The 126,688-nt window shown below is 52.8% G+C and overlaps 2 protein-coding genes across 2 annotated transcripts; both read left to right on the top strand.

The window, feature by feature from the left end:
• Positions 1–17,849: 17,849 nt before the first annotated feature.
• On the top strand, positions 17,850–100,928 carry LOC309584240 (olfactory receptor 14J1-like; the record flags this gene model as incomplete). The annotated part of the gene is made up of 2 exons (XM_082300200.1): positions 17,850–18,046; positions 100,178–100,928. 2 exons carry the CDS (start codon positions 17,850–17,852, stop codon positions 100,926–100,928), a joined length of 948 nt encoding a protein of 315 aa, XP_082156326.1.
• Positions 18,142–19,436, top strand: LOC309584260 (olfactory receptor 14J1-like; the record flags this gene model as incomplete). The annotated part of the gene is made up of 2 exons (XM_082300214.1): positions 18,142–18,154; positions 18,649–19,436. The coding sequence occupies 2 exons, from the start codon at positions 18,142–18,144 to the stop codon at positions 19,434–19,436; spliced, it is 801 nt and encodes a 266-aa protein (XP_082156340.1).
• Positions 100,929–126,688: the final 25,760 nt, after the last annotated feature.

Here is a 126,688-nt window from a genome sequence, read left to right as displayed (position 1 = left end):
AACATGGGAGACAAGGCAGTCTGGGCTTGGGATGGGAGGTCCCCATGGCAGGATGCCTCCGATTAAAGGAGGAAAGCAGGAGGATCAGGATCGTTGCGGGGATGGGAGCGCAGAACTGGGGGTTGCACACCCTTCCCCTTGACTGCCACCCCTCCATGCCTGAGTAAACCCACACCTAGGCTCAGGCACCTCCCCTCAGGAGATGGCTGAGGACACTCACAGCAAGGGTGGGCACAGACTGACAGGTGTCACTCCTCTGCCAGCGGGGTCTGGTCCCGCTCCGGCACCCCATGGCCTGAGCATCACAATGTCCAAGACTGCAGCTCTGATGAGGTGGCACAAGGGAGTAGTCCTTAACTACAGACAGGTGAAAGACAGTTCAGTTCAGCACTGAAAGAAAAAACCTGGGAAATTTGAAAAGCTGAGCTTCCAGGTTTTTCTTCAACTTTTAAATCCATGTCAGAGTAGCATTTAGTTTTGTTTTCCTCTTTTAAAATTTTCAATCAATGTGTAAAAGGTAAGTGAGTAAAACTTTGTCTCTATTGGCCAATTTTCATGGTAGTTTCCAAAAAGCCAGTTTAATCTCAAGTGCTGGATGTAAACACTACATTGGAGTTTCTGTAATGCTATAGCTTTCTGCTGGCTACAACCTACAGTTGTAAAATACAGCCCTTTCTTGGACAAAAGCCAAGATCTTGGAAAGGATCAAAGAATAAAAAGCAGAAATTACTTTATCAGGAGATGGATTTTTTTATGCCTTACATATAAAATTGTCTCACACCTAAACCCCTTTTTGTGCCAATCCTTGCTGCAGCATCACAGTTTCCAAGAGAGTTGGGAGGCAGGGGATATCCCAGGGCTGCATCCACCAGAACCGGACCCCATTTCACCTCTGTCCGTTTTCCGCGCTTCACGTGTCGGAGGAAAATAACTTCAAGGGATGGGACTATGCAATTACACGAATTTATTGTTTAAAATAACAAACACATCAGTCGAGGCGTGAGATTTTACAACACCTCCGAGTAATGGCGACTAGTCACAAGATTTAGGGTTACATCGTAATTTATAACTTCCTAATGCAATAGATACTTAAAACGACACTTTGTTTTAGATTAATGACCTATCACCTGTGGCACTTCTCACTGCAATGCAGCTATGTCTTGACCAATAACTTCTCATGTCACGTACACACAGATGTCTCTCTTATACCATCTACATTCTTAATTATATAAAATCACACTATTATATTTTAAAACCCTTCACCAAAACACCCAGTGTACAATTTTACTTATAATGATAGGAACACAAGTTTGTAATCCTTTTGCTTAAAGTCCACAAATCTCTGTCAATTAAGCCAGACCTAGTCTCTTCCAGGGTTGTAAATCAAAGCCTCCTTTAATTGCAGGAGTTTCTACTCCTCTGTCTCCCACACACCTCCACACTTCTCTCCAGCCTGGAACTGAGGATACTGTGTCAGCACATCCGAAGTCCTGGTGGTACCTGCAGTGCCAGTCCCCTAACTGTGCTGCCCAGCCACCACACCTGCCCTGCCATGGGATGTCACTCAGGTTTGTCAGGAGCTGCTGGGGTCAGGCTGTGCACAAGCCACGCCCCTGCACTGACTCTGACAGCTCCCAGAACAACAGGCCAGGTTTTCTTTTTTTCTCCCTGTACTAGTGTGAAAACAAACCAGTGGGAGATCACAAGTTGGAATTATAATTTAATAGGAAAATTAAAATAATGCAATAGTACAAGAACACTGACAGAGTCAGGATACAACCTGACACCCTCTTAGTCAGGGTGGTGCTGGCAGTCCAGATGAAGTGGTCCTGTTGAAGCGCTGATCCTGTAGAAAGGTCTGGTCTTCACCTGAAGGTCCAGTGGTGTAGCTCTTGTCCTCTGGGAGTCCCATAGGTAAGGGCTGCTCGTGCTCTTCCAAACCCCAGATTATATCCAGGTGGGAATGCTTGGCTCCTCCCCCAGGGCAGAGCATCTCACAATGGGATGATGTAATTCTATGAGTCATGCGGTTGGTCCTTGGTTGCCCATTAAACAGAAATAGTCCTCTGAGGGAGTGATCAGGGATGAGTCATGGTAGGAGATAACAACCATTGCTTTAACAGCTTGTGAAGATGATAGTAGAATACATACTATTGGTTACACTTTCTATTGTAACCTAGGACAATGCTGCACCTCCATCTGCATGCCAAGATGATACAGCCCTGAGGGAAAACTTGCAGGATTTTTCATCTCCACAGTGTAAGACCAGAAGAAGTATATGCTACTCCTCCTCCCACCACCAAAGCAACTGGAAAAGAATTTAAAAGATTTTCTCCTGTGAGCCTGTTATTGCCAGGTGGAATGCCACCGACACAGTGTTTATGACATCCTTATGAACCATCAAAACCATTTTCTTGGACAGCAAATTGCACCTGAAAAAGATGTTTATGATAGCCCAAGGGGAATTGCATTCCCAGGACAGCAGACAGGACTCAGTAAATCGCAGAAGGTGGTGATGATGTGCCACTACCAGTCCTCCAAGACAATAAAGGCTTACAGGATATGACTGCTGGGATGAATAGGTTGTCTTTCTCCAGCACAGGAAGCACAAGGAGTAACATGTCCACATCTTCAACGACATCGAAAAACTTTCTGTTCTTATTCAGCATCAACTGCACAGGACAAAAGACTAATCCTTGGTCCAGACACTGCTACAGAGAGGCTTTATTGCCTTGAGCAGATGGTGGAGACAGCTGTCAATCACAGCCTTCATTACACCAGACTGGTGGTCCTGTGGATATATGGAGAAACACATCAATGAAATTCACGCTGCTGTAGATAAGGTAGAGCAGTCACTGTTGGATTACCTCCAGTTTGCCAAAGTATTGGCAGCCAGTGCTTTCTCTCTGAGTTCAGCCTCCTCAACAAAATGAGGAGGGAGATGCAAAAGCTCTTACCAGATCCTTACCCAAAGAAGTCATGACTTGTACTGCTACAGCTAGTCTTTGAATGTCCTGGCTGTTAACAGAGCGCAGAACAAGTGCGATTGTAGAGGAATTCCTTGTGGAACGGGGGCATATGATACCCCAGGAGAGCTTGGTTGTTGCAGAAGTACCCCTGACAGGGTCTCAGGCTGAAGATAGGCTTGCAAGGCACCTGCTAGCCAGCAGCCTTGAACAGCCTTGGGAAAAGGTATACACTGGTCAGCTCCCCCGCTGCTTAGAGGCTTTCTCATGGGAAAGGGGCGTGAACTTTGCAAAGTATAACTTGGTGTAAGTAAACAATAAAACGGGAGCACGATGCTCAAATCGTATCGGTGTTCATGTCGTGACTTTGGCTGGTTCTCCTGTGCCCGGGACCCCCCCCCCCCGCCCCATACCTGGCGCCCGAACGGCAGGGACCCGAGTGAGTTTTGCTACATGCAGATTTGTTAAATGCGGTAAGACTCCTATTCATCGTATCAGTGCTGGAGCCTGGGGAATCAGAGCGGGTGGCCTCAAAGCCGAGTAAAGCCAGGGTCCCAGTCTCAAAGCTGATTAAAAGGCTGGAGGATAACCCCCAAAGCCAAGTAAAGCTGGGGGCTAAGCCTCAAAGCTGAGTGGCCAGAGACCGTAGTTCATGCGGCCGAGCGAGCACCCGCAGGTGGGAAGCTATGGATTATGAGGCAGGGGCTTGACTCCTAGCTAGTATCCTCTCTAAGAGAGGTGAAATTGTGAAAGACCGAGATCTTAATGCCCTCATTATGTGGGCCCGGGAACATGGGTTATTGAGATACACTTCGCTTTTGTTTTCGACCGAAGCATGGTGGGAAGTAGGGAACGAATGGTGGCTGTCCACGATTGAGGGTGGAAAGGAAGCTAAAGAAGCTAAAGCTCTCAGCTTAACCTGGAGAGCAGTAACTAACACTCTTGCAGAGATGAAAGCAGAAAGGACAGTGGCCGTGGCGGCCATTGAAGCTTTAGGGCGTGGTGGCTCCGGGAAGGAAACGGACGGGGGTCTTAGAAAGCAGTGGCTGGGGACCAGGGTGGAGTCCAGGGTTGTGCGATTCTTCGGGCTGACCATGGGCAGACCGATTAAGGGCACAGCAGCACCCGTACATTCGTTGCGGGAGTTGCTGGACGCGGCGGGGAAGGAAGTTACCCCTCCGATGTCTGAGGGAGAAATGGCTGCAAAGGCGGAAGCAGAGCCGCCCGACTCGGTGGGGGTGCGCAGGCAGGCGAAGGAGAAACGAGCGGTCCTAGCGCTCGGCCAAAAGCGGCGGCGTGCCACACTCTCTGCTGGACAGTGGAGCAACGTCTGACGGCGAAGCAGCCTCTGTGGTTTCATCGCCTGCAGAGCCAGAGCCAGAGCCAGCCAGGGCTGCCAGGGGTCAGTCCCAAGAGGAGGAGAACTATCGAGAGATGATGCATGAAGTAATCAAAAAGCTTGCTGACTTATCTACACGGCAGGACGCGCTGGAGTCCAAAGCTTGTGATATTGCACCATCAGCACCCTGGCGTCCCCTGGCCCCACCGGTCAAGATAGCCACCAGAACTCCTACATTCCCATCGGGAGAATTGGGCACAGTGCCTACAGCCCCTCCCTTCCCGCAAAGGGAGGTGCAGCCGTCGTTTCCATCAGCCCTGACGGGGAGGACTGACCCATTGCGAAGGAGATGGAATGGAGTTATCCATGATGCAATCATTAAGGGTGATTGGCACGCAGTGAATGTCCTTGCCTGTCCTGTACAGATACAAGAGGACACTGCAAAGTGGGAACCCCATGACTGGAAGCTCTTGCAGCAAGCCAAGCAAACGGTCACCACGCATGGCTTGCGGTCTGAAGATGCACAAAGCATTCTGCAGTTTGTCTTTACAGCAGATGTCCTGTGTCCAAATGATTGCATCATCATCGCACAATTGTTGTTAACCCTTTCACAGTTCCTGCTCTGGGAGCGAACATGGAAGTGGCTAGCACAAGAAGAAGCTAGCAAACACCAAGGTGACACACCAGACCCACTGTATGCATTCTAAGCTGACATGCTAACTGGGAGCGGGGCTTATGGAGCGACAGTGGCACAGCTGACCATGCCCGTAGTCATTCATCAGTTGCCACAGACTCTTGCCTACAAAGCCTTGTTGTCAGTACCTGAAAAGAAGAAGTCTCCCCTGTATGCAGCAGTCCGACAGGGGCTGTCAGAACCATATGGTCAGTTCATCAACCGTTTGTCAGCAGCCTTGAAGGATGCAACTGAGCTCTCTGAAGAGCTCCAAGAGCAAATATTCTGGACCCTTGCCTTTGAAAATGCTAATAGGCAAACTAAGACAATTCTTGCCACGCTGCCCCAGGGAGCAGGAGTAGACGAGATGCTCGTGCGTGCTACCCGTGCAGAACAGTCATCTCAAACAGCTGCATTTACCGCAACGCTGCAGAATGTCCTGCAACAACAGGGACAAGTTATCGCTGCAGCACTGACCAGAGGGGTGCAAGGACAGAAGGGGACGAAGGCTGCTGGCACACCTCCTGGTCCCCAGACGGGCAGAGTAACCTGTTTCCAGTGTAGTGAAGAGGGGCACCTGAGGCGCACTTCTAGAAACCGGTGTGGTGCCACAACTGCAATTCCGGCAACCGTGCCACTATAGCATGCCGCTATGCGGGAAACGGCCAGAGCAGCGTGGTGAGGTCTCACGCCAGGACACAAGTGAGTGGCCCAAAGAGCCACAAGTCAAGTGCAACCCCGGTGGTTTCCTTCACCAGAACCAGCCAGCCACCCAAGGGAGCCTCAGAGTGGACATGGCAACCTCAATAGAAGTCACGCTGACGGACTGCCAGGTCACCCTGATCCCCAACCACAGCCAAGGGCCCCCTGTCATCAGACAGTCCTCGTTTGGGTGGCCTACTTGTGGGGTGGTCATCAACCAGCCGGCAGGCAGTAGTGGTGTTCCCTGGAGTCATCGATGCTGACTACCCCGGTGAAATTAAGATCATGGCTTACACGCTGCAACCACTCGTGACTATCCCACAGGGCAGTCACATTGCCCAAATTGTTCCCATTCCCCTAATGACCAACGGGGAAACCAGCAACAGCAGTGTCCGCGGAGACCACACCTTTGGGTCCTCTGGGTTCAACATGTTTTGGACATTGAACCTGGCCCAGAGACCTCAGCGGCAAGTGATCCTGTGAAGAGGGGCAGAAGCCATCAAAATACAGCTGCTTTTCGACACAGGTGCTGACGTTACCATAATCAACCAGGCGGTATGGCCATCTGGTTGGGGACTGGAAAAACCAGCGGCCACGCTGGTAGGGGTGGGAGGAACACAAATCCCCCAAGTAAGTGCAACCCCAATTACCCTAGAATTTGAGGACAATCAAATCATTGTGTGTTGCCCCTATGTTATGAAGCTGCCTCAGACCCTGCAAGGCCTGATCGAACGTGACATCCTTGCGCAGCTAGGCCTTGTGCTCACCACAGACCAGCATTTATGCTGATGGCCACTGCCAATCAGCCACCCATATGGGCTCTCACCTGGTTAACAGATGAGCCTGTCTGGGTCGAGCAGTGGCCAGTAACAGACAAAAGGCTGAAGATTGTAGAACAGCTTGTTGCAGAACATCAAGCCATCGGTCAGCCTATGAAACACCCCCATCTTTGTGATCCCAGAGAAGTCAGGAACATGGCGCCTCCTTCATGACATTTGACAAATAAATGCACACGTGCAAGCTATGGGGGCACTGCAACCTGGGCTACCGGCTCCTACAATGATCCCAGTGGGATGGCAAATCACTGTAATTGACTTAAAAGACTGCTTTTTCACAATCCCACTGCATCCAAAGGACACAGAACATTTTGCCTTTACAGTGCCCACAAAGAATCGCAGTGAGCCTACTAAGTGCTACAAGTGGTTGTCCTACCCCAGGGGATGAAAAGTTCCGCCACACTGTGTCAGCTATATGTTGACTGGGCGCTATGTCCGATTTGATGACGTTATGCTGAAGCACTCATCTACCATTACATGGATGACATCCTGATAGCTACTGCTAAAGAGTTCCCAGATAAAGAGATGCAATGGGTCAGAGAACATCTGCATGAGACTGGATTAGATATCACCCCCAAGAAGATCCAGCGGACTGCACCATGGAAGTACCTGGGCTGGCTCATATCAGACTCACAAATTAGGCCCCAAAAGATCAAGCTAAACACAGAAATCTCCACGCTCCATGATGCGCAATGGCTGCTAGGAGATCTACAATGGGTCCGTGGAGTTGCGGGAATCACGAACGCCGACCTCGCCCCCTTCCTGCCATGGCTGCACGGGACGAATGCTGCCAAACCTCAAGAATCCTCCCTAGACCAAGCAGCAGCTCTCACCAAGGTCGCAGATAAGCTGCAGCACGCATGGGTGTTGAGCAGAGGAGTCCCACTCGCCATCATCATCACCCTGATCGGGACAGCAGGTTCACATGCCATCATTCGCCAATGGCAAAAGAAAAATGGGGAGGACATCCGGATTCTCGAATGGATCTTCCCGCCGACTCAGCCACACTTCAGACTGCAGTCCAGGGTAGAGATGGTGGCGCTTTTAATCTGAAAGAGTCGCGACCGAGTGGTGGAGTTGGACGGCAGAGAGGCAGAGGACATCAGTATACCGGTCCAGACAGGGGACTTGGAGTGGATGCTACGCCATGGGGAGACACTGCAAGAAGCTCTGCTCTGATTCACTGGCGTGGTCCATAACAATCGCCCACAGGGAAGGCTGGCGCAGTTGCTGGGGCACTACGAGTGGCTGGACTGCCTGCTGAATGTAGAACGGCCAGTACTAGGGCGCACGGTGTTCACGGATGTGGGGAGGAAAACGAAGCAGGCCGCCTGTGTGTGGAAAGAGAACGACCACTGGAAGACTCATATAATAGCAGGAGAAACGGCCGACAGCTTGCAAACACTCAAACTGCACACAGTGATATGGGCCTTACAACAGTGGTCGAAGGAACTGGTGAATGTAGTCAACGATTCCCTATATGTCGTTGGAGTAGCCCAACGGATCCACGATGCAGAAATCCGGTGTACCAACAACGAACATCTGGACAGACTGCTCATTACATTACGGCACACCCTGCAACAACGGATACACCCCTACTGTATGCTGCACGTTCGGAGCCACCAGTGGAACATTGGGCTGGGAGAGGGCAATGCCCGTGCAGATGAGGCAGTGACCTGTGCCCCCATAGTGCATCTCCCACCTGTGAGCACTTTTGAGCAAGCCAGATGTAGCCATGATTTGTTCCATCAAAACGCAAAATCCCTGCAGAGACAGTTTAGGATCCCACTGATAGAAGCAAAAGGCATAGTGCAGGCTTGTCCCTGCTGTAGCCATCATGGCCCGGGGTTGGGTGTGGAAGTTAACCCCAAGGGTTTGATAGCCCTCAAGCTCTGGCAAATGGACGTCACTCATGTCCCTGAGTTCAGTTGACAGCACTATGTCCATGTAACAATTGGCACCTTTTCACACTTCCTGTGGGCTACCGCTCAGACAGGAGAGAAGGCATTGCATGTGGAGCGGCATCTGCTCTCTTGCTTCGCAGTAATGGGGGTACCCAAAAAGATCAAAATGGACAATGGGCCAGCATACACTAGTGGTCACCTAGCCACATTTATGCAGCAGTGGGGGGTAGAACATATCACGGGGATCCCACACTTGCCCACCAGTCAGGCAATGGTAGAGAGAGCCCATCGTACACTAAAAAAATATCTGGGCCGACAGAAAGGGGGAGAGATGGAACCAAGTAAGCGGTTAAGCAAGGTGCTGTTTACATGGAACTTCCTCTCTCTGGCCGGGGATAGGGAGGAGTCTCCAGTGGCAATCCATCATCAGACAGTTCATAGGGGAATCGAGTGGGCCCTTCCAGAAATAAGTGTGTTGTACCGTAACCTTCGAACGGGTTTGTGGGAGGGTCCCAGCCCAGTGCTATTTAACGGTCGAGGATATATGTGTGTTTCCTCCCCAGAGGGACTGCTGTGGGTGCCCAGCAAGTGGTGCCATGCTATGCATGCAGGACCCCGAAGCGAGAAGGCACAGTCAGCATCGGCTCCTGAGGAAAGTAACGCCACTACTTCAACAGCTGGAACTCTGGGACCCCCGTCCCGAGAAGCCTTGGGAGAGGCTGCAGACGTGGCTGAGTGAGGGGGCTGAGAACTTGCCAGGTCCACCACTCTCTGTAGTGGGGGAAATAGTGAGACCCTGTGGTGAATGTAACGGCTGCCCTGGCTGGTTGCTAGTGACTTGCGGTGGTTGTCGGTGGACCTTCTGGACACACAAGCTAATGTTAGAAAGCGGGCAGTATACGTGCCCGCCTTGTGCGGACCATGATTGAAGGCAGAACCAAGAATAAATTCTTGGGTATAGCACCAGACACAGAGATAGAGTGGGGAATTGTTTTGGCTGTCTTGAGACAAGGGCATTGGCAGACATCTTCGATTGTCTGTCTGCCTGTTTAGACCGAGCGAAGGCAGTACAGAGTGTGGCAGTGTTAGGGCAAGAGTGTAGCACACAGATTCGTGTCCCTCAGAAGCATGTGGTGGTCCCTGAGCGCTGGGAAGCAACAAAACAGCGCTGGGCCCACAAACATTCTGAGAGGTTTGCTTCTTGTAAGCATCCTAACTGGGTCCCACGCAATGTTGACAGCAATCCAAAGGAGACGAAACATGTGGGTCACCCTAGCTGAATTAACGGGGCAAGACTCTATGTGTCTGAGCCTGGCCATGCACCTGCTCAATTGGGGTCCCATATTTTAACCTGCAAGACTTCCGAGGGATGCTAGACAACAGCTCCCTGATAGGAAACGCCACAGGCAATGGCAATTGTTCAGGGCTGATCGGACTCAAGCCTGCGCAGCAGCGTGCCTGCTTGCAAGGTGCATTCTTGAAAAGCATCAATGTCACCATGGGAACACCAGAAGAGTTAGACCTACTGGGTTCCACAAACCAAACTGGGGATGGTTACATGGCATTCAAGCCGCCCACTACCAGTCAATTAAATGTTAATAGGTGCCTTTGGGCCACTGTTGACCCTCTTGCAGACTGGTTTCTGAGAAACCACGAGTCCGAAGCAATTTACTACCGAATCAATCTCACGGGTCAAGCCCCAAAATGCCTGCCCAGTGGTACGTTCTTAATATGCAGGGACTGCGTGTGGAATGGGGTTCCTGCCAACCCATATGGGGGACTGTGCTACTTAGGGAAACTCACCCTGTTTCATCCAAACCTGCATCAACTCTTAAATATCACCCACCGCACTAAAACCAGGGTGCGGCGTTCAATCCATGAGCTCAAATGTGAAAGGACTGAAAAGCCCGTCTTTTGGAGTCGTAGTACAATTTGGCTAGCATCTATGTTTTTATCTGGTGCTTCAGCAGCTAGAGCGCACACCACAATACACAAACTTGCTTGCTGGGCAAGGAATGAGCTAAACATAACTTTGCAGATCCTTGACTAGCTAAGTGCAGATGTTACTAGTGTTAGGCATGCAATATTACAAAATTGGGCAGCCACTGATTTTCTATTATTAGCCCACAGCCACAGCTGTGAAGATTTCCAAGGTATGTGCTGTATGAATCTTTCTGACCACTCTGTCTCAATTCACAAGCACCTCTCTGACCTCCAGAGGGGCCTGCACAACCTTCAGGAGACAGACAACCCTACTAGAGATTGGCTTAAGGGTCTGGGTATCAATGGATGGCTGCGTACCTTGGTAGTAGAAGGCTGCCAATTGCTATTTGTAGTAATATTAGGCTTAATAGTATTTGGGTGCATTCTTTCTGGCATTAAAGCGGGGCTGCAAAAGATCATCGACCAGGCCTGGGTTTCCCAAAAAGAAAACGGGGGATGTGTAGAGGGATTCCTTGTGGAACAGGGGCATATGATACCCCTGGGAAGATTGGGAAACCCAGGGTTGCTGAGGAAAAACCCCTGAACTGGCCCCTGGCTGCAGGCAAGCCTGGATAACACCTGGCTGCAGGCAGCTCTGAAAGTCCTTGGCGAAGTTATACACTGGTTGGCTCTCCCATGGATTAGAGGCCGTCTAGAGGGACTGGGCGTGAATCTTTGCAAAGTAGATATAAGCTTGTATAAGTAAACAATAAAGCAGAGAACGGTGCTCAAATCATATCGGTGTACGTGTCGTTTATCCGGACAGCTCTTCAGTACTCAAAGCCCCAAAATCTAGGTAAAGTTTTTCTAACATTAAGCAACATGCAAAAAGCCAACATCACAATACATTCATAACAGGGATTTTTGGAGCTTGGAGGACTCCAGCACCAAGCCCCAAATATCTTTATTGGTTCCTGAGGGAAGGGGGGTTTGGTGGGGTGGGGGATGAGGCAGATGTTTGGATCTTGCAGGGCTCCAAATGTGAGTTGCAAATGCCTCTTGGGGGATATTGGGGAGTCCCTGGCACGTGGGGTTTTGGGGGGTCCCAGTGGCGGCTGCCAGGAGAAATGGGATGGGGCCCAGGAAGGGTGGGATGTGGATTGGGGTGTGGGATGAAGTCTGGGGGAGGGGTGTGGGCGGGATGGGGCTTGGGATGAGGCAGCCGAAGGTTGGGGATGATGAGGCCAGGGCGACCCCACTCCTTAGGGGCTTGCGGGGTATCCGCCAGCTCTGAGGGAGTTTTGGGGCCCCCCTAATCTTGAGGGGGTGGTGCTGGCAGCGGGGGACACGTGGCTCCGGCAGCTCTGGCCCCACCTGAGCCCCCCCGCCCCCAGCACCCCCCGGAGCGGAATTTGGGGAGGGGGAGGTGGGGGCGGCCAGGCCGGGCCCCCCCGCGCTGTCCCGGCGGGGGCCGAGTGCGGGCGGGAGCCCCGCGGGGCCCGGCCCTGCCCGGGCACGGCTGATGCCGCCCGCCCGCGCTCCGCACTGGTCCGGACTGGTGCTCCCAGTGCCGTGCGGGGCGGGGCCGCTCTGGGGACCCCCCAGGGCACAGCGCGGCTGCTTTGGGGCTGTGGGCACCGCCCGGCGCTGGGCATGGGGCGTGTGGGGGCAGCTGGGGCCGCACTGGTGGCACTGGTGGTGCTGGGAGCCCCCCCGGCTGTGGGCTGAGTGGTGAGAAGGGGGGTGGGGTCTGGAACCCCAAATTGAGCAAAATGGGGAATGGAACCCCCAAAATGAGCAGGAAGGGCCTGGAGCCCCCTAAACCAAGGCCAGAGGAGGGGAGGTGGGGATTGGGGAAGGCACAGAAGGGGGGGGGGGGGGAAGAGGGGGCTGGGACTCCCAAACAAAACAGGAGGGGGATGGGACACCCAAATTGAGCTGGAATGGGGCTGTGGATTGGGGGAACGCTGAGAAAGGGGAGGAGGGGGGAGGGAAAGGTGGGGTTGGGCCAGAAGAAGAGCGGTTCCATGGGGGTCCAACCCTGTCCCCCAGCACCTGAGCCCTGGAACAATTCCCTGGGGCTCTGGGGAAGGGAGGGATCCGCACTGGGGGGGTCCCCAACCCCCCAGTCCATCCCTGGGGCTGATCAGGGGCTCCCCCCACACAGCAGCCGGTGCTGCGGCAGCCGTGGGGCAGAGGGGGTGGGAAAGGGGGGCAGGGTGGGAGTGGAGGAGGAGCGGGAGGAAGAGGAGGGAGAGAGGAGGAGCTGGAGAACCACAAGGTTCCACCGCCCGCCCACTGTGTCCGCAGCTCCCCCAGCCCCGGTAGCATCTTCCTCCCCATCCTGCCGGTGAGTGGGGAGGGGGAGCTCACCCCAAATCGATCGGGGGGTCACCAGGAAGGTTTTTTTGGAGGGGTGTTTGGAGCTTGCAGATTCTGGAATCAAGCCCCAGATGCCCTTGCATGTCCCTGGGAGGGATTTTTTTGGGCCAGAGGTGATATGTGGATCTTGCAGGACTCCAAAGCTGAGCCATAATTGCCCCTTGGGGGTCTTGGGGGGGTCCATGTGAGGATTGCCCGGTCCTGGCGGGGTTGGACATTGGCTTTCGGGATCCCCAGGAGAGCTGGGGGCTGGAACACGGGACCCCTGGAGTGGGGAGAGCAGAGAGGGACGATACCAGAGCTGGGGGACCCCCAAGAGCCTGGAAGGGTGGGGGGGACCTGGAGATGAGGCAGGGCTGGGACCCCTCAGCCCTGAAAGGGGCGGTGAGGAGAGGGGGGAGCCCTGAGTGCCTGGAGTGGAGGGAGGCTGAAGAAGGGGACCCTGGGACCTCTGGGAGCCGAAGCAGAATCAGGAAAAGGTGACCTGTGGGACCCCCAAAACCCCCCAGCATCCCTAAGCAGGACCCCAGAGAGGGGGGATCCCCAGGACCCACAGGACCCCCAGAAGCCCTGAAAAGGGGGACCCTCAAAACCCCAAAGTGAGGGGACTGGAAAGGGGGAACTCCTGAAGGCTTTTTTTGGACTCACTGTCAATTTTTTGTTGGTTTTTATGGACACCGGTGACTTCTAGAGATGGACTTGGGCAGGAGGGACCTCCAACCCAACACACTCATCCCTTGTTTCTCCCCAAACCAGGATTTCCCATTCCCAGCCCTTGGCCAGATGGAGGAGGAGGCTGTGAGGAAGAGGAAGATGCCCCAGGACACCCAGGCAGGTGAGGAGGAAGTCAGTGCCCCTTTCCCCCTCTCTCCTGCTCCATCTCCCAGCCCAGCATCGCCCCCGGCTGCAGGACAACCCCGCTGCCGATGCCGTCCTGCCGGGGACGGACTGGGGGGATCTCCTTGCCCTTCCCTGTGGCATGGAGGCAAATCCCATCCTCTCCTTGTCCTTCCTCCCCCAGACAACGAGCTGAGGATGGAGCCCAGGGAGGACAAATGCCCACGGCAGAACCTGGTGGAAGAGGCCGTTTTGAGCGGCTCCACGGCGCAGGAATCCAACAGGGAGGAAAAGCCCCAGAGATCCCGCAGGAGGAGGGGCTGCAAACACAGCCCAGAGTGCTCTGAGGAGGGAAGACCCACCCTGTTCCAGGAAGGCAGCTGGAGATCCAGCCAGAGCTCAGACCTGGTGGTTCATGAGCAGCTTCACACTGGGGAACGGCCCTACAAGCGCTTGGAATGTGGGAAGAGCTTCAGCCACTGCTCTGACCTGATCTGCCACCAGAGGATCCACACTGGGGAGAGTCCATATGAGTGTTCTGAGTGTGGGAAGAGGTTTCACACCAGCTCCAGTCTCCTCCTGCACCAGTGGATTCACACAGAGGAGAGGCCCTTCCGCTGCTCTGAGTGCCAGAGGGGCTTCGGGTACAACTCCAACCTTGTCACCCACTGGCGCATCCACACCGGCCCTACAAGTGTCCCCAGTGTGGGAAGAGCTTCTCCAGGAGCTCTCACTTGACCCAACACCAACAGAGGCACCGCTGAGGGAAGCCCTGCGAGTGCCCTGACTGTGGCAAGAGCTTTGTCCTCTACTCCAGCTTCATCCCCCATCAGAGGACCCACGTTTGGCAGAGCCCTGGTGACCCACATTCCCTGTGATCCAGGTTGGGAAGACCCTTGGTTGGTGCTCTCCATGTTCTCCTGGATCCCTGTAGGCACCTGGGTGAATGCAGGGGCAGGAACATCCATTGGGACTCAGATCAACATTGGAAATTCATTGGGAAGAGCTGATTTTTTTAACTTTACACCCTAAAAAGTTTCATCTATTCTGTCACATTGTTTCTTCTGGTGGCTGTGGAGAGAAACAATGGACTCTACACGATTCAGTGTGAATCAGGCAGAAGCCATGTTATTGATGAACTACTGTCCCTAATATACAGTTCTTGCTTTCCCTACACACGATCGTGCATAATTATTATTGGTTAAGGCCTATTTTCACATGCTGCTTTATGCTTTGTGATTGGCTCTTGTCTGTGTGTCACATTGTCTGTCGTGTATGTCACAACTGTCCTTCAGTTTGCATTTTCTTATCCTTTTCTTCCTTTGCATGTTCCTTGTTAACATCCTCCCCAATGATGCTTGTTCCTTTCTCACAACCTCCCCATGGACTCTTCCCCTGTGTACGTGCTCAAGTCCTTCTCTCTTACATGCTCTGGTTCTTCTATTTTATGGCTGGTTCACGTTATGTCCATTTTCTACTAAAAACATGGTTTCCACAATCTCAAGGCATCAATGGGTCCCACTGAAGTCCATCCCAGACCCAAGCTCCTCATGGACTCCTTGGAGGAGAGAATTGGAGGCCAGGATTGCACAAAAACCTCTCAGAGACTCAGTGTGGAAAGGAAAATCCAAAGTACCTTAAAAACCTTGAGTATCTCAGAGCATTAATGAGCCCCACTGATTGTCAATGCAAAGCTCTCAAGGGACCAATTAAAGGAGATAATTGGAGGCCGTGATTGCACAAACCTCTGACAGAGTCAGTATCAAAAGAGAAGCACCAAGTACTTTAAAAAACCTGAAGTACCCTGAAGCATTAATGAGCCCCACTGAGTGTTGTTACTGACAAAGAATCTCCAGGGACTCATTAGAGCAGATAATTGGGGGCCAGGATTGCACAAAGCTCTCAGAGACTCCCAGGCAAAAGCCAAAGCCAAAGTCCTTTGAAAAACCTGCAGTCCCTGGGAGCATTGAGGAGCCCCCAGGGCCATTCCTGACCAAGGCTCCCCAGGGACTCCTTCCAGCAGATCCCGGAGGCCACTGGGATGTGGGGGGGATGCTGAGGGCAGGACAAGGGGCTGACAGTGCCCAGCCTTGCTGGGGCTGTGCCAGGAGGCCCCAGGGCCTCAGGACAAGGTGTCTCCTCCCAGCCCTTGGTGGCACAGACGCTGCTGTGCCCCAGGGCACCAAGACTTGGCTTCTCTTTGTTCCCCCCTGTCATCCCTGCCTCCAGTTCTCTGCTCTGACTGCAGCCTGGGGACACTTTCTCAGTCGTGTCCCTCACTGGGACCCATGAAAATTTCCAGAAACTTTGAAGTTCAATTCTGACTGGAATTCTTGAGAGGTTTGTGCCAGTCCCTGTCAGGGACTGATGTTCAGGGCCTCAGCACCAAGGCCCGAGAGGGTCATTCCAGTCCTTGTGCTGTGTCTGTGCTGCTGAGCTGGGCCGGGCTCCTGGCACAGAGGCAGCTCCTGGCAAGTGGCAGCGCTGCAGAGAGACAGCTCTGGCCAGGAGCAGCTCCTGGGCACAGCCCAGCAGGGCTGGGGCACTGCCTGCAGCCAGCCCGGGCACAGCACAGAGGCACACAGGGCTTAAACTCAGCCGCGGCTGGGAAGGGGCTGGGAAGTGACTGCGGGAGAATCACTCCCAGCCCCTGGCACAGGAAGCCTCTGGCTGCAGGACACGGCAGCTGCAGCTCCTGGAGGGATCTCCTAAAGCTGCTGCATCCCAGTGCCTACGGATTCTGTGAGTACAACTCAGAGCATCTCGAGTGCAGGGGAGGTGAAATGCTTATGAGGCTCTGATGTGCTGAGAGTTTCTGATCAGTTCCAGAATATTTCCAATACAAGGATTTTTATAGAAATGAGGAAATTTCCTAAGACTTTGTTTTCAGTTTCCTACCACTAGAGAATGATGGGGAGGAAGGAAAAATATTAAAGATATTATGGACTTTTTCAGGTCCCTGGGACATCTGAACTGTTCCTTTTAGTGATCAGCAGGTGCACAGGGGATCCCTCCTGTGCTTTCAGCCACTCCTGTGCCCATGGACAGCACCAGCATCACCTTGGCTGGACCCATCAGGCTCAGTCTGATCTGTCCTTTCTCCGAGCTGCAAAAAGAACCTGCCCCAGCCAGTGCCCTCCACACAGGCAGGTTTCTGTAGGGCCAAGGAGAGTGCACAGAGATTTGGGGTCTGTGAGTGCTGGCAGGGACAGATCAGGCACAGGGAAGTAGCTCCAGGAGGAAAATCCCCAGGAAGCAGAGAGGAGATCAGGGAAGGAGAGAAAACAAAGCCAACAATGTGTCACGGAGAGTTTAGAGATCCCCACAGGATCCCCTCCAGTGCAGCCCCTCCCTCTGAACAAGCCCCCTCCCTCCTGTGCTCCCCAGCCAAGCCTCTGCCCTCAGGGCCGGGGGTCCAAGGCGTGAAGCCCCTCCTGGGCAGGCAGAGCTGCAGCAGAGCCGTGGGGCAGCTCTGCAGCCCTGGGCCCAGTTCCCTCTGCAGAGCACAGGGCTGGGAGCAGCTGCCTGGCCCTGGGGGCTCTGGGAGGGGGCACAGCTGGCTCAGGGTGACGCTGGCCCCAGTGCCCGGCTGTGGGCAGGGCTGTCAGTGCAGCCAGGGCAGCAGCTCAATCTCCCTTCGTCCAGTGCCCGCTCTGGGACTCTTGGCTCTCTCCCCGAGGTTTCCTTCCAAGCTGGGAGTTTCCTCCAGGATGCAAACGTGTCCTGGAGCATCTTTGTGTTATCTGAAAGGCCCAGATAGAGGAGAAAAGCAGAGATGCTACAAGTGTGCAAATGCTGTTGGATTGGTGAAATGAACCAGGTGTGTCCTCGGCTACGAATGTGGTGCTGAAACCTTGTGAGAGGGATGGACATTTGGGGGTCTGTGGTGGATCCATCTGCTCCCAGCAGCACCTGGTGATCTTTAAGAGAAACATGGGAGGGTGAACATTCTGCATTTGAGAAAAGTGAAAGCCCAGAGAAACTCTGAACAAGTCAGAATGACAGAGCACCTCCCCTGAGTCTCCACTCATCATCTTGCCTTGCAAAAGTTGCTCTGTTCTCCCTGAGGGCAGCAGAAATCCTGAGGATTTCTGATATCCAAGAATTCCAGGAGAGATATGGGGGGAGCTTAAAATACAAAAACCCCAGATCTCCTAAACATAAAAGGGTGCCTGTTTGTTCCAGGGGATGGTGTATGGGAAATGCCTTTGATTGTGGTTACAGATCTCCTCTAACTCTTCATTGTTTCCTTCCTCATGAACAGGTCCCCATGTGCAGACCCAGCAAATGTGCAACAGCAGCTCCATCAGCCCCTTCCTCCTGCTGCCATTGGCAGACACGCGGCAGCTGCAGCTCCTGCACTTCTGCCTCTTCCTGGGCATCTCCCTGGCTGCCCTCCTGGGCAACGGCCTCATCATCAGCGCCGGAGCCTGCGGCCAGCACCTGCACAGCCCCATGTTCTTCTTCCTGCTTGACACTTTACCGTGCCATAAATCGAGTCTCTCCTGATGGGAGAGAATTTGCTGAAAGTCCTTGCAAGGAGTTTAAAGGATAAAGCGAGACGTCTTCTGTAGTTTCAATGTTTCCAGATAGTTGCTTATTAAGTCTTATCAGAGGAACTGAGCCACTAGCGTGACCCAGGTACAGCATGGAAGGAGGAAAAGTAGGAGTGAGGGCAATTATCAAGATTTACACAGCCTTTTAAAGGTATTTTAACCAATAGTTACTAAAAACGTACATTATTTTCACTTTCCTGCCAATTATTCAGTAACACGACTAGGAACTGTGGCATTTTCTATCCAATCATTCCAAACTACTTTTACTGCAGAATATGGAGTAGTAGAAGAAGGAGAAAAGGTTTCGAGAACAACAACAGTCCTCCATTTTGGTATTTTTTACTCTTATCTATTTACTACAAAGAAGCCTAAAACCTCTAAATTTTTCACCCTGTGACAATCTTACATCGTAGTCTATCACCTAATTCACACCACTGTATTTTCTAGTTGTTGTCTGACTGTTGGTAATTTTTTCCAAGGTTTGAAGCTAAAACAGTGTTGTTCAGGGGGGTAAGAACCCTTAAAAACAGGCAGAGAAATATTCTCGACACTCTGGGTTCCTACACTGCTCAACCTGGCCCTCACCAACCTGGGCTCCATCTGCACCACTGTCCCCAAAGCCATGCACAATTCCCTCTGGGGCACCAGGCACATCTCCTACACAGGATGTGCTGCTCAGCTCTTTCTTTTGTTTTTCCTCATCTCAGCAGAGTATTTCCTCCTCACCATCATGTGCTACGACCGCTACGTGTCCATCTGCAAAGCCCTGCACTACGGGACCCTCCTGGGCAGCAGAGCTTGTGCCCACATGGCAGCAGCTGCCTGGGCCAGTGCCTTTCTCACTGCTCTGCTGCACACGGCCAATGCATTTTCCCTGCCCCTGTGCCAGGGCAATGCCCTGGGCCAGTTCCTCTGTGAAATCCCACACATCCTCAAGCTCTCCTGCTCCAAATCTCACCTCAGGGAACTTGGGCTCATCGCTGCCAGTGCCTGTTTGCTCTTTGGCTGTTTTGTGTTCATTGTTTTCTCCTATGTGCAGCTCTTCAGGGCCATGCTGAGGATCCCCTCTGAGCAGGGATGGCAGAAAGCCTTTTGCACGTGCCTCCCTCACCTGGCCGTGCTCTCCCTGTTCCTCAGCACTGGCTTTGTTGCCTACCTGAAGCCCCCCTCCATCTCCTCACCATCCCTGGATGTGGCAGTGTCAGTTCTGTACTCGGTGGTGCCTCCAGCCCTGAACCCCCTCATCTACAGCCTGAGGAACCAGGAGATCAGTGATACCCTGAGGAAAATGATGACTGATGCCTTTCAGCAGCAATAAAGCGCCGGTTTTGTTCTCCACAGCTGCAGTGTAACTCAGCGCAGGCCCAGCCTGTCTGCACAAGTTTTTCAGAGTGGTTTGTGTGTGCAGGGTTTCCTTTTTCATTTTGTCATAATGTTGTGCACAATGAAACTTTATTTTTCCCATCATCATCCCATTACTAGGATCATTCATCCTATTTCTAATTCACTGGTTACACCTCAAATTTTACCCAGAGACAATGGAAATGAGGGATTGCCTCCTCTGTGCACTCTAGCAAAATAAAGGATCCTGCAGCAACTTGTTGGTCAAAAATCCTCCATTTGAAACCTCATCTGAATCTGGCAGGGCAGTGCCTGTGTGCAGAGGGGGAGAGAAGCTGAGTCCCAGCACAGCAGCAGGGCCAGGGAGCAGCAGCACTCGGTGCTCTCAGAGCTGCTCTGTTTATCCTTCCACGCTGTCCTTCTGTCCTTGTGGGAGTCCTCAGCTCTGGCTGCTGCGCTGCTGTCCTGCTCTGTGGTGCTCCTGTGAGCACAGGAGGGGTTGACAGTTTTGTGTTATTTTAAAGTACACAATAGTGGCTGGAATTGCTGGGCTGATCAGTGAAGTTTTTCAGAATTTTATGGCCCTGGCATGTGAGTCACAGGTGGATCCCAGCGAGTCCTGGAGCTGACAATCTGAACATGAATAATAGAATGGACAAAGCTGCAGCTTAAATGTGACTTAAAAATAAAACCCCAGAGTGGCCAGCCCAGAGATCGTGGTCTGTGAACTGGAACAACCACATTACAACAGGGACTGCAGACCCACCAAAACCCCACCCAAACCCAGCTCAGAGGGGCCATGGTGGCCCCGTGGCAAACACTGGGTACCAAAGCAGTGAAGCCGTGGAGAGCGAGAGGCTCAGTGGCTGACATTTCTGTGGGACGGGGCTGTCGTGTGAGGGGTGGGGGCTTTAGATCCCAGGGGAATCATTGCCCAGGGAGTTTTTGTTCAGGTCTGTAGTGCATTGATGCTGCCTGGACTCCAGGCACCCACCAAAGCTGCTCTCTCACTCCTGTCCACAGCTGGACAGGAGAGAGAAAATATAACAAAGGGTTCATGGGTTGAGATAAGGACCAGGAGAGATCCCTCATCCAACACCGTCCCGGGTAAAACAGGCTCAACTTACAGATATAAAGTGAATTTATTAAAAACAAAATCAGAGCAGGATAATGAGAAGTGAAATAAGAGCTTTCAAAACACCTTCCCCCACCTCTCCATCCTTCCCACCGATGGTGCAAGAGACAGGGTGTTGGGGAGGATGAAAGTTTGGTAAGAAAGTTTCACAGGTATGTAGACTTGGCAAAAAGATTTCTGAATGTAGAAACTGGGGATGAGGTAGAAATGAAAGCAAGTTTTGATATAGAATAAAAGATGTTTTGCTGAAACAGTGATTGCTGAGTAACTGAGAAGGCAAGGGTTGGAGATGAGTTGGAAATAGATTTTTATGAATAGGACAAAGGTATGTGACTACAAAGACATGTTTTTCACCAAGTAAATAAGTCTCAAGAAGAGCATACGTCAATAGAAAACATGTCTTTACCAAAAAGAGAGATATGGCAGGCAAACAAGAAATGTCGATGTAGGAAGAAGAAGAAAGGTCTGAGAATTTTCCACTGTACGCTTAAATTATAACTTACTTACTCTTGTGATTGGATAATAATGACTATAATATGGTGATGGTAGTAGTTATGATAGGCTATAGGCAAATGTAAAGGTACTGTGTATGGTGCTTATTGGTTGTTATGTGTTAAGATACTCTGCAAAGAAAAGCATATAATGCTTTGTAACTTGAACAGAAAGCGGCTTCAGGTATGCCTACAGCTGGAGCTGGCAGCTGTAGGGCTGGCTCTGGATACTCACTCCCTGAAATGCTGTAACTTCGCCTATGCAATAAACAGCTTTCAAGAGAGACGCCTGAAGTCCAGACATCCTTCATGAAACTTTCTCCTGTAACAGGGAATGGGGATTGTGGTCAGTTCATCTCCTGTGGCTCCTCCCGCTGCTCAGGGAGAGGAGTTGTTCCCCTGTGAGACCGTGGGGTCCCTTCCCACGGGAGACAGTTCTCTGTGAATGTCTCTGATGTGGGTCCAATCTGACGAGCAGCAGTCCTCCCAAAACTGCAGTGGCATGGGTCACTCTTCCATGGGATCAGTTCTACAAGGCCAGGCTGCTCCAGCCTGGGAGCAGGGTTAGGGTTAGGGTTAGGGTTAGGGTTAGGGTTAGGGTCTCCCACTGGATCACAGCCTCCTCCGGGCATCCACCTGCTCCGGCATGGGTACCTCCCCCAGGGGCTGCAGGTGGATCTCTGCATCCCCCGTGAATCCCCAGGGGCTGTGGGTGGGTCTCTGCATCCCCCGTGGATCCCCAGGGGCTGCAGGGGCACAGCTGCTCCCCCATGGTCTCACCACGGCCTGCAGAGGAATCTCGGCTCTGGCTCCTGGAGCAGCTCCTCCCCCTCCTTCTCCACTGCCCTTGGTGTCTCCCTGTTGTTTCCCTCACGTGTTCTCCCCTCCTCCTCTTCTCTGACTAGAAAAACACTGTGTCCCACTTTGTTTTTATTTTCTTCTTAAATCTGTTATCACAGAGGCGTTACCAGCCTCTCTCAGTGGCCCAGCCTTGGCCAGTGCCATGTCCATCTTCAGACCCATCGGGGATCAGCTCTGCCAGACATAGTGGTAGCTTCCAGAAGCTTCTCACAGAAGCCACCTCTGTGGCAGCCCCCGCTACCAAAACCCAGGCTGTGCCAAACCAACACACACAGGAAGGAAAGCACAGAACCCCAGTGCTCCAGGGCAGGTGAGAAGCAGCTCTGGCCATGCCAAGGTCAGCTGGAGCTGCCAGGAGCCCAAGGCAGCAAGAGTTGTTCCATGTTCCCTTGGTTCCGTGGGCCCTGCAGGGTCACAAAGGCCCTTCGGTTCCACGGGGCCAGCAGTGCCACAGTGGCCCCTTGGTTCCATGGAACGCCACAGGGTCACAATGGTCCCCTTGGTGCCACCAGCCCTGCAGGGTCACAACGGCCCCTGGGTTCCACAAGGCCACGCAGGGTCACAGTGGTCTCCAGAGGAAGGGCAGCACCAAGCCCCAGGGTTTCAGAGGCAGATGAGACACAGCCACCAGAGGCCAAGGCCAGCCACATCTGTCTGTCCTGGCAGGTTTGTCTGGGAGCAACCCTTGGATATTGGGAATTTGGGAGGTGGAATACCAATTTTGGCCATTTGTGCCTGGACAAGCAGGACAAGTCTTTTCCATAGGAAGGAAAGCACAGAGCCCCAGTGTTTGGAAGGTAGGTAAGATCTGGCCCTCAGGAGGCCAAGCCAGCCAGACTTGATGGTAATGGCAGCTTTTGTCTGGGAGCAGCCCTTGGATATATGAAATTTGGGAGGTGGAATCCCAATTTTGGCCATGGGCACCTTGTTGAGAAGGATGGGGTTTTTTCCACATGAAAGAAAAGCACAAAGTCCAGGTGTTTTGGAAGAAGATAAGAGGTGGCCACCATGGGCGAGGGCAGCCAGACCTGTCTCTCATGGCAGCTTTTGTCTGGGAGCAATCCTTGGATGGACAGAATTTAGGAGGTAGAATCTCAGTTTTGGCCATGGGTGCCTGGAGGAGAAGGACGGTTCTTTTCCTTAGGAAGGAAAGCACAGAGCCCCAGGAGCCCCAGGGCTCCTGAGCCAGCCCCTGCTGCCCCCGGAAGGGAATTTGGGGAGGGGGCAGAGGGGGTGTGCAGCCCCCGCCGGGGGATGACCCTGGCCCAGCGCCCTTCGCTCAGCACCGAGCTGGGCCTGGGGCCGCAGGAGGAAGAGGCCGATGGGAAGCAGATCCTGCAGGGGGGACAGGGCTTGGGCTCAGGGCAAGGTCCTGCCCTGCACACCTGGCTCAGGTGTGAGCCTGCCCCGGGAAGGGAGCGGGACATTCCCATCCCCACGGATCAGGGCTGGGAGCAGCGCTGGGAGCACGGACATGGAAATCCTGGGAGCCACTGGGACCACACTGGGGACTACTGGGAGCAATTGGGAATGATGGGTGTGTGCTGGAGGCAACTGGGATATACTGGGAATGAATGAGATCATGCTGGGGGCAACTGGAACCATGCTGGGGCAACTGGGGTGACTGGGAATGAGCATGCTGGGGGAAACTGGGAGCAACTGGGAGTGACTGTGTCTGTACTGGGGGCCACTGAGGTTATACTTGCAGTGACTGGGACTGTACTAGAGGCAACTGGGAGCAACTGGAACTATGCTGGAGGTAACTAGGATCGCATTGAGGGTGACTGAGATCATACTGGGAGTGACAAGGAGCATGCTGGGGGCAATTTGAACCATGTTGGGGGCAACTGGGATATGCCGAGAGCAACTGGGACATCACTGAGGGTGACTGGGAGTGGCTGTGGGCAACTGGAATCATGCTGGAAGCAACTGGGAGGAAGTAGGAGTGACTGGGAGCATGCTGGAGTCACTGGGATCATGCTGGGAGTGACTGGAAGCGTGGCAATGGCCTGGGCTGGCTGATGTGGGGCCTCAGGGTGCGCAGGGAGCACTGTGACACTGCGGGGCCCCTGGAACTGTTCTAAATGACCCAGATCCGATATGGAAATGAGTTATTAAAATTTATTGAGAACTCAATACAAATGGCAAAGCAAAAGGGGACAGCGCTGGGAGCATGACTGGGTGCCAGAGGCTTGCCCACAAAATGGCCATCCTGCCTTTTCTACCCCTGTGATTGCATCAGCCTGAGGCATATTTATTTACTGTTTTGCATAGTCCCACCCCCTTGTCAATCTTTTGGGAGCCCGCGCTGTTCTGGAGCTGTGGCCCTCAGGGTCCTCACTGGTTGGAGTCCCATTCCTTTTGTGGTGCTGCCTTCCAAGTCTGGCTGGCAACAGCCCGGCCCTTTGCAAACCCCACAGAACTGTTACAGCACACAGATCATACAGCCCCTGTAAAAACCAACCCACAACCAGAGCACCCCAGCAACCATTAAACAGCTCTTACCATGCAATATTAGAACTCATGACATAATTCATAGCCCATACAACATACAGCGAAAGCCAACTCTCAATAATTCATCTAGAACATTTTGTTAATTTTTTTTCTCTCCTCTGCCCAGCTGTGGCAGGGGAGGGTGAGTGAGCAACTCTCGTGGGTGCCTGGCATTGGGCCAGTGTCAAACCAGGACAGCTGCCCAGATTCCAGGCAGACTGGTGCTGCCATTGCCGCTCTGGGGACCCCCCAGGGCACAGCGCGGCTGCTTTGGGGCTGTCGGCACCGCCCGGTGCTGGGCATGGGGCGTGTGGGGGCAGCTGGGGCCGCACTGGTGGCACTGGTGGTGCTGGGAGCCCCCCGGCTGTGGGCGAGGAGCTCTGGGGTGAGTGGGGGCTGTGGGGGGTGGGGCTGGTAGATGGGAAAGGGGAGAAGGGGGGGGTAAAAGATGGGGCGAGACCCCCAAACCGAGTGGGAGGGGAGTGGAACCCTGCAAAAATCAAAGTGTAGCAAATATATTAAAAAGCCACTAAGAATCAGAGAGATGGCAGGATTACCTTTTGTAATGAGGAAAATGAAGGAAAAAACCCACTGGGGAATTGAGGCCATGATATCTAATCTCTGAAATTCTGTGCTTGGTGTGGGAATGACTGAAACTGCAAAACTGATATCAGTGAAATGTTCAATTTGTTTATAAAACAACCCCCAAACCAGGAAAAGGCCACCTTCTGGAATAGTTAAACAGTGCAATTCTCCTGGAGGTCATTGGCAAATCGATTTCTCTGCATTACCCAGACGAAACAGGGATCGGTAGCTTTTGCTATTGGCAGATCCATTTTCCGGATGGTCAGAGGCCTTTCCCTGCCGCACCAATAAATCCAGGGAAGTGGTACAAATTATGCTTAAAGAAATCACACTGAGATTTGGGGGCCACTTGGGCTGTCTTCAGAGAGAGGCCCCCATTTTATAGCAGATGTGGTGCCACAGCGGAACACAACCCCGGGTATAAAACGGGACCGACACAGCCCTTGGTGACCAGGTGAGTGGGAAAGTGGAAAGGATGAATCAGACTTTGAAGCCACAAATGAGTAAAATGTGCCAAGAAACCTCTTTAAAAAGGGCACAGACCCTTCCTCTGGCTCTTTTGTGAGTCAGAATTCAGCCAATCACAAACCAAAGTAAGTCCCCATGAATTGCTGTAGGAACGGTCATACCAAACACCATCAGTTCCAGGAGAAACCCATTCAAAGGGAGAAACAGATTTAAATCTAGACTCAGTTGCTTCAGCAGAAACTCTTGCTGGACTCTGTCTGTTTATAACCCTATCGGGACCAGTTGCTTTGGGTGCCCTGTTGTCCTGGGTTGCAGTGTATTCTATTACCATCCTCATGAGCTGTTGGAACCAGGTGGGGCAGTGTTTCCTTGCCTCCTCCCTCCGGACTATCTTCTGTTAATGTCCCATCAATGCCTGGCTGCATGACTCATCATCCCATTGTGAGATGCTTCACCCAGAAGGAGGAACCAAGCATTCCATCCTGGATATAATCTGAGATTCCGAACACCACATACACCCTTTCCATTGGATTCCCAGAGGACAGGAGCTACATAGCCACCACTGGACCTTTTGAGGAAGAGCAGCCCCTTCTACAGGATCACCACTTCAACAGAACCACATCCACCACTTCGGGAGGACTGCAGCCACCATCTTATTGGACTGCTACCGCCACCCTGACTAACAGGGTGTCAGGTTGTATCCTGACTCTGTCACTTTGAACCAGTGTTTTCTGCCTTTTTTCCAATTTCCCTTTTAAATTGTTATTCTGACTTGGTGCCTCCCGCTGGTTTCTTTTCAAACTAGTACATATTTTGGTGCCCAAGGGGCTTGCTCTGAGAGAAAGTCAGAATTACAATTTTGTATTAACAGAAACCTATTCACCATGTGCTCAGCTTGTCTATATGGGTACTGTATCTTGCTTTCTGTATTTTTCCTCACATGGGGAACTACCTGCCTGTAGTATTACTCCTGTTAAAACCAGGGAATGGTATGAGAATTGCTTTATTGGTTTATTATGCTTATAGCATAATAATCTGCGAGGCGATGAACACCATTCGGAATATATACTCAATTTTGTTTGGCTGTCCTAGTCTGGGCTGCTGTGTCGGGGATCTCCTCAACAATTGCACCCAGAACCTGGTGGGAAGAGTAGAGAGTGGTTTCTTCCAGCCTTTCAGGCCTGGCACAGCAGTTTTTGAAAATATCGAGTTCCCTCTGGATGTTAAGGATGGTATAATCTTCTTGTCAGTTCTATTCTCTTTTTTCTCTATGGCCTGCATTGTGTACACCATGCTTAGAAACAAAACACTACTTAGTGTGGTGCAACGTCTGCTTGAGGAGGAGGGAAAAAGGAGCAAAGCAACAAACACCATGTCTACACAGACTGTCACACAGAAAGGAACCAAAAGCAAAGCAACCGCATCCATTTCTACGCAGACCATCACAGAGGAGAAAGGAACCAAGAGCAAAGCAACTGCATCCATTTCTACACAGACTGTCACAGAGGAGGAAGGAAGCAAATGCAAAGCAACAGCATCCATGTCTACACAGACTGACACAGGGGAGAAAGAAACCAAAAGCAAGACAACAGCGTCCATGTCTACAAGACTGACACAGAGGAGAAAGGAACCAAAAGCACCGTCAGCGTCTCCACACAAACCGTCACTGAACCAGAATAGCCTAAACTGGCAGCAGTTGCCCCCGTTCAGAAGAAGAAATCAAAAAGCAAATCAGTCCGCATAGTGACTGACGAGGATGCAGCAGGACCTTCACACCCAGCAGAAGAGGCAGAGCCAGAGATCATCACTCGGTCGCTATCCCTGGGTGAGCTGCGTGACCTGCGGAGGGAATTCACCCGCCAGACGAACGAGTCTATCCTGACCTGGCTGCTCCGCATCTGGGACACTGCAGCCAATGACACCATTCTGGACGGAAGTGAGGCCAGGCAGCTGGGATCTCTGTCCCGGGATGTGGTCATTGACCAGGGGATCAGGAGAACCCAAGAAACCCTCAGCCTCTGGCGGCGACTGCTTACAAGTGTAAGGGACAGGTACCTTTGTGAAGAAGACCTCCAGGTGCACCAAGGAAAATGGAGCACAATGGAACAAGGTATCCGGTGCCTGAGGGAATTGGCTGTGCTGGAGATCATTTTCTCAGAAGACGAGAGATTTCCTAAGAGCCCAGATGGTGTCCAGTGCACATCACAGATGTGGTTGAGGTTCGCACGCCTCGGACCAGAGATGTACTCCCGTTACCTGGCAACGCTGCAATGGAGGGAAGGCGAGGACAGGGTGGGCGTCTTGGTGAACAAACTGAGGATTTACGAGGACACCGTCACAGCCCCGTTTCGCACCCATGTCTCATCCGTGGAAACAAGGCTGGCTGAGCAAGTCCGGAGCTTGATCGAAGAAGGCCATCAGAAACTGAAAAAGGAACTTAAGGAAGAAATTGACCACATCTCACCAGAACCAAGTAGAGTCTCTGCCATTAGGAGCATGTTACAGTGGGAATACTGCAACACATGTATCAGACAATGAGGCCCCTGGAAAGAATATATATGGACCGATTCCTGGTAGATATTTTCAGAGATGTTTATTTTCCCAGCTGCATGGCTTAGGATCTGCCAAGGAACTGCGGCAATCACAGGACCCAAGGGTCCTTCCACCGGGCAGGGGAACACAAAATAACCAATGGGGAATGAGGTTGACCAGGGAGTAGGGAAACCCCATGCCTCCCCCCCAGGGCCCCTCTCCCAGGACCACATGGCAGGGGGGAGGAACCCCAACACTTCACCCATTTATTTTTAACAAAAGAGATTTAAAACTTTACATTGAAAACAACTGAAAGAATATGAGATAACAAGGACAGTTTCAAAACAAAACAAGCCACCCTCCTGAGTCTTTAAATGTCCAAACGGATTTTTTCTCTGGAACATCTTAAGGCTGATAGAAGGGAGACAGGACTCTCTGAGCATGCTTTGTGGGGAAACTGAGGCAGGAGAGGGTTTCTTCCATTTGTACCTGTTGGAACTCTAAACAACAAGTTCATTTCTTCCCTCCCCCTCTCCATCCCCCACTCGGCATTGGAAAGGGATTTTTGGGGAAACGATTGGCAAAGGTATGGTTTTGTGAGGGAAACCATGGTTGAAAAAATGGATTAGGAATACACTGGGGGTAATAGGACATAGGGTAAAAGGGAAAGGTGGGATTGGAAAGGGAGACTGTAGGGAGGGCTTATGTTGGGGAAGATGAAACAGGAAAGCCTTATAAATATGATTGCCTGACAAAAGATTTTGGGAATATGAAAACTATAAGCGACATCGAAATGAAAGCCACCTTTGAGATACCAAGTCTTAGTTACTGAACAACTGGAAAACAATGGTATGGCCGACTGAAGGTAATCCCCTCTTGATTGAACAATACCCTCTGCTTGCAGGCAGGTCCAAGGGTCAGAGCAGACCCTACTAGCTCAGCAGAAGGGGTCCAAAGAGTAGTTTTTAGGAGTTAAGATGTAACACTCTATGGTAATATAAGAACTCTTATAGGCTGTATGTAAATGCTATAGGATTTGTATCTTGTATTAGATTGGTTAGTGACAATTAGAATATTCAGTACAGAAGATGATTTATTGTATTGTAACCAGGACTTCACACACTCGTACTACGCTCTTACTCTTACTATAGACTCTTACTATACACACTCTTAATACACACTCTTACTATTCTCTCTTTGCTTACCCGCTTACTCTCTTGCTCTCTTGGGCCTGCTCAGAGCTGCCAGCTGCAGCTCTAAGCAGTGCCCCTGTACCCACGCCCTTTGCAATAAACCGCATGTTCCAAGATCTGACTACAGAGATCTCTCGTCTCCATCCATCACCGTCCCGACCGTCCGAACCCGCACCGAGCACCCCCCTGTTCCTACAGTCTGGCGCCCAACGTGATTGCCGAACCCCCCAAGAACCTTCAGTCTGGCGCACAACGTGATTGAAGGCTTGGTTCAGCTTTTTCCATCTGTGGGAGACTTCTCCGTGGACGGTAACTAAAAGACCAGTTATAGCCACCTAGAACGTGTCGTGAGCACGGCATACCGTTGCTGCGCATCGTAAAAGCCGGAGCTCTATAATTCTGCCGAGGCAGCCCTCGAGCACGGGGATTACCTGGAGCTCTTGGAGGGAATTGCCTGGCAGTCCTCGAGCACAGGCGGCCACTGCTGCGCAGCCGCTACCTGGAGCTCTTTGAGGAAGTTTGCCGTGGCACCCCTCGAGCACGGACACGCTGCTAAGCAGTGCCGACCGGAGCTCTAAGGAGGGACCCTGCCGCGCGTCCCGAGCACAGGCGAGTAGTGCTCAGCACCGCCCGCACTGGAGCTCTTAGTGTGACCCACCCGTGAGGTCCTGAGCACGGAAAGCCGTTGCCACGCGACGTTGCCTAAAACCGGAGCTCTGAGAAAGGACCCAAAAGCAGCGTCCTGAGCGCCGAGTGGAGTGCCTGGCCAGCCCCCCACGACGGACCTCTGAGCAAGGACACTGCTCCTGCGACGTCATCTAAGTGAGTATCATACTGGTCTGATAATGGGACAAATGCACTCTGCCCATGACAGAGATCTCTATAAGCAACTTAAGCATTTACTAAGCTCTAGTTCAAGACAATTACCTAAACAGGAGCTAAAAAACCTCTTAGAATGGACTCTGATTAATTTCCCAAATGCTGACCGTTCAGCCGTCTTTACAAGAGACTTCTGGGACACAGTTGGGGTTAAGCTCTTTAATAATGTCTCCTACCGGGATATGGCTGCCGCGCAGCTGCTCCCAGCTTGCAGAGCGCTGGTGGAGCTGTTTGCTGCGAAGGCGCCGCCCGCAGCAGTCACCCCGCCGAGCCCGGCTCCTGCTGCGAGCCCGGCTCCTGCTGCGAGCCCGCCCCTTGCCGCCGCGAGCCCGCAACAGGGCGCGGCCCCCGCCTCTCCGCCGGACCTCGCGGCTCCAGTACCCGCGGTCCGGCTGACTCGCGCCGCCCCGCCCCCCGCGCTCGCGGTCCCGGCACCCGTTGCCCCGGCCCCAGCCACCCCACCGGACCCTACGGCCCCTCCCACCATCCCCGCCCCCGCCATCCCGCTCGTCCCCGCTGTCCCGGCTCCCGCCCTCGGTTCCAGCGTCTTCGCGGCCCCGCCCCTCGCTTCTATCACCCCGTCCGTCAGCGTCCCCGCGACCCCGCCCCTTGCCCCTGCCCCCACGTGCCCCCCCGCTGCTGCCGTCATTGTTACCCCACCCCCCACTGCTGGCATATTCGTAGCCCCGCCCCCCGGCGATACCCCGGCGGGGGCGGCGGCCACCCCCCTGCTAGCTACGGGTGCTACCGCTCCCCCAGCCGCGCCGGTTATGGCCGTGGCTGCCATTATAGCCGGCCCCCCGCAAAGCCAAGCGGCGACCCTTCTTCCAGCCCCCCAGGTCCCCCTTGCCGCCACCGACACGGCGCCGGTGGTAGCTAATAGCCCATCCGCGTCCGTCGCTGCTGCGTCTTCACAGTCTCCTGCCGCTCCCGAACCACCAGTACCGACAGCGCCTGTCACGACCGCGCTGGGGCCCCCGGTGCCCCCTGTGCACGTTGCCGCGGGAACCCTGCCCCCTCACCCTACCGTTCAAGCGCACACAGCACGCCCCGAGCTGTCCCCCGGCCCCGCGGCAGCACAGACGCCTATGTCTACTCCCGTCCCTGCCGGCGTCCCTGCGCAATCCCCCGATCCCGGCACACCATCGCTCGCGCTGGAACGCGGAGCGCCCCAGCCCCGCGAGCCACTTGGTGCCGGTGCCGCAGCGTCTGCACGGATGACTGGAGCCCCCTCCGTGCCTGCCGCTGCCCCAGCCCCGTCTCCCGGCACCGCCGCTCCGGCAGCGTCGTTCCTGCCCGCCGCACCACCACCCACCCCAGCCCAGCCTACAAGCTCCCAGCGGCAGCACGCCGTGATCCAGCCGCCGGCCCTCCTGCCTCCCGCCGCCCCGAGATCATCTCCTGCCGACAGAGCAGCTCTGCCGCCGCCGCCCGCCTCCGTGGCCCCAGACCGCACCCTGCTGTATCCACCGCAGCCTCCCGCTTCTCAGCTGCCAAATAGTGCAGTCCCACCGCCACCGGCATCCATGATCGTCCCATCGCCCCCTCCCTCGACCGCGGCCGCAGCCCCAGCCCCTGGTTCTGCAGTCCTGCCATCTCCCGCTCTGCCCGAACCGCCCGCCACACGGACTGCCGCCATCACAGCCGGCCACGTTGCCCTGATGACGCAACCCACGCATGCGCAATCGCTGCAACTCCCGGACCAGCGATATCACTCCGCTCACACTCCTCCAGTCGCAGCACCGCTCCCGGGACCAGCCGCACATCTTCCCGCGGCTCCGCCGCCTGCCCCCCTGCCTCCGCCGCCGCATCCCGGAGCCAACCCAAGCAGCACCGAATCACGCCCGCACTCCCTCGAACACCCAGCCGCGCTATCGCCCTCCGCGCTCCTGGCACCGAATAGGACTACTTTGTATCACCGATCGATCGCACTGCCACAGCCAGGCACACAAGCCGTGCAACGAGGAGGGGGAGGGTGGAATATGACACCTGCTTTTATAAATACAGGACAGACTGAGAACTATTTTGCCCCTGCAAATGCCAACACCTTAATCCCAATACAAAACAATTCCGAAAAAGAATTAAGTCTGTTCCCAAACAGGTTCACTGTCCCCCCAGTGTTTGGGACAGACTCCTCAACCCAAAAAGAGACACTAAACCCTGAAAATTCGCCTGCGTTAATCCCAAAAGTAGAAAACTCCCAAAAATGTTTTAATACTTTTCAATTAACAGACTGGCATGAAGTCAGACGCCAAATTTGCAAAGAGGAAAATCTAAATCCTTTAGCTATACCTGTACTATTCAGCCAGCAAGCTGGTGGTCCTAGAACATGGCAAGCTATCCCACACCATGAGATTAAAGAGTTGCGGAAAGCAATAAAGGACAGTGGTATCTGCTCTCCATACTTCAAGCAACTGCTGAAAAGTACCCTGGAAGGACATACACTCATACCAAATGACTGTAAAAATCTTGCTAGTATAATTCTCACAGACTCACAATATATGCTATGGGAACTCAAATGGAAGAGACTGCTTGCAGGGGTACTAGCCACTTATAAACAAAGTACTGACGCAGACCTTCGTACCCTTGTCATATCTAAGCTGACTGGTGACCATCCTGATGATCAAAATGACAATCAAATAAATTTACCCAAAACAGCATTAGATGACATCAAAAAGATGGCTCGCAAAGCCTTCTTGCAAATTCAGCCTGCAGGAAGTTTTGAGAAAGCCTATAATCTCATTAGCCAAGAGTTGTCTGAACCATTCACCACATTTGTGGACCGGGTCATCCAAGCAGCAGAACGGCAATGCAGCGACGACATAGCTCGCCCAATAATGATACGGGACATTATTGAAAATAATGCCAATGCAGAATGTAAAAAAGTTATCAAAACTCTGGGAAAAGAAAGACCCACAGTGCCTGAGATGATTGATGTCTGTAACAAAATAGGAGGTCCACAGCAGGTGGCAACTATCCAAGCAAATGAACTTGGAAAAGCTCTAGGAGAAAAAAATTGAAAGGGCTCTGACAGCTCAAACAGTACAAACAGCTGCACAGGCAGCACAAGCAGAAGCACGAGACCAAAAACTTACTGAAATCCTGGCTGCCTTGCATCTAAACTTCCAGCAACAAGGCAACACCATAGCTGTTATGCAAGCTGCTGTAACTTCAGGACCTTGCTATTCCTGTAAAAAACCCGGCCATATCATGAAGAACTGCCCAGAACTCAAAAAGGGTGCACAAGCACCGGATCGCTGCCCTATCTGCAAGAAGGGAAAGCATTTTGCCTGGCAGTGTCGATCCAGACAAGATACAAGTGGAAAACACAGTCCAAAAAACTCCAATACGAGCGCGCAATGCCATCGCGTGACGAAACAAGTAGTGGCACCCCAAACACCCAAGATAAAATTTATGAATACCCCGACTCAAAACCACTTCGCTTCACCATCAGCGCAATCCCAAGTAATGACCCAGGCCTGCTACCCCCAGGGTCCCAGTGTACTTTGGCAACCTCCAAGCCAACAACCTTTTTAAAGGATAATGGCTATGACTATATTTCAACAAGAATTATAGGGACTTCACAAACTAGACAAGACTTTTTGGTTGTTGGTAAAGAGAGGAATGGCATCCTGGGACTGCTAGTTTTGCCTTGTGTCATATCTGCTAGCTGCAATGAAGAACTGCTACTGCTAGCAAATGCCTGCCATCCCCCATTGTATATCCCACCTAGAACCCCTATAGCTATTGCCATAGCACTGCCCATGGGAACTGCGGAACAAGTACCACCGTGCCGTCTCTCAGTTGCTCCTGAAAGTCCTGAGGTTCTATGGGTTCAACACATAAGTCAGCAACGACCAATGCTAACTTGTGAATTGTCAAATGGTGGGATTCAAGTTAACATCAAGGGGATGATTGATACGGGGGCAGATGTTTCTGTTATCTCTTATTATCATTGGCCAACAGATTGGAAATTAATAACCCCCCCAGGCGCTCTCACAGGCATTGGAGGTGTCACTCCATGCCTGCGGAGCGAATCTGTAATCAGTATTACAGGACCACAAGGGAAAAAGGCATTGATCCGTCCCTATGTAGTGCAAAAACCCATCACAGTGTGGGGAAGAGATTTGCTCTCTGAATGGGGAGCCAAAATTGAACTGGATTTTTCATAGGGACCACTAAAGCACTCAGTACTTTAAAACTGACCTGGAAAACTGACACCCCTGTCTGGGTCGACCAGTGGTCCCTGCCAGATCATAAGCTGAGTGCCCTCAAAAAACTAGTGATTGAACAACTGCAAAAAGGACACATTAAACCTACTAACAGTCCCTGGAACTCGCCTGTGTTTGTAATCCATAAGAAAACTTCTGACACGTGGCGATTGTTACATGATCTCAGAAAAATCAATGCAGTAATTGAAGACATGGGCCCTCTCCAACCTGGCCTGCCCAACCTTTCCATGATCCCAAGAAATTGGCCGCTTGTAATTATCGATCTAAAAGACTGTTTCTTCAACATCCCACTGCATCCAGACGATGCTCCTCGTTTTGCCTTTTCCGTTCCAAGTACAAACCTGCAAGAACCGCTTCAAAGGTATCATTGGCTAGTTTTGCCTCAAGGCATGAAGAACTCACCGACTATTTGCCAACATTTTGTAGCCCGTACTTTGTCCCCAGTCCGTGAGCAATTCCCGCAATCAATTATTCTCCACTACATGGATGATTTGCTCATCGCAGCGTCAACACAAAAACAAATGGAAGAAACTCGTAACAGTGTTGTTGCTGAAATCAAAAAGGCTGGACTGGTGATCTCTGAATCAAAAATACAAGAGACTGCTCCCTGGAAATATCTAGGATGGAAACTAACAGAACAGTCTATTACACCTCAAAAAATACAAATTCGACCTGATGTTTGTACCTTGCAGGACTTGCATCGGCTCTTAGGGGAAATCAATTGGGTCAGGCCTGTGCTAGGAATCACTAATGATGAACTTGCTCCACTCTTTGATTTGTTGAGAGGAGACAGTGACATTAAATCCCCTAAATCTCTCACTCCTGAAGCTTGCAAGGCCCTGGAAAAAATTACTGATGCTCTGCAGAACAGGCAGGCACATCGCTGTATTCCTAACAAACCCTTTTTCCTTGCAGTTTTAGGAGAAAAGTTGAGACTGTACGGCCTCATTTTTCAATGGGATTCCTCTCAAATAGAACCGCTGTTAATAATTGAATGGGTTTTTCTTCCTTACAGGTCGCCAAAGACAATCCTCACACCTTTAGAAATGATGTCTCAAATCATCATCAAAGGCAGAGCAAGGCTTCTTTCGATAGCAGGTTGTGAATTTGCAATTATCTATTTGCCCATGATTAAATCCTATTTTGATTGGGCAATGCAAAAATCAGAGGACTTGATGTATGCCTTGCTCGATTTTCCAGGTGTTTGCTCTATTCATTACCCAGCACACGGAATAATCAAAGCTAAATTGTGCTACAAAGAAAAACCCCTAATCAGTGAAGAGCCTTTAGATGCGGTCACTATCTTCACTGATGGGTCAGGGCGAACACACAATTCTGTGGTCACATGGCAAAATAAAGATACTAAAGTCTGGAAACAAGATGTTCAAAAAGTTGAAGGTTCTCCTCAAATTGTTGAATTGGCAGCTGTTGTAAGAGCTTTTCAGCTCTTTCCAGAACCTTTCAACCTAATCACTGATTCAGCATATGTTGCTGGTATTATTAAAAGGATTGAAGGATCTGTTTTAAAGGATGTGAACAACGACAAATTGTGTCTTTGGCTCACCTGTCTCTACCAAATTTTATCACACAGAACTAATCCTTATTTCGTTTGCCACATTAGAGCTCATTCTGGTCTTCCAGGATTTATGGCAGAAGGAAACGCACGAGCTGATGCATTGGCATCAGCAGCATCTAATGGAGAAGTTGCAGCAGGCATTGAAAATCCTACCTCGGTGTTTGCTGCAACTACCTTGCCTAACACTATTGAACAAGCCAAATTAAGTCATGCGTTCTTTCACCAAAATGCACAGGCAATCAAACGAGATTTTCACATTACTTTAGAACAAGCTCAAAATATTGTACGAGCTTGCCCAAACTGTCAGCTTGTTCAACCTGTCCCCTCCTCAGGAGCCACCAACCCACGAGGGTTGGAGAGCTTACAGAAATGGCAAACAGATGTTACTAAGTACCCCTCTTTTGGAAAACTTAGAAATATTCATGTCTCTGTCGATACATTCTCAAATGCAGTCTTCGCTTCTGTGCATACAGGAGAAACAGCTAAGCATGTTTGCCATCATTTTTCACAAGCTTTTTCCTATTTAGGTATCCCGCAAGAAATTAAAACTGATAACGGTCCTTCTTATGTTTCACAAGAATTAGCTGCATTCTTAAATGACTGGGGTGTCCGCCATACATTTGGTATTCCCTACTCCCCCACGAGTCAAGGAATAATAGAAAGAACACATCAAACTCTAAAACGCATTTTAGATCAACAGAAAGGGGGAGAAGCTCAGGATACACCTCAAAGGAGGTTGAACAAGGCTTTGTATGTTTACAATTTTTTGAATAGCTCTGCAGAAGAGCCTGACCCCCCCATTTACAGACATTTCTTAAACAACAAAAAAGCAAAGCTGAAAGAACACCCCCCAGTTTTAATTAAGAATCTAGAATCAGGAAAAATAGAAGGACCATACAATCTTATAACATGGGGGAAGGGGTTTGCGTGTGTTTCCACAGGTGGAGAGCTCAAGTGGGTTCCAGCAAAAAACGTGAAGCCATACCACGCACCAAAGCCTGCCGACGCCTCCACACCAGCCAGTGACCCTGCACGTGGAAGCCAGGAAGCAAGCACCCAGACCTGAAGTGCGCAGAATCACCAAAGTGAAAGCGATCTGCCAAAAACAGCTCAAGAAAATAATGGAGTTTTCTCATTTGCGCGCGTGCATGTTGCTTTTTTTCTTATGTTTTTGTTTTTGCAGTGAAGCTTTACCTGTAAATCAACCAAAGACAAATGTCTGGGTTGCCTTAGCCAAATCTGCAGGCTCCGATACCATCTGTCTATCTGACACAAGCCCTGACAAACCTTTTTCAACCTGTTTAGTTGGAATACCTTTTCCAGAAGGTTTTGATAATGTTACTCTAGATAAGTACTGGCCATACGACGATCATCAAGTATCTCCAACTACCAGCCATAAACACCAAACTTATATTGATAATTCTGAAATTGATAAATCTGACCTTCAAGAGCTAGAAATCCTAGGCTCGTTAACTATGGATACCTGCTATTTCTTTCACTTTCTAGGAGAAAATGGTCCTCATTTAAACGTTACCCCATATCACCCAGCTTATAGCAATGTAACTTCTTGGTGCAATCAAGCAAAGCTTCTTATATATGACGAACCTTATGCAGATTGTTTTAACAAACTTCCTATTCGATTCCCTAGAGGAATTTGGCTCATCTGTGGAGACAGAGCCTGGCAAGGTATACCTTCAAAAATAGATGGTGGCCCTTGTGCTCTGGGACAACTTACAATTATTGCTCCCAGTGTCAAAGAAGTAACCAAAAAGAAAAGCAGAAAGATTAGATCCTCCTGGGGACATCAGTATGAGAGCGACTGTGATAGTAACTTTCACCCTTGGAACTCTGAAAAATCAATTGTTGCGAGCATCTTTCTACCTCAGTTAAGTTCCTCAATTGCGTTAAAACAGTTAAACAAGTTGGGATGTTGGCTCAGCAAGGAGGTAAATGCCACCTCTACTATGATCAGTGACTTATTAACCGATGAGGAAGCAGTCAGACATGCCACTTTACAAAATAGAGCTGCAATTGATTATCTTTTATTAGCACATGGGCATGGCTGTGAAGATTTTGAAGGACTATGCTGTATGAACTTATCCGATCATTCTGTTTCCATTCACAAACAGTTACAAAACCTAAGGGACCTAGCTAACCAAATTACAACAGATAACCCGTCTTGGCTAGACAGTTTGTTTGATGGTTGGAGCTTTGCACCTTGGCTAAGGGAACTCTGTAAAATAGGCTTGATTATTCTAGTAGTAATAATTATAGTTTTAGTAGCAGTACCTTGTATACTTCAGTGTGTGCAAAAAATGACGAGTAGGACTGTGTCTAATATCTTAGTTGTTCATCGGAACGGGGGAGATGTTGGGGAAGATGAAACAGGAAAACCTTATAAATATGATTGCCTGACAAAAGATTTTGGGAATATGAAAACTATAAGCGACATCGAAATGAAAGCCACCTTTGAGATACCAAGTCTTAGTTACTGAACAACTGGAAAACAATGGTATGGCCGACTGAAGGTAATCCCCTCTTGATTGAACAATACCCTCTGCTTGCAGGCAGGTCCAAGGGTCAGAGCAGACCCTACTAGCTCAGCAGAAGGGGTCCAAAGAGTAGTTTTTAGGAGTTAAGATGTAACACTCTATGGTAATATAAGAACTCTTATAGGCTGTATGTAAATGCTATAGGATTTGTATCTTGTATTAGATTGGTTAGTGACAATTAGAATATTCAGTACAGAAGATGATTTATTGTATTGTAACCAGGACTTCACACACTCGTACTACGCTCTTACTCTTACTATAGACTCTTACTATACACACTCTTAATACACACTCTTACTATTCTCTCTTTGCTTACCCGCTTACTCTCTTGCTCTCTTGGGCCTGCTCAGAGCTGCCAGCTGCAGCTCTAAGCAGTGCCCCTGTACCCACGCCCTTTGCAATAAACCGCATGTTCCAAGATCTGACTACAGAGATCTCTCGTCTCCATCCGTCACCGTCCCGACCGTCCGAACCCGCACCGAGCACCCCCCAGACAGAGTTCCTACAGGCTTACAATGGAGATATTGTCTAACATGATACGATTTTTAGCATATATACTGCCTTTCACAGAAACACCATCAGGCCCAGTGACATTTGCTGCTTGCAGGCCTTTCCTTCCTTGAATAATCCTGAACTCTACCACTTCTCCATCTCCTGATCTTGGGAGGTGTTTTTCAGGGTTATTCTTTTTAATAGCAGTTCTATGAACAAATATGTCTTCCTGGTTGTCACATCTTGTTATAAAACCATAATTTTGTTTAACATTATGCCGTTTTACTATTCCTAAAACCTTAGTTACAATGATTTTTTCCTTTTTCCAAGTGGCTGCTGTTTTCTGTCTCGCTGTGTTTTTGCTTTCTCTTTCGCTTTCGCTCATTCCCGTGTTGGAACTGCCAGGGCTGCCGGGGCCATCGGGGCTGCTTGTGCCTGTGCTCTCTTCCCAGGGTTGCATTCGGGGCCGTGCAGGCCAGGCCGTGCTGCACCGCTCAGCTCCCTGCGCGCCACCTCCTCTGGTCGCAGCTGCACTGCCGCTGCCTGGCACTGCGCCCACGTCTCGGCTGGGCCTCCAAGTGACGGCCCCCCCACGCCCTGCTCTGGTGCACATTTCAGCTAGGTGCGGCTCTGCTCCACCACCAGCCATTGCCCGCGCACCACTCCTCTCACAGGGCTCGCTCCACCACGCACTGCGCGGGGCCAGGCGGGCACCGCCGGGTTGCGCCACTCCTGCCGTGCCCCGCTCCGCTGTCGACACTGCAGCTTGTGTCGCTCTGCCTGCATGCAGGAATTGCCTCACTGCTGCTTGCAGAGTGCTCAGCGCACGTGGCCGCGGTCACACGGTCCCTGAGCCAGGCTTCCCTTCGCAAGGACACAGCTGACATTGTTCAACAGCCTTGGTAATTAAATAAAATTCATGAAAATATTCTTCCATCAGCATATATTTTGACTCAGAAATTACCTGTGTCCAAACAGTCTTCCAAAAGTCTTTGGTAAGAATCAAGTCCCAAGAAACATAGAAAAATCTTAAACAACCATGAAAGGAAATGTTTCAGTTCCTTTTGAGCTTGAATTAAGCTAAAATTTACAAATCGTTGTTCAAGAATCTTTTCAAGTTTAAGATAAATGTCCATATGCGGCTCTGAGAGCCAAGAGTCTTTCCACGGTTCCTCCATAGTTTAGAGATGGAACAGCAAAACGAAAACAAGAAGAGAAATCCAGAGTTTACTCACAAACCAGTTGCTGTCCTTAGGGATCGGGGATCGTTCTGCTCACATTATCCACCATTTGTTACAGGGGGGATACTGCAACATGTGTATCAGACAACGAGGCCCCTGGAAAGAATATATATGGACCGATTCTTGATAGATATTTTCAGAGATGTTTATTTTCCCAGCTGCATGGCTGAGGATGCCGAAGAAACTGTGTCAATCACAGGACCCGAGGGTCCTTCCCCCGGGCAGGGGAACACAAAACAACCAATGGGGAACAAGGTTGACCAGGGAGTAGGGAAACCCCATGCCTCCCCCCCAGGGCCCCTCTCCCAGGACCACATGGCAGGGGGGAGGAACCCCAACAGAGCAGGTGTCCCCCAACCAGGGAGAGAGGATACACTCCACGAGGTAATCTCTGGTTTTTTTCTTCAGGAACATAGAGAAGACATGAGGAAGTGGGACGGAAAACCCACCTCCTCCTTAGCAGCTCAGGTACGTGAACTAAAAAGAGGGACAACTACCACAAGAAGCGCATCTAGAGTCAACACTGCTCTGGTCTCTCGTGCACAGAACACCAGAGAGTGTAGGAATGATAATATGACTGATTCTCTTGAAGGGACCTCAGGAGCATATTCACCGGAGAGGAGCAATGTGTACCATGACCAGGAATAGAGGGGCCCTGCCTCTAGCCAGGTAGAGGAAAGGGATAATCGGGTGTTTTGGACTGTGTGGGTCCGATGGCCTGGCACATCTGACCCACAAAAATACACGGCTTTGGTTGACACCGGCGCTCAATGTGCTCTGATGCCATCAAGGTATGTGGGAGCAGAACCCATTTCTATTTCTGGGGTGACAGGAGGATACCAGCAGCTGACTGTACTGGAAGCCAAAGTGAGTTTAACTGGGAACGAGTGGCAGAAACACCCCATCGTGACTGGCCATCGTGACTGGCCCAGAGGCCCTGTGCATCCGTGGCATAGACTATCTCAGAAATGGATATTTCAAAGACCCAAAAGGACATCATTGGGCTTTTGGGATAGCTGCTCTAGAGACCGAAGACATCAGACAACTAAATACCCTGCCTGGTCTCTCAGATGACCCCTCTGCTGTGGGACTGCTGAGAGTTGAAGAACAACAGGTGCCAATCGCCACAGCAACAGTGCACCGCCGGCAATACCGCACCGACAGAGACTCTGTGGTTCCCATCCATGAGATGATTCGCAAACTGGAGAGCCAAGGGGTGGTCAGCAAGGCCCATTCACCTTTCAACAGCCCTATATGGCCAGTGCGTAAGTCCAGTGGAGAATGGAGACTGATGGTGGATTACTGTGGCCTCCATGAGGTCACACCACCATTGAGTGCTGCTGTGCCAGGCACGCTGGAGCTTCAGTACAAGCTGAAGTCCAAGGCACCAAAGTGGTACCCCACCATAAATATTGCCAATGGCTTCTTCTCCATTCCTCTAGCAGCAGAGTGCAGGCCTCAGTTTGCCTTCACCTGGAGGGGCGTGCAGTACATCTGGAACTGACTGCCCCAGGGGTGGAAGCACAGTCCTATCATCTACCATGGACTGATCCAGACTGCATTGGAGAAGGGTGAGCTCCAGAACATCTGCAGTACATTGACTACACCATCGTGTGGAGGAACGCGGCAACAGAAGTATTTGAGAAAGGAGAGAAAATCATCCAGATTCTCCTGGAAGTTGGCTTTGCCGTCAAAAGGAGCAAAGTCAAGGGACCTGCTTGAGAGATCCAGTTCCTGGGAGTAATGTGGCAAGATGGATGGCATCACATTCCCACTGAGGTCATCAATAAGATCACAACAATGCCCCCCAAGACCCCCTGACTAACAGGGTGTCAGGTTGTATCCTGACTCTGTCACTTTGAACCAGCGTTTTCTGCCCTTTTCTACATTTCCCCATTAAATTGTTATTCTGACTTGGTGCCTCCCGCTGGTTTGTTTTCAAACTAGTACACTTTACTTGCTGCTTGCTTGCTTTTTCTTTCTTTTGTTCTTTCACTATTTCTTTTTATCTTTCTTTTGCTCTTTAATTTTTAAATCTTTTTGCTTTCTTTCTTTTTTGTTTTCTTTTTATGTTTCTTGTGCTTTCTTTCTTTTCTCAATTCTACTTTTCTGCTTCAAATCTTTGTTTTTTTCATTTTTTGTTGTTTTCTGTCTTCTTTCTTCTTTCTCTCCTCCTTTATTTCCTTCTTCTTTATTCTCTATTTTCTCATTGGTTACACATTATTTAGGACTCCTTCCTTCCTTCCTGGAATCCTTCCTGGAATTCTTCCTGGAATCCTTCTTTCCTACTTGGAAATCTTCCTGGAATCCTTCCTTCCTAAAATCCTTCCTGAAATCCTTCCTGAAATTCTTCCTTCCTTCCTGGAACCCTTCCTTCCTTCCTGGAATTCTTCCTGGAATCCTTCATTCCATACTGGAATTATTCCTGGAATCCTTCCCAGAATCCTTCCTTCCTTTCTGGAATCCTTACTGGAATCCTTCCTGGAATCTTTCCTGGCCTCCTTCCTTCCTTCCTGGAACCCTTCCAGGAATCCTTCCTTCCTGGAATTATTCCCGGAATCCTTCCTTTCTTCCTGGAATATTTCCTTCCTGGAATATTTCCTTCCTGGAATCCTGACTGGAATCCTTCCTTTATTCCTGGAATCCCTCCTTCCTTGAATCCTTCCCGGAATACTTCTTGGAATCCTTCTGTCCTTCCTGGAATTCTTCCTGGAATCCTCCCTTCCCAGAATCAATCCTGGAATCCTTCTGGGAATCCTTTCTTTCCTTCCTGCCTGGAATCCTTCCTTCCTTCCTGGAATCCTTCCTTGAATCCTTCCTTCCTGAAATCCTTCCTTCCTGAAATCCTTCCTGGAATTCTTTCTGGAATCCTTCATTCCTTACTGGAATTATTCCTGGAATCCTTCCCAGAATCCTTCCTGAAATGCTTCTGGGAATCCTTCCTTCCTTCCTGGAATCTTTCCTTCCTGTAATCCTTCCTTTCTTCCTGGAATCTTTCCTTCCTGGAATCCCACCCGAAATCCTTCTTTGAATCCTACCTTCCATCCTGGAATGTATCCAGGAATCCTTCCTGGAATGTATCAAGGAATCCTTCCTGGAATCCTTCCTTCCCTGAATCCTTCCTGGAATGTTCCCTGGAATCCTTCCTTCCTGAATTCCTTCATTCCTGGAATCCTTCATTGAATCCTTCCTGGAATCCTTCCTTCTTGGAATTCTTCCTGGAGTCCTTCAGTCCTTACTGAAATAATTCCTGGAATCCTTCCCAGAATCCTTCCTTCCTGGAATGTTTCCTGGAATCCTTCCTTAGTTCATGCCTGGAATCCTTCCTGGAATCCTACCTTCCTTCCTGGAATTGCTCCTTGAATCCTTCCGGGAATCCTTCCTTCCTTCCTTCCTGCCTGGAATCTTTCCTGGAATCCTTCCTGGAATCCTTCCTTGAATCTTTCCTTCCTTCCTTCCTTCCTTCCCAGAACCCCTCCTTCCCAGAACCCTTCCTGGAATTCTTCCTTGAATCCTTCATTCCTTACTGGAATTATTCCTGGAATCCTTCCCAGAATCCTTCCTTCCTGCATTTTTTCCTGGACCCTTCCCAAAATTTTACTGGAATCCCTCCTTAGTTCCTGCCTGGAATCCTTCCTGGCATTCTTCCTGGAATTATCTTGGAATCCTGCCAGAATCCCTCCTTCCTGGAACCCTTCCAGGAATCCTTCCTTCCTGGAATTATTCCCGGAATCCTTCCTGGAATGTATCCCGGAATCTTTCCTGGAATCCTTCCTTAGTTCATGCCTGGAATCCTTCCTGGTATCCTTCCTTCCTGGAATGTATCCCATAATACTTCTGGGAATCCTTCCTGGAATCATTCTGGGAATCCTCCCTTCCTTCCTGGAATTCTTCCTGGAATCCTTCACCCTTTACTGGAATTATTCCTGAAATCCTTCCTTCCTTCCCGAAATCCTGCCTGGCATCCTTCCTGGAATCCTTCGTTCAATCCTATCTTCCATCCTGGAATGTATCCCATAATACTTCTGGGAATCCTCCCTTCCTCCCTTCCTCCCTTCCTCCCTCCCTCCTTCCCTCCCTTTCTCCCTCCCTCCCTCCCTTCCTCCCTTCCTTCCTTCCTTCCTTCCTTCCTTCCTTCCTTCCTTCCTTCCTTCCTTCCTTCCTTCCTTCCTTCCTTCCTTCCTTCCTTCCTTCCTTCCTTCCTTCCTTCCTTCCTTCCTTCCTTCCTTCCTTCCTTCCTTCCTTCCTTCCGAATTCCTTCCTTCCTTCCGAATTCCTTCCTTCCTTCCGAATTCCTTCCTTCCTTCCTTCCTTCCTTCCTTCCTTCCTTCCTTCCTTCCTTCCTTCCTTCCTTCCTTCCTTCCTTCCTTCCTTCCTTCCTTCCTTCCTTCCTTCCTTCCTTCCTTCCTTCCTTCCGAATTCCTTCCGAATTCCTTCCTTCCTTCCTTCCTTCCTTCCTTCCTTCCTTCCTTCCTTCCTTCCTTCCTTCCTTCCTTCCTTCCTTCCTTCCTTCCTTCCTTCCTTCCTTCCTTCCTTCCTTCCTTCCTTCTGAATTCCGAATTCCTTCCTTCCGAATTCCTTCCTTCCGAATTCCGAATTCCTTCCTTCCGAATTCCTTCCTTCCTTCCGAATTCCTTCCTTCCTTCCGAATTCCTTCCTTCCTCCCCTCCCCTCCCCTCCCCTCCCCTCCCCTCCCCTCCCCTCCCCTCCCCTCCCCTCCCCTCCCCTCCCCTCCCCTCCCCTCCCCTCCCCTCCCCTCCCCTTCCATTCCCTCCCCTCCCCTTCCATTCCCTCACAAGCCACTTCTCACCCCATTGAAGGGCTGCAAAGCAGTGGGATCCCCTGTCAATTGGGGTCCCTTCACCCTCCCAAAATGTGGGGACTTCATCTCAGCCGCCCAAATTGCAGGGGGTTTACGGCACCTTCCGTAAATTCAGTGCAACCTCCCAGAAGCCACTTAGAGGCCCCAAAATTGCCAAAAAGCAGCAGCAGCAACCCCAAAAGTGGCTCCTGGTTTTCCTCCCTGGAGGGCCCCACTCCAAGTGGCCAAACCACCCCATCCCTCCCAAACTTCATCCCACCCCCACGATGCCACTCCCATCCCATCCCATCCCATCCCATCCCATCCCATCCCATCCCATCCCCATCCCACCCTTCCTGGACACCAATTCCCCTTCTGTGGTTCCTGACTCCCCATAACCAGAGTTGGGGCTCATGGATCGAGCCATTTGGGGCTGCCATCCAGACATTGGGGCTGGGATTGAGTCTATTGGAGGCACCCGCTCAATCCCTCCATCCCAAATGGGAGCTTGGAACCTCTCCTCAGGCCTTGCTGTGCCCATGGGCTCACCCCAAGTCCCAAAATGAGAGCCAGGGCCCCACAGGCCATTCAGAATCTCTAAACACTGGCAGAAACAGCAGCATCCTTCCCAAAATGGGCTCCCCCGCTCCCTGCCAATAGGTCCCCCTTCCAAGTACCAGAGCCCCCCTCTCACAACCCCTCCCTAAGCATTAAGGGGGACCTCAAAACTGCCTCAGGAACGGGACATACCCTGAAATCCCTTCAGGAATGTGGGATACCCCAGAACCCACTGAGGAACGGGGTCCCCCCGGCCTCATCATGCGCAGCCTTCAGCTGGCTCAGGCAGAGCCCATCCCGCCCTCAGCAGCCCCAGCCCAGCCCAGCCCAGCCCTCCTGGGCAGGAAGCCCCAATGGCCGAGCCGGCCTGGGACACTTGCAGGGATTCGGGGGCAGCCGCAGCTTCTGGGGCCAGCCTGGGCCAGGCCCTGAGCGCCCTGCCAGGGAACCATTGCTGCCCCACATCCCATCTCAGCCTGCCCTCGGGCAGCGGGAAGCCGTTCCCTGGGGCCCGGCCCCGCAGGCCCTTGGCAAGAGTCTCTCTCAGCCAGCAATTGCTGCTCCTCCCTGCTGCGGGGCCCAAGCTGCAAGTTGATTTTCTGCCGCTGGCCCCGGCCCAGCCCCGAGCCAGGGCCAGGACCTTGCCCTGGAGCTCTGCGGGCGCTGCCTTTGTGCGGCCGCAGCGCAGCGGCCGCAGCTCGGAGCTGCCCTTTGTGTCCCCGCCGGCAGCTGCCAGAGCCGGCGGGGCCGGGCCAGGGCCGGGCCAGCCCCGGCCTTCCCGGCTCTGGGACACAGCGGCGGCAGCCCCAGCCTTCCAGCCCTGCACACGCTCCCACACAAGCCTCCAGAGCCGCATCCAGGCAACGCAACTGACCGGCCGCTGACCCCCCAGCCTGGCCTGATGGCCATTCCTCTGCCCACACCTCGGCCAAGCTCCCCTTGGCCACCTCCTGAGCCACAATGCCACAGACAAGTGGCACATACAGCTACAGAGCTCTGCCCAGAGCTGACAGGGAACGTTCATTCAACAGAAAAACCACCAAGAAAAAGAGAACTGCCCCCAGCAGAGCTGTTCCCTCCTGCAGTAGTTACACCTGCACACCCACAGCGCCTGAGACTGCAAGCAATGAGCATTCCCTGGGCACATGTGCAGCCCAAGCAGCTCGAGGACAGCCTTGCAGCAGGACTGCTCTCAGCTGAGCCAAAAAGGCCCCTCTGGCAGCTGCAGGGCCATTGCAAAGGGCAAGGGCCAGAGCCTGGGCCCACGGGGGAGGGAAGGGCTCTGAATTCCCCTGCCCTGGCACTTAAACCCTGTTCCCAGGCTGCTTCCCACACAGGATTCCTCTGCAGGACTGTGGAAAGCTGAGAGGCAGCTCTGGCTTCTCCACTTTTCATGTGCTAAAGCTGCCTGGCAGAAGAAATGGAGGGACAGCTCTGGTGCCACAATCCCTCCCGGCCCAGGGCACAGCGCTGGGAAGGTCTTTCCGTGCCGAGGCTTTGCTGTGGCCAAGGAAAGCTCCTGGCTCAGGGTCACCTTTCCTGCTGGGCCAGACCCCCCGAGTGGCCCAGCAACAGCAGAGAATTCCAGCACAGCCCCGGCACGGGCAGGGCGGCCCTGGGCGGGCTGCGGGAGCCGGCAGCGCCTGAGCTCAGAGCAGCTGAGCCCGGGGGCTCTTGGCCAAGGCCGAGGCCCAGCGAGCATTTCTCAGCTCACAGGGCGGCCTGGAAAGGTGCTGGGGGGGATCATTCACCCCCCAGGGCGGTCCCAGTGGCTCCCAGGATTTCCATGTCCGTGCTCCCAGCGCTGCTCCCAGCCCTGATCCGTGGGGATGGGAATGTCCCGCTCCCTTCCCGGGGCAGGCTCACACCTGAGCCAGGTGTGCAGGGCAGGACCTTGCCCTGGGCCCAAGCTCTGTCCCCCCTGCAGGATCTGCTTCCCATCGGCCTCTTCCTCCTGCGGCCCCAAGCCCAGCTCGGTGCTGAACGAAGGGCGCTGGGCCGGGGTCATCCCCCGGCGGGGGCTGCGCACCCCCTCTGCCCCCTCCCCAAATTCCCTTCCGGGGGCTGCAGGGGATGGCTCAGGAGCCCTGTGGACAGGGAAAAGGGGGTGACACCGGGATGGGAGGGTCACACACGCTCTGGAATCCTTCCTGGAATCTGGGGGGATACACATGGCCCCTGGGGACCCCCCCCCCCTCACCTTCTCCTGCAGCGCCAGGAGGATGAACCCCAACATGGAGCCCCTGACCCCCGGTAGCATCTTGGGGGGTGGCGTCTGGTGGCAGCTTTGGGGTCTGGGGAAGAGGTCACAACTTCCCTAAAACCCCCTCCCAGCCCCACAGCCACTCCCAGACCCCTCAAACTACCCCACAGCTCCTGGCCAAGAACCCCCCCCAGCCATGCCCTGCATCGTAAGTGACCCCAAGAAACACCAAAATTCTCTCCAAGACACACGGCCATGCCAAGATCCCCAAAACTCTCTCAGAGACCACCCCAAAAGGCCCCTCCAAGCACCACAAATGCCTTCAAGAGACACAAAAGACCCTCCCAGTCCCCCAAGGAGCCCCCAGACCCCCTCCCACCCCCCATGGCACTGACCAGGACAGGCTGGGGGACAGGAGCATCCCCAGCCGGGAGCAGCTCGGGCACTTCAGCAGCGATTTGGGTACTTTGAGGGGCACACCCCAAACGGGGAGACCTAGGGCAGGGACTGGGACAGACAACCGGAATTCCTGGAGAACAGATGGGCTCAGGTGGACACGTTCTGCCAGCACAACTACGAGATCATGGCCCCATCTGCTCAACCCATGGCCTCACAACACCCAAATCCTCCCAAATATTCCCCTGAACCAGCCCCAAATTCACCCCCAAATCCCCATAAAATGGTGCAGCTTTAGATACCTTTAATTTCTTTATTTCTACCCCAATTTTGGTTGTTTTGACAGGATGAAGGAGGAAACTATTTAGGTTGAAAAAGACCTCCAAGATCATCCAGGATTGCTTGATGGCACCAAAAGAAACAATTGGACAGAGCAGGTGAGATTTTTTGGGCTGTGAAGTCAATAAATCAGCTCTTCCCAATGAATTTCCGATTTCGATCAGAGTCCCGACAGATGTTCCTGCCCCTGCATTCACCCAAGGTGCCTACAGGGATCCAGGAGAACATGGAGAGCACCAACCAGGGGTCTTCCCAACCTGGATCACAGGGAATGTGGGTCACCAGGGCTCTGCCAAACGTGGGTCCTCTGATGGGGGATGAAGCTGGAGTAGAGGACAAAGCTCTTGCCACAGTCAGGGCACTCGCAGGGCTTCCCTTAGCGGTGCCTCCGTTGGTGTTGGGTCAAGTGAGAGCTCCTGGAGAAGCTCTTCCCACACTGGGGACACTCGTAGGGCCTCTCCCCGGTGTGGATGCGCCGGTGGGTGACGAGGTTGGAGTTGTACCTGAAGCCCCTCCGGCACTCAGAGCAGCGGAAGGGCCTCTCATCTGTGTGACTCCGCTGGTGCAGGAGGAGACTGGAGCTGGTGTGAAACCTCTTCCCACACTCGGAACACTTGTAGGGCCTCTGTCCTGTGTGGATGCGCTGGTGGACGATCAGGTTGGAGCTGTCTGTGAAGCTCTTCCCACATTCCCCACACTCATAGGGCCGTTCCCCAGTGTGGATAATCTGGTGGCGGATCAGGCTGGAGCTCCGGCTGAAGTTCTTCCCACATTCCCCACACTCGTAGGGCCTCTCCCCGGTGTGGATCCTCTGGTGGTCGATCAGGTGGGAACTCCGGTTGAAGCTCTTCCCACATTCCCCACACTCGTAGGGCTTCTTCCCATCATGAAGCTGCTCATGGACCCCCAGCTCCGAGCTCTGGCTGGATCTCCAGCTGCCTTCCTGGAACAGGGTGGGTCTTCCCTCCTCAGAGCACTCTGAGCTGTGTTTGCAGCCCCTCCTCCTCTGGGATCTCCCGGGCTTTTCCTCCCCGTTGGATTCCTGCGCCGTGGAGCCGCTCAAAACGGCCTCTTCCACCAGGTTCTGCCGCGGGGATTTGTCCTCCCTGGGCTCCGTGCTCAGCTCCTTGTCTGGGGGAGGAAGGACAAGGAGAGGATGGGATTTGCCTCCGTGCCACAGGGAAGGGGAAGGAGATCCCCCCAGTCCGTCCCTGGCAGGACGGCATCGGCAGCGGGGTTGTCCTGCAGCCGGGGGCGATGCTGGGCTGGGAGATGGAGCAGAAGAGAGGGGAAAGGGGCACTGACTTCCTCCTCACCTGCCTGGGTGTCCTGGGGCATCTTCCTCTTCCTCACAGCCTCCTCCTCCATCCGGCCAAGGGCTGGGAATGGGAAATCCTGGTTTGGAGGGAAAACAAGGTGTGAGCACGTTGGCTTTGAAATTCCCTCTGCCCACGTCCATGTCTAGAAGTCCCTGGGCATCTGGGGTCCATAAAAACCTCCCAAACACCAAGATTCAGCCCTGAAAAAGCCTCCAGGAGTTCCCTGTCTCTGGTCTCTCCCCTTTGTTGTTCGGGGGTTCCCCCCTGTCCCGGGTGCTGGGGGTCACGCTTGTATTGGGGGTCGCCTGTCTACTTGGTTCCCGCCGTCCCCAGGCTGCTGGGAGTCCCAGGAATCCAAAAGCTCCCCCCTTTGGTCTCCCCACTTAGGGATGCTGGGGGTTATGGGGTCCCCAGGTCCCTTTTCCCCTTATTCTCTGCTTCGGGGTGCAGGGGGTCCAAGGAGTCCCCCCTGCCCCTCTCCAGGCTGTTGAGGGTCCCGTGAATGGTGGCGCTCCCCCCTCTCTGGGCTCCCCACTTTGGGGTCCTGGGGGTCACAGGGGTCTCCTCCTCCAGACTGCCGGGGCTCCCCTGCTCCCGGTACTGCCCCTCTCTGCTCGTCCCACTCTGGGGGTCCCGAGGTTCCCCCTCCGGCTCTCCCAAGGGGTCCCGCAGCCCCCTGGCTCCGGGCTGGAGGTGGCCGTGCCTGACCCGGGCAGACCCAACCCCCACCACGGGGCGTACCCCACATCCCCCTGCCCGCTGCCAGGGCTCTGCTGGCACTGCCACCGGGACTCCCAGAGCCACCTCCTGGGGACCCCCAATGTCCTCACAAGGGGCATTTTCTGCTCAGCTTTGGAGTTCTTCATTCTCCAAACATCCTCCCCCAAAAACCCAACCCAGGGAACCCCCCCGGGATATCTGGGCCGAGCTCCCCCTACCCGGGCACCTGCGGGATGGGGGGCGATGATCCCACGGGTGGGGGGCTGTGAATTCAGGGAGCTCTCAACCTCATGTGGGGAGTGACTGGGTCTGAACTGGGGGCAACTGGGTTCAACTGGAACCACACTGGAAGATAATGGGAGCAGCTGTGCCCATGCTGGGGTCATACTGGGATCCTACTGGAACTGACTGGGATCATACTGGGAGTGACTGGAATTGTACTGGGGGTATCTGAAAATGACTGCAATCATACCGGAGTCAGACTGGGAGGGACTGGAAAGGTGCTGGCTGGGACTGGAACCATACTGGAGGTGACTGGGAGCAACAGAGACCATGCTGGGAGCAAATGGGATCATATCTGGAGTGACTGGGAGTGACTGGATTCATACTGGGAGTGACTGGGCCCACTGGGCCCATACTGAAAGTGACTGGAACCATACTGGCAGTGAGTATGGGTGCTACTGGGATCATCCTGGGAGCCACTGGGATTATAGTGGGTGCAAATGGAACCTGACTGGGGGTTACTGGGAGCTGCTAGGCCCATGTTGGCAGGAAAATATGGACACACTGGGAGCAGCTGGGATCAACTGGAAGGTACTGGAACCCTGCTGAGGGGACTGAGAGCACAACTGGGGCAACTGGGATCATACTGGGAGCAACTGGGACCACACTTTGGGCAACTGCCATAAACTGGGATCATGCTGGAGGCAACTGGGAGTAACTGGGAAAGACTGGGATCATTCTGAGGTAACTGGAACCTTACTGGGGCAACTGGGAGTGCCTGGGAATGACTACAAGCATGCTGAGGGCAACTGGGACATACTGGGAGTGTCTGTAACCATACTGGGATTGACTGGAACCACACTGGGAACAGCTGGGATCACACTGGGGGGAAATGGGACCATACTCGGGGCACCTGGGAGCAACTGGATCTATGCTGGGGGCAACTGGGCGCGACTGGGACTATTGTAGGGGCAACTGGGATCATACTGGGAGGAACCGGGAACAACTGGAACTATGCTGGGGGCAACTGGGATCATACCGGAATCACAGTGGGAGCAGCTGGGTCCATGCTGGGTGAGACTGGAATCATACTGGGATTGACTGGAGTGACTGTGAGCAACTGGAATTGTGCTGAAAGCAACTGGGAAGAAGTGGGAGTGACTGGGAGTATGCTGGGGGTGACTGGGATATACTGGAGGCTACTGGGCTCATGCTGGCATTGACAGGGAGCAACGGGGAACACCCTGGGGGCCACTGGCATCATACTGGAAGTGACTGGGACCATACTGGGATTATAGTGGGTGTCAATGGACCCTGACTGAGGGTTACTGGGAGCTACCAGGCCCATGCTGAGAGCCTACTGGGGATACACTGGGATCAGACTGGGAGCAACTGGGAATGATAGGATGCATGCTGGTGACAACTGGGACGTTCTGGCAGCGACTGGGATAAATCTGGGGGCAACTGAACCATGCTGAGGTAACTGGGAGTGCCTGGGAATGACCACGAGAATGTTCAGGGCAACTGGGATATACTGGGAGTGTCTGAGACCATGCAGGTGGTGACCAGGACCAGACTGGGAGTGACTGGGAATGTGCTGGAGGGAACTGAGACCATGCTGGGGGCAACTGGGGGCAAGTGTGAGTGACTGGGGCCCTGCTGGGAGAGGCTGGCATCATACTGGGAGTGACTGGGGCAACTGGGAGAACTGGGAACACACTGGACAAAAGTGGGAGCAACTGGGAGCAACTGGGACCGTGCTGGGAGCAAATTGCATCATAATGGAGAATGACTGGGAGTAACTGGGTTCATACTGGAGCAACAGGGATTCTGCAGGGAGTGAAGGGAAGTGACCAGGATCATACTGGGACTGACTGGGCACATACTGGGAGTGATGAGGAAACTAGCACCACGAGGGAGGGGGGAGGGAGGGCAAACTGGGAGCAGCCATTTCTGGCCCCGGGACCCCCGAGCCCCTTTCCCGGCCGTGCCGCCCCTGCAGCCCCCAGACTCCCCCGCCGGGGTCCCGCCAATCCCAGGGGTCCCCCCTCTCGGGCTCCCCGCTTTGGGCTCCTGGGGCTCTCCTCTCTCCGGGGTCCCGCTTAGGGAAGCCGCGGCTCTCCCGGGGCTCCCCAAAACCGGTGTCCCCCCGCCCCCGCCGGCCCCGCGCCGTCCCCACGTGGCCCCGGCAGAGCTCGGAGGGCCCGGCCCGGGAAGCCCAACCCCCACCGCGGGGGGACCCGCATCCCCCCGCCCCCGCCGGGGCTCTGCCGCCACCGCCACCCCCAAAAACACCTCCCGGGACCCCCCGATATCCGCCCGAGGGGCATCTGCGGCTCGCCTTTGGAGTCCCGCAAGCTCCAAACATCGCGCCGCCCGCCCCGACAGACAGCATGAAACAGCGAGCCCCAAATCGATTCCCTGCGAGCTCCAAATATCCCTCCCCCCTCCAAAAACACCGCCCGGCATGTTTGGGCCGAGCTCCCCCTCCCCGGGCACCTGCGGGATGCGGGGCGGGCGATGCTCCCGGCCCGAGCGGCTGCGGATCCAGAGAGCGGTGCCTGCACGTGGAGCCTCCTCCGCCTGCTCCGGCTCCTCCTTCTTCCCCCCGTGCCTCCTCTTCCTCCTCCTCTGTCCCGCCTCCTCCTCCTCCTCCTGCCCTTCCTCCGGGAGCTCTCGGGGCAGCGGGGCCGGGCCGGGCCACGATGGGAAAGGGCTGGGTCACCCCAGAGCGAGCTGGGGCAGCGGAGCTTTGGGGCAACAGCGGGAAAGGGGTGCGAGAGGGAGGATCCGGGGAGGGGGGACAGCGGCAAAGGGGTTCCACTGGGGTCCCCCAGTTAACCCCAGCACCCCCAAACCCCGTCCCAGCCCTCCCCACCCCCGGCTGAGTGGGGGGCTCAGCGCAGGACCCGTCGCCGTTCGGGGCTCCCCCGAGTGCAGCAAACGGGAGAGTGCCCCCCGGGTGAATTTTTGGGGTTCGCTCTACCATCGCCGCTTTAAGAGCCCCCGGTAAAGTCGGTGCCCACTGTAACTCCCGTTAAAAGGGCAACACCGCTCCCGTTGATTCCGGCAGCGGAGCCCCGGAGGGGGGGGTCGGGGGTCCCGGCAGGGTTTGGAGGCCCCGGCAGGGTTTGGGGGTACCTGGGTGGTGCCGATGATGGCGATGGGGACCCCGTGCTGGGTATGAACATTTGCGAGAGACTCCTGGGGGGGTTTTGTGGGTCCCGGGGGTTTTTGGGGTCACGGTGTTTTTTGGGGATTCCCGAGGGGGGTTTTCAGGGGTCCCAAAGCGGGAGTTTGGGCGATCCCGGGGGGCATATTTGGGGGTCCCAAGGCTGTTTTGAGGTACCTGCCGGTGATGGAGATGGGGACCCCATGCCAGGTATAAACCTTCTCAAGGGGGTCCGGGGGGGGGGGGTGTTGGGAGGTCCCGTGGGAATTTTGGTGTCCTGAGAGGCTTTTGGGGGGTCTGTGTGGGGCTTTGCGGTCCTGGGGAGTTTTTGGAGGGTCCCGGGGATATTTTCGGGGTCCCAGGACAGGTTGGGGTTCCCCGGGGGGGTGTTGGGGATTCCCGGGAGGTTTTGGGGTACCTGGGCGATGCCGGTGACAGAGCTGGGGACCCCGTGCCGGGTATGAACCTTCTCGCTGCGCACGGGCAGCGTCAGCGTGTTCAGGGAGATCCTGGGGGCCCGGGGGGTTCACCCCAAATCCCGGGGGACCCCAAATGCTGAGGGACCCCCCGAACTTCCCTCACCGCTGGATCTGCTGCAGGCAGGGGAACACCAGCACTCGGCCCCCAACCCCCACTCTCACGGGGGGGCTGTAGAAGAAATCTGGGGGGCAGAGACGGGTGGATGGGAACACCTGGGACCATGGTGGGATCATAGTGGGATCATACTGGGAGTGACTGAGATCCTACTGGGATCATACTGAGTGTAACTGAAAGTGACTGGGATCATACTGGGGGTGACTGGGAGCCCCAGGGCCCATGCTGGGAGTGACCTGGGCCCCCCCGGGTGGAACTGGGGGAACTGGCCCAGCTGGGGCTCAGGGTTGTTCTCTCCCAGGGCTGCCCCGGCTCCTGCTGCCATCCCTGGCCCCAAAGAGCCGAGGGACACGGGATGGACAAGGGACACGGGGCAGCCGAGGGACAGGGGACAGCCAGGGAACACGGCCTGGCGCAGGGACACTGTGCTCCAGCACTCTGGGCTGTTGTGCCCGGGGCCTTGCCCTTGGGCTCCCAGGACAGGCAGAGGGGGCAGAATCCCCTCCAGGAGCTGTTGTTGGCTCGAAGCTTTGGTGTTGGACATTCCCGCGGAGCCACCTGCAGTGGCCGGAGCCCGGGCGGTGCCCGGTGCCGCCAAAGCCGCTCCGTCAGTGCCCTCCTGCCCCGGGCAGGGCAGAGAACACCGAAGGAAAGGCCCGAGCTCGGCTCGGGGCAGGGAGAGGGCACTCCCCTGGCGCTGCCACGGGCACCACAGACCCGGCCTGGGGAAAGGATTGGGATTTATGTCCCAGCGAGTCGCAGCAGGGATTGCTTCTCATTTCACCGCTGTCATTTGATTGGCCATAAATTCCAATCATTTCCCCATGGAATTCCCATGGCAATGGGCTGGGGGGGAGATCCATCCACGGAATTCTCACCTGACTGGGATGAGAGTGAGATCCGCCCATGGAAATTCCATGGGAATTCCTGCATTCCCAAGTCTCCAAGGAGTGAGGAAGAGGCGGAGCGGCAGCGGGAAGCTGGAAGAGGGGCGGGGAGGCGGAACTGCGTGGCTCCAGGGCTCCCCGAACTCGCAGCCCCCTGGGACCATCGCCCCCCGTCCCGCAGGTGCCCGGGGAGGGGGAGCTCGCCCCAAATGTCCCGGGGGTTCCCTGGGTTAGGGTTTTTTTGGGTGGGATGTTTGGAGCTTGCGGGACTCCAAAGGCGAGCCGCAGATGCCCCTCGGGCGGATATCGGGGGGTCCCGGGAGGTGTTTTTGGGGGTGGCGGTGGCGGCAGAGCCCCGGCGGGGGCGGGGGGATGCGGGTCCCCCCGCGGTGGGGGTTGGGCTTCCCGGGCCGGACCCTCCGAGCTCTGCCGGGGCCCCGTGGGGACGGCGCGGGGCCGGCGGGGCCGGGGGGACACCGGTTTTGGGGAGCCCCGGGAGAGCCGCGGCGGATCACACCTTGGGCTACTGGGAGCAACTGAGAGAAACTGGAATGATGCTGCAAGCAACTGGGAGTAACTGGGAATGACTGGATGCATGCTGGAGGCAACTGGGATGTTCTGGGCATGTCTGGGATCGTACTGGGAAAACTAACACCTCACTGGGGCTGCCGGGAGTGTCTGGGAATGACTACAGACATGCTGAGGGTAACTGGGATATACTGGGAGTGTCTGTAACTATACTGGGGGTGACTGGAACCACACTGGGACAACCAGGACCATGCTGGGTGAGACTGGGATCACACTGAGGGTGACTGGAATCATACTGGGATTGACTGTGAGCAACTGGAATCGTGCTGAAAGCAACTGGGACGAGGTGGGAGTGACTGGGAACATGCTGGGGGTGACGGGGCGCATGCTGACAGGAACTGGGATGGACTGGGAGTGTCTGTGACCATACTGGGGGTGACTGGGAACACACGGAGAGCAACTGGGACTAACTTGAATCAGGGGGATGGGGAAGCAGAGATTAAATGATTTACTAAGAATTGGTTTGTTAGAAGCAATGCATACAGCTTGCCCAACACTTACTGTGCCTACCAAAGCAGGATGAAAAGATACGAGACTATTGATTAAGGGGAAGGAATCTTGACCGAAGATCCTGTTTTTAACCTAAAACTAACTCAAACCAGTCTTGAAGTTTGGACTTCGCCCAGGGGCATAAAGAGCATGCGGAGGGAGGAAAGGTGAAAAGTTCAGGATGAGGAAGACCCTTTACTTCATCTGAGGAAGACTCTTCTTTCATCTTGGAGACCCCTGCCCACGGCCACCAGACAACACTGCGCAAGCGACACTGCGCAAGCGCAAGCGGATGTAAATGACTTTTGGGCTCATTGTAATACGAAGCGAGGCTAGGCAGGGCTGGGCGATGAATATGTATAGGTGTATTGGGAAACTTAATGAATATGGAGCTTGTAACCCGATAAATACCAAGCTGAATGCAGCTGTCGGCACGCATGGCTTTGGAGGAATTATCCCCCATGCGTCCCAGCGCTGTAACAAACATACCTACTTTACTGCTTATTCCAGTAGTGGAGTCTTTCCCGCTCGTCAAACTGGGATTTACAGAGCCTTTCCTGGGGACAGCTGGAAGTGATCCCCCCGTTCCCCCGCCCTCCCTCGGGCACTGCCGCATCTCCCAGCCTGCGCCGCCGGGATCTGCCCGGAGCAGCGCGATGGCTCCAGCGCTGGGGCTGGGGGCTCCTGGGGCGGCGAGGGGGGAGTGGGACCCCAGCACCCCCGGGACCCCCCTGAACCCCTCATCCTGCACAGGGACCCCCCTGAATCCCCTACTGCCGGACATCAGGACCCCCCTGCTCCCCTTTTCCCGGCCATCCCACGTCTCCCACCCTCCAGACTTCCCGCGTGCTTTACCCTGGGACGCCCTGGAACGCCTCGGACCCCCATTCCTGCCTTTCCCAGCCCCCAGCCCCACCTTTCTGCAAAACCAGAGACCCCCTGAACTCCCCCTTCCCGGGTGCCCCCACCCTGTTACCCCCTTCCCTGGGCACAGGGAGCCCCTGGAACTCCCTTCTGCCTCTACAAGTCCCTGCCCCCCATTTCCTCGGCCCTGATACCCCCCTGGACCCCCATTCCCGAGAACCAAGACGCCTTTGCCCAGTACTGAGACCCCCCTGCACCCCCTTATCTGGCACAAACACAACCTTTTCCTGGCCACCCCCCCTCCCAGTCCCCAGACCCACCCTTTTCCTTGACCCGGGACATTGGGATGGCCAGACCCGGGTTATTGGGATGCCCAGACCCAGGACATTGGGATGGCCAGACCCAGCTCAAGGAGAGGAACCAGCACATGGCCAACAGTGACCTGGAGACGGGGCCGGTACAACCAGAGCAGGGGGAGTGGGGGGAGCCGGGGGCTGGGCTGGGATCTGTGGGAATGGGATCGGTGGGAGTGGGATGGGATCTGTGTGCCTGGCATAGGAATGCAGGGAGCTGCAAGGGGCTCTGTGGGGCTGGGACAGGACTCCATGGGTCCGTTCTCTCCTCGTTCCCAGGTCTCCCCACGGTGCAGGTGGTTTCCAGCTGCGACCTCCTGTCCAATGGAGCGTCCATGGATCCCACCGGCACGGCTACGACGGGTGGGATTTCATCTCCTTCCAGCTGGCATCCGGGAGCTTTGCGGTGTCCGACGGTGCCACCCGGATCCCCCAGAGGTGCTGGGAATCCAAAGGGATCCTGGCAGAGCAGATGAAGCATTATCTGGGACACGCCTGTGTGGAAGAGCTCCCAAAATACATCGGATGTGGTCGGGAGGCTCTGGAGCACAAAGTGGGTGTGGGAGGGGGAGGGGAATCCCTATGGGAATGTGGGATTCAGGAATGGAAGACTTGGGAATGCAGGAATTCCCATGGAATTTCCATGGGCGGATCTCACTCTCATCCTAGTCAGGTGAGAATTCCGTGGATGGATCTCCCCCCCAGCCCATTGCCATGGGAATTCCATGGGGAAATGATTGGAATTTATGGCCAATCAAATGACAGCGGTGAAATGAGAAGCAATCCCTGCTGCGACTCGCTGGGACATAAATCCCAATCCTTTCCCCAGGCCGGGTCTGTGGTGCCCGTGGCAGCGCCAGGGGAGTGCCCTCTCCCTGCCCCGAGCCGAGCTCGGGCCTTTCCTTCGGTGTTCTCTGCCCTGCCCGGGGCAGGAGGGCACTGACGGAGCGGCTTTGGCGGCACCGGGCACCGCCCGGGCTCCGGCCACTGCAGGTGGCTCCGCGGGAATGTCCAACACCAAAGCCTCGAGCCAACAACAGCTCCTGGAGGGGATTCTGCCCCCTCTGCCTGTCCTGGGAGCCCAAGGGCAAGGCCCCGGGCACAACAGCCCAGAGTGCTGGAGCACAGTGTCCCTGCGCCAGGCCGTGTTCCCTGGCTGTCCCCTGTCCCTCGGCTGCCCCGTGTCCCTCAGCTGCCCCGTGTCCCTCGGCTCTTTGGGGCCAGGGATGGCAGCAGGAGCCGGGGCAGCCCTGGGAGAGAACAACCCTGAGCCCCAGCTGGGCCAGTTCCCCCAGTTCCACCCGGGGGGGCCCAGGTCACTCCCAGCATGGGCCCTGGGGCTCCCAGTCACCCCCAGTATGATCCCAGTCACTTTCAGTTACACTCAGTATGATCCCAGTAGGATCTCAGTCACTCCCAGTATGATCCCACTATGATCCCACCATGGTCCCAGGTGTTCCCATCCACCCGTCTCTGCCCCCCAGATTTCTTCTACAGCCCCCCCGTGAGAGTGGGGGTTGGGGGCCGAGTGCTGGTGTTCCCCTGCCTGCAGCAGATCCAGCGGTGAGGGAAGTTCGGGGGGTCCCTCAGCATTTGGGGTCCCCCGGGATTTGGGGTGAACCCCCCGGGCCCCCAGGATCTCCCTGAACACGCTGACGCTGCCCGTGCGCAGCGAGAAGGTTCATACCCGGCACGGGGTCCCCAGCTCTGTCACCGGCATCGCCCAGGTACCCCAAAACCTCCCGGGAATCCCCAACACCCCCCCGGGGAACCCCAACCTGTCCTGGGACCCCGAAAATATCCCCGGGACCCTCCAAAAACTCCCCAGGACCGCAAAGCCCCACACAGACCCCCCAAAAGCCTCTCAGGACACCAAAATTCCCACGGGACCTCCCAACACCCCCCCCCCCCGGACCCCCTTGAGAAGGTTTATACCTGGCATGGGGTCCCCATCTCCATCACCGGCAGGTACCTCAAAACAGCCTTGGGACCCCCAAATATGCCCCCCGGGATCGCCCAAACTCCCGCTTTGGGACCCCTGAAAACCCCCCTCGGGAATCCCCAAAAAACACCGTGACCCCAAAAACCCCCGGGACCCACAAAACCCCCCCAGGAGTCTCTCGCAAATGTTCATACCCAGCACGGGGTCCCCATCGCCATCATCGGCACCACCCAGGTACCCCCAAACCCTGCCGGGGCCTCCAAACCCTGCCGGGACCCCCGACCCCCCCCTCCGGGGCTCCGCTGCCGGAATCAACGGGAGCGGTGTTGCCCTTTTAACGGGAGTTACAGTGGGCACCGACTTTACCGGGGGCTCTTAAAGCGGCGATGGTAGAGCGAACCCCAAAAATTCACCCGGGGGGCACTCTCCCGTTTGCTGCACTCGGGGGAGCCCCGAACGGCGACGGGTCCTGCGCTGAGCCCCCCACTCAGCCGGGGGTGGGGAGGGCTGGGACGGGGTTTGGGGGTGCTGGGGTTAACTGGGGGACCCCAGTGGAACCCCTTTGCCGCTGTCCCCCCTCCCCGGATCCTCCCTCTCGCACCCCTTTCCCGCTGTTGCCCCAAAGCTCCGCTGCCCCAGCTCGCTCTGGGGTGACCCAGCCCTTTCCCATCGTGGCCCGGCCCGGCCCCGCTGCCCCGAGAGCTCCCGGAGGAAGGGCAGGAGGAGGAGGAGGAGGCGGGACAGAGGAGGAGGAAGAGGAGGCACGGGGGGAAGAAGGAGGAGCCGGAGCAGGCGGAGGAGGCTCCACGTGCAGGCACCGCTCTCTGGATCCGCAGCCGCTCGGGCCGGGAGCATCGCCCGCCCCGCATCCCGCAGGTGCCCGGGGAGGGGGAGCTCGGCCCAAACATGCCGGGCGGTGTTTTTGGAGGGGGGAGGGATATTTGGAGCTCGCAGGGAATCGATTTGGGGCTCGCTGTTTCATGCTGTCTGTCGGGGCGGGCGGCGCGATGTTTGGAGCTTGCGGGACTCCAAAGGCGAGCCGCAGATGCCCCTCGGGCGGATATCGGGGGGTCCCGGGAGGTGTTTTTGGGGGTGGCGGTGGCGGCAGAGCCCCGGCGGGGGCGGGGGGATGCGGGTCCCCCCGCGGTGGGGGTTGGGCTTCCCGGGCCGGGCCCTCCGAGCTCTGCCGGGGCCCCGTGGGGACGGCGCGGGGCCGGCGGGGGGACACCGGTTTTGGGGAGCCCCGGGAGAGCCGCGGCTTCCCTAAGCGGGACCCCGGAGAGAGGAGAGCCCCAGGAGCCCAAAGCGGGGAGCCCGAGAGGGGGGACCCCTGGGATTGGCGGGACCCCGGCGGGGGAGTCTGGGGGCTGCAGGGGCGGCACGGCCGGGAAAGGGGCTCGGGGGTCCCGGGGCCAGAAATGGCTGCTCCCAGTTTGCCCTCCCTCCCCCCTCCCTCGTGGTGCTAGTTTCCTCATCACTCCCAGTATGTGCCCAGTCAGTCCCAGTATGATCCTGGTCACTTCCCTTCACTCCCTGCAGAATCCCTGTTGCTCCAGTATGAACCCAGTTACTCCCAGTCATTCTCCATTATGATGCAATTTGCTCCCAGCACGGTCCCAGTTGCTCCCAGTTGCTCCCACTTTTGTCCAGTGTGTTCCCAGTTCTCCCAGTTGCCCCAGTCACTCCCAGTATGATGCCAGCCTCTCCCAGCAGGGCCCCAGTCACTCACACTTGCCCCCAGTTGCCCCCAGCATGGTCTCAGTTCCCTCCAGCACATTCCCAGTCACTCCCAGTCTGGTCCTGGTCACCACCTGCATGGTCTCAGACACTCCCAGTATATCCCAGTTGCCCTGAACATTCTCGTGGTCATTCCCAGGCACTCCCAGTTACCTCAGCATGGTTCAGTTGCCCCCAGATTTATCCCAGTCGCTGCCAGAACGTCCCAGTTGTCACCAGCATGCATCCTATCATTCCCAGTTGCTCCCAGTCTGATCCCAGTGTATCCCCAGTAGGCTCTCAGCATGGGCCTGGTAGCTCCCAGTAACCCTCAGTCAGGGTCCATTGACACCCACTATAATCCCAGTATGGTCCCAGTCACTTCCAGTATGATGCCAGTGGCCCCCAGGGTGTTCCCCGTTGCTCCCTGTCAATGCCAGCATGAGCCCAGTAGCCTCCAGTATATCCCAGTCACCCCCAGCATACTCCCAGTCACTCCCACTTCTTCCCAGTTGCTTTCAGCACAATTCCAGTTGCTCACAGTCACTCCAGTCAATCCCAGTATGATTCCAGTCTCACCCAGCATGGACCCAGCTGCTCCCACTGTGATTCCGGTATGATCCCAGTTGCCCCCAGCATAGTTCCAGTTGTTCCCGGTTCCTCCCAGTATGATCCCAGTTGCCCCTACAATAGTCCCAGTCGCGCCCAGTTGCCCCCAGCATAGATCCAGTTGCTCCCAGGTGCCCCGAGTATGGTCCCATTTCCCCCCAGTGTGATCCCAGCTGTTCCCAGTGTGGTTCCAGTCAATCCCAGTATGGTTACAGACACTCCCAGTATGTCCCAGTTGCCCTCAGCATGCTTGTAGTCATTCCCAGGCACTCCCAGTTGCCCCAGTAAGGTTCCAGTTACCTCAGAATGATCCCAGTCTTTCCCAGTTACTCCCAGTTGCCTCCAGCATGATCCCAGTTTATGGCAGTTGCCCAAAGTGTGGTCCCAGTTGCTCCCAGTATGATCCCAGTTGCCCCAGTTGTGCTCTCAGTCCCCTCAGCAGGGTTCCAGTACCTTCCAGTTGATCCCAGCTGCTCCCAGTGTGTCCATATTTTCCTGCCAACATGGGCCTAGCAGCTCCCAGTAACCCCCAGTCAGGTTCCATTTGCACCCACTATAATCCCAGTGGCTCCCAGGATGATCCCAGTAGCACCCATACTCACTGCCAGTATGGTTCCAGTCACTTTCAGTATGGGCCCAGTGGGCCCAGTCACTCCCAGTATGAATCCAGTCACTCCCAGTCACTCCAGATATGATCCCATTTGCTCCCAGCATGGTCTCTGTTGCTCCCAGTCACCTCCAGTATGGTTCCAGTCCCAGCCAGCACCTTTCCAGTCCCTCCCAGTCTGACTCCGGTATGATTGCAGTCATTTTCAGATACCCCCAGTACAATTCCAGTCACTCCCAGTATGATCCCAGTCAGTTCCAGTAGGATCCCAGTATGACCCCAGCATGGGCACGGCTGCTCCCATTATCTTCCAGTGTGGTTCCAGTTAACCCAGTTTCCCCCAGTTCAGACCCAGTCACTCCCCACATGAGGTTGAGAGCTCCCTGAATTCACAGCCCCCCACCCGTGGGATCATCGCCCCCCATCCCGCAGGTGCCCGGGTAGGGGGAGCTCGGCCCAGATATCCCGGGGGGGTTCCCTGGGTTGGGTTTTTGGGGGAGGATGTTTGGAGAATGAAGAACTCCAAAGCTGAGCAGAAAATGCCCCTTGTGAGGACATTGGGGGTCCCCAGGAGGTGGCTCTGGGAGTCCCGGTGGCGGTGCCAGCAGAGCCCTGGCAGCGGGCAGGGGGATGTGGGGTACGCCCCGTGGTGGGGGTTGGGTCTGCCCGGGTCAGGCACGGCCACCTCCAGCCCGGAGCCAGGGGGCTGCGGGACTCCCCAGGAGAGCCGGAGGGGGAACCTCGGGACCCCCAGAGTGGGACGAGCAGAGAGGGGCAGTACCGGGAGCAGGGGAGCCCCGGCAGTCTGGAGGAGGAGACCCCTGTGACCCCCAGGACCCCAAAGTGGGGAGCCCAGAGAGGGGGGAGCGCCGCCATTTGCGGGACCCTCAACAGCCTGGAGAGGGGCAGGGGGGATTCCTTGGACCCCCTGCACCCCGAAGCAGAGAATAAGGGGAAAAGGGACCTGGGGACCCCATAACCCCCAGCATCCCTAAGTGGGGAGACCAAAGGGGGGAGCTTTTGGATTCCTGGGACTTCCAGCAGCCTGGGGACGGCGGGAACCAAGTAGACAGGCGACCCCCAATACAAGCGTGACCCCCAGCACCCGGGACAGGGGGGAACCCCCGAACAACAAAGGGGAGAGACCAGAGACAGGGAACTCCTGGAGGCTTTTTCAGGGCTGAATCTTGGTGTTTGGGAGGTTTTTATGGACCCCAGATGCCCAGGGACTTCTAGACATGGACGTGGGCAGAGGGAATTTCAAAGCCAACGTGCTCACACCTTGTTTTCCCTCCAAACCAGGATTTCCCATTCCCAGCCCTTGGCCGGATGGAGGAGGAGGCTGTGAGGAAGAGGAAGATGCCCCAGGACCCCCAGGCAGGTGAGGAGGAAGTCAGTGCCCCTTTCCCCTCTCTTCTGCTCCATCTCCCAGCCCAGCATCGCCCCCGGCTGCAGGACAACCCCGCTGCCGATGCCGTCCTGCCAGGGACGGACTGGGGGGATCTCCTTCCCCTTCCCTGTGGCACGGAGGCAAATCCCATCCTCTCCTTGTCCTTCCTCCCCCAGACAAGGAGCTGAGCACGGAGCCCAGGGAGGACAAATCCCCGCGGCAGAACCTGGTGGAAGAGGCCGTTTTGAGCGGCTCCACGGCGCAGGAATCCAACGGGGAGGAAAAGCCCGGGAGATCCCAGAGGAGGAGGGGCTGCAAACACAGCTCAGAGTGCTCTGAGGAGGGAAGACCCACCCTGTTCCAGGAAGGCAGCTGGAGATCCAGCCAGAGCTCGGAGCTGGGGGTCCATGAGCAGCTCCATGATGGGAAGAAGCCCTACGAGTGTGGGGAATGTGGGAAGAGCTTCAACCGGAGTTCCCACCTGATCGACCACCAGAGGATCCACACCGGGGAGAGGCCCTACGAGTGTGGGGAATGTGGGAAGAACTTCAGCCGGAGCTCCAGCCTGATCCGCCACCAGATTATCCACACTGGGGAACGGCCCTATGAGTGTGGGGAATGTGGGAAGAGCTTCACAGACAGCTCCAACCTGATCGTCCACCAGCGCATCCACACAGGACAGAGGCCCTACAAGTGTTCCGAGTGTGGGAAGAGGTTTCACACCAGCTCCAGTCTCCTCCTGCACCAGCGGAGTCACACAGATGAGAGGCCCTTCCGCTGCTCTGAGTGCCGGAGGGGCTTCAGGTACAACTCCAACCTCGTCACCCACCGGCGCATCCACACCGGGGAGAGGCCCTACGAGTGTCCCCAGTGTGGGAAGAGCTTCTCCAGGAGCTCTCACTTGACCCAACACCAACGGAGGCACTGCTAAGGGAAGCCCTGCGAGTGCCCTGACTGTGGCAAGAGCTTTGTCCTCTACTCCAGCTTCATCCCCCATCAGAGGACCCACGTTTGGCAGAGCCCTGGTGACCCACATTCCCTGTGATCCAGGTTGGGAAGACCCCTGGTTGGTGCTCTCCATGTTCTCCTGGATCCCTGTAGGCACCTTGGGTGAATGCAGGGGCAGGAACATCTGTCGGGACTCTGATCGAAATCGGAAATTCATTGGGAAGAGCTGATTTATTGACTTCACAGCCCAAAAAATCTCACCTGCTCTGTCCAATTGTTTCTTTTGGTGCCATCAAGCAATCCTGGATGATCTTGGAGGTCTTTTTCAACCTAAATAGTTTCCTCCTTCATCCTGTCAAAACAACCAAAATTGGGGTAGAAATAAAGAAATTAAAGGTATCTAAAGCTGCACCATTTTATGGGGATTTGGGGGTGAATTTGGGGCTGGTTCAGGGGAATATTTGGGAGGATTTGGGTGTTGTGAGGCCATGGGTTGAGCAGATGGGGCCATGATCTCGTAGTTGTGCTGGCAGAACGTGTCCACCTGAGCCCATCTGTTCTCCAGGAATTCCGGTTGTCTGTCCCAGTCCCTGCCCTAGGTCTCCCCGTTTGGGGTGTGCCCCTCAAAGTACCCAAATCGCTGCTGAAGTGCCCGAGCTGCTCCCGGCTGGGGATGCTCCTGTCCCCCAGCCTGTCCTGGTCAGTGCCATGGGGGGTGGGAGGGGGTCTGGGGGCTCCTTGGGGGACTGGGAGGGTCTTTTGTGTCTCTTGAAGGCATTTGTGGTGCTTGGAGGGGCCTTTTGGGGTGGTCTCTGAGAGAGTTTTGGGGATCTTGGCATGGCCGTGTGTCTTGGAGAGAATTTTGGTGTTTCTTGGGGTCACTTACGATGCAGGGCATGGCTGGGGGGGGTTCTTGGCCAGGAGCTGTGGGGTAGTTTGAGGGGTCTGGGAGTGGCTGTGGGGCTGGGAGGGGGTTTTAGGGAAGTTGTGACCTCTTCCCCAGACCCCAAAGCTGCCACCAGACGCCACCCCCCAAGATGCTACCGGGGGTCAGGGGCTCCATGTTGGGGTTCATCCTCCTGGCGCTGCAGGAGAAGGTGAGGGGGGGGGGGTCCCCAGGGGCCATGTGTATCCCCCCAGATTCCAGGAAGGATTCCAGAGCGTGTGTGACCCTCCCATCCCGGTGTCACCCCCTTTTCCCTGTCCACAGGGCTCCTGAGCCATCCCCTGCAGCCCCGGAAGGGAATTTGGGGAGGGGGCAGAGGGGGTGCGCAGCCCCCGCCGGGGGATGACCCCGGCCCAGCGCCCTTCGTTCAGCACCGAGCTGGGCTTGGGGCCGCAGGAGGAAGAGGCCGATGGGAAGCAGATCCTGCAGGGGGGACAGGGCTTGGGCTCAGGGCAAGGTCCTGCCCTGCACACCTGGCTCAGGTGTGAGCCTGCCCCGGGAAGGGAGCGGGACATTCCCATCCCCACGGATCAGGGCTGGGAGCAGCGCTGGGAGCACGGACATGGAAATCCTGGGAGCCACTGGGACCGCCCTGGGGGGTGAATGATCCCCCCCAGCACCTTTCCAGGCCGCCCTGTGAGCTGAGAAATGCTCGCTGGGCCTCGGCCTTGGCCAAGAGCCCCCGGGCTCAGCTGCTCTGAGCTCAGGCGCTGCCGGCTCCCGCAGCCCGCCCAGGGCCGCCCTGCCCGTGCCGGGGCTGTGCTGGAATTCTCTGCTGTTGCTGGGCCACTCGGGGGGTCTGGCCCAGCAGGAAAGGTGACCCTGAGCCAGGAGCTTTCCTTGGCCACAGCAAAGCCTCGGCACGGAAAGACCTTCCCAGCGCTGTGCCCTGGGCCGGGAGGGATTGTGGCACCAGAGCTGTCCCTCCATTTCTTCTGCCAGGCAGCTTTAGCACATGAAAAGTGGAGAAGCCAGAGCTGCCTCTCAGCTTTCCACAGTCCTGCAGAGGAATCCTGTGTGGGAAGCAGCCTGGGAACAGGGTTTAAGTGCCAGGGCAGGGGAATTCAGAGCCCTTCCCTCCCCCGTGGGCCCAGGCTCTGGCCCTTGCCCTTTGCAATGGCCCTGCAGCTGCCAGAGGGGCCTTTTTGGCTCAGCTGAGAGCAGTCCTGCTGCAAGGCTGTCCTCGAGCTGCTTGGGCTGCACATGCGCCCAGGGAATGCTCATTGCTTGCAGTCTCAGGCGCTGTGGTTGTGCAGGTGTAACTACTGCAGGAGGGAACAGCTCTGCTGGGGGCAGTTCTCTTTTTCTTGGTGGTTTTTCTGTTGAATGAACGTTCCCTGTCAGCTCTGGGCAGAGCTCTGTAGCTGTATGTGCCACTTGTCTGTGGCATTGTGGCTCAGGAGGTGGCCAAGGGGAGCTTGGCCGAGGTGTGGGCAGAGGAATGGCCATCAGGCCAGGCTGGGGGGTCAGCGGCCGGTCAGTTGCGTTGCGTGGCCGCGGCTCTGGAGGCTTGTGTGGGAGCGTGTGCAGGGCTGGAAGGCTGGGGCTGCCGCCGCTGTGTCCCAGAGCCGGGAAGGCCGGGGCTGGCCCGGCCCTGGCCCGGCCCCGCCGGCTCTGGCAGCTGCCGGCGGGGACACAAAGGGCAGCTCCGAGCTGCGGCCGCTGCGCTGCGGCCGCACAAAGGCAGCGCCCGCAGAGCTCCAGGGCAAGGTCCTGGCCCTGGCTCGGGGCTGGGCCGGGGCCAGCGGCAGAAAATCAACTTGCAGCTTGGGCCCCGCAGCAGGGAGGAGCAGCAATTGCTGGCTGAGAGAGACTCTTGCCAAGGGCCTGCGGGGCCGGGCCCCAGGGAACGGCTTCCCGCTGCCCGAGGGCAGGCTGAGATGGGATGTGGGGCAGCAATGGTTCCCTGGCAGGGCGCTCAGGGCCTGGCCCAGGCTGGCCCCAGAAGCTGCGGCTGCCCCCGAATCCCTGCAAGTGTCCCAGGCCGGCTCGGCCATTGGGGCTTCCTGCCCAGGAGGGCTGGGCTGGGCTGGGCTGGGGCTGCTGAGGGCGGGATGGGCTCTGCCTGAGCCAGCTGAAGGCTGCGCATGATGAGGCCGGGGGGACCCCGTTCCTCAGTGGGTTCTGGGGTATCCCACATTCCTGAAGGGATTTCAGGGTATGTCCCGTTCCTGAGGCAGTTTTGAGGTCCCCCTTAATGCTTAGGGAGGGGTTGTGAGAGGGGGGCTCTGGTACTTGGAAGGGGGGCCTATTGGCAGGGAGCTGGGGAGCCCATTTTGGGAAGGATGCTGCTGTTTCTGCCAGTGTTTAGAGATTCTGAATGGCCTGTGGGGCGCTGGCTCTCATTTTGGGACTTGAGGTGAGCCCATGGGCACAGCAAGGCCTGAGGAGAGGTTCCAAGCTCCCATTTGGGATGGAGGGATTGAGCGGGTGCCTCCAATAGACTCAATCCCAGCCCCAATGTCTGGATGGCAGCCCCAAATGGCTCGATCCATGAGCCCCAACTCTGGCTATGGGGAGTCAGGAACCACAGAAGGGGAATTGGTGTCCAGGAAGGATGGGATGGGGATGGGATGGGATGGGGATGGGATGGGATGGGATGGGATGGGATGGGATGGGATGGGATGGGGATGGGATGGGATGGGATGGGATGGGGATGGGATGGGATGGGATGGGATGGGATGGGGATGGGATGGGATGGGATGGGATGGGATGGGATGGGATGGGAGTGGCATCGTGGGGGTGGGATGAAGTTTGGGAGGGATGGGGTGGTTTGGCCACTTGGAGTGGGGCCCTCCAGGGAGGAAAACCAGGAGCCACTTTTGGGGTTGCTGCTGCTGCTTTTTGGCAATTTTGGGGGGTGGTTTGGCCACTTGGAGTGGGGCCCTCCAGGGAGGAAAACCAGGAGCCACTTTTGGGGTTGCTGCTGCTGCTTTTTGGCAATTTTGGGGCCTCTAAGTGGCTTCTGGGAGGTTGCACTGAATTTACGGAAGGTGCCGTAAACCCCCTGCAATTTGGGCGGCTGAGATGAAGTCCCCACATTTTGGGAGGGTGAAGGGACCCCAATTGACAGGGGATCCCACTGCTTTGCAGCCCTTCAATGGGGTGAGAAGTGGCTTGTGAGGGAAGGGGAGGGGAGGGGAGGGGAGGGGAGGGGAGGGGAGGGGAGGGGAGGGGAGGGGAGGGGAAGGAAGGAAGGAAGGAAGGAAGGAAGGAAGGAAGGAAGGAAGGAAGGAAGGAAGGAAGGAAGGAAGGAAGGAAGGAAGGAAGGAAGGAAGGAAGGAAGGAAGGAAGGAAGGAAGGAAGGAATTTGGAAGGAATTCGGAGGGAATTCGGAAGGAATTCGGAAGGAATTCGGAAGGAAGGAATTCGGAAGGAAGGAATTCGGAAGGAAGGAAGGAAGGAAGGAATTCGGAAGGAAGGAAGGAAGGAAGGAATTTGGAAGGAAGGAAGGAAGGAAGGAATTTGGAAGGAAGGAATTCGGAAGGAAGGAAGGAATTCGGAAGGAAGGAATTTGGAAGGAAGGAAGGAAGGAAGGAAGGAAGGAAGGAAGGAAGGAAGGAAGGAAGGAAGGAAGGAAGGAAGGAAGGAAGGAGTGAAAACAATGTAAGTACTGAATGAAACAAAAAAATGCTAAATAACTGAGTTCTCTTTTGAAAAATATCAATTACCTCTGAATCCAAAGTTGCAGAAGACTTTTCACTACCCATTTGGGTTTTGTTTTTATCTCTCATACTTTTTCTGGTTCTTTTCTTTTTTCTCTTCTTTTTTAATAGATAACTCCTCGTAGGAAAGGAATGCAGAGCAAAATGAGACCCATTTCTGGCAGGCAATGAAAGTGTCGGCTCCTCGTCTCTTTCCTTTTGTGTGGATCCCTCATCTCTGTGGCACGGGGGGAATAGCAGTGCTGGGAGGCAGCAGCGGGCTCAGGAGCATCCCGCTCTGGCAGCTCTGAGCAGGTGGCACATGTCCTGCTCTCCTGCTGCCCTCCAAAGCACAGAATGCATGGGCAAGTTTAGGCACAGCTCTGGGCACAGCCAGCATGGCCTGGGCACAGGAATGGGGGGCAAAGCGGGCGGGATCCTTCTGCAGCTGCCTGGTGGTTTCTGGTTTCTGTGCCCAGAGTGCCAGGATGTTCTGAAGAGGTGCTTGTCCATGCAGCCCTTGGCCAGGCCATCCTTGGAAGAGCTCTTCCGTGACCCGTGGCTGTAGGGTGTTCATGTGCCCTAGAGGATGGCAGAGACCCAGGGGCACAGTGTGATCCAGGGGCCTGGCAGGTCCCCATCCTGGCCCCACCCATCTCTTGGCAATCAGTGGCAAAGCAAAGCAGACTCTTTTGTCCTGCCTGTAGCTCTGAGCAGGGAGCATCAGAAGGGAACACGCAGCTCTTGGGCTGCAGCTGAGCTGGAGGCCTGCTCTGGCAAGCACTGGTGGCCACCATCCCCCCTGGTTTTGCTTGTCTGGTTCATTGATGGCTGGGGCCCTGGGCAGAACCCTGAGAGCCTGGTGTGGCCCCAGGGAAGGAGAAGGAGCCCCTGGAGAAGCTGTAGCAAGTGGGGCTGCTGCTGCTGGAGACACCAAGGATGACCTCAAGGATGATAACCTCTTCCTGGAGCTGGCCAGCGGCAGCTGAAGATGATGGACTTTGATTGTGGCACCTTCTCCAAAGACACGCTCCACGCCCAGTGTGCAGGTGAGTCCAGAGCCAGGGGGATGCTGCCAGAGCTGGGCATGGCACGGCCTGGCCGGGCACCAAAGGTTCCCCCTTTGCTGGGGCGGCTGCAGGGAATTCTTCAGTGGCTGCCAAGCTGCTTTTGGGCTCTGGGCAGCTGCTGAGGAGGTGGATGTGCCATGGCTGGCTGCAGGCTGGGCACATGTCCTGCCCTCCTGCTCTGCTCCCAAAGGCAGCAATGCTGGGCAGCTTTGGGCCCAGCTCTGAGCGCGGCCAGCACAGCCTGGGCACTGCAGGCGGCTGGGACAAGGGGACAGGAGCCTTCAGCTGACGGGCGGCTTCTGGTTTCTCTCCTTGCAGCCGGGCTCTGTGGATGCTGAGGCTGCTCCGGGCTCTGCTGGGGCTCAGCCCCGGGCACGGCTGGGCCCGCTCTCCCCTCACAGGGCTCTGACAGCTTTGCATCAGACGGGCCCGTTGCGAGCACAGCGACGGAGCTTTCTGCTTTTGCAGGTGAGTGAGACTCTCGTGCAGGCCAAGAGATTGCAGTCAGGGACACACATCCCACTGGCAAGAACCCAAACTCTGCACAGTCCCAGCTGAATGCCTGGATCTGCACAGGGTGTTCTGTCTGTCCCACTCTTCCTTCCTTTTGGGCTGGAATTGTGCCATTGCACTTTCTTCCTCCTCCAGAAGTGCCACGAGTGGGCCCAACCTGGCGAGTGGGCCGTGTTCCTGAGGCAGTGCAGCCTGGAGCTGATGGATGAAGAATTGCCCTTCTCCAGTGCCAAAGCAGAGCAAAAAGTCCTAAGTGGGACTTTGCATCTTTAAGAACCCCTGACATTTTCCAAGGGAATGTGCAGCTCATTGCAGGGTGAGAAGGAAGGGCATCTTCTCCATGAGTTGGGGTGGGACAGAGTTTAGATTGCCAGTCCTGCTCGGAGCTGGCAGGGCACAATCAATTTCCTATTGCTTCAACCACAATTTAAAATAACGATGTTGGAAACAAAGCCCAAAATCTTTAAAAAAGGGCTGCTGAGGTCAGTAAGATGGATCAATGCCCTCAGCATGTTTACAAATACCTGAGTTGTCTTTTTGAAAAGAGCAGTTAATAATCTTAAATTAAAAACTTAATAAATTAAAACTCTTAATCCAGAGTTACAAAAGATTTTTCACTCCACATTTGGGTTTTGGTTTTATGTTTCATAATATTTTCTGGTTTTTTTCTTTTTTGTTTTTCTATTAATTTAAACAGAAAACACATCCTAAATGATGGAGCAGCACTGCTGAACATGGGGCCACGCAGAGGGAGCAGAAGCAGCTGCCTTTGTCCCCCTGCAGCTCCAAGGCCCAATCTCTGAGCAGACAGGGCTGGCAGAGACTCGCAGGCTCCCTGTTTGCTGTGCTGCCCCACTTGTGAGCGGCCCAGCTCTGCGTGAGGCACAGGGAGAACAAGGGGCAGCTCCCTGCCAGCCCCGCAGCCCAGGCACCCCTCGGGCCCCGGGGCTTGGGGCACTGTCAGCACCCGCTGCTCCAGCGCCCTCTCCTGCTGGCACTGACAGCAACACCCAAACTGTGCCTGATCCCGAGGGAGCAGCAGCAGGGCCTGGATCTGATCCCTGGCTCTGGGGCAGGGCTGGACAAATGACCCCCACAGCAGCAGCAGCAGCAGCAGCAAATGGAGCTGACTTTCAGCACAGCCCCTGCCGCTGTTCCCTCCCGTTGGCAGTGGTGTCACAGCAGCCTGGGGCACCTGGGAGCCCTCAGTGCCAGCAGGAACTGGAGATGGCAGCCCTGGGCTCCTGGAGGGTGTGCAAGGAGCAGAGGTGGGCACTCCCTGTCCATGTGGAGCTTGCAGATGGAAAAGGCTGCTGTGAGCAGGCAGCTCCGAGGGCAGAGAAAGGAGGGTCTCGAGCACTGGAGCTGTGCCACTGGCACAGCCCTGGGCAGCAGCCACCGAGCCCCGGGGACACAGAGGGCACAGCAAGAGGGACAAAAGCAGTCAAGGGCAGAGACTGGGAAGGGCGAGAGCTGGGAGCAGGAACAGCTGCTCCATTGCACTCTTGGAGAAAGCTCTTGGCTGTTTCAAAGCGCTGAAAGGCGTGAAGGGCACAGAGGAGGCCACAGCAAACAATGCTCCTCTTTTCACAGCCTCCCCTCTCCGTGTGCCAGAAGGAATTGGATGAACTGTATTCTTCTCTCTGAGTTGTCTCGTTCAGCATGAGCAGCTCAGCACCAGGAGCTGAAGGAGCTGAAGCCTTAGGCCACAAGAGCTGAGCAAGAGGAGACTTTTTGACCAAAGTAATGCTGGTGCCATGGACCTGGCTGAATGCAGCAGACAGAATCCTGGAATTACAGAATCCTTCCTGTTGGAAAAGACCTCTGAGCTCATCGAGTCCAACCATTAACCCAGCACAGTCAAGCCCAGCACTAAACCACGTCCCTGAAGTGCCAAGGCCTGAACAAGAGGCCCTGAGCCAAAGGTGACCTCTGGATGAACCTTCCAGCTAAAGGTTATCTTTGTATCTGCTCATTACCGAAATTTGCATGATCATTAGCGTTGTGATAGAGGTATCCCCTCATTAGTGAAATGTGTATTGACCTTTCTGTGTTTAGACACCAGACAAGGCCATGAAATCCAACATCTGGCCTTGTTTGGGGCTGTATGCTCAAAGTCAGCTGCCTTGGCTCCTCCTTGAGCCCTGGCCAGGCTTAGGAGGAAGCCCAGAGGAGGATGAAAGCAGATGTTCCTGCACTGGAAGTGCTGTCAGTTTGTTTCTCCAGCACTGTCAAAGCTGGGCCCTCTCCCAGCGGGGTTGGAGCCTCAGCTGTGGCTGGAGGCAGCTGCAGGAATTCCCAGTGTCCGGGAGTGGCTCTCCAGTCCTTGGCTGGGACACCTTCCCCCAGCTGATGGGTGGCTCTGGGTGATCGAAAAGTCTGAGGGGAACTGGGGCTGCATCTTGGTTAATCCCTGCAGGCAATCTTTGGCACTGATGATTGGGGGCATTGCTGAGCTGCTCCTTCTGTGATTCTTTGCCAATGATTATGTGCTTTGCTGAACTTTTGTAATTCTTTGCAGCTTTGCATTTTATAAATTACACAATTCCTTCAGTTTCTATCTCTGTCTTTGGTGCTGACCCTGCCCACCAGCAAAACAGGGCCCTGTCCTGCCTGAGTGTTACCTGGGAAGACAAAAACCCTCACTCCAAATGTCCCCCCTTCCTCCTTGTTCTCCCACTTTATGCACTGGCCATGATGTCCTGTGGTCTGGGATATGCCTGGGGTCAGTTGGGGTCACCTGTCCTGGCTGTGACCCCTGCCAAGCTCCCCCACACCCCCAGCCCCTCCCCAGCGTGGCCGGACGAGGGGCAGGAAAGGCCTTGGCTCTGTGCAAGCTGAGCAAGAACAAAACCATCTCAGTGTGAGCAACGCTGTGCTCAGCACAGAGCCAAACACAGCCCCAGAGAAAGGCCTGGCAAGGAAATTCCCTGTGGCCCAGCCCACAGCAGCACCCCATGGCCACTCAGCATCACCACGGCTCCACGGGTTCCTTTCCATGGCCCCGGCCCTGGCCACGGGACCTTGGGCTGGTGGCCACGGCAGCCACCTGTGGCCCAGGGCTCTGTGCCCGTGTCCATGGCAGCAGTGCCCGGCCACAGGCCCTGAGTGCAGGTGACCGTGCCAATGCCCATGGCAGCGGGGCCAAGCATTGGTGTCCGTGGCACCAAAGTGAGGAACGGGTCCCTGTGGCGGCTGCCGTGGCACCTGAGGGCATCAGCGAGTGTCACTGCAATTGTAGCTGGCACCAGCCTGGCACCGCTCTGTCCTGAGGGCTGCCATGGCAGCCGAGGGCAGCCACAGCTCTGCGGGCAAGTGGCCACGGAGCCTGACTGCAGCAATGGGGCCTGGGGGGGTTTCCAAGGGAACTGGAACTGCTGAGGGTTGCCATGGCATCCAACCCCCTGGGATGTCACACAGCCACCCTGGGATGTCACACAACCCTTTGTGATGTCACAACACATTCTGTGATGTCACACAACCATCAGTGATGTCATAGTCCACTCTATTATGTCAGACCTCTGCCCTGTGATATCACAGCCATATCTGCGATGTCACAGCTCACTCTGTGATGTCACATAGCAACCCTGTGATGTCATAGCCACTCTGTGATGTCACACCACCCATCTGTGATGTCACAGTCCTCTCTGTGATGCCACAGATGAGTCTATGATGTCATATGGCCACCTTGTGATGTCAAAACCCACTCTGTGATATCACAGCCTGTTTGGGGATGTCACATGACCACTCTAATGTCACACAAGTGCCCTGTGATGTCACAACCCACTCTGTGATGTCACAGCCCTATCTGTGATGTCACAACTCTTCACTGTGCTGTCACACCAGCACCCTGTGATGTCACAGCCTGCTCTGTGATGTCACAATTGCTCTGTGATGTCATAGTCTGATGGATGATGTCTGACCTTTGCCCTGTAATGTCAGAGCCCAAGCTGTGATGTCACAGCCAACTCTATGATGTCACAGCACCACTCTGTGATGTCACAGAGCTGCTCCATGATGTCACACTATACTCTCTGATGTCATACAACCACCCTGTCATGTCGCAACCCACTCTGTGATGTCACAGCCTCTTCTGGGATGGCCCAGCCCTCTCTGTGACGTCACACCAATACCCTGTGATGTCGCAGCCCACTCTGTGATGTCACACAGCCCCTTCCTGACTTCTATGACACAGGCACAGAGGTGTTACCAAAACTCCAGTGAAACAAAACCTCCTCAGCACCAGCGCAGCACGAAGCAGCAGCATTCTTTATTGGGCCGGATGCACGAGGGGAGTGCCCCTCCCAAAGTCGTGTGTGCCGAGTTCAGGAATGTTCCTGTTTGCAGACTGTGTTTCACAGACACATTCCCAGATTGTCCCACAAGAAACACACACACATGATAATCATTGCCCCAAAATCATTGCAGATTTCCCCCACCCCTTTGCACATCCCTTCTTCTGCCCTGGGGGTCTCTTTGGGGGTCCCTGGTGGTCGCTGACCCCAAAGCCAGCCCTGACTGCCCGGTGAACTGGTGAAAGTTGGCACACCTGGGCTGGTTGCTGCCCACAGAATCAGCCTTGGGCGGTTCCATGGCCAGTGGCTTTTGGAGAATAAGCATTGTATGAACCCACCAGGTGCAAACAGTTTTTCATCTGGCAAATCTCCCCCCCTTGGAGGGTTGTGAAGCTTCTCTTCCCTTCTGTTGGGGTTTTAAGAGGTCTAGTTTTTTTCCTGTTAAAGGAATTTTCCCCCATTCTAAGACAATAAATCGCTGGGTGCTTGAGAGCAAACAAAAGACCTGGCTACCCTTTTGTTTCGGCTGGGTGTGGGGTCAGTTAGCTCTCAGGGTTCGGAGAGAGAAGCTGCAGAGAAAGGAGCTGCTGGTTCTTCTTCTTCGGCCGTTTTTCTTTTCTGCTGGAAACAACGCCGGGATCCCAAAGCTGTTTTCCCTGCCCTGCTGGAGGCTGGGCTGTGGCCGCCCTGCCCCGCTGCTGCTTCAAGCCTTCGCTACGCTGTAGCCGTGCTTGCCCTGCCTGCCCGACCTCCGGGGGGGGGTTCCCCGTTTGGATGCATCTCGTCTGTCCTCTGGGATCTGTGCTCGTCCCTGCCGTTCCAGCCTGCCGCTCCCGAGAGTCCAGCCGGACACGGGGATCGGCTGCCCAGGGGTTTGTGAAGCCTTTGTTCCATCCCTTCCCGGGATCCCAGGCCGCCAGTGCCGCGTGCTCCCCGAGCTCGCTCCGGAGCGCCCCCTGCAGCCGCGGGGGAACCATCGCACCTGCCCTGCTCACCGGGAGCCGCCAGCGCCCCTGCCGGCTGCGAGCGGAACTGCACCCGAGGGGAAAGGGCCTGACAGCCGAGAAGGCTGGCACTGGGTTTGTGATTGTTTGCTGTTACTGCCATAGGTGTTGTTGTTTGTTTGACTGGTTATATATATAATAGTAAAGAACTGTTACTCTTGTTTTCCCACATCTTTGCCTGAAAGCCCTTGATTTCAAAATTATAATAACTCGGAGGGAAAGGGGTTACATCTGTCATTCCAAGGGAGGTTCCTGCGTTCCTTAGCAGACACCTGTCTTTCAAACCAAGACACCTTCAAACCTTCATAAGCCGCACTCTGCTCCTTTACATCCCATGAGTTCCTCAGCTGCTTTCACAACCATGTTCTTTACACAGCTCAAAGCAAGTGTCATAAGCACAAGTATTGCTGTGATCTCAATTATACTTTGCCAAAATGAGGCCAACCATCAGTCAGAGAAAATCCAAGTCCGTTAAATATTTTATCCAAACAGTTACTTTATAATCCTCCCCTTAATTCCCTGCTGAATGCAGTGGCCAATTTTATCCTCTCTACCCAATCATCCAATCCAGCATCACATTTGGAATGTGCACACAACGTGTTGCTGTTTCAGTTCAAGAATCCACACACTCCCTGTCCATGTAGCAGCAATAGGGCTAAAGCCAATCTGCTCTGGAAGGTCATTTTAGCTGTGGCTGGCAATTGTTCCTTTATTTCAGCAAACCCCAAAGGAGCTGCATTCACTAAAGTTTCCATCTGCAGAGCCCAGTGGTGTGTGGCTGGTCTGTTCCTAAAGGCAGATCTTTGCGGAGCAGAGATGGATTCTAAAATCCATCCCGCTGGAGTTCCCGCACTGGGATGTTTCCCAGTTCCATCCCCTTTAACCTTTCCCCACAGTCGGGTTCCCAGTGGTGACTCCTTGCACGAGGGACGGAACGTTCATACCCCCAGTGTCCATGGTGCTCCTGATTCTCCCAGGGGCAAACGTGTGCTCCAAATTCCATCCCTTCCCACCCATCCTGGGGCTCCTAAGGATCTGACCGTGTCCTGCTGACACTCTGTGCCTCTCCAAGGCTCGTTGGTATCACTGAGAAAGGCAGAATCATTTCTGCTAACACACCCCAGCCTTAGAGCCTGGGCCACAGCCAGGAGCTGCTGTACCTCAGGATTCCAAACAGCTCAAGTGTCTGTCCCAGTGCAATCCCACTTTTCCTTGGTCCTGGGATCCTTTGGCCTTGATCTTGTTAAATCAGGATATTTTATACACCTGTAAGGGGTCCTGTGGGAGTTCTGGGCTCCCAGCCCAGCCACCACTGAACTGGCTGGAAACATTCCCAGTGTTCTGTCTGAGGGCGATTCCATACTTCTGGAATTTGACAGCCCCAGGGGGTATCAGTGCAATCTGTCAGCTGATCAATATTTCCTGAGGTAATTTCCAGATCCGCTTTGGAAATGTTACAATTCTCAGCACTATTGTTCTGATGTGTCCATGGTAAGGAATATTCTCCTTCCATCCCTGTCCAGGTGCCCTGGGTGCTATTTCCTTCCCACACGTGTTCCCAGATTTTTGTCAAATTGCTGACTGAAGCTCCCCATGGAACTGGATTTTCTGCAGAGGTTGGTGTTGGCAAACAAGCTGTTACAGGGGTTACATTCTGTCATCTGCCAACATCTTGCACTGACTTTGAAAACTGCATTTCCCTTCCCAGAAGTCAGGAACATCGTTTCTATTATTATTATAGATACACAATTATTGATCATCTTCATCTAGATCCAATAAATAGTACCCCCTTAGAAAATCATATTCAATACCTAAAACAATAAGATTTATGTAAAAACCCCAAACTCCACGGTGTCAGTCAGTCTTGTTTCTGCTGTGTTTAATGTGTGCTCGCTGGTTTTACCCGCATGTGATGAACCCCGAGTTTGATTCCTTCTACCTTGAGTGCAGGGTAGGTTACCAGGAGAACTTGAGATGGTCCCTTCCACTTCGGCTGGATTGTTCCAAAATTCCAGGTTCTGATGCACACCGCATCTCCTGGTTGGAAAGGATGTACAGGTGAGTCCAGCCCCAATGATCTGTTGAGAACCATGCACCTTTTAAGGCTTACAAGAGTTAGTCCCAGTGCTATGAAATATTCATTTCAGCAAAACTTCTGAGCCTTCCCTTGTCTTGTTGGTGCCACATGGGAAAGCTTCTGGCCATCCAGAAAAAGGATCCACCAATGCCAAAATGTGCCAGTGCCCCCTTCTGCCTGGGCACTTCTGCAAAATCAGTTGGCCAAAATCACCTGGTGGTTCCCATTTAACGAGCCCTGGAGGCAGCCTTCTTCCTTCAAAACCAACCCCATCTTTCTCAACAACTGATCTATTATTTTTTGCCATTTTTGTGCTTACTAGATGCCTTTGTAAACTGGCCACCATATTCTCCATTTCCTCATGTGTTTCCTGATGTTTTAGTTCTGTTATACATTAATTGTGGAGCTACAATTACCTGCCCACACGGGGTTACCAATCACCTGCTGGGATTTTCCGTAGCTGCTGCTGCTGGGGCTGACTGCCTGTCCTGATCACTGGAATCTGGTTGTTGTTGCAGAACATTCCAGTTTTTGCTAGGTATTAGTGCAAGGAGAGCTTTTGCAGCACCCTCTTGAGCTGTTTGGTCAGCCAATGGATTCCCTGGATTAACTGGGGAGTCTCCAAACCCATGGGCTTTACAAGGGCATCAGGGCCACTTCTTTTGGCTTTGGCACACTGCAGTAGGTGACTGATTTCTTTTTGTACTCAGGAGGAGACCTTTGTGCCTTTTCCTTCCATGTGGCTCCCTGGGCGTGTATTATTCCAAACCCAGAGTTCAAATCAGTCCATATGTTCACCCTTTTTCCTTCAGTGATTTCTAGGAAAGGTCATTCATTCTGCTTTTTGTGTCGAAGTGTTCAAAGGTAAAGCCTGGCCTTCTAGGACCTGGCTCGAGGTTCCCACTGCACACCCAGCTGCCCGTTTCCCATCCGTACCACACTGCTCCCACCAGGGTGCAGGGCCGGTGCTGGCTCCTGCATGGGATTGCTCTCGAGGTCCCAGAGTCTGCCAGAACACACTTGTTCCATGGATCCCAGGCAGTCATGGCACAAAGACTCCAAGCCTTCTCCTAGAAGGGACTCGAACACTTCCCTGTTCCAACCTTGGGGACCTTGAACCAAACCCTGCAAAGCTTTTGCTGCACCTTACAGGCAGGTCAACAGTTTACACCAGGAAAGAAAAGGAAAAGGAAAAGGAAAAGGAAAAGGAAAAGGAAAAGGAAAAGGAAAAGGAAAAGGAAAAGGTGCTTTTATCTTACCAGGGGTCTTTCTCTGATTTCCTTTGGAGCAGGGATCAAAGGCTCTCCCCAGAATCCTTCCGTGCTGCCTGCAGGTGCTGCCATCCCTCAGATCTGTTGAAATTCCAGAGGATGAGGCCATGGGGTGTCCCAATGGTGCCTTGGTTCCATGGCCCCGCAGTGTAACCATGGTGTCCTTGGTTCTGCAGTGGCACAATGGACCCTTCATTCCATGAGGCCCCACAGTGTGGCAATGGTCCCTTGAGTCCAGGAGGCCCCACAAGGTCACAATGGTCCCTTGGTTCCATGGGCCCTGCACTCTCACAATGCTCTCCTTGGCTGCATAAGTTCCCATAGTGTCACAAGGGTCTCCTTGGTCCAGAGACCAGGGCAGAAAGATTCCCCAAGGCCCCAGAGTGTCACAGGGATCTCTTTGGATCTGCAGTGTCAGAACTGACCCTGGGTTACACGAGATCCTCCTGTGTCCCAAGGGCTCGTTGGTTCCACAGGGCCTGATTCTCTGACACTTCAAAGATGGTGTTGGACAGTTTCTATTTTCCCGCAGTTTGGTGAGGAAAGGAGCATGCTGGGCAGAGCACGGAGATGCTGCTGCTGTCTGCCCAGGGGAAAGGGCCCAACAAGGCTGAGGGGCTGGGAGGCTGCTGGAAGGGCCGTGCCCCACATGGTGCAGCTTTCCTGGGAGCGGGGGAACAGCAGCAGAGACACGCACTGCCCCACAGAGCAGCTGGGCAGGGCAACACTGGGCATGAGGAGGAGGAAATGTCCCTCCCAGGGCAGTGCTGGGGCAGGAGAAGCATCCAGAGAGAGGGTGAGTTCGGGGCATGTGTGTGTGCCCAAGGCACAGAGGGTGAGGGTGGGCACAGCTCAGGCCAGGGCTGGCAGTGGCAGGGCAGAGCTGGCGGGGCAGCGAGATGGGAGTGTGCAGCCTGCAGGGACACAGCAGCAGCTGTGGGACAGTGCAAGACAAGCTGTGCTGGACATGGCCAAGGGCCCTGGCAGGGCTGGCAGTGCCCAGGAGAAGCCAAGTCTTGGTGCCCTGGGGCACAGCAGCGTCTGTGAGGAGACACCTTGTCTTGGGGCCCTGGGGCCTCCTGGCACAGCCCCAGCAAGGCTGGGCACTGTCAGCCCCTTGTCCTGCCCTCAGCATCCCCTCCACATCCCAGTGGCCTCAGGGATCTACTGGAAGGAGTCCCTGGGGAGCCTTGGTCAGGAATGGCCCTGGGGGCTCCTCAATGCTCCCAGGGACTGCAGGTTTTTCAAAGGACTTTGGCTTTGGCTTTTGCCTGGGAGTCTCTGAGAGCTTTGTGCAATCCTGGCCCCCAATTCTCTGCTCTAATGAGTCCCTGGAGATTCTTTGTCAGTAACAACACTCAGTGGGGCTCATTAATGCTTTGAGATACTCAAGGGTAATTAAAGCACCTCTTTCTGACATTGAGTCCCTGAGAGGTTTGTGCAGTCATGGTCCCCAATTATCTGCTTTAATCAGTCCCTTGAGAGCCTTGGTCATTAACGACAGTTCATTAATACTTCAAGGTACTTCTGGTTTTTCTAAGGTACTTTCCTTTTTCCACACTGAGTCTCTGAGAGGTTTGTGCAGTCATGGTCTCCAATCCTCCGCTTTAATCAGTCCCTTGAGAGCTTTGTACTGACACATATGTATTGGCAGCCACTGAAGAATTCCCTGCAGCTGCCCCAGCAAAGGGGGAACCTTTGGTGCCCGGCCAGGCCGTGCCATGCCCAGCTCTGGCAGCATCCCCCTGGCTCTGGACTCACCTGCACACTGGGCGTGGAGCGTGTCTTTGGAGAAGGTGCCACAATCAAAGTCCATCATCTTCAGCTGCCGCTGGCCAGCTCCAGGAAGAGGTTATCATCCTTGAGGTCATCCTTGGTGTCTCCAGCAGCAGCAGCCCCACTTGCTACAGCTTCTCCAGGGGCTCCTTCTCCTTCCCTGGGGCCACACCAGGCTCTCAGGGTTCTGCCCAGGGCCCCAGCCATCAATGAACCAGACAAGCAAAACCAGGGGGGATGGTGGCCACCAGTGCTTGCCAGAGCAGGCCTCCAGCTCAGCTGCAGCCCAAGAGCTGCGTGTTCCCTTCTGATGCTCCCTGCTCAGAGCTACAGGCAGGACAAAAGAGTCTGCTTTGCTTTGCCACTGATTGCCAAGAGATGGGTGGGGCTGTTCCCTGCCAGGCCCCTGGATCACACTGTGCCCGTGGCTCTCTGCCATCCTCTAGGGCACATGAACACCCTGCAGCCACGGGTCACGGAAGAGCTCTTCCAAGGATGGCCTGGCCAAGGGCTGCATGGACAAGCACCTCTTCAGAACATCCTGGCACTCTGGGCACAGAAACCAGAAACCACCAGGCAGCTGCAGAAGGATCCCGCCCGCTTTGCCCCCCATTCCTGTGCCCAGGCCATGCTGGCTGTGCCCAGAGCTGTGCCTAAACTTGCCCATGCATTCTGTGCTTTGGAGGGCAGCAGGAGAGCAGGACATGTGCCACCTGCTCAGAGCTGCCAGAGCGGGATGCTCCTGAGCCCGCTGCTGTCTCCCAGCACTGCTATTCCCCCTGTGCCACAGAGATGAGGGATCCACACAAAAGGAAAGAGACGAGGAGCCGACACTTTCATTGCCTGCCAGAAATGGGTCTCATTTTGCTCTGCATTCCTTTCCTACGAGGAGTTATCTATTAAAAAAAAAAGAGAAAAAAGAAAAGAACCAGAAAAAGTATGAGAGATAAAAACAAAACCCAAATGGGTAGTGAAAAGTCTTCTACAACTTTGGATTCAGAGGTAATTGATATTTTTCAAAAGAGAACTCAGTTATTTAGCATTTTTTTGTTTCATTCAGTGCTTGTATTGTTTTCACTCCTTCCTTCCTTCCTTCCCGCTGTGAAAAATGAGGTTCACTCTCTTTTGAGAATTTAAAGGGTTTAATATAAAGACAATAAGAGACACATAAAATAAAGCAAAGAGGTAACAGCCGAGTGCCTTGGCGCTCTGCCAAGAGCACACCTGATGCTAGAGGTGAGTCCTTTTTATACCATTTTTACTGTCTGTTCTCTATTCATATTCAAACTTTTCCCAGAGCTGTTCTGCATGGCCACTCTTTGGTTCTGCCTTTTTAGAGCATGCGTAGTCTTCTGCCTTGCGGTTTTATTTCTTTTGATTCTTGGGGTTGGGCCCGCTAGGTAAGAGTCGATGGTGGGGTGGATCTCTGAATTCTCCAGGCAGTCAGGGCTGATCGCAGCTTTGGGCCTCTTTGCCCCCCGGGCAGAGCGGTGATAAGGGCTCTCGGATCCTCCTGGCTGCCCTTTCTCCGGGCAGAGCAGCCTTTGGGCCCTTTTGTTCCCTGGACAAAGTGTTGATCAGCAGCTCCTCGGGCCTCATCCTCTGCTCCCTTGGAGGTTCTCTTACTTGCTCACACTTGCTAACATTCTTGCTAAAACGAGAGAAAACTACATCCACACAGCAAAAGCATTTCTAACATTATATAATATCTACCTTTATACTTTGCAAGAAGCCAATATTATAATATATGTTTATAACAATCCCCCCTTTTTCTATTTTATAAATCATTTGGCTTGAGCAATAATTCTTTTTTCTTGGCTTCTAATGTCCGTTTGTTCTTTTCACAGATCAATTTGGCTTCTTCGAGAGGGTCTTTTACATCACTTTTTAATACCTTAATTTTTTGTGCTGTTCCAGACATAGCCAACTTTGGGTCAGTAGGCATTGCCACAACTTGCATGCCTTGAACTATGCTGGTGATTAGCCGAATAAAGCAGGGGATCAAGCAAGGGAGAAATATTAGACCAGCTGTAGCACATAAGAGGAAGAAGCCTAGCTTCTTCCACCATTCTTTCCCCAGTATGCCATCCCACCAGTTAGCAGTCATCATTGATTCCCACTTTTGGACTGGTACATGGGCTGTTTTTCTGATATTGCTGGCGATATCTAGAACAGCATCCCCATTGTCATCAATTTTTAAACAACATTCCGATGTATTGAACTTCCCACACACACCCCCTTCTTCAGCCAGTAAATAGTCTAGAGCCAGCCTATTTTGATATATTGCAGCTCTGGTTTGGCGTTGCTGGCTGACAATTTCATAGCCTCAGCTGTTTCATTGGTTATGATTTCTACAAGGGCTTGGAGTCTGATGATACGATTCAGCATGTAAATTGGGGTTCGATATCCCCAACTTCCATCTTGTGCCCAGGTAGCTGGCCCATATGTTTCTAATATTCGTTCAGGGGGCCACTCCTCATCTTTCCATTTTTGGAATCCTCCAATCAAATCTCTTTTATTTCTTTTGAAGTCTTCATAGACAGGTATTCCTAATTGATCTCCCTCTGGTTATGGTAAAAGGAAAAACCCTGGTTGAATGATTCCTAATGTACAACTCCCTTTCCAATGTGAAGGGAGTCTTGGGTATGCCCTTTTCCCACATATCCAAAATAAGCCATCTGGTGCTTTCCAATAATCACCTTCTTGTTGATTTATATTCTCCCAAAATTTGGATATTTCTGGGATTCCAAAATAAGGATTTTTTCTTGTGTCATTACACTGAAAGAGTACAATTTCATTATCATATACACAGTTGGTTTTTTTTCTGAGCCCAATACTAAGTTGGTTTTTCTGGGACCCACCACATTGAAGTTTTGTTACTCACTTTATACTTTTTACAGGGAGTGTTTCCTACTTCACTAAGAAAGTTTTTCCCAGTTCGCCAGAGGCATTCTTCTATCACTGTTGAACTTAAAAACCACCCCTCAGGTCGGTTCCCCCCTCTTATATTTGTCCGGTTCCATTTAAGGAGCTCTACCGAGCCTACGCTGCTACCTTTCCATGGCCATTCTTCTGTCATTAAAGCTCCTCCACAGACCCAACAGTTGGTTATGTTAAGTTCTTTACCTATCTTCTCCCCCAATTCCACAAACAGGTTTTTTCCCAACCTTGGGGTGTTTTCCTCTTTTAACTGTTGTTTAAGCTTTGCATACAGGTCCTGATGTGAGGTAAATATAGGCCGAGGTTGCTGTGCTGGCTTTGTATTTTTACTTACCACTTGTTCTTTTACCAAATCTTGGACTGTTCCTCTGGTGGCAGCTGTGAAGCAAATCGATTTTTCTCCTTTTGGACAATTACTTCCTAGTCTGTTTCCACTTGTTCTTAAATTTTCTGTAATCCAATATTTTTCCCCTTTATGCATGCAAATACCTAATTTGGACGAGTCATAACAGTGACTGTCGATATGGGTATGAGTAATAAGAAAGAAGCCCCGGTGTCTTTCCATGTAGAGCTTTCGGTAGCATTTGTAACATGGTCTTGCCAGTGTCCCAAAAGGGACCAGGATAAGTGACAAAAGAAGGAATAACAGAGGTCCGGCATGGCTTATACACCCACCTCCCTTGCCTATGAGGTTGCAACCCATAGCAGGTGTATTGGATCTTCTCGGTGGCGAGTACAGTGGCCAACCCGGTCTTGCCCTCTATTTCCTTGTCACTTCCTTTGTAGCTTCTAAGCAAATGTCATAGGTTAGCAAGCATAGTCCCGGAAGGGATGTCCTTGCTAAGGGGTGCTTACAGTTTCCTCTGGGAACTGATAGAACCTATCAGCTGGCCAGTTTGAATATGGACAATTCTCTAAGCCACTTAAAGTTGTGACCACCTCTGTGATCCACATTTAAGAATAGGCAAACTCCCCCTCCAAGCTCTCTCTCGTTTCCGGCGCTGGGACAGGTGGCTGCGGGCCCCGTGCGGGGGGCCGGCGGGCCTGGCCAGGCCCTGCTTGGGCCAGGCTGGGCTGGGCCACGGCCATCCTGAAGCCATGGACCTGTTCCAGCCATGGAACCCCCCCCACTGCCTTGCCGTGGGCAGCCGGAGTGGCTTGGCTCTTCCCCCTCTCCACTGCAATAAGAAAAATTCAACATTCCAGCTGCAAAGCTGCAAGGCCAAGGTGAGATTAACCCTTTTACTGCTGTGAAGAGCTGAAAACCTGAGGAAAGAGAGAGAGGAGATGCTTAAAGCTGAAATTCTCTTGTGAAGCTATGATATATCAGAGTATCCTGTTGTAATTCATGAAGATATGGGGGGTGGAGTGTTCAACTCGTAAGCAAAAGCACCTGCGCTGAGATAGGCAGATGCTGACGCAGCTGTAATTTCATGAGAAGTTTGGACAAGGAGAGATGGACCAGATGAGGACTTTTGCTCCAAACGGGAAAGGAGAAAACCTCAGTTCCTAGAGATGCTCCCAGAGATAGTCCTAACGATGAAGATGATGAAGACCCTTTGCTCCCAGGGAAGGAGAAGGGCCTCTGTTTTTGTTTCTGAAGGGCTCAACCTTAAAATTGTACCCCAAAAACCTTCAAGAGTGGACCCTCGAAAGCAGTTGCGGGAAAAGCTGCAAGTCGGGGGAAAGGACTCGCAGGCAGAGAGACTCCTCTTCCTAAATGGACTGAACGATATTTGGAAGTGGGCGGCTGTCTCGTTTTGATAATGTTTTCATAGCACGAGCAAGAAGAGACTTCTCTTTCTAAATGGACTGAACAAGGTTATTATGGAAGTGGTAAATAGACTGAACATCTTAAGGGTTGTCTTTTCACATTGTCAGTGGGAGAAGGGAGGAAGGTGGGGGGAGGAGGAGAGTTCTGAAGGTGGTATAATTTTTTTTTTCCCTTCTTTTAGGTCTGTTAATAAACTTCTTTATATTCTTTCAAGTTTAGTGCCTGCTTTGCATTTCTCCTAATTCCTATCTCACAGAAGATAAACAGTAATGAGTATTTTAGACCAAACCACTACACTAAATTGGTGTTTCTGCCCGGTTACAAACCCAACCCACAACAGTATGAGTAATAAGAAAGAAACCCCGGTGTCTTTCCATGTAGAGCTTTCGGTAGCATTTGTAACATGGTCTTGCCGGTGTCCCGAAAGGGACCAGGATAAGTGACAAAAGAAGGAATAACAGAGGTCCAGCATGGCTTATACGCCCACCTCCCTTGCCTATGAGGTTGCAACCCATAGCAGGTGTATTGGATCTTCTCGGTGGCGAGTACAGTGGCCAACCCGGTCTTGCCCTCTATTTCCTTGTCACTTCCTTTGTAGCTTTTAGGCAAATTTCTTTGGGCACCTTTTTTTTAACTGTAGTATCTTACTGTATCTTAGGTATTTCTCATTCAACAGGCACTAGTAATTCCCATCTGCAGAGCAAAGTTATTTCTTTTGTTGCTTATGATTTTGTCTGGATAGGGGGGTCGATTTTGTGCTTGATACCCTTTACAACTAGGGTGTCGATGATGTGAAATGCCAGTTTCCCTCCAGACTAATTACTTATATTTGACCTGGCTGGCATGCCCCGTATTAGAATGATTCAAACAGGGTATATGATGTGGCATTGATGGAAGTTGTGATTCTCCCCCTTCTCAATACAAATCACAGGCTAGAATCAGAACATGAGAGTTCCCTGTTTGATACAGTCCCAACCCTTCCTGTCTGAAGTGAGAATATTCTTCTCCAAGATGTCCCAGAATTTGTCCAGGGGCCACTGATATAAATTTGGCTTTTACTTCTCAGTTAGGTGTGATTCTTTGCATATCCTTTGGATTATTTAGATTGTTCTAGTTCTTTGCCACCTGGCCTCCGTTTAAGAATCAATTTGGTGTCACCTGGTTTGGATATTACAGTCCACTCTTCAGGTTCTTTTACAGGTCCTTTGATTCTGCTGGCATGGATCCACCCTCATTCCTTGGTCCGGACTGCGGCCTCAGTCGTCAGCAGTACCTGAAAAGGACCCTCCCATTGTGGAGTCAAAGATTGTTCCTTCCATGTTTTTACCAATACCCATTCCCCTGGGTGGATATTATGAATTCTGAACTCCAAAGTTGTGGTTTGAGGGATCATTCCTTTCAGCCGCAAATTTTCAAGTGTTCTGGCAATTGTGGTGACATATTTTCTGACACTTACTTCTCCCACTTCATAAGTGGCTGTTTCATGTTGAGTGGTAAGGAAGGGTAATCCGAACATCATCTCATAAGGAGATACTCCCAGGTCTGACCTGGGCTGTGTTCGGACTCTCAACAGAGCCAAAGGTAAGCATTTTACCCATGACATTTGAGTTTCAATCATTAATTTTGTTAAAGTTTTTTTTCAAAGTCTGGTTCATTCTTTCTACTCGGCCTGAACTTTGTGGGTGCCAGGGGGTATGTAATTCTCATTTTATCCCTAAGGCCTGAGTTATTTGTTGTAAGACTTTGGATGTAAAATGTGTTCCTTTATCTGCGTCTATTTTATTAACCATTCTATATCTGGGAATAATTTGTTCCAGAAGGGTTTTGCATACTACGTTAGCTGTAGCTCTGGTAGCAGGAACTGCTTCCACCCAATGAGTTAGATGGTCTACTATTACTAATAGGAACTTCCATCTTTGTACTTGAGGAAGTTCAGTGAAATCTACTTGGATACTTTGGAATGGTCGCAGAGCTAACTTGCTCTCCTAATGTTGTTTTTCTCATTATTTTCCTATTCACTCTTTGGCAAGTTATACAGTTCCCAGTTATTTGTTTTGCTACCCCAAAGATTCCAATACACCCATAATTTCTCAGAAAATGATCACACAAAGCTTGAGTGCCCCAATGAGTTTTTTGATGCATATCTTCTAATATTCTCTTAGTGAGTGGCATATTAAGTAACTGTCTCCCATCAGGGAGTTTCCATTTTCCAGATTGATCTTGTTCTCCCCCTATCTTAAATAATTCCTTTTCTTCTTCTTTACTAAATTTGGGGATTTCCAATTCTCACCTTTCTGGGGTCAGGATTAACATAATTCGTTTAGTCCCATTTTCTGCTGCATCTTTGGCTTCTTGGTCTGCTAGATTATTCCCTCTTATTTCTGGGGTCATCCCTTTTTGGTGTCCTTTGATATGCACTACAGCTATTTCTTCAGGCAATTTTAATGCCTCCAACACTTCTGAAATCAGGCCTTCATGTATCAGTTCCTTCCCCTTTGAATTTAGTAAACCCCTTTCTTCCCAGATTTTCCCAAAGGTATGTATTGCCCCAAAGGCATACTTTGAATCAGTATAGATGGTCCCCTTTTTGTGTGCTAAATGCTCCAGTGCTCTTTTTAGAGCGTATAATTCACAAGATTGCCCCGACCAATTTGAAGGTAGTTTTCCTTTTTCGATGGTCTGCATATTCATCCCATTGACTAAGGCATATCCTGACATTCTTTTTCCTTGCAAACATCTGGATGAACCATCCACATATATTCTTTCCCCTTCTAAGAGGGCTTGTTCTTCTAGATCTTCCCGAACTTTTGTTTGGTATTGAATAATTTCCAAGCAATCATGTGCCAGGTCATCTTTTGGTTCTCCATAGAGGAATTGGGCCGGATTGAGGCTTTTGCTTGTTTCTATAGTTAGATCATTACTGTCAATCAGAATTGCTTCATATTTTAGTATCCTGGAGTCTGTTAACCATTTTTCAGCTTTTTGATTTAGCACATTTCGTACCGCATGGGGTGTGGATACAATCAGTTTACTTCCAAAGGTGAGCTTACGGCTTTCCTCCACCAAAATAGCAGTAGCTGCTATGGCTTGAATGCACACCGGCCAGCCACGGCTTACTGGGTCCAATAGTTTAGATAAATAAGCTATTGGTCTTCTCACCCCTCCCCATTCCTGGACTAATACACCATGAGCTATTCTATTTTCTGCATTCACATATAAATGAAAGGGTTTTTCTAGTGAGGGTAAGCTTAGGGCTGGTATCGAGGCTAGTTTCAACTTCAATTTTCTAATTTATTATCATCATCTCTGGTCCATTGTATATTGTCTCCCCCTGTTAATTTTTCATATAAAAATTTTACTGCTTGTGTATATCCCTCAATCCATAGTCTGCAATATCCCAGTAGCCCCAGCAGTCTCCTAACCTCCTTTTTTGAAGAGGGAGGAGGGAGGGATAAAATCCCGGTAATTCTTTCAGGATTTAGTTTTCGGCTACCTTTGCTTATCAGGTGGCCGAGATATTTTATTTCTGATTCTACAAACTGTAATTTCCTTTTTGATGCCCTTAGTCCCTTTTCCCCAAGAAAATTTAGAAGCTTTATAGTAGCTTCTTTAACTTTAATTTCATCTTCTCCTGATATTAGAAGATCATCTACATATTGGATAATTTGTATTCCTGGGGGAGTGGGGAAGGTTTGTAATATTTCTCCCAAGGCTTGCCCAAATAAATTTGGGGCCTCACAATACCTCTATGGCAGTTTAATACCACCTCAGTTGGTTCTTTTTCCCTGTGTTTGGATCTTCCCATTCAAAGGCAAAAATATCTCAGCTTTCCTCTGCCAGTGGGCAGGCCCAAAAGGCATCTTTAAGATCCACCACACTAAACCACTGATGTTGAGGTGGAATTTTACTTAAAAGAGTGTAGGGATTAGGAACCATAGGGTAGCAGGCCCGTGTTCTTTTGTTTGCTTCTCTTAAATCTTGCACTAATCTATAATTTCCATCAGATTTCTTTACTGGGAGAATAGGGGTATTATGAGGGGATTTACAAAGTTATAGTGTCCCATCCTTTATTAATTCTTCTATTACTGGTTTTAAGCCTTTTCTCCCTTCTAAAGATATAGGGTACTGACGTACATGAATGGGTCATTCTTCTTTTTCAATTGTGACCCTTATGGGGTCAATATCTAGTCCACCCCTATTCCCTTCCCCAGCCCAAACCTCTGTTAATTTTTCTCTCATCTTCTTGGCTAAGTTTTAACACTTTGGCCGTCATTTTCCCTTCTTCTGGTATGACCCCAATCCCCAGCTGGATTTGTAAATCCCTTCCTAATAAATTGCTGCCAGCCCTAGGAACTAACAAAACATCCCCTATCCCTATTTTTGTTTCCCTTCAATAACTACATCTTTAATGACAGGGACCTTAAATCCTTCCCCCTTTGCTCCCGTTACTTTTACCACATCATTACTTACATCACACCCTTTTGGAATATTCATCACACGAGTCCTTTCTGCCCCAGTGTCAACTATAAATTCTAATACTTCCTCTTGGGGGCCTACTTTTAAAGTTATCAAAGGCTCCAGATGGTATTTATCCCCCAAAAAATAGAGCCCATGACTTCCCTATTTCTCTTCTGTGTGTGTCTCTTGAAATATTTTCAGATCCCTCCTCAGGTGGGGGCATTCCCTTTTATAATGCCCTTCTTCCTTGCAATAAAAACAGGCATCCCTGGGTTGTTCTTGGAATCTTGACTGTGCTGAGGTTTTATTTTTCTCCCTTCCACCATTTCTGAACCCTGAATGTTTAGTAGTGTTACCTGAGGGCTTTTGATTTAGATTTTTTTGGAAGGTACTCTCTCGCATAGTGGCTATCATAATCTTTGCTTCCACTTTGGCTTTTTCTTCATCCCACCGGACATGTATCTTTTGAGCTTCCCTTACTAGGTCTTGTAATGGTTTCTCGTACCAGTCTTCTATTTTTTCCAATTTTTTCCTAATATCTGGCCAGGCATGAGTGACAAAGTTAACTCTTAGCAGGGCTTGCCCTGCTAGGGTCTCCAGGTCTATCCCAGAGTATTGTTTCATATTCTTTCGGAGCCTCTCCAACCACTCAGTCGGGGTTTCTTCCTTCCCTTGCTGCCCCTCAAAGGCCTTTCTGGCATTTTGTCCTGGGGGTGCCCCCTCTTTTATTCCCTTGATTATCAAATTACGATAATCATTCATATGTCCCCTCCCAGCTTCATCATTTTGGTTCCAGTTAGGAGGTGTAATGGGCATTTTCTGATCCCCGGGTGGACCTTGTTGGTTTTCTCTTTCCCAAATTTTTATGCCAGCAATTCTAATCATTTCTCTTTCTTCTTGGGAGAATATTATTTTCATTATTGATTGCATTTCTTCCCAAGTGAAAATGTTGGGACCTAAGAACTGGTCCAACTGTTCAGCTGTACCTATGGGGTCTTCTAATAATCCTTTAATTTCTTTCTTGAAATTCCTAACCTCTGTAGAGGTTAGAGGAGCATTCACAAAGCCGGTTCCCCCTCCTCCCATAGGTAATTCTCTTAATGGTAATAAATGAATTTCTCGGCTTCCCTCTGTTTGTTTAGCAATGGAGGGATTGTTGGGCTGCCTCTGAGCCTTAATGGCACCTCTTGTATTCTGGTATGGTGCTCCTTCGTTAAGAAGAGGGTTTATTTGGGAAGAAAGCACCGAACTCCCCTGGGGAAGAGGGGCAGATTCAGAGTCCGGCGCTGAAGCCGAATATCCTGCGGTGCAGAGAGTGGGGGTGGGGTGTGGCAGTGAAGCCAAATACTCCGGAGCACAGGAGGCGGGGACCGGCACTAAAGCCGGGTTTCTCAAGGCAGGAGAGGTGGGGGGCTGAGGCCGGGACGTGTGACATTTCCCTTGATTCAATTGAGGCTGCTGGGATTCCCGAGATTCCCGGGAAGGGTGGGATCCCCGGCATGGGCAGGGGCAGGGCTCTCCCCCCGCTCCATTGGGGCGGGAGGGCTGCCCAGGGAAAGGCCCCCGGTGCGGGCAGAGGGGGGGCTGGTGGGGGAACCCCTGAAGCCGGGGGGAGGGGAACAGCCTCTGGTACTGGTGGCAGAGGCAATACTTCTAAAGGGTCTCACCTTCTTTTCTCTTCTGTATGCTTCTCCTCTGGGGTTTCTGATATTTTAAAGACTTTGGTTCCCAGAGGTTTTGTAATTCCTGTCCAGCAAGCAGCATATTCTCCCTCCTCAGGGTGAGATGGCTCTTTTGAATTTACAAATACATTTAAAGCCTGGCAAATCCATGCCTCATCAGACCCATATTTTGGCCAGTACACATGATCAGATCTGATTTCCTTTTTTACCCACTCTTTCATGCAGAATTGAATCATTTTTACTTTATCTTTTCCTTTTGTAGAAGGATCAGTTTCCCAGTTCGCGAGTTTGACCCCAAGGGGACTGTCTTGGGGTGTATCCTCTGGCACCCTTTTATAATTTGAACTTAATTTACTAGGTTGTTGTCCCATTTTTCCAGGAGTTCTCTATTCCAACTTACTCAAAATACCAATTTATTCCCCCCCTTTGAAATACTAATTCATTTCTTTAAAACACCAATTTTCACTGCTGTAAAGTACTACCCACCCTTTCACAGTACAAAAACCAAAAAAAATTTATTATAGCTCACTTTCCCCAAAAACAAAGTTAACTTCTAATTACACAGTTTTTCATTCACACATTCACTCTTTTTTAATATTTGTTCACTCACTCATTTCTACTCACAACAGAATAATAAGGTACCTCTTTCAAATCACTTGTTAGTATCCACCCATGGGTATGAAATAATCCTTAGGATTATTCTTGGATTGTGTTCTTGGATTTCCCTCAACTCAGCACTGTTAGCATCCAACCCCAACTTCTCTTGGGGTACTTTTAGACCCTGGGTGCTCTTGGAGTTTTCCTCAACCCAGCATATGGGGGGTGTAGCTCCCACTTTGCAATCCCTTCCCTGGGACCCCGTCCCAGTCACCCCCGGGAGATTCTTTCACTCCTCTTATCTCTCGCTTCGTCTCCTCGCTGGCCGCTGTTCTCGCCAACAAGACGGAACCGCAGCACTCAGAGACTGCCACACTCGCTTCGCAGATCTGGGGCAGCCAGCCCGCGTCTCATTCACACACACTCATCTCCCGTAACCACCCCCTTTTTGTTTGGACAATACTTACCAGTCCTGTTGCTTTTTCAGTGTCTGTAGGATTTTTGTCGAGAGCGCTTTCTTTCACTTGCTTTATTTTTGTGTCTTTCTTGTCCTCTGGGTGTTGCCCTGCCGCCACCAAACCGCGCCAACTCTGCCAACGTGGGCAGGGGGCGCCTTACCCTCACTTTTTGAATCTTCCCATGCTTTTCAGAGGCGAGGTGTAGATCCGGGATGAGCCCCCAGTTGTGAAAAACGAGGTTCACTCTCCTGTGAGAATTTAAAGAGTTTAATATAAAGACAATAAGAGACACATAAAATAAAGCAAAGGGATAATGGCCGGGTGCCTTGGCGCTCTGCCAAGAGCACACCTGATGCTAGAGGTGAGTCCTTTTTATACCATTTTTACTGTCTGTTCTCTATTCATATTCAAACTTTTCCCAGAGCTGTTCTGCATGGCCACTCCTTGGTTCTGCCTTTTTAGAGCATGTGTAGTCTTCTGCCTTGCGGTTTTATTTCTTTTGATTCTTGGGGTTGGGCCCGCTAGGTAAGAGTCGATGGTGGGGTGGATCTCTGAATTCTCCAGACAGTCAGGGCTGATCGCAGCTTTGGGCCTCTTTGCCCCCCGGGCAGAGCGGTGATAGCGGCTCTCGGATCCTCCTGGCTGCCCGTTCTCCAGGCAGAGCAGCCTTTGGGCCCTTTTGTTCTCTGGACAAAGTGTTGATCAGCAGCTCCTCGGGCCTCATCCTCTGCTCCCTTGGAGGTTATCTTACTTGCTCACACTTGCTAACATTCTTGCTAAAACGAGAGAAAACTACATCCACACAGCAAAAGCATTTCTAACATTATATAATATCTATCTTTATACTTTGCAAGAAGCCAATATTATAATATATGTTTATAACACCTGACTACAGCAAGAGCTTTGTCCTCTGCTTCAACTTCATCCCCCAGAAGAGCCCTGGTGACCCACATTCCCTGTCATCCACGTTGGGAAGACCCCTTGCTGATGGTCCTTTTCTTTTGGCCCTAATTTTCTTTTGATCCATCTTTGTCCCTTAAAAACACCCAAAATTGCGGTAAAAATAAAGAAATTGATCAGAGACATCTGAAGTCTCACCATTTTACTGGTATTTGGGGGGAATTTGGGGTTCAGGGTGATATTTAGCAGAGGAGGATGGAGACTGTCTCTGTCCCTCTCACCCCACTCGGTGCCCAGTGAGGGTCTGTGTCCTTCTCCCCTTGGGGTCCTCGGGAGGTGCTTGTGGGGCTTTGGGGGTGTCTCTGTCCCTCTCACCCCGATGATGCTTGGGCGGGGTCACACCAGGGGTGAGAGGGACAGAGACCCCCCCGGCCTCCCCAGGTGTGAGAAGGTTGGAGAGCCCCTCACCCCCCGAGCACACTCAGTGGTGAGAGGGACACAGAGCCCCTGGTCCCCCACCCTGCACAAGCATTCCCTGGGGTGAGAGGGATGGAGACCCCTGAGCATCCCCCAGGGCGAGGGGGACAGAGATCCCTGAGCATCCCCTGGGCTGAGAGGGACAGGGACAACCCCACCCCCCCCCGCCCCCCAGCCCCTCCCCAGCATCCCCTGGGCACCAGACCAAATAAACTTGGCAGAAATCAAACTTAACTTTACATAAAATGCTTTGAGCAATGTTTGCTCTTCCCACAAGTCACCTGTGATGAAAATGGAAACAAACCCCAACCATGAATGAACCGACAGCACAAGCAGTTATGGTGGCAATTCAAAGTTCCAGCAGCTCCCGCCCAGCTCCAGCTCAGCTGCTGCAGGTTCCTGTAAAAGAAAAGTGACAATTCGACCCAATACAGGTGATTGAAAGGAAGGAAAACTCCGTGTAGCTGTCACAAAGGTGGCAGGGAGAAAGAGAAAAATGATTCTCCCATTTGGCAAAGCCCCCCAGCCTGTGAGAGAGAAAAGGGGGGAGAGCAAGGGAGTGACAGGGACAGAGACCTCCCCTGGGGAGGGGCGAGTGTGACACTGTCCCCTGTGTGTGTGGCCTTCCCGGGCTGGGGGTTTCACACCTGAGCCAGTCTGGGTAAGGGGGGTGGTGTTCACTCCCCCTGAGCAGGGGTTACCCCCCACCCCCAAAACTCCTCCTGCTCCCTTGGGTGGGGGATGGGGGTGCAAACCTGGCCTCAGCAAATGGGTCTGGGGGCTGGGGCCTCCCCCAGGCCAACCCCAGGCAGGGCTGACTTTCAGGACAGCTCTGGGCTTGGCTTTCTGGTGGATTCATTCTCCTCCCTCAGCCTTGTTTACTTCTTAGAGTAAAGAACTGTTCCTCCTTTTCCTGCATTTTTGCTTGGGAGCCCTGTAGTTGTGGGATTGGATCCGAGGGGATCATCGGGGCACTGCTGGGCCACATGTACCAAGGTACCAATCACACCAAGGGGCCGGTGTGATTCTGAGAGGCCCCGTGGATCCAAGGAGACCATGGTGTTCCTGCAGGTCCTCATGGAATCACGGAGTCCATTGTGACACTGCTGGGCCCAATGGAACCAAGGACACATTTGTGACATTGAGGGGACTCATGGAACCAAGGACACCTTTGTGACACTGCAGGGCCCATGGAACCAAGGGAACATGGAGCAGCTCTGGCTGCCTTGGGCTCCTGGGGCGGCCTGACAGCTCCGGCTGACCTTGGCATGTCCAGGACCAATTCTTATCTGCCCCTGGAGCGCTGGGGTTCCGTGCTTTACTTCCTATGGAAGGAAACTGTCCTTCTCCTCCAGGGGCCCGTGGCCAAAACTGGGATTCTGCCTTCAAAATTCCGTCTATCAAAGGATTGCTCTGTGATGAAAGGTGCCAGGACAGACGGGTCTGGCTGGCCTTGGCCTCTGATGATCTCTCTGCCTTCTGAACACTGGGGCTCTGTGCTTTCCTTCCTAAGGAAAAGAACCATCCTTCTCCTCCAGGCACAAATGGCCAAAATTGGGATTCTACCTCCCAAATTCTGTCTATCCAAGGATTGCTCCCAGGGAAGAGCTGCCAGGGGAGATGCATCTGGCTGGCCCTGGCCTCCAGTGGCTCCTGCTCATGTCCCCCTGAAACACTGGGGCTCCGTGCTTTCCCTCCTGTGGAAAAGAACCGTCCTTCTTCTTCAAGCTCCCATGGCTGAAATTGGGATTTGGCCTCCCAAATTCTATCCCAGGATTGTTCCCAGAGAAAAGGTGCCAAGACAAACAGGTCTGGCTGGCCTTGGGCTCCTGGGGGCCACCTCTCATCTGCCTTCAAAACATTGGGGTTCCACCCTTTCCCTACAATGGAAAAGAACCGTCCTTCCTGTCCAGGTGAAAATTGGGTTTCCACCTCCCAAATTTCATATATCCAAGGGCTGCTCCCAGACAAAAGCTGCCATTACCATCAAGTCTGGCTGGCTTGGCCTCCTGAGGGCCAGATCTCACCTGCCTTCCAAACACTGGGGCTCTGTGCTTTCCTACCTATGGAAAAGACTTGTCCTGCTTGTCCAGGCACAAATGGCCAAAATTGGTATTCCACCTCCCAAATTCCCAATATCCAAGGGTTGCTCCCAGACAAACCTGCCAGGACAGACAGATGTGGCTGGCCTTGGCCTCTGGTGGCTGTGTCTCATCTGCCTCTGAAACCCTGGGGCTCGGTGCTGCCCTTCCTCTGGAGACCACTGTGACCCTGTGTGGCCTCGTGGAACCCAGGGGCCGTTGTGACCCTGCAGGGCTGGTGGCACCAAGGGGACCATTGTGACCCTGTGGCGTTCCATGGAACCAAGGGGCCACTGTGGCACTGCTGGCCCCAAAGAACATCTTTCAAGTCCAGGTGTCCATGGCCAAAATTGGGAATCCAGCTCCAGAATTCCGTATATCCAAGTACAGCTCCCAGACAAAATCTGCCAGGACTGACAAGTCCAGCTTCCCTTGGCTTCCTGAGGGCCAGCTCTCAGCTGCCTTTGAAACGCTGGGGCTGTGCTTCTCTTCCTGTGGAACAGAACCATCCTTCTCCTCCAGCTGCCCATGGGCAAAATTGCAATTTGGCCTCCAAAATTCCATCTATCCAAGGATTGCTCCCAGACAAAAGCTGCCAAGACTAACAGGTCTGGCTGGCCTTGGCCTCTGGTGGCCGCCTTTCATCTTTCAATACTGGGCTTCTGTGGTTTCCTTCCTGGGGAAAAGAACCATCCCTCTTGTCTGGGCGCTCTTGGCCTCGAGCACCTGACCACTGTATAGGGACAAAGGAGCTCTGTGCTCCGTGGAGTGGAGACTGAGGAGAGCAGAGGAGAGCCCTGGGAGGGACTAAAGGGAGGTTTCAGAGATGGTGGATCCTTCTGGCATTGTAGAGAACAGCCAGAGAAAGAGAAAATGAATGTGAAGGGCAGCTGGGGAGGCCCAGAGTGGACACCAGGAGAAAGGAATTTCCCTCCCAGGCAGGGCTGGGGTGCAACACGTCCCCCAGAAGGAATCTGGAGCAGCCCAGGCAGAGGCAGGCAGGACACAGAGCTGCCAGCAAAGGAAGGGGCCAGCCAGGTGGGGCAGCCGGGGGGATGAGGACAGCCTGCAGGGACAGAGGCGCAGGGCAGGGACAGCGTGGGACAGCCTGGGCTGCAGAGGGCAGAGGGATGGGCAGCAGCTGCAAGGCCCTGACAGAGCCAACTTGTGCAGCCCTTTGGCCACGGCTGCTGGCCCTGGCCCTGAGGCCAGGAGGGGACAAGTGACCCCTGCAGCCCTGGGGCCTCAGGGCCTCCTTGTCCCTGCTCAGCAGCCTGGCAGGGGCCGCCCCATGGTGCTGCCCTGGGCACTGCCCATCCCCACATCCCAGTGCCCCGGCAAGAGCCCTGAGCACTGAGGGAGGGACAGGATCTGCCTTGCCAGGGGCTGGGGCTCAGGCCTTGGCCCTTTGCACTCATGGAACACAGCCAGCTTTGCTCAGCACCAGAGACACCTTTCCCTTGCTTGTCCCCACCTGCCATCACTGCCTCCAGAGTTCTGCTCCCACTGGAACCTGGGGACACTTTCACGTGAGTCGTGTCCCTCGCTGGGACCCATTAAAAGTTAAAGAAACTTTGGACTTTGAATCTGACATTGAGTTCTTGAGAAGGTTTTTGAAGACCCTCTGAGGGACTGAGTCTGATGTGAACAACACCAAAGCCCCGAGAGGGTCATTAAAGTCCTTGTGCTGCTGCTGTGCTGCTGAGCTGGGCCGGGCTCCTGGCACAGAGGGAACTCTCAAGCTCCTGGCAACCAGCGAGAGCTTCAAAGAGGCAGCTCTGCTGAGGAGCAGCTCCTCTGCCAGCCCAGCAGGGCTGAGGGCACTGCCTGCAGGTACCTGGGAGGAGTGAGCAGAGAGCTGGCTAAAGCAGCTGGGAGGGCAGCTCTGAACTCATTCCTGGAGAAACCTTCCCAGCGTGGGACACAGTGAGTCTCTGGCTGCAGGGATCCTCTAGAGCTGGCCCATGGCACGGCTGCCATGGCTGTGAGGATGGCTCTGCTGCCGTTCCTGCCTTGGGGGAGGATGTGCTGCAGAGCGGGGCTGCCCTGGGCACCGTCAGAGGGACAGGGCAGGACGGCTCCTGCTGCCAGGGCCGGCTGCAGGCTGTGAAGGTGGGCAGCAGCCAGGGGTGCCCAGGGCTGTCCTGCAGAGCAGCTCCTGCAGCCCTGAGGGCTCTTTGCCAGGCCAGGGCATCTGCCACCTGCCAGGGGCAGCTCTCAGCCTGCCTGGCAGCTCCCCATGGGCTGTGGGGAGGAGTTGGAGGTGGAAGGAGCGACCCCCCTCAGGGCAGACTCCTCCTGCTGGGGAGGTGGTGCTGCATGGCCAGGGCTGCTCTCAGCTTTCTCCTCAAGGGAAGGGAAAGGGGCTCTCAGGTTTGTCTGTGTCACTGAGACTCCTGCACTGCCACCCTGGGGATCAGCAGCTCTGCCTCAGATCTCCCTCAGGAAGTGCCTCCTCCCACTCCTCTGCCTGCAGACAGCACCAGCAGCACCTTGGCTTGCAGCATCTCCCTTTGTCTGAGCTGCCCTTCAGGCCCTGCTGCCAGGGAGATGCCCCTGGGCAGTGCCCAGTGCTGGGAGGGCTCTGCAGGGCAGGGCTAAGCCCCCAGGGCTGGGCTGGGCTCTGGCAGCACTGGCAGGGACAAGCCTTGGACACAGAGAAACAGCTGCCAGGAGGCACAACTCCAGGCAGCAGAGAGCCAGAGCAACCACAGCTGCACAGGGAAAGGGAGAAGGGTTTAGAGAAATGGTTTTGAAATTGGAGCCTTCAAATAGTCACTTTATTTTTCAAGCCCATTTTGAGTACAATCACCCTGAAATAGAGGGAGGTGCAATGAGCAAAGGGCACCTGTGTGGGGACCAGCAGGTCCGACTGCACTGGGGCACAGGGAGCCCTGTTTTCCCTCTGGGCCCCCAGTGTTCAGACTGAGAGCAATGCTGAGGATGAGGCAGCAGCACAAACCTGAGCTCAGAAATCAAAAAGCTTAGCCAAGTTCTGTCACAGGAGGAGAAGTAGCTTTGCGGGAATTCCTAAGAAAATAGAATAGGATCAACTCAGGGGAATCTGTCCCAGCTTGTCAATGCCTTCTTCCAACAGCCCACAATGCCCAGAGTGAAGAAATGTCCAACAGCAGCTCCATCAGCCCCTTCCTCCTGCTGCCATTGGCAGACACGTGGCAGCTGCAGCTCCTGCACTTCTGCCTCTTCCTGGGCATCTCCCTGGCTGCCCTCCTGGGCAGCGGCCTCATCATCAGCGCCGGAGCCTGCGGCCAGCACCTGCACAGCCCCATGTTCTTCTTCCTGCTCAGCCTGGCCCTCACCGACCTGGGCTCCATCTGCACCACTGTCCCCAAGGCCGTGCACAATTCCCTCTGGGGCACCAGGCACATCTCCTACTCAACATGTGCTGCTCAGGTGTTTTTCTTTCTGTTCTTCCTCTCAGCAGAGGATTTCCTCCTCACCATCATGCGCTACGACCGCTACATGTCCATCTGCAAAGCCCTGCACTACGGGACCCTCCTGGGCAGCAGAGCTTGTGCCCACATGGCAGCAGCTGCCTGGGCCAGTGCCTTTCTCTACACTCTCATGCACACGGCCAATACATTTTCCCTGCCCCTGTGCCAGGGCAATGCCCTGGGCCAGTTCCTCTGTGAAATCCCACACATCCTCAAGCTCTCCTGCTCCAAATCCCACCTCAGGGAACTTGGGCTCATCGCTGCCAGTGCCTGTTTGCTCTTTGGCTGTTTTGTGTTCATTGTTTTCTCCTATATGCAGCTCTTCAGGGCCGTGCTGAGGATCCCCTCTGAGCAGGGCCGGCACAAAGCCTTTTGCACGTGCCTCCCTCACCTGGCCGTGCTCTCCCTGTTCCTCAGCACTGTTACGTTTTCCTACCTGAAGCCCCCCTCCATCTCCTCCCCATCCCTGGATGTGGCCCTGTCAGTTCTGTACTCGGTGGTGCCTCCAGCCCTGAACCCCCTCATCTACAGCCTGAGGAACCAGGAGCTCAGGGATGCCCTGAGGAAAAGGATCTCATTCTCCTGCAGAGCTGCTCTGATGTGACTCATTAATGCCCACTCTGTGTCCTGTGTCTGTTGCTGCTGACACAGGTGTTACGCTGCTGTGAATTTGTTCGCACAAAAATCTTTGTCTGTTCCATTTTTAATATGGTATTTGCCTTTCCAGTGTGACCCAGAGACTGTATAAACGGGGAGCTGCACTACAATATGTGTGTTGTCTTGTTTCCCTGACATCTTTCCTCTCTGAGTTATCTGGAGCTGCAGGGTCGGTGCCTCTGGGCAGAGCTGGGGGAGAAGAGAGTCCCAGCAGGACAGCACTGCCAGGGACCCCCAGGGCTTCTCCTCCATAACTCCTCTTCCTTCCCTTCCACACTCCCCTGCAGAGCCCCTGCGTTGGTTTCAGGCCTCAGGGCTCTGTCAGCTGGGTCCCAGTCCTGCTGTGTGACTGCCCAGGGACTGCAGGCAGGGACAGGCCGTCGGCACTGCTGGGACAGAGCTGGGCTCTGCAGCAGCATTTCCATCATGCGAGGGCATCTCCCCAGTGCAGGGCCTGAAAGCTTCAATCTCCTTCCCAGTTTTGTCTCAAGGATGTGCCCATGGCTCGCTCTGTCCCCCAGAGCTCTCGGATCCCACAGCACCAGCAGGGATGCAGCTGCGGCAGCTCGGGCTGGGGCAGCGCTGGGCTCTCGGCCGCTCCTGGCCGCACTCGGCCCCGCCGCAGCCACTTCTGCCAGCACAGCACGGGCCGGCCCGGCCTTGGCGCTCCCCCCCTCCCACCTCCCCAAATTCCCCTCGCGGGGGGCGCTAAGGCCGGGCCACACGGGGGCTCCAGCTGGGGAGCGCCGGGCGCTGCGGCTCTGCCTGGCAACTGCTGAGTCACCAGCGCCGCGCCTGCTGATTGGCTGAGCGCTGCCTGAGGGCCGCGCCTGCACCAAGGGGGGACACCCTGCTCCAGGGGGGATGGCCCGAAAACCGGGCACCCCCAGCGAAGGAACAACAGCAACGCCTCCCTACAAACACATGCTTTCAATCTGCTCGGACACAGCCACACGGACTTGGACACAAGCAAGTGACACAAGCAGAAACCATCAGCTCCACAAAATGCTACTGATTGACACACACTGCTGCTCAGCCAAGCTCCTGCTCAATTCCTCGACTTCCAGAACAACAACAAAGCCTGAACACAACCATGGACATCGTGTCCTATACAAAAGGGGACAACGTTGAGGCAGTTTGCACATTCTCCCAGAGGTAATTAAGGACATGGACACCCAGCAGGGGTAAAAAGGGAAGTCGAGAAGGGGTCTCAGCAATAGGGGACGGATGGTGTTGGTGTGCTGGGAAGGGATTGGTTGAAGGGAGGGTGCAGGAATATGGTTAAGGCAAACAGCAGCAGGAGGAATCTATGTGGTAAGAAAGGAAAAGGAAGATGGAAAAGAAGAGGAAGAGAAAGAAGTGAGGACAGGGATGTTTTTCAGCACCATCTTATCCTCAAAATTTGCCAGCTGATCTGGATCTTTTGTATCCCTGGTGTCCAGGACAGGGAAACAAAGAAGCTCAGGATTTCAGGGTTTGTCTCTGTGGTGGGGAGCAGCAGGACAGTGTTGCAGTGGGGATACGGCAACATGCATATATCAAACCAGGAGTCCTGTGAAAAGGAAATATATATGGACAGACAGATTCTTGATAGCTGTTTCAGAGATGTTTATTTCCCCAGCCGCATGGCCGGGGCTCTGCCAAGGAACTGTTCCAGTCACCGGACCGAGGGTCCTTCTGCCCGCGCAGGGAACACAAACCAACCAGTGGGAACGAGGCTGAGCAGGGGCAGGGAAACCCCGTGTCTGTGCCCTCAGGGCCCCTCTCCCAGGGCTCCATGGCAGGGGAGGGACCCCAACACCTCACCCGTTTTATTTTAATAAAAGGGGAATGAAAACAACTGGATAAACATTAGAAGAACAGTTTCAAGACAAAACAAGCCACCCTCCTGAGCCTTTAAATGTCCAATCAGATTCTGTGGAACATCTTAGGGCTGACAGAAGGGAGACAGAACTCTCTGAGCATGCTTTGTGGGGAAACTGAGGCAGGAGAGGGTTTAACTTCTTCTCTCCCCCTTTTCATCCCCCACTCAGCATTGGAAAGGGATTTTTGGGGAAACAATTGGCAAAAGCATGGTTTTGTGAGGGAAACCATGGATGAAAAAACGGATTAGGAATACACTGGGGGTAATAGGACATAGGGTAAAAGGGAAAGGTGGGATTAGGAAAGGGAGACTGTAGGGGGGGCTTACAATGGAGATATTGTCTAACATGACTACGATTTTTTGCATATATACTGCCTTTTACAGGAACACCATCAGGCCCAGTGACCTGCGATGCTTGTAACCCTTTTTTTCCCTAGCGCAATTTTGAATTCCACTAACTCTCCATCTCCCAAGCTTGGGATGCATTTTTCAGGGTTATTCTTTTTAATAGCAGTTCTATGCACGAATATATCTTGCTGGTTGTCACACCTTGTTATAAAACCATAATTTTGCTTAACATTATACCATTTTACTATTCCTAAGATCTTAGGTACTATGATCTTTTCCTTTTTCCGAGTGGCTGCTGTTTTCTGTCTCGCTGCGTCTTTGCTCTCTCCTTCGGTCACTCCCGTGTTGGAATTGTCGGGGCTGCTCATGCCTGCGCGCTCTTCCCGGGGTCGTGTTCGAGGCCACGCGGGCCGGGCCGGGCTGCGCCGCTCAGTTCTCCGTGCGTCGCCTCCTCTGATCACAGCTTCGCTGCCGATGCCAGGCGCTGCACCCACGTCTCAGCTGGGCCCCCGAGCGACGACTCCCCCGTGCCCTGCTCCAGCGCGCGTCTCGGCTGGGCGCGGCTCCGTTCTACCGCCATCGCCGCCAGCCGCTGCCCGTGCGCAGCCCCTCTCGGTCGGGCGTTCCCGGGGCTCGCTCCACCATGCGCTGTGCGGGGCCGTGTGGGCACTGCCGGGTCCCGCCGCGCCTCGCTCTGCTGCCGACACTGCGGCTCGCTTGGCTCCGCCTGCACGCGGGAACTGCCTCGCTGCTGCTCGCAGAGTGCTCGGTGCACGTGGCCTGGGCCGCACGGTCCCTGCGCCAGGCTTCCGTTCACCAAGACACAGCTGACATTGCTCAACAGTCTCGGTAATTAAATAATATTCACGAAAATATTCTTCCATCAGCATATATTTTGACTCCAGTATTAACTGTGTCCAAACGGTTTTCCAAAAGCCCTTGGTAAGAATTAAATCCCAAGAAACATAGAAAAAGTTCTTAAACAACCATGCCAGGAAGTGTTTCAGTTCTTTTTGAGCTTGAATCAAGCTAAAATTTACAAATCGTTGTTCAAGAATCATTTTAAGTTTAAGATAAATGTCCATATGCAGCTCTGAGAGCCAAGAGTCTTCCCACGGTTCCTCCATTGTTGGGGTCCCTCCCCTGCCATGGAGCCCTGGGAGAGGGGCCCTGAGGGGACAGACTCGGGGTTTGCCTGCCCCTGCTCAGCCTTGTTCCCCACTGGTTGGTTTGTGTTCCCTGCGCGGGCAGAAGGACCCTTCGTCCCGTGACTGGAACAGTTCCTTGGCAGAGCCCCGGCCATGCGGCTGGGGAAATAAACATCTCTGAAACATCTAGCAAGAATCTGTCTGTCCATATATATTTCCTTTCCACGGGACTCCTGGTTTGATATATGTATGTTGCAGTATCCCCACTGCAACACTCCATAGTTTAGATATGGAACAGCAAAACAAAACCAAGAAGAGGAATCCAAAGTTTCCAGGGTTTACTCACACAAATCAGTCACTTAGAGATCGGGGATCGTTCTGCTCTCAATTCTCTACCATTTGTTGCAGTGGGGATACTGCAACATGCATATATCAAACCAGGAGTCCCGTGGAAAGGAAATATATATGGACAGACAGATTCTTGATGGCTGTTTCAGAGATGTTTATTTCTCCAGCCGCATGGCCGGGGCTCTGCCGAGGAACTGTTCCAGTCACCGGACCGAGGGTCCTTCTGCCTGCGCAGGGAACACAAACCAACCAACGGGAACGAGGCTGAGCAGGGGCAGGGAAACCCTGTGTCTGTCCCCTCAGGGCCCCTCTCCCAGGGCTACACGGCAGGGGAGGAGACCCCAACAGGACAGGGCAGCACGGGCTGGGGGCCTGTGGGGAGCTGCGGGGCCGGGCCGGGGCTGTGGGGCAGCCGGGGCTCAGCGCCAGGCACTGCCTGACCCCAACCCCCCCCGGGCAGGGCCAGCAGTGGCTCCCGGCCCCCAGGAGGCTGCGGGATGTGGAAGGATCAGGATTTTCTTTTCTTGATCTTGTTTGGGTCGCTGGAGAAACGAATGATTTTGCAGAAAGCTCAGCAGCTGTCAGAGGATGAGCACCCACAGGCACTGAGGGGGCTGCAGGAGAGGCACAAGAAGCCCCTGCAGCACTTGGCCAGAAAGGCTCAGCAGGGGAATGCAAGAAGGGATGAGCAAAAGGCCAAGGTGAAGGCAAAGGCCATGGCAGAGTTTCTACAGCCCCCCAGGGATGAACCGCAGGGCCCAAGGGGGCCCCAGCACCCAGGGGACGGCGGCGGCCACAAGCACCTGGCACAGGCATTGCCCTCCTCAGCACGGCAGAGCCGACCCAAACAGCCCCTGGCAAGGAATCAGGGCTCCAGCTGCAGGCCACAAGGACACTGCAAGCACAGACAGCAGCACCCTCAGCACGAGCAAGTCCAGCCCTGATGGACGTGGATTGGCAGGGCTCTCAGAGCTCCCAGCACACCAGGGACCCAGCGCACCAGAGCCCTTGAGAACATTCAGGGCGCGTCTGGATCGAGACGAGGCCGCTCCTGACGGACACAGGGGCCTCTCGATCCACTCCGAATCTGAGACCTAAGGGGGATGAAATTGTCAAGAAGTTCTTTCATTATTCAGGCAATAAGTGAGAAATGTCTGTGAAGGCCTCTGCTGAAGGGAACCCAGAAGTGTGGGCAGCCCCAGGGAAATAGGGAAAATTAGATATGGAGCTTCTCCAAATTCCTCTGAAGCATCCAGGACAAGTGGTGTCTAAAAGCAATACCCTGTTCCAAGGGAGGCAAGGAAGGGGTTACAGCCTCTAACTGAGTCCCTGCTAAAGGCAGTGCTTCTGGAGCCAGGCATCTCTCCCTACAACTCTCCTCTCCTGCCAGGCAAGAAACCCGATCATGGATACCAGAAGGAAAGCACAAAGGCTTCAAAAGCAGATGAACTGAGCCTCCTGCCCTGGCCCTCCCAGACAGGGAAAAACCATTTGAATTGCATGTGGATGTTAAACAGGGCCATGCCAAAGGAATTCTTGGGCTCAAATGTTTAAGCCAGGGGCCAGAGAGTGGCCTCATTGTCTGCAGAATTGTGCAGCCCCAGCTTTAATGGGAACTGAGGCCTGAAAACTGACAGCAGCAGAATCTCTGATTGTTCCAGCCTGGCATCAAGTTAAAGCTTTGTTAACCAAAGGAGCCTCTAAATGGATGAGCAGCACTCGGTTCTTACAGAATGAAACTCGTTGGATGGAACAGGAGGATTCAGAGTTGAGGACAGGGCAAGGGTTGAACCCAGCCTCCTGTTTGAACGGCCCTGGACACGGGGCTGGCAAGAAACCCATGGCTGCAGCCAAGTGACAGAGCTCCAGACCCGGGCTAGGAGAGATTTACCAGACATTCCCTGGCCTGAGGGAGAAAATGTGTTTAGGGATGGCTCTGCAAGGGCAGCAGAAGGGAAAAGAGTGACAAGACACGCTGCTCTTAAGGAAAGGGAATGAGACAAAGCGCAGCTCAGTGCCCGCATGCTCAGCTCAAAGGGCCGAGCTGGGGGTGCTTGGAAGAGCCTGGCACTGAAATGCCCTGAGCAGGAAGGCTTCAATATCTTCTGCTAACAGCATGGCAGCTCACAGCGGGGCACAAGCATTTCCGACTGCTTCAGCAATCCCTGCATCAGTTCTTAAGGCATGTTTGGAACAAACAATTCCAAGATATGGGATTGTGGAAGGAATGGACTCAGGGGAACTCATTTTACAGGAAAGATCCTTCAGGCCGTTCTGGCTGCTTTAGGAACACAGTGGCACCTCCAAACCCCCTGGCACCCCAGAGTTCGGGTCGGGTAGAAAGAATGAACGGGGAAATAAAGAAACACCTTCTGAAACTGCTGAGAGAAACCAAGATGCCACGGGTACGGCTGCTGCCATTGGCTTTGGCAAGAAGAAGAGCCAGACACAGGGCTGATACTGAATTATCACCCCTGGAATTGGAGTTTCCAATTCCTCACCCTGCTCATTCTCGACCTACTGGGGGGTGGAGATCAGGGATGTCTTTTTCAAGCAGTCTGTGGCCAGAATCCTGTCTCTTGTGAAATCTCTTCCACAGGAAGCTCGGCTGGCACAGACCCTGCCTGGGACTTTGCTGCCCACAACATCCAACCAGGACATCGGGTCCTGCCTGAGGAGGGCAAAGAAGCACCACTGGTGGCCAAGGGCGTGTCCCATTCCAAGTGTCCCCGAGCACAGAAACAGCCGCCAGCACAGCTGAACACGGGGGGACCCCTCAGCCTCGCCTCAAGCTCTCTGAAGCCCCGCGGATTTGCACTCCCCGGCTGCAGGAGGACCATGCGAGGCCGCCACTGACCCTGCACAGAAGGGGCCGCAGCAGCAGCCAGGGCTCCACAGCGGGGGAAGCCCCGGGGGCTGCCCACAGATCCTCTGCTGAAATAGTCTGGCTGGGCACGTCCTCTGGCATCTCCAGGCACTGGGGGCCAATCCTCGCTGGCACAGGGCGAGCTTCAGAGCTTTCTGTGCCTGCACTCGCCACAGGTGCTGCGGGAGACAGCGGGAGAATTCCACTCTGGCTCTCAGTTACACTCACACTCTGGGCTGGGCGGGATTCGATTGCTGGAAAATATACCAAGTTCAGAATTGCTTTAAAATTTTATTTCTCTGCTCAGGCTTGGTTGGCCTCTGCCTTGGGGAAAGGAATTTGAAAGTGTTTGTTAAGGGATGTTACACCACTCAACAGAGATGAGCTTAACATCTCAACAGACTGGGAAGAGCCCAAAAGATACCCAAAAGATTCCAACCATCAACAAAACATCAACGCCCATCAGCAAACATCAAGGAACAGCTACCCCAGACACTGCCCCCGGCACAGCTGGAGACCCCTGCTCTGGAAAAGGCTGAGAAGGAAACCAAGGAGTGTGCACCTAATTAACATCAGAGGCCAAGCAATCCCGGGCCAGTAGGAAACCAAATGCTAAGAAGTACCCAACTTGGAACCAATGAACATTAAACCTATGGATTTCTATGGGTTTAGACTGCATAAAGTTGAGGGAAAATCGAGTAAATCTCGTGTGCCATGGAATGATTTTCTCTGCACACCCGGGCTATGTGTGCATGAAATGATTTCTGTTGCACATCCTGGCCAGAATAAAGTAATGCCTTGAACCTCTAACACTAAAAAGGTCATTGGAGAGTTTTTGTTCTTCCAGGAGTTTTGTTGACAAGATTACATCACTAGAATTTTTTTTTCTTAATAATCCTACTTTGATATTGTCAGTTGGGATTGGGAAAGTGGTGTGAGAGTCAATTTTTAGGGGAAGAAGTAGCAAAAATCTTTATTGGATTAGGGGTTTTTCTGTGTAGGTGTGTGTGTGGCTGCTAGTGATGGCAGAATTTTGGAATGGGTTTTTCAAGGTTCACCTTTAGGTTGCATTTTGCAAAACTGGAAACGGTTTAAAGATGACCCTTTTCCTCATAAACAGCTAAAAAAACATTAAAAAAAAAAAAAGAAAAAGAAAGCAGCTGGGGGAGAGGGCACTTGTGAGTCACCTGATGGCTGCCCTGGAAGAGAAGCTTCCTTCCAGGCAGCCAGCAGAAGAGATTTAGAAATGCAAATTATCTCTGCTGGGGGAAGTGTGCACAATGTCCCAGGCCCTCCTTGCCTGCCACAGGAATTGGGCTGATTCCCTCTGCCCCTCACCCCAAGCTCTGCCTCCCTGCACAGATGGAATTTGCATCGCTAAAGGCAGAGCCCACACTGAGCATCTCTGACTCTGCAACAGAAATCCCTGAAGCTGCAAAGGAAAACAGCAAACGGAGAATGTTGGGAGAACTTCACTCACAAAAGCGGGGGGGAATCATCCCTCTCCCCACTCCAACATCTGCTGGCACTGTCTGTGCTATACAGGGTGGGTTTGACCACTGGGCTGCTTTTGCTGCCACAAGTTCAGCGAAATCACTTGGGAATCCAAGGATGTGATGATTTAATCCGAGAAAAGCGGTCAATTGATGCATCCCTGGCATGTCTGGGAGCGCCCAAAAATGGGGAAAAGATCAACGGCCACCAGAACAAATCCTACAACACCATGGAGCAGCCCCTGGGAACCCAAACGAATTCATACCAGGTGCCAGAGAACCCACTGATCATTTCAATGCATCATTAGATTACAAGCTGTTCTCCAAATCATAACCAAGCACACAGCTCCAGCTCCTGACCTTCTCACCCACCAATCCACTCCCATGAGCAACGCCACATTTCACCCTGGGATGGCATCAGATTCTCTTCCAGCAGAAGGACCAGGAGGTTGTGGAAAATTAAATGACTCAAACTGCTCTTGGCAAAGAGATGGCAAAGGAAAAGTGGTGAAACAGAGAACAAAGGAAAAAAGAAAGCAGCTCATGTACTGCTCCAAATGTGGAAAGGATGGGAATGGGACACGTTTTCGTGGTTCCCTGGCAGACCATGGGTTAAACGAATGCTGTTTCTCCTCTCAGGTGCTACAACAACTCTCATCTTTTTACCATGCACCACACCTTGCTGAGGGCAGCTCATTCAGCAGGGGATCAAGGGCATGCAGGTGGCAGCCAGGCCTCCTGACCCAGAAACGGCTACAAAAGGACACAGAATGAGGTCACTGAGAATAATCCCAAAACCAAAGAAGGCTCAGGAAGAACAGATTAAGGCATTTCTAGAGTTTGTAAAGAAAAGTACTGAAAAAATAAGAAGAGGGGGGGATTAAAAGGAAAAAAATGAACGTGTCTTTAGAAACAGATGGTGTGAATCCCATTGGAGATAGGGCCAGGGACTTGGAGATAAGGAACTAACGAGAGAAACCATCAGTCTTAGAAAATGTTACTAATTGACACCAACTGCTCCTCAGTCAAGCTCCTGTGAAATTCGTGAACTTCCCGAAGAAGAACAAAGCCTTCACAGAGCCATGAATATCGGATGTTATACAAAGTGGGGGTGCACATTAAGGGGCACATGCAGCAGGCAGATCGGGAAGTCTGTACCTTCCAAGGACCTCAGCCACTGCGGAAAGGGACACGGAGATGCGGCCCGGGAAATCGGCATAAAAAGGAGGCTGCGTCCTCCAACACTTGGACAGACCCCACGGGAAATGCCCCGTGGCCTCTCCCTTTGTCCAGGAATAAAGTGACTTTTACAGGACTCCTCCGGCTCCTCTGGGGACACAAATCTCTGGCCACGGGAACTTTCCCGCACACTCCCGGCTACGGGGCAGCCACCTCTGTCCTACCCACAGCAGCCGGGACGAGCCAGCGCTGCTCCGGCACCGGCTCCTGCCGAGGCAGCAGCGGGAAGGAGACCGCGGGCAGCTGCTCCTGCAGCGCCCTCACGCCAGGGCGAACACGGCACCCACACAGCACAACAAAGCCGCCACAGCCCCCTGCCGCCCCCTCCGCCCGCAGCCAGCCCCGAGCCCCGCCAGAACCGAGTGCGGCTCCCACCTGCGCTGGGGCCGCCTCCGAGCTCCGCCGCCTCCTCAGCGGTGGTTCCCAGTCACCCCCAGTATGATCCCGGCATGATCACTCCCAGCATCATCCCAGTCGCTTAAAGTCACTCCCACTGTGTTTTCAGTATGGTCCCAGTTGCTCCCAATAAGATCCCAGTTGCCTGCAGCATGGTCCCAGTGGCTCCCAGTCACACCCAGTATGGTTCATTTCACTCTCAGTAAGAGTCCAGTGTGGCTCCAGTCACTTCCAGTATGAACCCAGTCACTCCATGTATGATTGTACTTGCCCCCACTGTGGTCCCAGTTGCTCCAAGTGTCTTGGTTTGAAAGACAGGTGTCTGCCAAGGAAGGCAGGAGTCTCTCCTGAAATAGAAGGAAAAAAAATTGCAACCCCCCTTTGCTCTGAATTATTATAATTTTGAAATTAAGGAGCTTTCAGGCAAAGATATGGGAAATAGGAATAACAGTTCTTTGCTAATATATATCTATATGTATATAACCAATCAAACAGCAATAACTATGGCAGTAACAGCAAACACAAACCCAGTGCCAGCCTTCTCGGCTGTCAGGCCCTTTCCCCTCGGGTGCAGTTCCGCTCGCAGCCGACAGGGGCGCTGGCGGCTCTCGGTGAGCAGGGCAGGTGCGATGGTTCCCCCGCGGCTGCAGGGGGGCGCTCCATAGCGAGCTCGGGGAGCACGCGGCACTGGTGGCCTGGGATCCCGGGAAGGGATGGAACAAAGGCTTCAAAAACCGCCCTGGGCAGCTGATCCCGGTTTCCGGCCAGATCCTCGGGAACAGCAGGCTGGAACGGCAGGGATGAGTACAAATCCCAGGCGTCAGACAAGATGTATCAAACTCCAGAGCTGCGTCGGGAACCCCTGGAGGTCTGGGCAGGCAGGGCGTGCGGGGCTACAGAGTAGCGAAGGCTCAAAGCAACAGCCGGGGCAGGGTGGCCACAGCCTGGCTCCCAGTGGGGCAGGGAAGGCGGGCTTGGGAATCCCGGGGTCTCTCCAGTAGAAGGAAGGCAGCCGAAGAAGCAGCCTCTCTCTCCATCCAAACGCTGGGAACTGACTGCCCACAAACCTAGGTGGAAGAGTTGCACCCCTCCCCTATGGCCAGGTCCTTTGTTTTCCTTAAGCCCCCAGTAATTAGTCCCCCTGGCAACATCTATGGGGAAAATTCCTTTAAGAGAAAAAGAAAATAGGAGGAGAACTAAAACCCCAACAATATCCACCTGAATTTTTCCCATACTAACATGTTACATGAAACCTAACCCTTTTAACCATATACATACATGCATCACCTGAATTATATACATATATACATTCTTATACTGATACAAGTACAGAGCCATGGGTAGTTCACCCTAAAACAAGGTCCCCTTGAGGTATGCATCGGATCTCTCCATCCTTTTGCATCACACACCAGGTGCAACCTGGTCCCTGAACGAAGACAACCCCACGGATGGGTTTGTCTTTGCTCGAGGCAGAATTAACCCAAACAGTTTTTCCAAGCATACCTCTCATGTGCACCACTGGAACCTTATCCCCATCTGTTGTTTGTAGGGGTTCGGATTGGGCAGGGCCTGCTCGGCCGGTGGAGCCTCAGGTGTTAACTAACCCGGTGGCTCCTGCTAAATGCACCTCCCAGTTTTTGAAAGTCCCCCCACCCAATGCCTTCAAGGTTGTTTTAAGCAATCCATTACACCGCTCAACCTTCCCAGCTGCTGGTGCATGGTAAGGGATGTGGTACACCCACTCAATGCCATGTTCTCTAGCCCAGGTGTTTATAAGGCTGTTCTTGAAATGAGTCCCATTGTCAGACTCGATTCTCTCATAGGTGCCATGCCTCCAAAGGACTTGCTTTTCAAGGCCCAGGATGGTGTTCTGGGCAGTAGTGTGAGGCACACGGTAGGTCTCCAGCCATCCTGTGGTGGCTTCTACCATTGTGAGCACATAGCACTTGCCTTGGCGGGTTTGAGGCAGTGTGATGTAATCAATCTGCCAGGCCTCCCCATACTTGTATTTGGACCATCGCCCACCATACCACAGGGGTTTCACCCGCTTGGCCTGCTTGATCGCAGCGCATGTCTCACAATCATGGATCACCTGGGAGATACTGTCCACGGTTAGATCCACCCCTCAGTCTCGTGCCCACTTATAGGTGGCATTTCTGCCCTGATGGCCTGAGGCATCATGGGCCCATCGAGCTAGGAACAACTCTCCTTTCTGTTGCCAATCCAAGTCTATCTGGGACACCTCTATTTTCACAGCCTGATCTACCTGTTTGTTGTTACGATGTTCTTCGTTAACCCGGCTCTTGGGGATGTGAGCATCTACATAGTGGACTTTCATGGGTAGCTTCTCTACCTGAGTGGCAATGCCTTTCCACTCCTTAGCAGCCCAGACTGGTTTTCCACTGTGCTGCCAGTTTGCCTTATTCCACCTTTCCAGCCAACCCCACAGAGCATTGCCTACCATCCATGAATCAGTGTAGAGGTAGAGCTTTGGCCACTTCTCTCTTTCAGCAATGTCAGGAGCTAATTGGACAGCTTTGAATTCGGCAAATTGGCTCGATCCACCTTCACCTTCGGTAGCCTGTGCAGCTTGTCGTGTGGGGTCCATACAGCAGCTTTCTATTTCCAGCCAGCGCCTACAATTCGTCAGGAACCATCAGTGAAGGGGGCGTATCATCTTTCACTCTCCGGTAGCTCATTATATGGTGGGGCTTCTTTGGCATGCGTCACTTGCTCCTCTTCTTCTTCAGAAGATAACCCAAAAATCTCACCTTCCGGCCAGTTCGTAATTATTTCCAAGATCCCAGGGCGACTTGGGTTTCCAATTCAGGTGTGCTGCGTGATGAAGGCGATCCATTTGCTCCAAGTAGCGTCGATGGCGTGATGCGTGGAAGGAACCTTTCCTTTGAACATCCACCCCAGCACCGGTAGTCAGGGTGCCAGGAGGAGTTGTGCCTGTTACTTCTGAGGCAGCTTGGACTCCTTCATAAGCTGCCAAGATCTCTTACTCTATGGGAGTGTCTTTGGCTTTGGACCCTCTGTAGCTTCGGCTCCAGAATCCCAGTGGTCAGTCCTGAGTCTCCCCAGGCACCTTCTGCCAAAGGCCCCAGGACAGACCATTGTTCCCGGCTGCAGAGTAGAGCACGTTTTTCACCTCTGGTCCTGTCCTGACTGGGCCCAGGGCTACGGCGTGAGCGATTTCCTGCTTGATCTGGGCGAAGGCTTGCTGCTGTTCAGGGCCCCAGTGGAAATTGCTCTTCTTTCAGGTAACCAGGTAGAGAGGGCTCATGATCTGACTGTACTTGGGAATGTGCATTCTCCAAAAACCTATGGCACCTAGGAAAGGTTGTGTTTCCTTCTTGTTGATCGGTGGAGACATTGCTGTGATCTTATTGATGACCTCGGTGGGAATCTGACTTAGTCCATCTTGTCACTTTACTCCCAGGAACGGGATCTCTCGGACAGGTCCCTTGACTTTGCTCTTCTTGATGGCAAATCCAGCTTCCAGGAGAATCTGGATGATTTTCTCTCCCTTCTCAAATACCTCCGATGCCGTGTTCCCCCACACAATGATGTCATCAATGTACTGCAGATGTTCTGGGGCCTCACCCTCCAGTGCAGCCTGGATCAGTCCACGGCAGATGGTGGGACTGTGCTTCCACCCCTGGGGCAGTCAGTTCCAGGTGTACTGCACGCCCCTCCAGGTGAAGGCAAACTGAGGCCTGCACTCTGCTGCCAGAGGGATGGAGAAAAAGGCGTTAGCAATGTCAATAGTGGCGTACCACTTTGCTGCTTTGGACTCCAGCTCGTACTGGAGCTCCAACATGTCCGGCACAGCAGCGCTCAATGGTGGAGTCACTTCATTCAAGGCACAATAGTCCACAGTCAATCTCCATTCCCCGTCAGACTTTTGCACAGACCAAATGGGGCTGTTGAAGGGTGAGTGGGTCTTGCTGACCACCCCTTGGCTCTCCAGCTCGCGGATCATCTTGTGGATGGGGATCACAGCATCTCGATTTGTCCGATACTGCCGGCGGTGCACTGTCAAGGTGGCAATTGGCACTTGTTGCTCTTCCACTTTCTGGAGCCCAACTGCAGAAGGATTTTCTGATAGTCCAGACAGGGTGTTCAATTGCCTAATGCCCTCTGCCTCCACAGCAGCAATCCCAAATGCCCACCTGAGTCCTTTTGGGTCTTCGTAATAGCCATTCCGGAGGAAGTCTATGCCCAGAATACACGGGGCCTCTGGGCCAGTCACAATCGGATGCTTTTGCCACTCCTTCTCAGTCAGGCTCACCTCAGCTTCCAAAAGGGTCAAATCGTGTGATCCTTCGGTCACCCCAGCGATGGATACAGGTTCTGCCCCCACATGTCCTGATGGCATTAAAGTCCACTGTGCCCCAGTATCAACCAATGCATGATAGTGTTGTGGCTCTGATGTGCCAGGTCATTGGATCCACACCATCCAGAAAACCCGGTTCTCCTGTGCCTCCTCCTGGCTAGAGGCAGGGCCCCTCTAGCCCTGGTTATCATTCCTTCCCTGGGCATACATGCCAGATGTCCCTTCAAGGGGATCCGACATATCATCTTCCCTTCTGTAATACCTGGCAGCTCAGTCACGGGAGGCTGAGGCTGCTTTCACCTTAGTGGAACCCCCTCGGTTAGTGCCTCCCTCCTTGAATTCATGCACCCGCACTGCCAGGACGGAAGTGGGTTTCCCATCCCACTTTCTCATGTCTTCCCCATGCTCACACAGAAAAAACCACAGCTCAGCTCATGGGGTGTACCCTCTCTCTCTAGCTGGGGGATGACGGGCTCTGACTTGGGGGCCTGTGACTCGCACTGGTGCCACACTGACCTTCCTCATCTCCTCCCTCATCTCCTTCATCTCCTCTTTGAGGTCCTTAACCACAGCAGAGACATGAGCTTTCAGTGGGCCATTGACCATACTGTCATAATTCCTGAGCTTGTTGGCAACAGAGCCCACTGTTTCTCGGTTATTGTCAGCATCAGTCGTTGCAATGAAGGTGGTGTATTGCTGTGGCCCTAGCTTTGCCAGGTTCCACATCATGTGTCCTGTGCACTAGACCTTATCGGGGTCATTATCATGCTGTCCATCCCTCCCAAACAGTACCTCTAATACTGCCACTTCTCTTAGCTGCTGGATCCCTTCCTCGAGTGTCTTCTACTGCATTCTATGATGGTACTCCTGCATTCTATCTTTGTGAATGAACCTTTTCTCACACTCATTAAGAGCTGCTCCCAGAGAGAAAGGGGCCCTGGCTCCCTCACAAATATCTGGTCCACACCTGGGTACTGGGTCAACAATCCCAGATACCTTGCCTCACCACTATCCAGTTGCACACTTGTGCCCATAAGGTCCCAAACCCGAAGCAGCCAGGTGGTATAAGGCTCATGCCCCCTTCGCACAATGTCTTTTCACATATTACAGAGACTATCGTACGACAGGGACTCAGTGATGATTTCTGGCTCTGACTCTCCTGCTGGTTGTGAGGGCCCTGGTTGCCCATCATCATTAACTGGTCGTACTGATTTGGTCTTACACTTCCTCCTTTGCACAGGGGCGACTGCTGCTGGCTGTGATTGTCCTTGTGATTCAGCTGGAGCCTGAACGGTTGTAACATCTGTGGGTTCCACTGCTGCACCATCAGACTCACCCTCTTTGGGTCAGGGAGAGGGTTTTTCACTAGCTGAGGAGGTGTATTCCGTTAGCATCTGGCATATCTCCTGGCACATCTCCTACATCCCCTTCACCAGTACCCCCACCCAGTTTGGGTAGTCCATTTCTGAGGTGGGCTGTTGGGCAGTATCAGGCTGTGGGGCAGGGTCAGGCTGTGGGGCAGGATCTCTAGTGTCTGGGGCCGTGTCAGGTTCTGGGGCTGGATCAGGCTCTGGGGTAGCATCTCTAGTGTCTGGGGCTGGTATCTGGGTAGTTATCCAAGCCAATCTCAGCTTATCCCTGAGGGCTAAATATAGTAGGCCTACCAGCACCAGTTGGTTAGTACCCAGAGGAAATCTAAACCCTTCAAAAATCGGTGGGGTGGGCCCAAAGAACTGGTTGAGGGGTTGGGAGAAAACTTCTCCTGGTGTCATTTCCTCACAGAAGGTACCATTTTTAACATAACCCCAAAAACATGCACTCAGTATGTGATAGCCCTTTATCCATGTGCCCACATTCCGGAGGAAGTTAAAAGCCCATGAATTCCTCACCTTATCGACCCATAGTGCAAACGGGATAACAGCAATGGTAGCCTTAGTCAGAGGACCCATGTTTAGGTAAGGAGCTGCAAAGGGGAAGAATATAGCCATGACCAAATGCCACCCGAACCAGGGTAAACTAGACCACATAGTGCTGCCTAACAAGGTCCCTATATCCAGCACACAAAATTAAGTAATCCACGAACTGTTATTCCTTTTTCACCCCTTTTTCTTAATGCCCTCAGGCCCCACAGTTGGGCACCAAGATCTGTCTTGGTTTGAAAGACAGGTGTCTGCCAAGGAACGCAGGAACCTCCCTCGGAATGGCAGATGCAACCCCCCTTCCCTCTGAATTATTATAATATTGAAATTAAGGGGCTTTCAGGCAAAGATGTGGGAAATAGGAATAACGGTCCTGTAGTGTTATATGTGTATAACAAGGCAAACAGAGAGCAATAACTCTGGCAGTAACAGCAAACAATCACAAACCCAGTGCCAGCCTTCTCAGCTGTCAGGCCCTTTCCCCTCGGGTGCAGTTCCGCTCGCAGCCAGCAGGGGCGCTGGCGGCTCCCGGTGAGCAGGGCAGGTGCGATGGTTCCCCCGCGGCTGCAGGGGGCGCTCCGGAGCGAGCTCAGGGAGCACGCGGCACTGGTGGCCCGGGATCCCGGGAAGGGATGGAACAAAGGCTTCACAAACCGCCCTGGGCAGCTGATCCCGGTTTCCGGCTGGACCCTCGGGAGCAGCAGGCTGGAACGGCAGGGATGAGCACAAATCCCAGGTGGCAGACGAGATGTATCGAACTCTGAAGCTGCGTCGGGAACCCCTGGAGGTCTGGGCAGGCAGGGCGTGCGGGGCTACAGAGTAGCGAAGGCTCGAAGCAACAGCGGGGGCAGGGCGGCCACAGCCTGGCTCCCAGTGGGGCAGGGAAGGTGGGCTTGGGATCCTGGGGTTTCTCCAGTAGAAGGAAGGCAGCCGAAGAAGCAGCCTCTCTCTCTGTCCAAAACACTGGGGACTGACTGCCCACAAACCTAGGTGGAAGAGTTGCACCCCTCCCCTATGGCCAGGTCCTTTGTTTTCCTTAAGCCCCCAGTAATTAGTCCCCCTGGCAACATCTATGGGGAAAATTCCTTTAGGATAAAAAGAAAAACTAGAGGAGAACTAAAACCCCAACACCATGGGGAGCCAGGACGATGTGGAGACCCAAGCCAAGTGTCTTCCCAACATGGATCAGCAGGCCTCTGCCAAACAGGGGTCACTGGGGATCATCCAATGCCGATCCTCCCACAGGGAATGAAGTTGGAGCAGCACAAAAAACTTCCCTTAGTTGTGCCTCCTTTGGTGTTGGGTCAAGTGAGAGCTGCTGGAGAAGCTCTTCCCACACTGGGGACACTCATAGGACCTCTTCCTTGTGTGGATGTGCCAGTGCCTGATGAGGTTTGAGTTGTGTTTGAAGCCCTTCCTGCAGTTGGGGCTGCGGAAGGGCCTCTCCTCTGTACGAATCTGCTGGTGCACAAGGAGAGTGGAGCTGGTCTGAAACCTCTTCCTACACTCAGAACACTCATAGGGCCTCTCCCCGGTGTGGATCATCTGGTGTTGAATCAGGTGAGGCCTCTGCCTGAAGCTCTTCCCACATTCCAAGCACTTGTGGGGCCATTCCCCAGTGTGAGTGCTCTGGTGTTCCATCAGCTTGGAGCTGTTGCTGAACCCTGCTTTACTTCCACCTTCGGGAAACCTCGCTTCCACGCCTGTGAGGCGCGGCATTAGCCACCCATCTACAGATACCACGGTTACCCCGGCAACGCCGCTTGCAACTTGAGCCGCTCCTAGCCCGGCCCCCAGCCCCGGCCAGGGCGTCAGTTACGCCCCCAGTTCCAGCCAAGCCACGCCACCGCTCCCCGGCACCAGCGCTTCTCAGGCCAGCCCAGCCCCACCCCACGGCAGCTAGGCATGGACGCCTCAGCTAGTACGCCGGCACAGTCGGTACGCACGACACCTCCAGCCAGCACTGCAATTCCATCGGCAACGGCAGCTCCGTCGTACAAGCTTTCAGCACCTCTACCTCCTACCAGCTCTGTCTCAACACAGCCCCCATCTGCACCGCAGCCACAGCCGAGAATTTACAGCAAAAGCATGTCAGCAGCTACTGTCTCATCATCCCATTTACCACCTCTCATCCCCCTGGCAACGCCACTCGGACAATTAGCACTACAATCGCACGATGTTGAATCACATCTCCCGTACAATTTCGAGGAAATGAAGATTTTATCTCCAGAAGAGGCAGCGACCTTTCTCAGTTCTATACTGTCACCTGCTCCATCACAACAGGACCAAGCACGTGTTATTCATATTCAAAGTGACGTCTCGCATCGAGACATTCCACTTTATGCACATTCTTCTCGAGCTTCTCAGGGATATTCAGCTGATTTTATGGGACTTTGTCATTTTCAAGTGCCTATTCAGGACCTAAGTGGAGAGGATATGATAACCATCACAGCTTCAGAAGGCATTCCTCTATCTTCTCGAGCTCCACCTCGTTTTTTTACAACGAGCGTTGGAACTCCAACTTCCCATCTGCCTTCTTCAAAGCTTCGAATTTCACAACAACAGACACCAGATCCCTCATTTCTCCAGGGTTGCTTTCGGCTTTCAGATGAATTTATTCATCATCTTTGCTTCCGAATGAGAGAATGTGCAGATTACCTACCTCAAGAGGCTGCTGCACTAGGTCCCCACCCCTCACCCATCCCGCATGGTGGCACTACCCTATCCAGATCCACTGTACCCTTTCCTTCAGCATCCAGATCAAAGCCACCTGAAATGGCAGGTTTAGCCACTCCTCGTTTATTACCCTACAGTGCACAGCCGCGAATACTGCCCCCTATTCCTCATCCAGGAGGGGGAGAAGAAGATGGAATGCATGGATTCTTCGGTGAAGAAGAACCTGCATCCTTGCAGTCCAATCAAGCTGCAAGTTTACCAGATGCTGGTATGGATATGGTTTTGCCTCATAAATATGTTTCAAAAGATACGGCTGCTACAACAGATTGGTCACGTATTAGAAAAAAAGGTCTTCAAGACAGAAATTTTACTATGGCTGAAACAGATAGTATTGTAATGCCGGTTGCGTATACCAGACATAATCAGAATCCTCCTACATGGCAACCTTTGGATCATCAAGTTATCAAAGATTTAATGGATGCAGTGAAGAATCATGGACTGGGAAGTCCGTACTTCAAACAGCTTTTGAGAGGCACATTTAACAATTATGATTTAGTACCTTTTGATTGTAGAAGTATTGCCTCGACAATACTTACAGATGCACAACTCCTGCTATGGGATGCAAGATGGAGAAAAGCACTTGGTGAGCTAAGAGAGAAATATGCAGGAGGACCACATGCAGCCCTCACATTAGAGCAATTGGCTGGTGATGGACCTCATGCTAGACCTGAAGAGCAGGCAGTGGTTTTGCCTCGAAATGTGCTTATAGATATCAAAGAAGCGGCACAAACAGCAATCTTACAAATTCCACCTACAGGAACCCCAGAAGGCATCTACACAGAAGTAAAGCAAGGTTTTGCTGAAAGTTTTACCTCATTCGTTGATCGTCTAAAGCAAGCCTTGGACAGACAAATCAGTGACGAAGCGGCAAAACCATATCTGCTACAAAGTCTTGCTTTTGCAAACGCTAATGCAGAGTGCAAACATATAATCAGTGCTATACCTGGTCAGGCAACCATAACCGAAATGATAGAAGCTTGCAGTAAGGTGAGCACACCTCAGCATGTTGCAACATCCCAAGCAAATGCTTTTGGACAAGAGCTTGGAAGACTTCTTAAAGAGCAAATATCAGCGCTTCACTCAGATCTGCAACAAAGTAACTCTATGCAAGTGATGGCAGCAGAATTCATTGGGAGACCGTGTTTGAAATGCGGAAGATATGAACACATGAAAAGTATTGTCCAGGACCTGAAAAATATGTGAAAATATCAGGCCTCTGTCCAAGATGTAGAAGAGGAAGGCATCATGCCAATCAATGTCGCGCCAGAACAGATGTGGATGGGAATGTTTTACCACTTCTGGGAAACTTGAAAAGGAGCGCGGGACGCCAACGCGCTATGACACAAGTGATGGCGATGTCTCCATCCGCAATCCCATAAGGAACACGGTTATCGGAGAAGGTCACTCAAACTCCATCAGCCAGACCATCTGTAGATTTCCCAGTGACCCAGAATTGCTGCCACCAGGGGTGCAATGCAAATTGGCAGCTTCCAAATTAGTATGTTTTATGAATGAAAATCATGCAGTGATATCCACGGGGGTCACTGGCACATCTTGGAAGAGACAAGACTTTTTAATAGCAGGCAAGGAGAGATCTAGCATCATAGGGCTCATTGTTTTTCCATCAATTGTTTCAGCAGATCAAAATGAAGAGCTAACAGTTTTGGCTCAACCTTTACATCCTCCACTAGTTATTGCAGAAAATACTCCAATAGCCAAAGCTATTGCTTTACCATCTCACGCAACAGAGCAGATCATGCCAGTGACTGATCAACAAACTTCAGTTGACATTGAAGACATGGACATTCATGCCAGTTGGATGAAGCAGATAGGCCGTGATCGACCTGTGCTTGTTTGCAATTTAACATGTGGAGATAAGACAATCTCAATCAAGGGAATGCTAGACACTGGTGCGGATGTTACAGTCATCTCTTACCTCTTTTGGCCCAAAGAATGGCGCTTGAAAGCACCTCTTCAGGTATTGGAGGAAATATCCTATGCCTGCAGAGTGAGCATGCAATTGTTGTTTCAGGACCCGGAGGAAAAACAGCAATCATTCGTCCCTTCATTATGCAGAAGCCCATCACAGTATGGGGAAGAGACATCACAATGGGGAATAAAAATAGAAGTGGATTTTTAATAGGGGTCGCTGCAGCACTCACCACCTTGAAATTAACCTGGAAAACAGATGAACCAGTATGGGTGGACCAGTGGCCCCTGGAAGAGAAGAAACTGAGTGCTCTCAAGAGTCTCGTTAAAGAACAATTGCAAAAAGGCCACATAAAACCAACTAATAGTCCCTGGAATTCTCCAGTATTCATCATTCATAAGAAAATCTCTGGTTCATGGAGATTGCTTCATGACCTCAGAAAGATTAATGAGGTCATTGAAGAAATGGGACCACTTCAACTTGGACTTCCATCTCTCTCAATGATTCCGAGAGATTGGCAGCTTGTAATCATTGATCTCAAAGATTGTTTCTTCAACATCCCACTCCATCCAGAGGACGCTCCTCGATTTTCATTTTCTGTCCCGAGCATCAACAGACAAGAACCTCTACAAAGATATCATTGGGTTGTTCTTCCACAAGGTCTCAAAAATTCTCCAACTATTTGTCAATGGTTTGTGGCACAAGCCTTATATCCAGCGCAAAAGAAACATCCACAAGCAATGATCATTCATTATATGGATGATCTGCTCGTTGCAGCGCCCACACAACAAGAGCTACAAAAAGCTCGTGATAGTGTGATTACAGAAGTCCAAAATGCCGGATTGGAAATCTCTACTTCAAAAATCCAAGAAAATTCACCGTGGAGATATTTAGGATGGAGACTTACAGAGCAAGCAATAAGACCACAGAAAATACAAGTTAGAACTCAAGTTAAAAACCTGAGAGATCTACAACAGCTTTTGGGAGAGATCAACTGGATCAGACCAATCTTGGAAATCACAAATGATGAACTTGCACCACTTTTTAACCTCTTAAGGGGAGACTGTAGTATCAATTCGCCTAGATCCCTCTCAACGGAAGCTTAAGAAGCTCTTGGAAAGATTACTGAAGCTCTTCAGCAGAGACAAGCACATCGTTTTATACTGAGCCAACCATTCTTCATTGCAGTGTTAGGAGAAAAGATGCAATTGTATCGTCTCATATTTCAATGGGACTCATCACAGCGAGATCGTCTATTGATATTAGAGTGGATTTTTCTGCCCTATAGATCCCCTAAAACGATTTTCACAACTTTAGAAATGGCAGTTCAAATTATAATCAGAGCTAGAGCAAGGTTGCTAACAGTGGCAGGCGAGGACTTCATGACAATCTATCTGCCTTTAAAAAGGAAATATTTGTGCAATGCAAAAATCAGATGATTTGCAGGTTGCATTGTTAGATTACTCGGGCGTTTGCTCAATTCATTTTCCAAACCACAAACTGCTACAAGTGAAAGTAAGCTTCAGGGAAAAACCCATGATAAGTGAAGTGCCATTAGAAGCAATAACGTTCTTTACGGATGGTTCAGGGAAAACACAGAAGTCAGTAATAACATGGCAGAATGCAACTACAAAAGAATGGGAATCAGATATTCAAAAAGTACAAGGCTCACCTCAGATTGTGGAATTAGCAGCTGTTGTTCGTGCATTACATTTGTTTCAAGAACCACTCAATCTAGTTACAGATTCAGCTTATGTAACAAATATAATTAAAAGAATAGAAGGATCATTTTTGAAAGAAGTTGATAATAAGGATCTTTGTTCTTATCTTTTGTGTTTGAAAAAATTATTAGAACAGAGAGAACACAAATATTTTATCTCCCATATTAGAGCACACTCTTCTCTCCCGGGATTTTTGGTAGCGGGAAATGCACAAGCAGACAAATTGACCATGGTCATTTCAAACACTTTGCCAAACGTTTTGGAACAAGCAAAATTAAGTCATGCATTTTTTCATCAGAACGCACAAGCACTAATGCGCACATTTCGCATTTCTAAAGATCAAGCGAAGGCCATTATAAGTGCCTGTCTGGACTGTCAGCTTGTGCAACCCCCTGTATCCACAGGAGCAGTCAATCCAAGAGGATTGCAGAGCCTGCAATTATGGCAGACAGATGTTACAAAATACCCATCTTTTGGGAGATTTAAAAATATTCATGTATCTGTGGACACCTTTTCAGGTGCAGTCTTTGCTTCCTTACATGTAGGCAAAACAGCGAAATATGCGTGTCGACATTTTTTACAAGCATTTGCAGCGTTGGGTGTTCCTCAGGAAATTAAAACAGACAATGGTCCAGCTTACAGAGGACAAACCCTAGACACATTTTTGAAGAATTGGGGTGTTCGTCATATATTTGGCATTCCTAATTCTTCTACAGGCCAAGCCATCATTGAGAGAACACACCATACCTTAAAATCCCTTTTGGATAAACAGAAAAGGGGGAAGCAGAGGCTACACCTCAGATGCGATTGAATAAAACTTTGTATGTTTTAAACTTCCAGAATAGCTCCCTTTCAGAACCTACTCCACCAATTATCAGGCATTTTTCAAATAGTACTCAGGCAAAATTGAGAGAAAATCCTTTAGTTTTGATCAAAGATTTAGAGATGGGAAAGATCGAGGGCCCATTTCAACTAATAACTTGGGGCAAGGGATATGCTTGCGTCTCAACAGGTGCAGGACCGAAGTGAATTCCAGCAAAAAACGTGAAACCTTATCAAGTCCAGAAACAAGCAGGAATCGACTCCGGGAACAAGGAGGCGAGCACGCAGACGTGAATCAGTGTCAACGCTACTGTCAATGCCACAGACATCAATTGTTTTTTTGTGCAAGAACTGTGGACTGAATATTATGCAAAAAGTGGGAAAGTTAATGGTGTAAATTTTGTATGTAAGAGTGTGTTAGAAGTTCTTTTACAGATCAGAGATTCCTATGTGGGATAAAGCTGTTGAGAATGAAGCTCAATCAGGTATTACACTTGTGCCTTATCATCTCACTGATTGCCTTAAGCAATGCAGCTTTCCCAGTAAAGCAACCAAAAGAAAATGTCTGGGAGATTTTGGCCAGTGCATCAGGCCTAGATACCATCTGTCTAACTCATTCAAGACCAAAGAAGCCATTTTCAACATGTTTAGTCAGTCTACCAGCAGACAAATGGCCACCTTCCAAACATGCTAATCTAAAACTTTCACGATTTGGTTCAAATCCAGTGGAGAATTGGGATGCTTGGACCAAATCCCTTCTGGAGGCTCCTTACGAACCTCAGGAATTGGAAATTCTTGGTTCAATAAAAATGGAGTTTTGTGTAGTATTCAGTTCTCCAGGGTTGAAACAAATTAAAAACAAGATAACAGATGTCACTCCAAATTACGAAATCTATAGAAATGCAACATCTTGGTGCAATTCAACAATAAAGATGAGCATATCGTTCAACCAGGATCCATTGCAATTGCCACCAGGGATGTTTCTCATTTGTGGAGACAGAATTTGGCCTGCAATTCCCTCAAATGTCAAGGGCGGTCCATGCAGCTTTGGAAAGCTTTCTTTGCTAACGCCTAATGCAAAAATGATAAAAGAACAGAAGAGAAAGGAGAAAAGATTTGTTGAGCAATATAAATTTGATTGTAATGATAAATTTGTAGCTTGAAATTTTGGACAAAGGTTTTCTGCAGCTCTCCTTTTACCTGGTGCTGCTGCAGGAGCAGCCTTGAGACAATTGGATCAATTGGGCTGTTGGCTAAGTAAGAACTCTCGTGCTCTCTTGCACTGAGCGATGTGTTAACTGATGTTCAGAGTGTGAGACAAGCGACTCTGCAAAACAGAGCAGCAATTGATTATCTTCTATTAGTGCATGGACATGGATGTAAAGAATTTGAAGGTATGTGTTGTATGAATTTGTCAGATCATTCAAAATCCATCCATGAAAGTATATGGCAATTAGAGGATGGAATAGCTAAACTTGGAGAAGAAAATGGATCATTGTTGAACGATTTGTTCAATTGGTTTGACCTTACACCTTTATGGAGAAAAATTTTGAAGGCAGGTTTGTATGTTTTAACTATTGTTGTAATTCTATTAGTATTTGTACCTTGTATACTCCACTGTGCTAGACAAGCCACGGACAAAGCTGTCAAGGAAGTGGTTTTGGTTCAAACAGGAGGGGGAGATGTAGGAACCCAGAGTGCCAAGAATATTTCTCTGCCTGTTTTTAAGGGTTTTTACCCCCCTGGACAACACTGGTATAGCTTTAAACCTTGGAAAAAATTACCAACAGTCAGACAACAACTAGAAAATACAGTGGTGTGAATTAGGTGATAGACTACTATGTAAGATTGTTACAGGGTGAAAAATTTAGAGGTTTTGGGCTTCTCTTTATAGTACATAGATAAGAGTAAGAAATATCAAAATGGAGGATTGTTGTTGCTCTCGAAACCTTCTCCTTCTTCTACTACTCCATATTCTGCAGTAAAAGTAGTTTGGAATGATTGGATAGAAAATGCCACAGTTCCTAGTCGTGTTACCGAATAATTGGCAGGAAAGTGAAAATAATGTACGTTTTTAGTAACTATTGGTTAAAATATCTTTAAAAGGCTGTGTAAATCTTGATAATTGCCCTCACTCCTACTTTTCCTCCTTCCATGCTGTACCTGGGTCACGCTAGTGGCTCAGTTCCTCTGATAAGACTTAATAAACAACTATCCAGAAGCATTGAAACTACAGAAGACATCTCGCTTTATCTTTTAAACTCCTTGCAAGGACTTTCAGCAAATTCTCTCCCATCAGGAGAGATTCGATTTATGGCACGGTAAAGTGTCAGAGAGAGAGAGGAGAGGGAGAGGGAGAAGGAGATTCAGAATAAGGGATTGGGGTTAATGCGCCCAGTCCTGCTCCCTCGGGGGTGGGGCCCCACAGCCGCAGGACAAAATGGATCTGCGGGTCCCGGAGCTTTCCCTGCTTTGGGCTGAACCCAGCGGGTTCCAGGCAGAGTTTGGCCGCAGGGCCCAGGAGTTCAGCCCGGC

Source organism: Coloeus monedula (assembly GCF_965178545.1).
Source record: "Coloeus monedula genome assembly, chromosome: 38".
Classification (NCBI taxonomy): Eukaryota; Metazoa; Chordata; class Aves; order Passeriformes; family Corvidae; genus Coloeus; species Coloeus monedula.
Note: the sequence above shows the minus strand (reverse complement) of the source record. Positions and strands in the feature narration are given on the sequence as shown.